Source organism: Lacerta agilis, chromosome 6 (assembly GCF_009819535.1).
Source record: "Lacerta agilis isolate rLacAgi1 chromosome 6, rLacAgi1.pri, whole genome shotgun sequence".
Taxonomy (NCBI): domain Eukaryota; kingdom Metazoa; phylum Chordata; class Lepidosauria; order Squamata; family Lacertidae; genus Lacerta; species Lacerta agilis.
This window is the reverse complement of record NC_046317.1, coordinates 48,076,950-48,213,848: the sequence shown is the minus strand read 5'-3', so window position 1 is coordinate 48,213,848 and position 136,899 is coordinate 48,076,950. Positions and strand designations below refer to the sequence as shown.

Here is a 136,899-nt window from a genome sequence, read left to right as displayed (position 1 = left end):
ACTGAAGACTAAGGAGTTTTAAAAATTGTGAACTCTGTGCCTAAAAGTTAAACTGCTGGATTTGTGTGGAACTCCTGGCTCAGCAGTCTCTTTGTTCTCAGGAGAGAATTGCTGGCCACCTGGTGTTTATCTTTAAGACTGTTGGCTTTCTGCTGTGAATGTCTGAGACGGTTACCACAGCAACCACAGCAACTGGAGTGACCTTGAGATTACAATTGCAGAGCTCACAGGATATGCATGAGAGCACTAGATCAAAAACATCTAGCTCTGCACAAAGAAAAGGCTCTATTTCCCTAACTTTACAAGAGCAAATGGAGAAATTAACTGCTACTGTAGCAGAAATAGCAGAAGGACTTAAATGTGTGACTGAGGGGTTGAAGCAAACACAGGCCTCAGTTAATACAATTACTACATCGGTTAATGCCTCAGTTAACTCTGCAATAGAGAAACTCCAAGTAGACTTAAAAGCAGATATAAAAAATTCTACAGACACCTTGGAGAGATCAATTGGCCAAATTGAAGAAAATGTAAGAAAGAACAGAGATGAAATAAATAAATTGGCACAGGAGGTAACAACGTTAAAAAAGGACTCTGAGGAATTTAAAGTGGTCAAGGAAAAAATTAAGAAAGTGGAACAGAAATTGGACAATATTGACTTGGAGAATTTAGAGGGAATTGGCACACGACAAAGAACTGTAGAAGAATCTCTTGCTTTTCTTCAACTCCACCAGAGAGAGGGGAACCTTCGCCTCAGGGGTCTTCCAGAATTGGAAGGAGAAGACCTAAAAGCCTTTATTATACAGCAATTCTCGTCATATTGGGAATTGGAAGAAGTAAACGTCGCAGCACGCATAGTGAAAGCCTTCAGATTTGGGCCCAGAGGGTCCAGAGGGAAGAAAAGCAGCAAAACAGTCAGTGACTGTTTGCTGGTACTGCACGATAGAAACGACAGAGATTTCTTTCTGGACCTACACTATAGAAACAACCTGGTGGTGCAGTGGAGCAAAGTCATTTTTTATAAGGATATCCCCAGATTTTTTTTGGACAAAAGAATTCCATACAACGACTTGGTTGCAGAACTAAGGAGGAACAACATCTCCTTCAGTTGGGAGTTTCCAGAAGGTCTTGCATTTACATTCGAAGGAAAAAAGACAAGAATTAAATCCCTGGCTGATAAGCAGAAATTTCTGGATAAACACTTGGAAGAACTTAAGGCAGGGCTGCCTGATCCATCTGTACATAGACGTCCAGGAGTATTTCCACCTCCGGGGATACCAGGACCAAGCGACAAAGATCCAGAAGAAGATAAGATAGCACAAGCGACTGGAGGAGAGGATTAAAACAAAGGAATATGGCGCTGAAGTTATTGACATGGAACGTACGGGGATTGAACCAGAGACCAAAGAGATGCAGAGTATTTCATGGATTGGAAAAGAAGGATTTGGACATTATATGTTTGCAGGAGACCCACATAGTTCGGCGACACAGAAGATTATTACAAAACAAAAAGTTAGGCCAAGAGTTCATTTCATCTGATAAGGTCAAAAAGAGAGGTGTGGTAATATATGTAAAAGAGAAATATAATCCAAGACAGTTATTCAAAGATGAAGAAGGGAGATATATCGCAATTGAGATCAAAACACAAGGCGAAAAATTTTTGATTCTGGGACTTTATGCACCAAATGATGGAAAGTCAATTTTCTACAAAAAAATACATGACTTGCTGCTGGACTATTTGGATTACAAACTGATTTGCCTGGGAGACTTTAATGGGGCTGTTTCCACTTTAATGGACAGATCCCAAAGAACAAAATTAACAAATGATGGGAAACTCCCCAAGACTTTTTTTGAAATGGTGGACAATTTAAATTTGGAGGATGCCTGGAGATTGAAAAACCCCACCGAGACAGAGGCAACATACTACAGTGAATCCCAGCAGTCATGGTCGAGGATAGACTATATCTGGATTTCGAATGAATTGACATCTAAAATATATAAAGCAGAAATCGGCCCAAAGACATATTCGGACCATAATCCTGTACAGGTAACACTTAAAATGGTTTCCAAGGGATCTTTTAGATGGAGAATGGATGACGCGTTGATGAGAGATACCAAGCTGGTAGAAAGAGCCATGAAAAAGATGAAGGAGTACTTTCAAATCAATTGGAACTCGGAAGTAGAAAAAAGAATCGCATGGGATGCAAGTAAAGCGGTAATGAGAGGATTCCTCATAAGCGAAAAAGCGAAAAAGAAAAAACTACAAAATGCAGAAATGGAAAGGCTGTTGAAACTAATTAAAGTTAAAGAAAAGGAGTTAAGAGGACACCCCAAATCTTCAAGAATTCAAAAGGAAATTAAATACTTGCAATCCCAGTATGCTAAAATCATGAATCAAGATTTAGAATGGAAATTGAAAATGATGAAACAAAGATCATTTGAATCAGCGAATAAATGTGGAAAACTACTAGCCTGGCAACTGAAGAAAAGACAAAAGGCTAACGTCATCGGCAACTTGGCAGTAAACGGGAAAATAGTGGAAAATCCGGAGGAAATCAGGAACTGCTTTCAAAAATTTTACAAGCAACTGTACAAGGAGGAGAAGATAAAAGAAGAAGAGATAGACCGGTTCCTGCAACAACATGGTCTGCAGAAAGTCCCAGAGGACAGACTAACAACTCTCAACCACCCGATATCGATCCAAGAAATTGAGGAGGCAATTAAAAACATGCAATTAGGAAAGGCCCCAGGACCAGATGGATTAACTGCAAAGTTTTATAAGACTCTTAAAGACTGGCTTTCACAGCCATTGAAGGAAGTATGCAACAAAATACTAGAAGGAGATAGGGCACCAGAAACATGGAAAGAAGCCTTTATCACGCTGATCCCAAAACCAGACATAGATAGAATGCAAATGAAAAATTATCGCCCAATTTCCTTATTGAATGTGGACTATAAAATCTTTGCAAATGTTATGGCTACAAGATTGAAAAGAGTGCTGAAGGATTATATACATAAAGAACAGGCGGGCTTCCTTCCAGGAAGACAAATAAGCAATAATACGAGAATTATTGTGGATATTTTAGAAAAACTGGAAAGAAACATAAATACTGAGGCAGCACTATTGTTTATTGATGCGGAGAAAGCTTTTGATAAAATATCTTGGAAGTTTATGAAAAAGAATTTGGAAAAGATGGGAGTTGGAGAAAGATTTTTAAATGGCATCAAAGCCATTTATACTGAACAAAGAGCTAAAATAATAATAAATGGCGTGATATCGGAAGAAATTGAAGTCCAAAAAGGAACAAGACAAGGGTGCCCTATCTCCCCTTTATTATTTATAACGGTCCTGGAGGTCCTTTTAAACATGCTACGAAAAGAGAAACAGGTAAAAGGAATCAGAGTGGGAGAGAAGGAATACAAATTACGCGCCTTTGCAGATGACCTGATGCTATCCCTACAAGAACCAGAAAGCAGTGTCCCCAAAGCCTTAGAACTAATTGAACAATTTGGACGTGTAGCTGGCTTCAAACTAAACAAACAGAAAACCAAAGTTTTAAGTAAAAATATGAGCGCAGAACAGATACAAAGAATACAGGAGGGCACTGGCCTCACTTTTGTTAAATCGGTAAAATATCTAGGTATCAATCTCACAGCAAAAAAATGTGAACTTGTACAAAGACAATTATGAAAAACTGTGGATAGAGATAAAAAAAGACTTGGAGATATGGACAAGATTGAAACTGTCGTTAATGGGAAGAATAGCTGCCATTAAAATGAATGTTCTACCAAGGATGCTGTTTTTATTCCAAGCCATACCAATTTTGGATAAGATGGACTGCTTTAAGATTTGGCAAAGGGATCTATCGAAGTTTATATGGCAGGGCAAAAAGCCGAGAATCAAGTTTAAGGTGTTAACAGACTCCAAAGAGAGAGGTGGTTTTGCCCTGCCGGATTTAAAACTTTATTTTGAAGCAGCTGCCTTTTGCTGGCTAAAAGATTGGTTTAAATTAGAGAATGTAGATGTGTTGGACTTGGAGGGACATGATAACATGTTTGGTTGGCATGCATACCTTTGGTATGACAAAGTTAAAATTCACAGAACTTTTAAGAGTCATATAATTAGGAAATCTCTGTATCAGGTTTGGATTAGGTATAAAGACTTATTGGAGAGAAAGACACCTAGATGGATATCGCCAGTGGAGGCTAAGGCCTACAAGAGACCAAATATGTCTGCTAGAGGGTTGAGATATATGGACATATTGCAACAAGAAGGGGACTCATTTAAGCTGAAAAGCTATGATCAAGTCAAAAGTCAAGTCCCTGACTGGCTGCAATATTATCAAGTACATGAAACTTTTAAACTAGATAAAAAAGTTGGTTTTCAGGTGGAGAAATCAAAACTGGAAACAGAACTGATTGAATCGAACTCAAAAAACCTTTCCAAGATGTACAATTTGTTGCTAGAGTGGCATACTAAAGATGAGTTGGTTAAATCAACAATGATAGATTGGGCAAAAGATGTTGGTCATAATATTATGATGGATGACTGGGAGAGATTGTGGAGGAAAGATATTAATTTCACAGCTTGTAATAGTTTAAGAGAAAATGTAATGAAAATGATATATAGATGGTATCTGACACCAGTTAAGCTAGCTAGAATGAATTCTAAAATGTCGGACGTGTGTTGGAAATGTAAATCGTCAAAAGGTACTTTTTATCACATGTGGTGGTCGTGTTCAGGGGTAAAGGCCTTCTGGGATAAGATTTATAATGAGCTTAAGAAGGTAATGAAAATTACCTTTTGCAAGAAACCAGAGGCTTTTCTCTTGAGCATGACCAATGAGGAGATACCCAGTCAGGACAGAGTGTTTTTTATGTATGCCACAACAGCTGCTAGAATTCTATTGGCAAGAACTTGGAAGGGCGAAGAGATACCGACTATTGAAGAATGGCAGATGAAATTGATGGAGTACATGGAGCTTGCAGACCTTACCGCCAGAGTCCGAGACCAGAGGGAGGAGAAGGTGTCACAAGATTGGAAGAAATTTAAAGACTATTTAGTTAATCATGCTAAAATGAATGTCTGAATGTTTGTGCAGAAATATATAAAAGAATCGGCTTTTGAAGTCTAAGTAGAGTTATAAATGTTAAAGAAGATAATATTTGATTGGATAGACCTATTTGTACAAGAAGATGATAAAATGTAGAATATAAGTTAAGGAATATTTTTGTCTAGATAGTTTTAAGAAATATTAGAATGTTGAGTTTAAGTTAATGATAAAAGAAATGAAGCTACCTTAAAAGTATATAGGATTTTGAAGACAGAGGAGGGACCAGGGGAAGTCCCCCTAAGAAGTTAAAACAAGATTAGAAACAGAGATAAGGATTTAGTAAGGTTTGTATAAGTGTGTTTTGTTATATGGTTTTATTGTATTTTTTTTTTTGGTTATTGCTTGTCTATTATGTTTTTATGGTGTTTATATATGTAGGTTTAATGTTGTTTTGTTTGTTTCATGGAAAAATAATAAAATCTTATTAAAAAAAAAAAATAAAGTTGTGACTGTGAAAAACTCAGCCACCTCCTGCAAGTAAAGGAGATCCATGTGGAGAGTATCAGAGCCTGAAGAGTTAAATGCTCTGCTGTGACGCACTGGTCACTGTGTGGGCAGTTCACATACGGGCTTTTGTCTTTGTCTGTGTGAGCTGTATTTTTTGGTTTCGTTTTCACTGACCGGAGCAGTCATGGAACTGAGCACTCCGGGAGAAGATTTATTGTTTTGTAAATAAAGTTAGCTCGTTAAGAAGACAACGCTTCAGTGAGTTATTACTGGGCTGCCTTGGCAGTTACACACAAGCTTTCGCTGTGGCTTTGAACTCTGCTAATAGCCAGGAGTTGCCAGGCATTAAAAGCAAAGCAACGCAGTGATAGCGTGCCGGACCCTGGTATACGCTATAGATTGTGGAACACTCCATTTCACAATCCAGCAGGTTATGGATGTAATTAAAAGCACAGTGTTAGCTGTAAGGCGCCCACGCAGCCAGCTGGAGAAGCCTGTCTTGATGCAGTCGGCATAGGGCAGTGGAACTCGCTGGCAGAAGACGGACACAGAAGTGAAAGCAGCCATCGTTCCAGCCCAGGAAGGGAGCCAGGAGAGCTACTGAGTGAGTACGCTAAGAGCCCCAAAGGAGCTGGGAGATGGATGGCAATAAGGACAGCTTTGCTCCACCTTTTGCACCCTTGAATGGCCATAACTGGGAGGAATGGCAACAAAGGGCAAGGTTTTGGCTATTGGGGAAGGACCTTTGGGATTGTATATCAGCCCCCCCGGTGTCTGCCCCTGATGGAGCCACGCAGGAAGAGCTAAACACAGCTGCTGCAGCAAAACGCAAAGATCAGAGAGCGCTTTGTGCCATAGTCATGAGCTGTGATGTTTCTGTGTTACCCCACGTCCAGCAAGCTGCATGTGCACATGAGTCTTGGCAAAATTTAGTACATGTGCACCAAAGAGAAACAGCTGGAGCAAAACTACATGCTATGAGGCATCTGTTTGAGCTGAAACTAAAGCCTGGGGAAAGCGTGAAAACCCACATAGCTAGCGTTTTGGCAGCATTTCATAGGCTGAGGCAACACAAAATTGAGTTTGCAGAGGACGTTATGGTGTATATTCTGTTATCCAGCCTTGATAAAAGTTTTGAAAATTTATGTCTCTCATTTGAGGCTATGCCTACTGCTGACCTGACCCTGCACTATGTTTCGGGGAGACTTTCAGATGAAGAGCAAAGACGCCAGAAAGAAGCAGCAGTTTCTGTTTCTAAGAGTGGCTGTGCTGGCAAAGAATGCAGTTTGGAGAGAAGCAGGGAGGATTCCTCCACTGTACAAGCTTATGCTGGAAGGAGATGTTATCGCTGCAACTCTCCCTCCCACGTAGCTCGAAACTGCACCTGGCAAGAAACTTCAAAGGCCAGCCAATTAAGTTCCTATGGCAACCAACCCAGAAGGGGGAGAGGAGGAAACCAGAGACGTGCCAGAGGCCGTGGCAAAGGCTTTGAAGGAGGCAAAGTTTTTCAGAACTTGTCTGCTGCCATGGCAACAGTCCGAGGAGGACAGAAAAGCAGTTTATCTTGGATCATCGACTCGGGAGCCTCAGACAATTTATGCCCCCCTGATGGCCAGTTGCAGAACTGCAAAGAAGTTGCTGAAAAGAAGCAAGTCAACTTGGCAGATGGAAGCACCAGGACACTTTTTTCTACTGGTTCTTATTTTATGCAGTGCTTGCATGCACAGCTAAATGTTTATGTGTTACCTGGCATGAAAAGTGGTTTGTTATCAGTACCTGCATTGCTAAGAGATGGCTTTAAGGTCTGTTTTGAAGGTGACACATGCTCTATCTCCAAAGAGGGGGTAGTGCTAGTTAGTGTGAAAAGCCGAAGCAAGGATGGGCTGTTTGTCCTAGATGGGAGGGGGCAAACAGACAGGAGTAACCCAGGTACAGCGCAAGCACAGTGTGTCAATGTTCCTGTGCATGATAGGTGTCAACATCTCTGGCATCGAAGAATGGGGCATGTATGCTGGAAATATGTGAGCAAAGTACCAGAATGTGCTCACGGGTGCAAGTTCAAGTCATGCTCTAAATTTCTCGATTGCAGAGCATGTAAACGTGCTAAAGTCAAGAAGTGTAGCTACCCAAGGTCAGAACGGGTAAGCACACGGTGTTTTGAGCTTGTTCATATGGATCTGACTGGTCCGATGGCTACTGCCAGTCTTGGCGGATCCCATTATGCTCTAGTTCTCGTTGACGACCATTCTAGAATGTCGTGGTTGTTCCCTTTGAAGGACAAGAGGGAGGCGGCCTCAGTGATAAAGGACTGGGTCATTGAAATTGAGCTTCAATTTTCCCTAAAGGTGAAAAGTTTTCAGAGTGACCGAGGCGGGGAGTTCCTAGGGTCAGATCTGAGAAATTTCTTTCGGAAAAAGGGCATCAAGCACAGATTAACCTGTCCTGACAGTCCACAGGAGAATGGTGTTGCAGAACGCCGCAACCGCACGTTAGGGGAAGCTGCGGATGCTATGCTTTTTGACGCTAATTTGCCGCAACGCTTCTGGGCGGAAGCCTGGCGGACTGCCAATTTTTGTTTGAATAGGGCCTACAATTCTGTTGTGAGGGACACACCCTATTTCGTACTGTATGGCAAGAAGCCAAAAGTGCATTTCTTCCGAACTTTTGGTTGTGAAGCCTATGTTCTTTTTCCCAAATCTAAGAGAAGGAAGGGAAGCCCCAAATCAAGGAAGATGATTTTCTGTGGCTATGAGCCAAATTGTAAGGGCTGGAGGTTTGTGAATGCAGAAGGTGACCAATCACGTATCCACATTAGCAGAAGTGCTGAGTTCTGCGAACAAGATGGGTGGAGGCGTGTGCACGGGAATCCTGATATTCTCCTAGACAGTCTAGATGTGTCTGATGATGAGGAAGGAGAAGTACAGGAACCTGAAAGAGTACCTAGCCCGGTAACTCCAAGAGCAGTGAGACACGAAGTAAAGAGTGAGCCTACGTCACCCACATCTAGTCCCGAGGTGACACGGAGACGCAGTAAGTCACTGAGTGAGATCTCTGACACGAAGTCTGACTCTGATGTAGGGAAGTCAGAGGGGGTACCTGACGTTGTGCTAAGACGGTCAGCACGCACAACAAAAGGTAAACCACCCGAACGGTTCACAGCAACCAGTGTATGGGCTTGCATGGCTCAATGTGAGCCAGAAAGCTTTGAGGAGGTTCAGAGGTTACCTCCAGAGGAAGCTAGCAAATGGCAGGAAGCGATGGAGAAGGAATTGAACTCCATGAGATCGCTAGGAGTCTATAGCACCACACCACTGCCAGAGGGCAAGCGAGCTGTTGGCAGCCGGAGGGTATATAGACTCAAACCCTCAATATCTGGTGAACCACAATATAAGGCAAGGCTAGTCGCAAGGGGTTTCACACAGCAGAAGGGGTTGCATTTTACAGAAGTTTATGCTCCCACTTCTCGCAGTGAGTCTCTTCGCATGCTTCTAGCATCAGCTGCTCAAAGAGGTTTCACTGTGCAGCATTTTGATATAGATGTGGCCTATCTAAATGCAAATTTGGAAGAAGAGTTGTATATGTTGCCACCACCAGGTTTCGAAGAGGAAGGTACAAATCTAGTGTGGAAACTCCACAAGTCAATTTATGGTCTGCAACAATCGGCCAGAAATTGGAATTTGTATCTCAATGATGTCTTGGAAAAAATGGGTTTCCAGAAAAGCTTGGCGGATAGCTGCCTGTATCTGAAGGGCTCTCAGGAGCAACAGGAGCTACTGTTAGTTTTTGTAGACGACATCATATTTCTGGCAAGAAGCCAGAAACAGGTGCAAAAAATTTGCTAAAGAGTTGGGCAAATACTTTAAACACAAAAACCTAGGACCTGTGAAAAATTACCTAGGAGTACAGGTTGACAGGATTGAAGATGGTAGTTTCATGCTCAGCCAGGAAGGCAAAATTGAGCAGATACTAGCAAAATTTAGGATGTCTGACTGCAAGGGTACTAGAACACCCATGGAAGCAAGTTTCACAAAAGATTCCCAAATCGGGGATAAAGCTGTTTTTGAAAGCCCCGAAGTCTTTCAGTCTGCTTTGGGAAGTTTGTTATACTTGTCCCAGTGGACTCGACCAGACATAGCTTTTGCAGTCAATTTGCTGAGCAGAGAAGCTTCAGAACCTAGTGTCCATGCCTGGAACGGTATAAAAAGAGTGTTAAGATACCTACATGACACTAAAGATTTCCGCCTCAAGCTGTCAGCACAGGGTGAGCCAAAACTTACGTGCTACACAGACAGCGATTGGGCCAATCTAGAAGACCGGAAATCTGTATCTGGTTCAGTAGTAAAATTTGGAAATTCTCTGATAGGTTGGAGGTCGAAAAAACAGAGTCTAATCGCACTCTCCTCCACCGAAGCTGAGTTTAGTGCTCTATCCGATTTGTGCAGAGAGGTAGAGTTCTATAAATGTTTAGTACAAGAAATCTACGGTGTTTGTGATTTACCCATTGTCATCTGGGAAGACAATCAACCTTGTCTAAAATTGGCGGAGTCAGCGCAATTTAAGGCCAGAACGAAGCATCTGGATATCAGGTTTAAAAATGTGTGCCAAAGTGTTCAATTAGGATTGGTGAAACTCAGCTATTGTCCGAGTACTGAAAATTTAGCTGATGGTTTCACAAAACCGTTAACCTTTCAAAGACACGAGGAGTTCTGTAAAGGGTTATCTCTTGTATAAGTTGATGTACTGTTGTTTTCCACAGTGAACCAGCGCGAGAGGGGGTGTGGAGAGTATCAGAGCCTGAAGAGTTAAATGCTCTGCTGTGACGCACTGGTCACTGTGTGGGCAGTTCACATACGGGCTTTTGTCTTTGTCTGTGTGAGCTGTATTTTTTGGTTTCGTTTTCACTGACCGGAGCAGTCATGGAACTGAGCACTCCGGGAGAAGATTTATTGTTTTGTAAATAAAGTTAGCTCGTTAAGAAGACAACGCTTCAGTGAGTTATTACTGGGCTGCCTTGGCAGTTACACACAAGCTTTCGCTGTGGCTTTGAACTCTGCTAATAGCCAGGAGTTGCCAGGCATTAAAAGCAAAGCAACGCAGTGATAGCGTGCCGGACCCTGGTATACGCTATAGATTGTGGAACACTCCATTTCACAATCCAGCAATCCACTCATGAAAAGAGGCTTCAGGCCCACTGTTCCCTCTGCTGTCTCAGGATCTGCGTAAACAGTTTTCTGATGCTGGATAAGGAACCAGATGTGCAGTGCTGAACACACAGAGAGCATGCAGATGTGCATCCAGATGTGCACTCTCCAGTATGGTGTGAGTGAAGCACATTCACATCCATCTTATTAACATATTTAATGTCATACTGCTCATAGCTTAATCACAACTATAAATGTGTATTAGTTTCCCATCTGTCATGCAGGACCCACATATCCGTCTTCAAGTTTCACTTCTGTTTCAGTGTATCTGAAGAAATGTGCATGCACACAAAAGCTCATACCAAGAACAAACTCAGTTGGTCTCTAAGGTGCTACTGGAAAGAATTTTTTATTTTGTTTCGACTATGGCAGACCAACACGGCTACCGACCTGTTTCAAGTTATTATGTTTATTTTTATTTCTGTAAAAGATTTTCTTCTTCTTCTTCACGCTTCAGGTGCAAAACAGCCCAGAGTGGCTAAGAATAACCTTAAAAGCACAACTGCAATAAATCCAAAAAAATCTTCAACAGTAACCTTGTTTAAAATATAAAAAATCATTAAAATGTAATAACAGCAGAGATACAATAGCAAAGTAAAACATTGCAGAACATATTACCTAAAATACCTGGGCAAATAAAAGGATTGACGCCGAAATGGTGACTTTGAGCCTCCTTTGGGAGATGAAAGACAAAGGTGACTATGATTTTAAAAAAAACACCCTGCAAAGTCCATAGTTAGGTTAATACCTTTTATTAGGACTAACCCCAAAGGCACAAAAACATAGCATCCTTTTGAGTTTTCCAGAACTCTTCATTGGGCAAGATGTAACACAAGGTGGTGGGACGAAGAAAACCACCCCCTTTGTGCAACATCTTCCATATTGAGGAGTTCAAGAGAATACAAAAGCTTGCCACATTTTTGTGACTAAAGATACCGTACTACCTACAACTGAGAAGCCTCTTAAATGGGACACCAGTCACTTCTCCAGGGTTACATACGGTACTTACTGCTGGAAAAACAACATGGGGTTGAATCCAACAAAGTCGTTGCACAAGTGGAAAGACTGGCTCTTACAACAAAACTTCCCCTCGCTCTCCTCTTCCCATCTGTCCCCACACCCCCCCCCCAGATCTGCTCCAGAGGGTTGGGGGGAAACCCAAAGCAGATTCGAGGGGTATGAGGGGCATGTAGAGGGAGGAGAAGGAAAGGGATTTCCCTTTCACAAGCTGGAGTAAGACTTCTTGTTTTTCCTGCAACAGACAAACATGTCTACTCTACTGGAAATTCTGTATTGCAGAGGATTGTATCGAATGTTAGTCATACTCATGAGTAGAACCACTGTAATTAATGGACATGATGAACTTAGGTACAGTAATTTTAGTCGGTCTACTCCAAGTAACACTTACTTGGATGCAACCCAGGTGTTATGTACTGAGCTGAATAGGATCCAAACTGCAGCAGTCTGATTGGTCCTAGAACAATAGGATTGAGATTGCAGCAGTCTGACTGGTCCCAGAACAATAGGATTGAGATTGCAGCAGTCTGACTGGTCCCAGAACAATAGGATTGAGATTGCAGCAGTCTGATTGGTCTGCAGGAGCCACCCAATCCAGCTCCAGGTGGAAGTGAATCCACACTCTGATTGGCATACAGGAGTATCCCGGAATTAGCCAATCACGTGGGGCCCATTGTGTATATAGTGTATATAAAGCAAACGTTTTGGGGGAACTGCATTCCTCACTACTATGAGCTGAATAAAGAGCATGAAAATCACACTGGACTCCGAGTATCTTTCACTGGCGACGAAGGTGGGATCCCGCTGAGCTGACTGCCACACACAGCACCGCAGCAACGCCACCTGCCGCACAGCTGCCTCGCACCGTGTATCCAGGCTTCAGCTCCGGGTCCCAAGGAACTCAAGATGGCAACGGACAGCAGCTTCTCGCCGTTCAACCCAGCATCAGGAGACTGGGAAGGATACGCCACCCGTTTCACCTTTCTTCTAGAAGCTAAAGGGGTCACCAACGATGTCAAGAAGAGGGCGATATTCTTCAGCGTCTGCGGAGAGGAGACATTCGAAATCGCCCGGGCTCTCCTTGCGCCTGATGATGTCGCTACCGTTCCTTACAAAACAATAGTGGAACGGCTGAAGGGGCACTTCTCGCTACAGCCCTCGGTGGTGGCTCGTCGAAATGCCTTCTATGCAAAGCGGCAAGCCCCGGGGGAAACCATAACGGGGTTTGTGACCTCCCTCCGCCAAGCCGCTCGGTTCTGCAACTTCTCAGAGTTGGAGAACATGCTGCGTGACCGCCTCGTCGGTGGCCTGAGGGACGAGAAGCTGCAACGACGCCTCTATGCCAAGAAGGACCTAACGTTCCAGGTCGCTCTGGAGGAGGCCCTGGCAACAGAAGCCGCCGAGAGGTCGATGCAAGAGGCACGGCCGAGCGTGCCGTCCCAACCAAGGGTCCACCAGGAGGACCTCATCGACGATTCAGGATCAGACAGGGAGGAGGTGCACAGAGTACAGCAGCGCACTCAAGCCGTGCACACACCACAGCTGCCTCGACCAGAAGGAGGGAACTGCGCAAGCTGCGGGGAGAATCACGAGAGGAGGACCTGCCGTTTCCGCAATGCTAAGTGCAGGCAGTGCAGAAAATCAGGCCACATCGCCCGGGTGTGTCGGGCTCGGCCCATCCGACGGCAGGCATCAGATGACCGCCTCAAGAGCCCCAGGTCCCAGGGCCCAACGCACCAAGGCAACTCGACGGAGACCACGGAGTACCAGGTATACCAGTTGCCCCACCCCAACATAGAGAAAATTTATGTAGAGGTACAGATAGAGGGGGCCCCATGCCGCATGGAGCTGGACACAGGTTCAACCCTATCCATAATCTCGGCACGGACTTTAAGGAAACTGTGCCCTAGTGGGGGTCCCAAACTCAGGCCGGCCCCATTCACCCTCCGGGACTTCCAGAAACGTAAGGTCCCCACAATGGGGGTGGGGACCTTCAGGGTGCAATATCGAGGGCGGACGCGGCAACTGGACTTGCTCGTGGTCAAGGGCTCCTACGTTAGCTTACTGGGATTGGCATGGTTTGGACCACTGGGGCTAGCCGTCACCGGGGTGAACCGCACTAGCTTACAAGTGGATGTGGACGCCATATGCAAGGAGTTTCCGGCAGTTTTCGATGGGAAATTGGGACAGTATACGGGCCCCCCCATTGCCCTACAGCTGGACCCCGCAGTACGACCTGTCAGGCTCAAGGCCCGCCGGGTCCCGTTCGCCCTGAAACCCCGTATAGACGAGGAATTGGACCGGCTTGTGGAGCAAGGAGTGCTGGAGCCTGTGCCTAATGCCACCTGGGAAACCCCGATCGTCACACCCGTCAAGCCTAATGGTTCGGTCCGCATCTGCGCAGACTACAAATGTACCATAAACAAGGCCCTCATGGCCCACGCATACCCAGTGCCAGTGGTCAGCCATGTCCTCGCCACCCTGGCTGGGTCAAAATTTTTTGGCAAGCTGGACTTGGCCCAAGCCTATCAACAGCTGCCAGTAGATGAAGCCACAGCAGAGGCACAGACGATTGTGACGCACAGGGGAGCATTCAAGGTAAAGCGGCTGCAATTCGGTGTCAGCGTGGCACCAGGCATATTCCAGAATCTAATGGACTCGCTGCTTAAAGGGATTCCTGGCGTCACCCCCTTCTTCGATGATGTGTTGATTGCCGGGCCCACGGCAGAGGAGTTTGAGGACCGCCTTCGCACCGTTCTGCACCGTTTCCAGACGGCGGGTCTCAAGGTGAAGCGGGAAAAGTGTCTACTAGGAGTGCCTCAGGTGGACTTTCTGGGATTTATGGTGGATGCAGAAGGGGTCCACCCGACTTGGGACAAGGTACGGGTCATTTGTGATGCCCCAGCGCCCAAGGGCAAGACTGAACTTCAGGCCTTCTTGGGGCTATTGAACTTTTACCATGCCTTCCTTCCCCATAAGGCAGCAGTAGCAGAGCCCCTACACAGACTCCTGGACAAACGGGCCCCTTGGGTGTGGGCCCAGCGCCAGGAGGCCGCATTCCAGGCAGTCAAGGACTTGCTCGTCTCAAACTCGGTCTTGGCACACTTCGACGAGAGGCTGCCGGTGGTGCTAGCATGCGACGCCTCACCCTACGGCATCGGCGCTGTCCTTGGACACCAACTCCCAGATGGAAGAGAGGTGCCAGTGGCATACTTTTCCCAGACACTCACCGCAGCCGAGCGGAACTACTCACAAATCGACAAAGAAGGTCTGGCAATCGTGAAGGGAGTAAAAAAATTCCATGATTTCTTGTACGGGCGGCCCTTTACCGTGGTGACTGATCACAAGCCGTTGCTTGGTTTGTTTGCCCCCGAAAAGCAGACCCCCCAAGTGCTGTCTCCTCGCGTCCTCAGGTGGTCAATTTTCCTTGCCGGCTACCAGTATGCACTGATTCATCGCCCGGGGAAAGCGATGGGCCACGCAGACGCCCTCAGCAGGCTACCACTACCAGAAACAGGCCCCGACCCAGCACCCGCACAAGAGGTTATGAGCCTGGAGCTGCTTCCCGACCGCCCTATTCAGGCACAAGAAGTTGCACACCATTCCAAGAAAGATAGGGTCATCTCCCGGGTCCTGGACTGGGTGTGGAGGGGATGGCCCAGCAGCAGCCCCGGGCCAGAATTCGCTGGCTACACAACCCGTAAACATGAACTGTCGGCCCACAAGGGGTGCCTGTTATGGGGAAGCAGGGTCGTTGTTCCTGAGCCCCTTCGCAAAAGGGTCCTTGCAGCCCTACACGAGACACACCCAGGGGTAGTGAGAATGAAGGCCCTCGCCAGGAGTTATGTATGGTGGCCAGGGATTGACGGAGAGATAGAGACCTGGGTCAAACACTGCCAGGCCTGCCAAGAATCCCGCCCAGATCCCCCAAGGTCCCCAGTGCAGTCCTGGGAGTCCGCCCGAGCACCATGGTCACGGCTGCACATGGACTTTGCTGGCCCCTTCCAGGGGAAAACATTCTTCATAGTGGTGGACTCCTACACCAAATGGCTGGAAGTCGCACTGGTACCATCCACTTCTACGTCCGCAGCCATCCGGGTACTACGCAGGCTGTTTGCAACCCATGGACTCCCTGACACTCTCGTCTCAGACAACGGAACCGCATTTACGTCAGAAGAATTCCAGACCTTCACAGCGCAGAATGCCATCCGCCACATCCGCTCAGCACCATTCCACCCTGCCACCAATGGCCAAGCAGAGCGCATGGTGCGGACCACCAAGGACACCCTACGCCGCATGACGCAAGGGGACTGGGAGTACCGCCTTGCCACATTCCTTCTAGCACAGCACAGCACCCCCAGCTCAACGACTGGCCGGAGCCCCGCTGAACTACTAATGGGCCGGCGCCTCGCAATCAGACTGGACCGCCTCCACCCCGACAGAGCTCAGGATGAGGTAGTGGTGGGTGAAGGCAGGAACCCCCGGACCTTTGTGGCCCAGGATCCAGTGTACGCAAAGAATTTTGGGGCAGGCCCAGCATGGGTACCCGCTACAGTCACCAGGGTGACGGGCCCCGTGTCATACGAGGTGCTAACAGAGGGGGGACAATGCTGGCGCCGCCACTGCGACCAGCTACGGCGACGATTCCCAGGAGAAAACCAGGAGGAGGACAGGTCAGAGGAGTCCCAAGGGAACAGTGAGGCATTGAGACCTGTAGAGCAGGAGGGGCCGGCAGGGGAGGCAGAATCAGTAAATACTGAGGGGACCCGTGAGGCCGAAAGGGCACCGGAACCAGAGCCACGACAGAGCGAGCTGGTTGCGCCAGACCAAACAGCCCCATCACAACCAGCAGCCTCGGAACACGAGCCAGAACCAGAACCCCTGACCAGGGAGCAGCCCAGGCCGCAACGCACACGTAGGCGGCCAGCGTACCTTGAGGACTATGGATGCAACCTCCCAGGCAGGACTGGAACTTAGAGGGGAGGGGTGTTATGTACTGAGCTGAATAGGATCCAAACTGCAGCAGTCTGATTGGTCCTAGAACAATAGGATTGAGATTGCAGCAGTCTGACTGGTCCCAGAACAATAGGATTGAGATTGCAGCAGTCTGACTGGTCCCAGAACAATAGGATTGAGATTGCAGCAGTCTGATTGGTCTGCAGGAGCCACCCAATCCAGCTCCAGGTGGAAGTGAATCCACACTCTGATTGGCATACAGGAGTATCCCGGAATTAGCCAATCACGTGGGGCCCATTGTGTATATAGTGTATATAAAGCAAACGTTTTGGGGGAACTGCATTCCTCACTACTATGAGCTGAATAAAGAGCATGAAAATCATACTGGACTCCGAGTATCTTTCACCAGGTGACCCATTTCCCCAGCATTTTTGTTCCTGGTGAATATGAAATAGTTCCTCTAGTTAGGCACGTATGTTGCTATTATGACTGTAGTCAGCCCCACACCACCAGCCATCATAAATAACAATAAAGGAAGAAGGGAGTAGGATGAATCCACTGGGGATGAGGAATGTACAGATTCATTCTGTGCAAGAATATCAAACACCCCCAAGTCCAGCCTTCTTCCACTTGAATCTTATTGGTCTGGGGGCACAGGAACACAATACAACTAAATATTTATATCTGATAAGCAACAAGGAGTGCTGACTGGCACCCTTGGTTTGCATAAAAGTGAACAAGAGAGACAACAGGAAGCCAAGGGTGGGAGTGAGTCACCTATATGGTTTCATCCCCCCCCCCCATCAAACAGTTGTGTGTTTTGAAAACAAAATTTCTTACTGTTAAGCAAACAGCAGCAGTACAACAAGTTTGTTTAAAGGTCTGCTGCTTGGAGTTTAACATACTTTTAGTTTAGATTAGATTAGTTTTGAAGGTACAGTATTAGCCACACTTTTTTTTTCTTTACACAAAAAAGTGTGTTACAGCTCAACTGAAACGACCAGGATTTGAAAACTCAGTACTGTACACTTCATCAGGTTTTGGTGTTCTTGCAGTGACCGCACTGAGGCTGCAATCCTAACGCCGTTACCTAAAGTCCGCACTGATTGATTTTCCTATAGAATCGTAGAGCTGGAAGGGTTCCCAGGGTCATCTAGTCCAACCCCTAACAATGCAGGGCTTACACCTGAACAAATACGGCTAGGATTGTGCTGTCAGTCAAGAAGCCCCACCAGCACGTCCCAGCTTAAGAAAGACTTAAGAGCAGATCCGGATCAACTTCGCTGCCCGTCCCTTCGAGGGGGGAAGGCGGAGCTGCCAGGCAAGAGGCTCCGCCCACAGCCCTCGGGGGAGGGGCAAGCTCCATGTGCGCCCGCCGCCACGTGACGCGCTCCCTTTCCCCCCCCCCCACCCGCGCCTCCACTTGCGAGTTTGACAGGACTTTCGACGGGGCTTTTTTCCCCGCAGCTCCGCGGAGGAGGGAACAGCAGCAACAGCAGCAGGCGCTTCTGCAGCCCCGGCCGTCGTCAGCCCCGGTTCCCCTCGCCTGGACCACTCCTCCGTCCGCGCGGCGGAGAAGCAAGGAAGCCGCGCTCCCCGCAGCCACTGCCGTGCCGACCACCACCAGCAGCTCCTCGCCGAGAATGTCGGAGCCCAGAGCCCAGAGGGGGGCGGCGGCGGCGGCGGCGGACAAGGAGTCCCAGAGCCCGGTGGTAGGGCGCCCTTTCTTGGCTACTTTCTCTCCCCGTCGCTCTTCTGTTCTCTCCCTCCCCCCACGCCCTCCCCCGCATTGTTCTCTCTTCTCTTTCCGACGCCCCTTCCCCTCCTCCTCTTCTTTGGGCTTTCCCTCCTGGCTGACCTGAACTCCCTGCCCTTGTTTCTCCCTCCCTCCTCCCTTTTTTGCTTCCCTCGCCAGGCCCAGCTGCTCTTGGGGCTGCGTTGGGGCCGCCTGGAGGAGCCCCTGGGATTCATTAAGGTGCTGGAGTGGGTAAGTTCGGACTCCCGTGCAACTTTTTTTGGGGGGGGGGTGCGAGAGAGAGGAAGGTGACGCTGCCGTCCAGCAAACGCGCTGAGAGACCAGGCCCTTGGAGATCAGGGGGAGTTGAAGAAAGGGGGCGTCCGTCCGTTCTCCGGCGGTGGGACCCTGCGTGCCGACTTTCTGGCTGCGAGCCGGAGGCGGCGTGCAGCAGGGGCAGACTTGGGAGGGAGGGAGGGAGGGAGACGCCCGAGTGCCTGCCCTCTAAGGCAGCCCTTCTATGTGCAAGGAGTCTGGATTCGTGGACTGGGGTATGCATGGGAGCTGGCGTTAGCAGCGCTCACATTTCACTCGGGCGGGTTTAACCTTTCTGGAGTTCTGATCCTGCACATACCGCGCCTTAACTTGTCCCTGAGCTCACGGATTCTCTCTCTTCTCAGGCTTCCCAAGGGGAGCTTAGAAGCCCTGGTCTTATTTAGTCCCCAGTTTGGAGCCCAAGGGTTGGAGGGGCTCGGGGTATTTCCCTAGAATCCTAGGGTGGCCATGAAAATGCCCAAATTTCTGTCCCTCAAAGTAGTTAGCGGCTGCAAGAATGAGAAATGAATGAGTTTTATTTAGAGCTAAATGTATTGTTGAAAAGGGAGGAGCACTTGTTCTCACTACAAGAAAAGAAAAAAACTCATAAGATATGCACTTTTTCCTAAGTAGCCCCACAATACAGTTGTAACACATGTAACCTGCATTTACTTTCACTAAATGCACACGTTGGCACAACATGACAGGTCTTTCAAGTGGATTCCCCCCCCCCTTTTGGGGGCCAAAAGGAGATGGCATCACCTGAGGGACGGCTACCTGATGAAAATACTTAAATCAAAGGCAGAGACTTGATAGTAACAAATCAGAACAGAACAGAACTGAGCTTGCATCCATTTCATAAGAAAGTGCAGTCTTGGGTAGGTTGAAGGTCAGTATTCACAAATACTGAAGAGAATAAGACAACCTTTTCCCAATCTGGTGCCCTCCATCTACTTTGGACTTCAAGTCCCATCAGCTCCAACCAGCACAGTTCTGACTCTACGTGTGTTGCTTTAGGACAGGGATGGGGGATATGTTGCCATCCAGCTGCCTCAGCTGGCAGGAGCCACCAAGGCACCAGATGTGATGCTGGTATTGGCTGAAATTGCAAGAGGTCTTACAGAGTGCACAAGATCTTGTGCGATTTTGGCGAGATCTCACCCAAAATTGGCGCCAGTGCTGGCGCCGCTTCCACACCAGTGGGAGGGCAGGCAAAGAAGCAATACCAGTTCCAGCAGGTATGACAGTGCCAAGGGCAGGCAGGACAAGGCAACAATTCCTGTTTCTCCCGACTGTCTCCAGGTGTCATTGGACTACAACTCCCATCATCTCTGACAACTGGCTGAGTGGGTTGGGACTGATGGGAGCTGGTGTCCAGTGATACCTGGTAGCTTCCCATACCTGCATCAGTGGTGACCTCATGAAAAAATTGGCCGATTAAAGCAGTGGATCATGGGAACAATGCAGCATCAAAGACTAATGACAACACAATGGCACTGGCTTTCTGAGAAGCAGCATTAGTGCTCATGCCTTCTCAGATGTGCCTACTTGGTTATTTTCTGTGTGAACCTCAATTTTTGTGAATATGGCTCTTCTCCCTATAAGCAACAGATTACATTTCACATTCCATTATGTGGTCTGGCCACCTCTATAGCTTACTAAGTCTCTATAGCCTACCTGCCTCTTTGTGGAAAAAATGGTGGTATGAATCAGCCTTAAGAGGTTTTCATGTTGGGGCATAGGCCAAAAAACGTATGTGACTTAAAAAGAGAGGGGCATCCATTGATGGTCCTCCCCCTTAAAAAAAAAAAAAAGAGTAAGGGAAGCACTCACCGGATAGACTTGAGATCCTAAAATGGGTTTTGAACTCTTTGAATAGAATAAATAGCTTTAGTATCATCTAATTATGCTGCTTGGAGAATAATACAAATATTTGCTGAAGGAGCATGGTATAGTGAAATAAGTATTTCTGTGCTATGTTAGGATCTCTTTTTGCATGTCTCTCCCCGCCCCCTGCCCCCCATGAGTGTGGAAGCATTTGTCATGGTGCATGGCTTGATCAGGCCATCGGTTGTGGTGATGGTATGGTGAAGATGGTGTTTTGCTCTATTGCAGCATTTAAAATATAAAATCTTTTTCCTATGTGTCTTGCCAATTTATAGACCTGGAAAACAAAGGGCAGGATCTCAGTAGAAAAAGGGCCCATATCCCTTAATGCCTTTGTTTTCAGTTCAGGTTCAGGTCCCTATTTCCCTCTACAGTTCTTCCACATATTTGGCCCAAATTTTGTGTAGTTCAAATTACACCAGTTCAGCACTTGGACTGTTGCTGCTTACCTTGTTAAGTCCAGTTAATTATGCTTGCAGCTTGATCTTAGCTTCCCCTCCATTCCTGGAAATAATGGATACAGTACTTCGATGCATATTATGGTGCTGTCATGAACTGCTGAATGAATGTAGATCTTAGACAGGATTATATAGTTGAGGAGGGAGGAGTCGGTTGATGTGACTGGCTAGTGAACAGACTGTAGGATGACGTTTTTAGCTTGGCGCTTCATTCCATTTCTACCAGCGATGTAGGATGGCATAGTGATCACTTCCTGTAAGTGTCTCTGGCCCAAACTCACTAGATCAGGCCTCTTGGCTTCTCTGAAGGCAGGAACAAGTGTAGAAACAGAGGTCATGGAAAATCCCTTGTGGAATAATAATGCATTATTAATTTATTTTTATTTTTATTTTTCATTTATGCTTCCATCATAGTCCCAAATATGAACAGCTGCAGTCATGGCCCCCACCTCATTTGTTTGCAGATTTCACATAGGTTTCATTTTTTCTGCACTTGTATTTGGACGGCCTAGTTTTGAAGTTCTTCAGCTGTAGCGGTGCAAAGAGTGACTAGCGCTAAAGTTATATCCCTTGCCTGCAAGTTCCTTTCATGTTTGAGCGTTTAATTCTCAAGAATGCTATATGCAATGATTTTAGCAGCTTTGATCCTATCAACTGAGCTGTTGCTGGGCCTGTTGTCCACTGGTACCACCTAGGTGTCATAATGCAGCACTGATACACCCAAACAGGGACAAGTGCTGACTCTTTTTGCTGTTGTTGTAATGCTGAACCAGCTTAAAAGGCCTGATCTAGTTTTGTATGGGCCTGTGTTGGTATATAAACATACTTGGGCCTAATAGCAAAACAAAATACTCGGTGCATGTATATTCTTGGTTGGCATGATATGCTAAACTGGAATAACCCTTAGTTAGAGAGATTTTAAGTTTCTGACTTCTGCTTTGTAATGCATTGGCATTTACTTGTGAGCTGATTGTATGTAACTCTGGGTTAATGTTACTGATAATAAAAAAACTATTAACATGTAGAGAACAACTGTTCTTTGGTATATAGTTTGGTGGTGAACTTGTACCAAATTACTTTTTAATTTTTATAAAAATTGACCTCTTTCAGTTGTTGTACCAGATAATTGTAGAAATTAATGAACTCCCAAGATTCATTTTCTTTAAACCAGTAAGTTCTACCTAAGAACCTTAGCACAACCTGGTTTTCTGCATAATCCAGCTTGACATTTATTTGTTACTCCCATTGTAGTGGAGAGGTACTTAGTACTGTGGAGGTTACTGATAACACACCCAGATGAGAAGCGTATTTTTTTTAAAGAAGAAAAACATATTTAACTATCTTGGTTTGTATTATATTAAAGATAAATAGTTTAATGAAAAGTAATATGTTGTCTGTTTCTCTCTCTCTCTCCCCCCCCCCCATTAATTGGCTATCTTTGCACATGGGTGTGCATAGTGGAATTTATCATTATGGCTTGCATGTGAGCTGATCTTAATGTTTTGCAAGACAAGCCCGATGATTGTGATTTTTTAGGTCTTGGATAGTTCATAGTAGTTGATGCCAGATCTGCTGTCCTGCATGATGCCACAACCTTTGCCACTGTTTGCTACCAACTAGGACACATTTAGTTCTAAACCCCTTTGCTTTTTCCTCCAGCTGTTTGCCATATTTGCCTTTGGAGCCTGTGGTTCTTTCAGTGCAGAAACAGGGGCTACTGTGAAATGCACTCAGAATCCTAAAGAGACAACTGCTATCACTGTGCAGTTTGGATATCCTTTCAGGTAAATGGGAGTCTTACCAAGTGTTAATTTAGGAGATACTATGCGGAGCCTGGACATTGTAGCTAAATACATCATGGTGCTTATGATTCTGTTTGTAGCACCTCATATTGCCTATGTTTGGAAAGGCTTCCTGAAAAAAATGAAACTTAGTTGCAAAATTTCTGCTTGTACTAGATAACCTCCAGAGTATCCCAACTCTAAAATTCTGGGTTTCTAGGAAATGACTCAAAACACATTGGGGTGGGGGGAGAATTGTGTGGTTTATTAGGGTTAGACATGCCAATGGCTTGTGCAGGCTTAATAGGATTTCCCCCTAATTTACCTTGAGCAACAGCCCTCAACCCAAAATCTCAAACCAATTTTGTAAATTGTTTTGATTTCAGAACTGGTTTGCTCTGCAGCATACAGGGGTACCGATACGGAAACACAAAACACAGAGTCCCCCTTGGGGTGTATGCAACTAATTTTATGGTTCTTCGGGTCCTTCCAATGTGAGAGGAACTCTGCTAGATCAAACCAAAAGACCATCTCGTCGGACAATTCTGTTCACTCAGTCCCCAAGCAGGACAGACACATAATTGCCCTTGTCTACTCATAACCCCCATTACCTGGTAATTAGAGGCATATTGCCTCTGATATTGGAAGTAGCATATACACATTGCTACTAGAAGCAACTGATAGCCTTATCCTCCATGCATTTGCCTAACCCCCTTTCAAAGCTATCTAAGTTGGTAACTCATAGAGTTGGAAGGGCTACTTTGTTTGTACTAGATTTCCCACTAGATCTTAGTTTATACTAGATCTTCTTCATTGCAGAAGCCTGCTGGCAGTGGCATCACTGCCACTTACTGGTAGGAATGAGATGGTGAGGTTGGGGTTGTGAGGACACACCAGTAGGAGCCCTGAATTGTCTCTTCTGGTTTGTCCACAAGCCATGACCTTGCTGCCTTCTCACCCCTGCCATTAAGTAGCAGCATTGCTCTGCCTCTGCCCCACCAGGCAAGCCACTCTTGGGTTCTAGTATTCTGAGAGAGGGAGAGAAATCCCCCCCCCTCTCTCTGCTTTTTCTTCTTGTTGTTGTTGTTCAGTCGTTCAGTCGTGTCCGACTCTTCGTGACCCCATGGACCAGAGCACGCCAGGCACGCCTATCCTTCACTGCCTCTCGCAGTTTGCTTTTTCTACACCGTGCTTAATTTTATACACCTCTATCGTGTGTCCTACTCCCCAACCTTTTCCCTAAATTAAGCAACCCCCAATGTTGTAGGAATGTGCTCACAGAAGAATAGTTATGCTGAGGCGAAGTAACATATTTATTTAACCAATCAAAGCATTTACATACCACTCTTACAAATACTGTACTAAAATGCAGATTAATTAAAGCAACACATTTAGTAACAGCAAATAACAAATACAGTAAAAGCATCAGCAATGAAATAGAATATATATTTGCTTTAATATGGACTATAACTCACCCATTGTTTGGAAGCTAGCAAAAGAAAGTAGTTACAGAATGCATCAGACCTGTTCCTTGCAAGTTCAAATGTGACTTTTTTGTTTTTGAATATACTGTTTAAGAGAACCAGAGAAAGACACTGTTAGTTTTTCTGACATGTTTGTCTTTGTGAGCATCATAAGGTAAACAGACATTGCCATCAAGAAGATACTGAGTAGAACATAGTTCTGTTAATGGGAATGTAAGGGAGAAGGCACCCTTAGATACATAGGGCTCAGCTTATATCCACTTGTAAGAGACTGCCATATGCTTCCTATTTTATGTTCCCTTTTTGGACATAGGCTTTTGACAAAATCAGTTGTCAGCCATGTTAGCAATGAAGAGAAATTCTTGTCACATTGCAAGATAAGTTAGAAAATGTGTTAATGTGCCATTTTTGGTGATCTGCAGAGAACCTCATGAATGAACACTGCTAATTGGGATGTTTTCGCTTGGGTCATCAGTTTAATATTTCCCAAAATTCCCTGTTGGGCATATCCTAATTTCCCCTAATTCCTTGTTGTGTTTTGAGTGTGGGCAGCCCCATTTCCCCAAGACACCAGAACATATCAGAGGAGTCCATCTGTCCCAGGCATTTTCCCTCAGGTAAAAGGTAAAGGTAAGGGACCCCTGGATGGTTAAGTCCAGTTGAATTCAACTATGGGGTGCGGTGCTCATCTCCACTTTTCAGGCTGAGGGAGCTGGCGTTTGTCCACAGACAGCTTTTCCAGGTCATTTGGCCAGCATGACTAAACCACTTCTGGTGCACAGAACACACTGATGAGTGCCAGAGCACACAAAAATGGCATTTACCTTCTCGCCACAGTAGTACCTATCCATCTGCTTGCGCTGGTATGCTTTCAAACTCCTAGGTTGGCAAGAGCTTGGACAAAGCAAATGGGAGCTCACCCCATTGTGCAGATTCGAACTGCCAACCTTACGAATGGCAAGCTCAAGAGGCTTGATGGTTTAAAACCACAGCGCAATCCGCTCCCCTGTTTTCCCTCATTAGGTGCCCTTTAAGGCAAGTATCACCTTTTCCGGCTTGTCCAAGCATAGCTATTTAAAATGGACAGGGTCCTGAGACTTGCTGGTTGCAGACAATTTCGTTGCTGCAGTGCCACCATGGAGGTGGTGAGGATGCTTTCTTCCCAACACACCAACACTTCTTGGAGGACCTCATTGGCCTTGGACTTCTGTTTCAGTAGGAGCTCTAGCCAGTGTTGTTTAAAATGTGTTTTGAGTTCCCCCTTCTTCCTTTTGTGGGTGGGGGGGGTGTTAAATGCATTATATTGTATTTCCAGTGATACTGGGGTGATCGTTCAGGGCTGAAATGATAAGGAAGGGGCTTTCTAAGGGCATTGCCATTGGAGAGTTTAGTAAATGTTAAATGAATGGGTGTACCTGACACAATAAAATCCCTGTACTAATAACTGCTAGACTGAGGAATAGCAGATCCGAGTCTAGCAGAAATTTGTCTTCTGAACTAATCCAAAGCAAAAACCCCACACTGTCATTTACACACACATACACACACACACACACACCTTCAAAATCACTGTTGGAGGACCAAATTGTACATAGGGAAAGCTATCTGAACAGCACTGTACTTGTAAATTCTCAGTGCTCTGTGATTTGTTTTGGGAAGGAGAGTTATGCCCTTCGTAGCAAACTTAAAAGCTGCAGCTGACCTGATGCTTCTGTCATCTGTTGAGAGACATATACGCTTGTGAAATATGTTTTTAAAATTATTTTATTTATTAAATTTGTATACTGCCCTTCAGTTGTAGATCTGAGGGCGGTTCGCAGCATAAGAATACAGGATAAAAGCACAAAAGGCATAATAAAGACAAGAGCAACACACAAACACACACACGCAAACCAATAACCGCTCCCTTCCTTTTTGCTGCTTGCTCTCCTCTTTCCCTTCCATTGTCTATGTTCTGCTAAGTCCTAGTCAAGGTGGTGTTAGGGTTCAATGCCACTGCAAAAAACAAGAGACTGGATCAGATTGTGGGGGGCATTCATAGGTCCTTTTGCCATGCCAAATCAGGAGATTACCTTTCTGGGAAAGTAAGAAGCTAGCAATATTAAATGCTTTGTATGTTAGGGATCTACCACAAGACTTGTCAGATGAGTACAGACATGGCCAAAGTTAGAATGAAATCAATCTTACACTCAGTGTATGTAGGATATGAACATGGTTCTATCTCTGCAACTTTGCTTCCCTGCCAACATCTGATAGCTATAAATAGAGGCAAGTCTGTGAAGTGTATTGAGATGCCTTTGACAAGAAGAACAAATTGGGAGGAGTGGTAGTGGTTCTAACAGAGAAAACACAGAATGAAGTATCTGGTGAATAGTCTCTTGGAATAATGAATTGTGTTGTGTATGAGTTGAGAAGCACTTTAGATGAAGGAGGCTTTTGCTCTCATTCTCTGAGCTCTTCTTGCTGCTTGATTTCTAGATTGTTATTTGTGTTTTAGTATATCACAGAACCATAGCTGTCAACTTTTCCCTTTTCTTGCGAGGAATCCTATTCAGAATAAGGGAATTTCCCTTAAAAAACGGGAAAGGTTGACAGCTATGCACAGAACCCTGCTACCTTTTGGTTTGGGGTGTGGGGTGGGATTCAGACCTGTACTGTCATGGCCATGCCTCCATTGCAGGGAGCCCTATATACAGTACTTTGGTGTTGATGGTTAAATTACTATCTGGACAAGTCCTTAGATCCTCCTTAAACTGCAGCCTGTGAGCTTAACAATGTCTTTTGTAAGAGGTATTTTAAACATAAAAAGATAGCGATTAGACAGACTTGGAAACATTAATTTTTCTCTGTTTAAGCCCCGTGGTAAGTTTGCATTTTTCAATGGAATCATAGCTGCCTTTTTCTACCCTCTAAATTATCAGATGGTTTCTGTGGGCTCTTGCTTATTAAAATAAGCAGAATAGCTTCACATAACCTGCAAATAATTTGATCTGCTGCAGATAAGCAGATTGGCTTTATAGTTCTTGTCTGCAACGGGAGGGGAAACCTCCTGATTTTAATGTCAGTAAACACAGTTTTATGTTGGAAGCTGTTGCTGAGGGCTCAAGCTACAGAACTTCAGTCTTCAGTGCCAGCCTGGTTCAAATGGCATATGTGGGAAAAGGCTAGAGGCTATTTATATAATGTACAGAGCTGCTGGTGTTATACCACCCGATAGCAGCTAGGTGGAGAACTGTAATAATAGTGACCAAAAATTATATCCAAACGGCTAATATGCGCTCCATGCGCTTGATATATTTGGTCTCTTTGAAGATGGGGTATGTATATTTGTACTACACTTGTACAAAGTCATAGCCCAACCAGTTTTCTCCATGAAATGAAAATTGCAATTCTGTGCATCGGCAAAGTCACTGCTTTGGAAAGCTGAGTCTTTGGAAAGTGGAAGGTGAAAAAAAAAACTCTGATCCTGCAAAGCGGTAGCTGCCAGAACAGTCCCAGTAAGTTTCAAGGAAGGAGGTGTCTTTCATAGACGTTTCCACCTTGTATTTGTTTTGGTAGGAAGTTGGTTAAATACTTTTAGAGGAAACCTACGCAGTGTACCCCAAACCTCAAGTATGTAATTAAAAATAGACAGGTGCTACTTTTCTTTCTTTCTTTCAAGGAAATGTCTTGTTCAAGTCATGTCAAAGAATCTCTACCACACATGTATCTTTTTTTGTATCAGTACTTAAGAAGTTTGCTCCTTCAGAGTAAGGGTGAGATGTACTATCGCATGTAGAGAAGGCACCACCTGTCATCAGGCCTTACGATAAGTGTGTTCTGATTAGGATAAGCAAAGATGCAGATACGGTTTTATTCCCCAATGAGAAGAGTGACGTGTTTCTACCTGGAAAGGCTGGAGTTAGGCTGGAGTTGTTGGTTTGAGGTGTTTTTCCCCAGAGAGCTACAGAAACTTTGGAAAGGGGTTGTTTGGTGTGTGCATTCATCTCTCTTTGACAAACAGGTGCTGCAGGGTTTTGTTCTGCTTCAGAAACCTTGCACAATCTGTTTGACCTGAAGTGAGAGTGGGGCAAAATAAATCTCAACTACTTTTAACTCGCTTAAAAGCTATCATCTGTCTCAACCCTCACCCCCATTTGTCAGAGGTAGCTCTGTACCAGATGTGCTAAGTCGTGCCAAACATGTTTCCTTCTCTTTCCTTTTCATCCTGACCAGGTTGTACAAGGTTCCATTTGAAATGCCAGACTGTCTTGAAGACTCTACTGCTAAAAGGACGCTGCATCTCTTGGGAGACTTTTCAGCACCTGCTGAGTTCTTTGTGACCTTGGGTGTTTTTTCTTTCCTGTATACCATGGCAGCTCTGGCAGTCTATCTACGGTTTCACTCACTCTACAAAGAAAACAAGAAGCTTCCTTTTGCGGTAAGATTTCACTTTGGTCCTCTGCTCTCTGATGCAGGACCTAAACCCCGGAGAACCAGTGTCTAAAACGCTCTTTGGATAAGAGACACTTCTCTCTATCTATCCAAATAGGAAGTGCTTACCTATACTCTCTAATTCAGTTTATGCTTGAGACAATCCAGAGGAGCTGCTCACACAACCATATTATGCATTGAGTGGATCTGGACGGTGCCTGATATACATGTATTTTCCTGCAGTGCTGTAACATGACAAGCTGCGCCTTCTGGAATTCCTGCTTCTACCCAACTATTTAATATACAGGAACCTTTACCTTGGTCATTCCTCATTTTAGGGTGGAATCTTTGGCCTTCTTTAGTTGGAACAGCATTTCCCCCTCTAAGTGGCACAAAGACTAGTTAACAACTATCTATCTAACGCTGTCATTAAACTCCTTCCCCTTGGGGTTGCGTGGAGCCACTTGAATTGTGATGACCCCATACTGCTTGTAGATCCTTTCAGAGTATCTTAGATAGCTGTGGAAGATTGGATGTGGCTATTTTGGCACATGTAGACCCGCTATGTAAGAGGCCCGAGAGATGGAATGGGTCAATGGCCCAGCATCGAGGGCCCTCAATGCTTGCGTCTTTTGGGTGGAATAGGGAGGGCAGTCTGTTCTATGAGATGGAGCCATTGTGGTCTTATTCATTTTTTCCCCTCTCCCCAGGACTTCTGTGTGACCGTCTCATTTACCTTTTTCTGGCTAGTGGCATTTTCAGCCTGGGGCAAAGGTCTGTCAGATGTGAAAGGAGCTACACGGCCTTCCAGTCTCATTGCTGCCATGTCAGTGTGTCAGCTCAAAACTGCTGTATGCAATGCTGGGGCCACACCTTCTATGGGCCTGGCCAACATCTCTGTGGTAAGAGTTGTCTGGGGAGCAATATTGTGTGGGTTGTGGGGGGGGGGGTGGAATGGCAGAGCTTCAGCTGCGTTGGATCCTATAGAGTGTAGCTCCATTGATTTTAATAGAGCTCAGTTAGTTTCATGCACATTCATACCCTTTGAGTAACTTAAAGCTACAGATAGTGATGTATGTGCAGTTTTCGGCTTCTGTTCTGTTCATAATGTATAATGACACAACAAACAGCTACTAACTAATGGATTTTTAACCTTCTTCTTTAAAAAAAATGCAGCTGGTATCTTTATTTCCCAAGTACATCTTTCAGAAGTCTTGCCCTTCTTGATGTGTACACCAACGAAGAAGAGCCTGTCTGCATGTATTGAATATAAAGCTCCTGATTCTGTTTTCATTATGGGCATTTCACAGTTTTCTACAGCACTGGCAACAGTCTTGTCAAATCTGTACTTAAATAAGAACTAGTACAGCAGTTGCTGGTTTAAATTGCATATGTGATGGAGTACAGCAGTGCCTAAAATATATGCAACTTAGTGATGACCTAACTGCAGATTTCAGACCCTGAAGAGCAGACAAACAGACAGGGCATCTGTTCAAGGCCATTTTTTTTAATGGATTAATTGATTCTAAAATAACTATTGACCTCATTTGGTCCTTCCTTTCACAAATGTGGATGAGAATCACCAGTCAGCACTGTTCACAAACACTTACTGAAAACTAGTGAAAATTTGACTTTTTACTCTTTGTTGATCAAAGTGATGAAGTGGACAAAAGAAAATTAAAGGGCATTAAGGAAGAACACGTGAGCATACTAAGGTTTTGCACGGGCCTTAAGATTTGCTTTGTATCTGCTTATAAAAACAATTAGGATTTGTTTTTGAGTCTCTCTATCCACTTCAAACTGTGATTCAGGTTTTATGCTGCTCTGTATAAAATGGAGCTTTGTGTTCCCCATACATTCTTATGGGAAATCTAAAAATGGCTATAAACTTTTTTCCCTTTTGGCAGAAGCAGATGAAAGCACAGGAGCCCCTCAAAAGTGGATTAAGTCTACCAAACTGCAGGCCCAGGAGCCTTTGTAGGGAAAGTAAAAGGGTTTCACTTTCCTGCATAAGCCATACTAGGGCAATGCTTTTATAAGGCCAGCTAAAACACCAAAATCTAGTTATCTTTCGAGGGGTGGGAGATGGTTTTGTCTCTTGTTCTTTCGTACCTTAAAATAATTAAAAGGTGACTAAATGGTGTATATTCTTGCTTGTACATTGATGAAAATATTAGCATCTCCACACTGGCCAGCTTAGCTTTCCCAGTGCTTGTTTGTGTTGGGATGCTATGTCCTCCAATGGGTAGAAGGTGAGGTTGCCCTTAATACTTCCTGCAGAGTGTTGAGGAGCTCCAGATTACTCCCCCCCCCCCCAACAGAGCAGCAGACTCTTTGTGTGTGTGTGTGTGTGTGTGAAACAGAGTCTAACTTACTTTTTAAAAATCCATTGTTCTGCTTTAACAACAACAAAACCACCAAAAACATCCACAGCTCTTTAGCGCTCCAAGGTCAGCATTTAGACAAACTAGCTTCTTGCAAAGCCCATGGACCTAAAGTAGAGAAACGTAGACAAACATAGGCATATAGGGCACTGAAAAACAGAGCAACATGAGGTTTTGTGACACCCTGATCCAGCTTAGGGCATTTTATTGCTATGACAGTTTGATTCTGAAAGGGTTAAAAGAGCTCCATATCAACCCAACTTGCCTCATTATTTGGCTCCAGCCCAGAGTGGTTGCACTACTCTACAACATACAGTCTGCTCAGATAGCTTGGCTACAAGTGCTTCTACATTAACTCTGCACTTCTCTCTTTCCTTCTCAGCTGTTTGGCTTTGTCAACTTCATACTGTGGGCTGGAAACTGCTGGTTTGTTTTTAAAGAGACCCCTTGGCATGCTCAGACCACCAACAAGGAGAGCTCTGCTGAACAAGGAGCTGTTGATAAGCAATAAGGAACCTCTCCTCCTTCACTCCTGAAGCCTCCTCTTCCCCCACCAGGAACAGTGCCTTGTCTCACGTACATGCTCATCTCATTTCACAGCAGGGCAGGAAATACGCCTTCTCGGCCCATTGTTGCTGCTGTCCAATAGTCATACTGGCATCTCTCTCTCCTGACTTATTCTGGAATGCCTTCCTCTGGCTGAAATCAGGGGTCCTCTTGTGGTCCTACATACACAGACTGTACATGGTTACAAAAAAACTCTTCTGCCTTCAGATTTTTTTTTTACAAACATGTATTGTGCATTGTAACATTGGCTACTACCAGTCCTAGGGTGTGTGGCATTGTTCCTTCACATCTGCTTCTGACCACTTTATAATGAGAAATGCAGGTAGATTTGGATAACAGCATAGAGATAACCAAGGCATTAGTGCTACAGAACCGGGGACATCTAAGCACCTTTGAGAGTAAGTACACCTTCGACTCTGCAGCCATAACAGAAGCAGAAGCGGCAATATGCCACCTGGCTTAGCAGCAAAATAAAGGAGAAATACAAAGGGAATATTTTTACTTTCATACAATTGAAGGAAGGAGTGTGTTGCGTTTCTCTCTGTTGCATAACGGGGTATGAATGTGCTAAACATCTCTCTGCTTCTCTTAAATTCAGTTGGATGAAAGCTGGAGCTGCCGTTTGCCCACAGGTGGGTTGTTCACTCTTGAGCAGCAAAGTTTTGGTGCCTTTATATTTTCCTCTCGGGTCATGCACAGATGTATACTATGTCCATATTGAGTCGCAAGTGCTGACTCCCACCAGCATGAGCTGATTGGCAGCTTTTGGTCTCCCATTTCCCTGTGTTTCACGTGTATAGTGGAGGCAAACCCTTCCCCAACACAGAGGATGTAAACCCTAGAGACCTGTTTTCAGTGTCTTCTGAGGTCCTGTTCTATTTTTAAAATGCAAACTTTTAAATATGAAAACCTAGAGGAATTTTTCTCAGCTTCTAGGATAGTTTGATATAAAACTTGAGCCCAAGAGGCTTGGGGCATTCATTTCTGCAGGGGAAGGATGGAATTCTGTACAACTTGTTGTTTTGTTGAGAATATTTGTGGTTGATAACCTTAGTTCTGGCCTCTGAACACTGGTAACAGGATCGGATGAGCTGCCAAGTTTGTGGTGTGGATTGTTTGTCACTGAATCCATGTATGCCACTATCACCGGCCAACACCCCTTTTAACTCCAGTGTGGCAGTAGGCAGCTGCTTGTAGATTTCTGATGGAGGCTTGAGGCCTCCCAGGCCTCCCAAGTGAACATGAGAATCTTTAAGGAAGGTTCCAGAATCCCTGGATGTCCCTCTAGCAAATGATGGGACCACCAGTTTAGGACAGTATTAAACCTGACATTTTTAAATCATAGATACTCTTTGTTATTGCATATATGAAGCGGATACTTTCAGGTGAAGAGAGCTGTCACATTTTCTTCCTCCTTTTGATCATGCCATTGACATAAACAAGGGACTGGGGCCTGGCCTGCCATTTACTCCAGACTCTACTGGTTGCCTATTTTCTAAAAACTTAATATGAGTAAATAGAAAAGAAGCACCCCAAATCTTTAAATCCATGTGCTTCCATTGGGTGGGGAAAACTAGTTTTCTGGGAGGTTGGGGTGCAGCAGGTTGCAGGGTGAGTTCTTCTATGCTGATTAAATCTTTCATATCAGACCTTGTTAGGTCTTCGACTTTCTCTTATTTCCTTATTCCCTTTCTCGTTCTTGTGCTGAGAGAGAGGAAAAATATTAATGGTGCTTCATGAGGTGTGGGACCTCTACGCTAAGAAGACCCTCTTTGTACATTTTGTAATTTTCTTCTTCCCTAGTTTAATTATTGCCATTGCCCCAGCATTACAGAACAGCGGCCTTTATGGAAACCTCTGGCATGTCTGCAGTCAAACCACAAAGACTGAAGCATACAATCATCCCTTGTGTTGCAGTGTCCAGATTTTCTTGCAACATAAGGGCTGGTACAATACAAAAAGAAAGCTGACTAGCCAGTAGGAGGGCGGTTTTTCTCCAGTTTTCAGCCCAACTGTCTTTTAGGACGACTTTTCCCAGTGATTCTTTTTTCAAAACCACTCGCAGAACATCACCATTCACACCATGTTTCTGGCCACAAGCTACTACTCCATAATAATAGGTTTAGGAATCAGCTTCTGGCATGGTAGTGTGTTCCATAACTGACCATTACAGCGAGTCCTGTAGCCCTTGGGTGTACAAACAGATCAACCCTCCGTATCTTCCCCAAGTTGGGATAGGTGTATCTTGTATCACATTTGTGTCTTATAGGGATATTTTCTAATTTCTTAAAGATTTGTCCTAGGTCCTCAGCTAGTATAAATTGGCAGTGCGTTGTGCCAGTGCATACCAGCTGAGGATCTGACCTTTGTGTCTAAGCCGTGGGCAAAGCCTAAAGAATGCTGCATCAGACATGGGAAATATCCTATGTAGACGGATACTATAAGCAGGAATAAAGGGCTCAGTAATAGTTCCTGGAAAAGAAATGGTAATTGTATACCATAGATCATGCAAATCACTTTCCACGTGGCCCAAGTTCCTGTGAGTTTGTTTCTCTCTGTATTTATCTATAAATCTATGTATAAGAAAGATAATATATAGGTTAGCCTTGTAGCACTACATTTGGCACAGCATAGGAGAGGGCTGTTTGGAGCAGCTGAACAGACAGCAGGTGCAGGATATTTCACACCCTTGTGGGTTTTCTCCTTTTTTTGGATACACCCGATGCATTGAAACCACAGTTATCCTGTATGACTAACTCTCTCAGACTTCTAGCTTCGTATTAGACTTGACACATCCCTCCTCTGTGATGGAGCCCCCACAAAACAGACTTCAAGCAGATGACTGGGGACCAGCAGAACTTGTAATTGGATGAAGGGGAAGGGTCAGTCTCAGCTTGTACTAGCTTTGTATTTTGTGGCCTATGATTCCCTCACACATTTTCTTTTGCTTGTTTTGAGTGGGGGTGAGAAGAGAGCAGGTGTGGAACCTGTACAAGAGCTCAGTGTGAGAAGTGGTGTGGTTAGTGATGCTCAATGAGGGGTATGCAAAAAATATACTCTGTCCTGTCCTGAAAATGCCACCATGTGGAGTAGAGACCAATAGCCCTGGGCATGGTCTCCCAGTTCTCTCAATCATTTCCTCTTCTAGTGGCGGTATGTTGCATGTTTTTCTCCTTTCCTGGCGATTGTTAGTACGGTTCTAATAAAGTGTCGAGAGAGTTTGCTCTGACGGAGAGCTGACTTTGGGCTGGTTTTCTTTGTGCTTGCCTTCTGTTTCTACTTTGATCTCTTTTGCAGCCTGGTTCATAAAATACCGTTATCTCCTCGATTATTTATTGCTATGCTGGCTATCAGCTGCATGAGAAGTTTTTGGGAGCCCTCATTTCTCCTGCACCAACCGCAGGTGACACTGTGTACATTACACTAACATATGACATGGTCTGAAGGTGTAGATCTGGTCAATGCCTGGAAGGCACCATGCATTTACTGCCTTGGGTTCCATGACAGAAGAAAGGTGTGATATTAATGTAAGAGAACAAATGCACATCCTGACATTTCATATCTCTTTGAGGGATGATTCCTGCCTTTCTAAGACTCTGTGCAGGCAGTAGGTAATAAAGACCTGCAAGTGGTATTGTAGGCATGCAATTGCTTGTGGTATATATTTGGTTGAATCCAGCTAAGTCATTATGTGTGTGGAACAGAACTCCCCCTCCCTCATCTTCCACCACGTGCCTGCCACACCACCCCCTAATCTACTCCAGAGGGTTTAGACCATGGGTAGGCAAACTAAGGCCCGGGGGCTCAATCCGGCCCACGGTTGGTCCGGGAATCAGCCTGTTTTTACATGAGTAGAATGTGTCCTTTTATTTAGAATGCGTCTCTGGGTTATTTGTGGGGCATAGGAATTCGTTCTCCCCCCAAAAAAAAATATAGTCCGGCCCCCCACAAGGTCAGAGGGTCAGCGGACCAGCCCCCTGCTGAAAAAGTTTGCTGACCCCTGGTTTAGAGGAACCACCAAGCAAATCTGTGGAAGGAGAGAGGAGGTTCTATGGCACTTACAGAAGTTCACGCACATCACAATTTATTTGGATGCCACCCATTAATTTTCTGTCAGAGGTCAGCAACCCGCAAAAAAATGTTAGTATTGGATAGATGCAGTAGATAGATGTGTGACTGATAGGGATGCTTAGTGAGTAGAATCCATGATAAATAACACATCCTTTCTTTTTCCATGTCCAGAGCATTTGGGGAATTTACAGGTTGAAGGGTTTCTTTTTGAATGGGAGTTGTGTATCCTCATTGGAAAGAAGAAAAAATACAGATTTTTCTTAGGTGTGAAACTGACTACACTAGAAGTTGATTGCAGCAGTCTACTTTAGCCACTTCAGGTGTCTTTTTGACTTGCAGAGAGGCATTTTCCCTGCACCCTTTAGATTTGTGTGGTTGTTATGTGGATAGTGTCATTATATAGTGTAGCCACTAGGTGGCACTGGGCTTAGTTGCTTCTGTGTGGAGTAATGAGTTTCCTAGGAATGTTCTTGTTTCCAGGGGGACAGTAAAGTCATTGTCTAGTTTCTTGACTGGTGCATCCTGCAGCTCTTCCATGAGTTTTCACTGCTGGACTAGGGCTTAGTACTGCTGTAGTGGTAAAGAAGAATAGGTCCTGTTCTTCTAGATAGATAAATAACTGTCTGTACTCAGTTGAAAGCACGATTTGTTTTTCCACTGATAACTATGTTGGAATGATTTTAGTAGTCAGATCCAGAGATTTTCAAAAGCCACCAGAACTTCATCTGAGAGGTGAATAAACAAGAGATAGCCATTTACAGCTTTGTGCACTGGACCTCTACGTGGAGGAAAGGCTATCCTTTCTTTTCCTTACAATAACTCCGTGGCATGGAGTGGGGGGGGGGGAGAAGGAGAGTCAAGGCAAGGGGCATCACGGCTGAGTGAAGAGATCTGAACCCATGTCTTTACATTCTGTACTGCACTGCACTGATTTTTCCACACACAAAAAACCAAACTGAGAAAACACCTACAAATACTGAAGCGGATAAATATTGTTGCTTTATTAAAATAGGCTTAAATCTGCCTTATTTGTTTCCTTCTCTTGCTGAATATAGAATTGGGAAAGAGGAGGAACCGATTCAGAGCAACTGAAAAGTAACAAGAGAGGGACAAGAAAGTTTGTAAAAATAATAAGTGAAATCCTCAACCAATTTTACCTCTGGTTTCTGTCTCACCAGCAGATCCATAACTACTCTTAAGTCGATTGGTATTATGAGGACTAGAAACTTGCTTTTTTGGGGGGGAGTAAGAAATTTTAAGGATTCTGAAGGATTTTACAGATGCTATTGTAGATGCCAAATTCCCTTACTTGAGGCATAAATAGGCATCGTGTATGTTATCAGCTTCCCTGCAAAATGGTTCAGATAATGCCGTGTTCTACTGCATCCTCTTGTCTCCTGTTGCTTTCCAGAGAAATCTTCCCTACCTCGGCTAATTTTGCTCTTGTGATGCCAAGAGCGTCAAGGGGAAACAATGACTGAATAGTGAGAACAAAAAGAGTCTCATTGGCACATTGACAAGAAATGCGTTCTGATATTGATTGTATTGGGTCAGCTTCATTCCCATGTGGGAAGTTAGGTTAGAGTATGATCATGTCGCAGTCCATTCAGCTGCATTCACAGCTGAGCTGGGTCTTCAGCCCAGGTTTCCCCGCTCAAATTCCCACATTCATTTTTACTAACTGTTCTGGTTTGGAGCAGCATTGCTGTTTGAAAGAAGGGGGCATGTTATTTGTACAGTATACACAAACGATTGCAACAATAATGCATACACATCTAGTCTAATCATTTTAAATTTAATATCCATATATACGATTGCAACTGGCAATTGCCTATCAAGTCTGTAAAAAAACAAAACAAAGGTAAACAATTGTTGCAGCAATAGTTTAGCAATCAAACAATCCCAAGTTCAGTCACAAATGTCAGCCTGGTTCCATTAGAAATGCCTAATATATCTTAGCTCCTATTAGCTGCTATTGTACAGTATACAAGTCTTATAATCTTCAATGCACTGTCAAGAAGGATTACCCATGATTCAGATATACAAATTTAATATATAAATAAGCAGTGCTTTTTTCTTTAAAAAAATGTTTAGGGGCACTCTCATTTTGACTCAAGAAAACCACCATTTTATAGTTCAAATCAGGAAAAATAAACACAGTGAATGAACAAAAGCACAAAGATTCACAAAATGTTTAGGGGTGTGCGTACCCCCAGAAAAAAGCACTGTAAATAAATTCACAAAATAGGATGTTGCTGCTCTCGTGAGGATTTAGAATAATGGAATCTTTAGACTAAAGGAAAAGATTTTCTGAACAAAATGAGAGACTTTATATATTCTGGATTTCTTAATTGACGTGATAGCTTTATCCAATTTCAATTGTTTGTATGTGGGCATTCTATTACAGTACTGATTCGATTGAATGTGTGTATTATCAGGTGAATCTTCTGTGAGTACAATGATGTGTCTTGGAGTTGTATCTTTAAGGGTTTGTCCCATTACTTTGACCTCATGTAGTGACAGTTAACCTGGAAAATACTGATCACCTTTTAGCACTTGTTATAAACAACTGAGAGCTTGAGGTTTTGGAGTTTTTTGTTTTAATATAAAATTGTGCAGTTTTAAAGCCTGTGAAGATGATCTTGATGATAGTATTCCTGTGTACATACCCTGCCACACCCAGAAGCAAGAAGGCAAATAAAAAAAAGAACTACGGGTTTTTCAAATGTTGTGATCTTAAATATATCTGATTTAGTATTTAGAGAATGAATATCAGGCTTTGTTTATACAGCTGCCAGTGTCAAAGGAACAAGATGCCTTCCCTCCTGTAAGTTCATGTGGCCTTTGAAGGTATCATCCGTGCCTTAAAAAGTGAAGATGTTGACATGTCCTTGCTGCTCCAGAATATTTCGAGCATTATTGGCACCATGAGCTTCTTCCAGGAGGGCCGAAATCAAAATCTGAGCAATACATTAAAAACCCTGAGTCCTGCTGAGGAACTCTATAACGCTAACCTTGATTCTTGCATGTTCCTCATTGTAAAGGATATCCTGTTTCTGCTTTCATTTCTGGTTTTGGGGTTTTTTGTTGTTGTTTGGTAGAGTTTCCAGCATACAATGTACAGTTTCCAGCATGCAACAACTGTATTATCATCCTTCCTAAACAAAGAAAAGGGGGCGGAGGAGGAAGAAAGGAAAGGAGAACTTGACAGTATTATTTTCTACTTGCTTAAGCCGTTGAGGTTGTTTCCATTAAAGACTAAGAAAAATATATCTTGCTTTCCTTGGTGGCTTTGCAACATCCTGTGTGCTGATGGGTATCGCTTCCTGCCTCCTTAAACCTGGGGCAGTTTGAGCTTGTGTCAACAGTGGCAAGGTGTGTTGTTATTTTAGTTTGCTTTTCAGAATATTATCAGGAAATCAAAAAGTGGAGCAACGAAACAGAGGGGACTGGTCTCCTATTGTATTCGTGCACTAAGGGAAATTTCAGTTCAATGTCTACATGAGGTGCCATGCAGTACCCAAGATTTATAAACGTTCCCTTTTATAGCACATTAGGGCCAGATAGTGAGTGTAGCAGAATCCATCCTGAGGAAAGACACACAAAGAAGAGTTCGGATTTGATATCCCGCTTTATCACTACCCGAAGGAGTCTCAAAGTGGCTAACATTCTCCTTTCCCTTCCTCCTGAAAGCTCATACCAAGAATAAACTTAGTTGGTCTCTAAGGTGCTACTGGAAGGAATTTTTTTATTTTGTTCCCCCACAACAAACTCTGTGGGGCTGAGAGACTTCAAAGAAGTGTGACTAGCCCAAGGTAACCCAGCAGCTGCATGTGGAGGAGCGGAGACGCGAACCCGGTTCACCAGATTACAAGTCTACCACTCTTAACCACTACACCACACTGGCTCTACACTAATTACAAAAACCTGCCTACAATCGTGCAATAAGTCCCAATTTTTTTATGGTTTACACTCACACGGGAAGGTGTGTATAGGACAGTAGCTGTTTTGAGAATAAATTCTCCATTTGGAGAATGTTCGTTTTGTCATCTTGCAACTCTATGCAAGGGAGTGACCAGTATTCCACGTTTAGCTGTAGGGCAGATTTATTTCAAGGCATTACAAAACCAGCAATTTAATTCCAGTGTCAGTGCCTTTCATAATAATCCCTAGCATGAAGTTTGGCATGCTAGGAAATTTCCTGGTTGTCCTATCGTTTCCAATATTTATATCCTGCCTTTCTATGAGAATTAATCAAGGAAACAAACACGTTCAAATTATAATATATTTAAAAAAATAATAACAATTATCACTAAAAACAAGCAGGTAAAAAAAAGTCAAATCTTGTTTAAATGCAGCATCCCAAAAGGCTTGCTGAAAGGTAAACTGATGAAGCCAGGTAGGCCTCTCTTGGGAGGCTATTCCAAATTTTGGCAGTGCGACCAAAAAGTTCTGGCCTGTTTTGTCCGCCCATGATGTATTTTACAGGATGGGGAAGGGCCTCAAGTGATGCTTTAGATACTCTGGATAACATGCTGACCTGCGTGTCCTGCTCAAATCTGAAGTCTTCCGCATAATACTATAAACCAGGTGCATCCAATAAAGCTGAAAGATTGAAGATTCGGGTCAGACAAAATAAGTACTTCACACAGTCAGTTAAAGTGGACCTGCTCCTAGACAATGTGCTGATGGCCACCAACTTGGATGGTTTTAAAAGAGGAGTAGAGAAATTAAGGGAGGATAATGCTATTGAGGGTTACTCACTATGACGGCTATGTTTTACTACCAGTGTCAATATGCCTCTGAACACAGGCTGCTGGGAATCACAAGTGGGGTGATTGTTGTTGCCTATGGGAAATCTGCAAGGAGGACCTGAGTGCACCTAGTTGGTCACAGTGAGAACGAGAAGCTGAACTAGATGGATCTTTAGCCTGATCCAGCAGGGCTCTTACGTTTCAAACCATCCTCGTGTAGAGTACTTTACAGTAATCCAATCTGGCCTATCTGATTGTGTTCCTTATGTTTACTGCATAAGAACAGAGGGAGAGACTTGCTGGATCATTCCAATGGTCCCTCTTTTCCAGCATTCTGATTCCAACAGTGGCTGTGCAGATGCTTCCATGAGGCAAGGCTACGGTCAGGCATGAAGGTCAACTGTTCTCCCCAGGCATCTTCTCATTCAAAGGTAAACTGCCTCTGAATTTGGAGGCTCCAGTTACTGTTGGTGCTTTATATCACTCAGAGACGTTTCCTTTATGAATTTATGTAACTCTCCTTTAAAGCTATCAATACATATTGTGGTAGTGAATTATAGAATCGTAGAGTTGGAAGGGACCCTGAGGATCATCTAGACCAACCCCCTGCAATGCAGGAAAATGCAGCTGTCCCATAAGGGGATGGAACCTGTGACCTTGGTGTTATCAGCACCACAGTCTAACCAACTGAGCTATACCAGTTTGCTATGTGCTGTGTGAAGAAATGCTTCCTATTGTCTACTCTGATAATTTACATTTTGATTATCAGAAAGAAATCCACAGATTTTATTTAAAATGTACAAATGTTTTTCAACAGTTGTTAGCAGGCATTTCTCTCGTACAGTCATGCACACTTTCACATCATCCAATAAAATAAGTTTTTAAAATGTTTTTATTGTTTCTATCATTTGTTGTTAACCACCCTGGAGCTCCTTTGGGAGGAAGGTTGGGATATAAATTTAAAACATCAAGGGGAAGTTAGGCAGAAAAGAAAAAAGACAATGGGTTTGCCATTTCTCTGTGAAATATTTTTAAACCTCGTAACAAACAAAAGAATCCCAACTAATAGGGTGTCCTTTGCCATGTGTCAATTTCTTTCCAATTTTCCAAACTGAATGACTGGCATTTACAGAATAAATATGACACGGACAGCACAATGAACTTTAACAACAAGAAAAGCAACCAGGGACCCCCAAACCATAATGAAATCACAACACAGACTAATCTGAGGGGTTGTGGTTGTGGTTCATAGCAAAGGGGGGCATCTTATAGAATCACAAATTTATTATAGCATGAACTTTCAAGGTCTACAATGTGTGGGGTGTCCCCCCCTTATTATAATGTGGTTTGTGTCATGGCCAGAGGACACTGCGTGCGGATGAGTGTCTAAAAAATTGCTGCACCATCACTATCTCTATACTGTGGCACATTTTTAAAAGCATTCATTACAATGTTAACCTTCCCGCCGCTTGCTGTGAACTCTGGCCGTGTGCTTCATCCCCCGAAACCCTCTTCAGAGAAATTCAGTTTGTTCTTTCCGCAGGTGACTCCCGCTGCTGTTTAAAAGGCCTAACTGCAGGCTAACCCCGTTGTTAGAATGTGGGTGCCATCGAAAGACAGTAAAGAGTTGTGTATTGTTATTCTACATCTACTGGGGGGCAGGGGTGGGGTGTGCTTATGCCTTTTTCTAATTTGATCAGCCTAAGGTACCATGTGTTCCTGTTCTGGCTCAGCCAGCAAAGAGCTTAGGACAGCCCTCCCTCTGAACGTAAATGGAACGACATCTGTACTGAACAGCATTGTCTTTTGAGTTTCACGAGGTAATACAAAATACAGCATTATATGTATTCTTAGTAAGAAAGGGCAGGGACCTAGAACAGTTCCTTGCACCTTGTGTGCATAGGCATATACGGTAAGCAAGAAAACCTTCCCTGCAATGCAATTCTGGCATTCCACAGTGTTTTGAAGCCTGTTCATTATAATAAACTCTGAACAGCAGAAAACCTCACAGAGATGTATTATAACTATTATTTTAAATATTGGCACTGAAGCGGGGGAGATGGGGGGGTTAGGAGCATGGATTTGGGAGAGGAGAAATTCACCAAGGAGCAGCAGCAGCAGACCCTGTTATTAAACTCTACCACAGCCTCCTAAGCAGAGTGACACCCTGAAGGAGAAATATTGCCGTGCAGAGACTTTAGCAACAACCCTTACAAGGGAGAAAATATTCATTAGGAAAAGAGCAAAGTGATGGATGAATTCATTGTGCAGGCTGGACGGGAGGATGCTGGCTGGCACGCAAGATATTGATCTACACGTGTGGGTGGGGGGGGGGGGGAGTCTGTGGAGCAGCGGAAAAGCTTTCAGGGATGCAAAAGGTTCCCTGGCTTGCAATTCTTCCCATACCCGTGGGAGCCTTCTGTCACTGTGGCAGAAGATCCAGACCAGCTGAGCAGGCCTAGTGCTCTCAGGAATAGAATGCGTGGCCTGCTTCCCTACAGCGCTTCCTCCTCCAACCATCGGGTGAGGAGGAACAGTGATTCCAACATGCGCACACCTTGCTTGGCAGGCACACTCTGGCTGCAGTGTAATCCCACATCACTGATGTGGAAGTAAACTCCACTTAATTGCACAAGACTTATACATCAGAGTAAATGCACTTAGGATTGGGGCATTTGCAAGTGCCTTAATCTTCGGTCCTTACTGTTTCTCTATCCCATGGGTAGGCAACCTAAGGCCCGGGGGCCAGATCCAGCCCAATCACCTTCTCAATCCAGCCCACGGATGGTCCGGGAATCAGTGTGTTTTTACATGAGTAGAATGTGTCCTTTTATTTAAAATGCATCTCTGGGTTATTTGTGGGGCATAAGAATTCGTTCATCCCCCCCCCCCCAAAAAAAAAGAATCCAGCCCCCCAAAAGGTCTGAGGGACAGTGGACTGGCCCCCTGCTGAAAAAGTTTGCTGACCCCTGCTTATCCACACATCTCCAGCTCCCAGCAACATAATGCACCTGCCCTATATAAGCTGTCTTGCTATGCATAGGGACTTTTACACTACCATGTACTGTGTGGCGCCAGCATGTCCCCAGCATGTTTATGTGTGGGAGAGAGAACTGCATGTCTACAACATATATTTTATGTTGCATATATCTTTACCCTCCTGGTGTGAGGAAATGCAAGGCATTTTTATGGCTAAAGGGAGTCCTATGAGGGGAAGGAAGCATATTCTAAGCTCAGAATTACCAGAAAAGGACTGAAAACAAAGCAGCCAGCTATTACGTGTCTGTATTTCAAACAGTGTACAGTTCTGGTGATCCCATCTCAAAACGTAAATCCTAGAGCTAGGACAGGTACAGAAAAGATACCTGAAACAAGTGATCGACCATCACCTTCATGAGGAAAGGCTGTAGTGCCTGGGGATTTTTGGTTTATGAAGAGGGGGAAGTGACGGGGGTTGGGTGGTGGGCACATGATTCTAACATTATTCATGATGTAGAGAAAGCGGATTGAAAGCAGTTTTTCTCTTTGAGAGGAACTTCATATAGGACATAGTTAAAATTATAGAATTCACTCCCATAAGATGCAGTGATGGCTTTAAATGAGGGCATAGAGAAATTCCTGGAGGAAAACAGCCATTAATTGCTACTAACCATAATGGCTTTATATTGTCTCCAGCATTGGGGATGGTACATTCCTGTATAGCAGCTTCTGGAAATAACAAGTGAGGAGAGTGTTCTGCTTGCAGCCCTCCCATAGACATCTGGTTAGCTAGCACAAGAAGAAAACATTGGCCTAGATGGACCTTCGGTCCAATCCAGTAGCGGAGTTACGTTCTTACTGCTAGAAATTACGGCCATACAGCAGTGGTTGGCAGTAGATTCATTTCAAACTGGACATAATGGGGTACAGCAGATGACTCTCAACTTACGTAAGGGTTACATTCTGGGTATAGTGCATAAAGCTAAAATCACTGTAGTCAAAACACATTGGGTTCAATGGTGGGTGGGATTGCCAAAGTCATTTTCCCCACCCCTTTTATTGTTTTTTTTTTTTTTTGCCAAGCATGTACAGTAAAGTTGAATGCACGCAAGTTAAATGCATGCAAGTTATCCTGTACTTCTCGCAATGCATAAACAAACAAAATCCTCATCCTCGAGATGGAGAAATGGCTACTAGCTTCCATAGCTTTAAAGGGAATTTGATTAACTCAGTAGGCTCTGCTATTAGCTAACTACCGACGGCTAGCAGCTAGCGGAACCTCCATGGTCAGAGGCAGTACATCGGGGTATTGCCCTCATCAGGTGGATAGCTCAGAGTGTGATGCTGATCGTGCCCTGCAGGCACTTGGCAGCCGCTGTGGGGAGCGACGCCAGACTGCGAGACCCTTCGGTTTGCTCCATTTGGCTTTTATTCTGTATTTCTTGGGGCGACACTCCAGCGTAGGCTCAGAAGCCCGGGCATCAACTCGCGGCGTTTTCTGCTTCCAGTCCTGTTAAAATGGCTGGCGGCGGAGGGCGGCGAGAAGGCAGAGGAAGGGAGGCAAGGATTCGAACCTGCCACTCTCGCGCCCATCGCCTTTCTCGGACATGCGCAGAGCGAGCGCGCAGCGGGTTCCGAGGACTACGTTTCCCGTGGTGCGCGGAGCGCGGGGCGCCTGCGCACTGGGCCGCGGCCAGCGGGGAGGGCTGCGCGTTCCCGTGCGGTGATGGCGGTGCGTGGACGCGCGGCGGTGGTAGCAGCAGCAGCAATGGCTGCTGTGGATCGGCGGCTGCCGAATCTCGATGACTTCGCGGGGCAGAGCTGGAGCGCCTGGGTGGAGAGGGCTGGGCCGCCCGCTGCCGAGACAGGTGAGCGCGCCCGCCCTTCCCGCGGGCCCGGAGGCGGCGGCAGGCGGCGGCGGGAAGCGGGGGACCCTCCGTCGCCGTTTCTGCTGCCGCCGCCGCCGCCGTCGAGCTTCCTCCCTCCCTCGCCTCCCCTCCTCCTCCCTCGCCCCCTCCCTCACCCCGCCCGCCCCAAACAAAGGAGCCGCCGGGTCCTAGCGCCGCCTTGCTTCCCGCCCGATGGATCCTGCCTTCCTTTTCCTGCCGCTTCGACCGGGTTTCCTAGGATTTCTCGATCCCCCTGATGGGATCCCCTCTCCCCCAGCCTGATTTCACCAGGGGCATGCTGTGATCAAGTCAGGATCTTTGTCCCACGCGTTTTCCAGCTCCCTATGTGCTTCTCGTTCCTACTTTGATCCCTTATTACACGAGCATGGTTGTTGTTTTTTGTTTGTTGTTTTAAAGCCATATTCGCAAGATTCCCCGGACTTTTGATCTCTTCTGTCACCGAGCCCACGATTGTCTCCGAAACATGCTATGTAAAGGCTGCGTGACTTGTCTGTTTATAATTTATTTATTACATAGTGATCTCACCAGGTTTCCTAACATTTGTGCCTTGACTCTCGTGCACCTCGAGCCCCCATGTCGACTGCTTCCATTACACCTGGGCATTCTTTCTTCCTGATCTCCACACATACTCACTTTTTCTGTTTCCCCCAAATAATACGCACTTTTGAGGTGCCACTGGAACACTTGTGGGCAGCAAGCGTTCTTGATCTTCTGTGATTCCTTGGATAGTATGATGTCCCTGATGGGTCTTGATCATCTTCTGGGTGACCCCTGACGACTTTTCTCTTTCTCTTCCTCCCTGCTTTTTAACCACATTTCCCCATCAGTCTTGATCTTTAAATCCCCTTACAGTTTTCCTCAACTGATTCCTTTCAAAGTGTTTTCAGCAACCCACCGTTTGCTGTTCTCCCCCAGCTGTGCTGCATTTCTGGATTTCCTCTTGTTGAAGTTGTTCCATTTCCATTAGGTTCTGTGCCTAGGCCTTTGAAACTGGTCCCCGCCCATCCATCTGCTTCGCCTTCCTTATATCTTCTCTTCTGTCTTTTACATGAAGCTCTTTTTTGTTGTGCACTGTTGACCTGGCCACTCAGTTTACCACTCGCTAGGATTTCCCTTTTTCTCTTGAAAAACTGCACATCCTCCTCCCTGACATCCTGATTCAGCATCCCTGTGCTCCTCTCCCCCCCCCCCATTCTGTCTTGTCCCTTGCTCTGTTTGCCCTCCTTTACTAAGGGGGTGGTTGTATATGTGTATGAACATGGTGGATGGATGTATTGGCCCCTTGTGATTTTTGTCCTTGGAATCCTAGAAATCGCTCAGGGAGCACCTCCCTAGAATGTTTGACTTTCTCAAGTGCAGCCTGATGGCAGACTCTGGAAGGGGCGGTGAGACTCAACGGAGCTGTCCCTGGTGATGCTTTTTATATTGTTGAGCTTCTCCCATCCCCCTCCATTATCTTCCCTTTGCACTTGATATAGTTAGTGCTTCGTATGTTTCCTCATCTACTTCCAGCTCCAACAGAGTTTACATAATGACTCCTGTGTTTTCAGGGATTTAAGAAGCAGGTTGTAAATTGTCCTTTGCAGACAGCTTCCTGTTGCCGTCTGAATAGATTGTTTTTATTTATTTATTGCTAATAGATATGGTATGGTAAGGATTTCATAGATTGGAGGGAGGGGGGAGCTTGCTTAGTTTCCACCTTTTGCCCCCACCCTGTCTGGGATTATTGTATGTGCGTTTTAATTCAGTTAGGTTTTTTTCTGTTTTTTTAAAGAGAGAGAGAGAGATTAATGTTCTTGGTGTCAATGCAATTTTTTAAATAAAAAAACTGCATAGCTATTTTGGATTTCCGTTTTGTATTTTGATGCTGAAACAGTTGATGCATTGTAACAGGTACATCTTGTCTTTGTGAGGGCACCATGTGGTGTGAAATCTATTAAACGCAAGTGAGTATCATGTCATGGTTAAAGCACAGGAGTCAGGACTTTGGGGACCAGCTCTGCTACTTGCTTTCACACTGTTAATTTGGAGACAAATCAGCCCCTTGTGCCACATCCCTCCCCACAATTGGTAGTATTTGATCTGCATCGCAAGGAGTTTGCAGGCATTTCATGAATGTCTGTGAGCTTCAGGTCAATGCACAGACAGAAGGAGTTATGGCGGCCTTTTGCCAACCTGATGCCCTCCAGATTTTTGGCCTACAACTCCCACCAGCCCCAGACTACACAGGGAGTTGTAATCCAAAAATCTGGAGGGTACCAGGTTGGTGAAAACTGAAGCGGGGGGGACATTAGTTCTGAATCCCATGTGTTTGATTTCTTATATGCATGTTGGGATTAGGTTACAAACCACATCATTCTAGTACACAAACACAGCATAATAAGAAAATGGTTCTGCTATAATGAAAAGCTTGTCAACATTAACATGTTTCCAGGGAAATATCAGTGATATTGTGATCGAAACTATAATATAATTTAGCATTGGCAAGGATTTGGCTTCCGGAACTGAAAACCAGGGGTGTCTGTTTAACTCAGAATTTGGTAATTCCGTTTTGAAGTCCATCTTGGGGCGTCTTTCTTTGAAGCTTTGTGTTCCCAACTAGCAGAGCAGAAAAGCTCATGTGAAAGGTATGTGGAATAGAGAGAGCTGTCTCTCATCCCCTGTCATGCAAGTGTGCTCCCTTTCTGCGTGCATATACACATGGGCATGTACAGAATTCTGGTGGGCCGTGGATATATGAATGCCACCCTTTGAAATGGGAAAACAAGAGTTTGTAAAGCGGCTACTCTCAAGTGGAGTTGAGAGAGCCACGATTCTACCCTGCACATTGTATTTTGGAAAGGAGTCAAGGGATGGTGCTGTGTGCTTGTCATTGTCTTCCAAACACCTCTTGATTGATACGGATTGGCAGAGCAGTTCTGCTGAAGCAGCAGGCAGTGGAGTCTGAGACTCAGCAAGTCCACTACTGTATGTTTGCAGAAGCTCTGGAACATCTGCCCTGTTAGCTGAACTGATTCTTAGGGATCCTTGTCCTCTTGGCAACTTTTAAGACCTGGAGTTTTAGGGCAAATGGAAATGATTGTTCTTAATCTGCTCCCCTATGAAACTCATTGAGTGACCTTGGGCACATTGCATGCTTGGCCTAACCTTTTTTCACAGGGCTGTTGTGAGGATAAAATAGAATACCTTTGCACATACCTCCTCAAAGCCTGTATAGTAAAAAAAAATTCAAAAAACGGGTCAGGACCATGCATGCTATGTTTATTCTTATGGGGTTTCAAAGAGTGGAAATCCTTATCTACAGATTTACTGGTCCTAGTGTCCTGTCTGCTGAGGCTTGCAGATGGATCTTCTCTGTTCTGGGTCACAATGTGACCTACATAACACTACATGACAAGTTTGAGGAAGCTGCGACTGGAATAGATGCTTTTCCAGAGCTCTTTTCAAGCCTATTAAGGCCTGCAGTCCTAAGCATGCTTACTCCTTAGTAAGTCTCATTGCATTCAGGTTGATTTGCTTCTATGTAAGCGTTACTTCGAATCATGTGGTAAGGGTGGGGGGAGAGAATGATTCATCTTAATGTGTCTAGATGTCATGGGTTCTCAACAGCTTTGCTGGATGATGGATCTGCAAAGGGTTATTAGTGTTGCTGATGGGATTTCTTTTTCTATGTATCTATTAGGGTCTGATGTGGAAGAAAACGGTAGGAATGGGAGCAAGAAGCTGGATGCAATGACCCTCATTAAAGAAGGTAAGAACAGACTTCTTTGAGTTTGACTTGAATTGTAGAGACCTCTGCCCTGTGTCTGGTGAATGCTTTGCAGAAGAGAAAAGTGCAAGGGCAGCTGGGAATTCTGTGTCTGTCTGTCTGGAGTAGCAGTCATTGCATTCTCACACAGCAAGTGACCCTTAGTTGAAAGCATCCCGGCAAAAGCAGAAGACAACTATCCCTTTTGATAGCTGCATTCACACATGCCACCGAGGGCTGGCATTCTGGCCCTAAGAGCTAGTCTGGCCCTAGAGCTCAAAACTTTGCCTGGGTCTTGGAATATGATGGATGAAGTCTCTCGTAGTTCATCAGGAAATTCATACACTTCCATGCTTAGGCTTCAATACATTGCATCTTCCATGACCCATGAATGAGTCTGTGGACTTTGCCTTGAGTCCTGTCGTGATCCTCTGCAGCCCTGCCACTAACCCAACATTTAGTTATAGGGATTTAACAAGCATTTCGGGGTAACTGAAAGCTGTGGAACTTTCACATACATGTTTCTTTGCTTTGGGAACCCTCTGCCTCCATGATTTCTAGCAACATGACATTAAGACAAAATATAAAATCAAAAAATCCTTCCAGTAGCACCTTAGAGACCAACTAAGTTTGTTCTTGGTATGAGCTTTCGTGTGCATGCACACTTTTTCAGATTGAAGAAGTGTGAATGCACATGAAAGAAGTGTGCATGCACATGGTATGAATGCACATGAAAGAAGTCGGTCTCTAAGGTGCTACTGGAAGGATTTTTTGATTTTTGATTTTGTTTTGACTATGGCAGAACAACACGGCTACCTACCTGCAAATGATATTAAGAGACACCCACAGCAAAAGGCCCTTGGCTTTCCACCCCTTCCTGCCCACAGCCTCCCTCCTGATCAGCCCATATGACCTAGACCACAGCGTGTCACAAAAAGCAGCCAGAGTTGGTGCAGAGCAATAGCTGCTGAAGGACTTGTGCAAATGAACCGAGCGGCAGAGAAGAGCCACACCATGTTTCTGTCTGCGCCGCACCGGCCAAATTCTTTCCTGAGCTGGAATATCAGTCGTGCTCTGCCACCAGCAAAACATGTTCACCAGCTCATCACAAAGAAGGATTCCAGGTGCAACTCTAAGGTGGAAGTATAGCAGGACGGATGAAGATGTGCTGGCTCTCCCCATTCCACTCTCTCTCTCTCTCTTAATGATTGTTAGGGTGGAAAGATAGACAACCACCACCTGTCTATCCTCAATCAAGAGATCAGAAAGTCTCCTCTGTGCGTGTGTTTCTCAGACAAGTCTTGGGTGGTGGGGGCAGGGTGGAGACTCAAATGGAAGGTCCTGCTTGCAGCAGAAGGTAAGAAGGGTCGACTTCCCCAAGGATATCAGGTCTTTTGTGGGACCCCTGCATGGTGGCCTGTATTTTTCCTAAATCAAATCGGTCACACTAACTCCCTCACTAGGCTTTTTCGGCAGAGCCCTTGGAAATGTGAGCTGCCACCTGTCCTCTCCACTGAACTCCCGAGCCGAGAGTTTCCAGATGAGCTTCTGCTGGGCTTTCGCCCTGCTCTTTTCTGCGCTCACTCTCAGCCCATAGTTAGTTTGAGCCTTGCCCCTCCCCTCCCCTCCTCTCCCGACAGCTCGCCTCCCCTGCCCTGCTGCCCTCGGTCTTTTTTCATTGCTTCCCAGCCTGTCTGTGTCTCTTTGTTTTCCCCTTTTTCTGCCACCCCAGCTGTGCTAGGAGGTGGGGCTGCCTCCTGACAAAGTTGGAGCGTGTGACGGCCCCATCACCCAAGGATAAGCGATTGTTCTGCTGCCTTTTTGTGTGTGTTTGCTAAAACGTGAGCCCATGTCTCAGGCCTGGGAGAAGTGGGCTGTCCCTGAATGGGGGAGGCTGTGTTGCCCAGTGGCTGTTCTCTGAACTAGACAGCCATTTGCACAGATAAGTCTTGACATAAGTCACATGTAAAATAATTGTGTATATCTTTGCGTGTGCAGCTCAGTGCCATTGGAGCGTTGGGCTGCCAGTCAAGCAGTTCCCCCAATTCACATCTAGGTGCTGCATTGGATCAGTAATATACCACATGCTCTGCTCTTATAAGAGCCCAATATGGAACTCCTTGTATCTGTGCTTGAAGAATCTTGGGGAGGGAGCCAAAGAGGGCTTTGTTTGATGATGGAACAATGGTCTAAGTCTGTATAAAAGCTCCTTCTGGCATTATGAATGGATGACCTGCTTTGCAGTCAGCGCCTCCTTGATCTTTCGATCCTGCATGACAAGCAGCCTGGTGCTTATTCCCAGTTTGCAGCTGGGAAAACTGAGGATGGAAGTGTGAGGCATCCTTCGTGCCACCCCACCAACAGTTGCGGCAGGGACGCAAACATGTGCCTCTCAGCTCTCTGCCTTTCTAAGCCACATGGCGGGCTTTTCTTCTTGTTCCATCTTTTGTCAGAATTAATGGTGGGGTATTGTTACCGCTATTATTTGAAGTGTTTCTCAGCCTGACGAAGTTGCACGGGGCTTCTTCCAGGCTGCTCTCTCATCACTCGCCTCTCTTGTCCTTTCAGACATGTCTATCTTTGGTCACTGCCCAGCTCATGATGAGTTCTACCTGGTGGTGTGTAACCACTGTGGCCAAGTGGTCAAACCTCAAGCCTTTCAGAAGCACTGCGGTAAGCGAAGCAGCCAAAAACTGCCAATTGAATTTCTGTGGCCTCTGGATGGAGAGCTGTGAATTAGGGCTGCTTGCTGCCGCCTCAGGCACCGGCCCAGTGGGTGGTGCCTGGGCTTGAAAGGCCCTTTTCTGTTTTCCTCCTGCAAATGGGGGGGCGGGGTGGGGGAAGAGGAAGGTCGTCTTCCCTTGAATTTCTTTTCAACCAGCGAGGAAGCCGCTGAGAGGGCAGCAAGCAGCCCGAGAGACGGAAAGGCAGGATTCTGGTCATGCTAGGGTCGCTTCGATGTTTGCCCTTGGTGTTTGGGGAAAGAATGTGGGGAGGCAGTTAGGAAAGGGTCGTACACACATCAAGTCACATCAGAATGGAGAGACACTTGAGCTGCGGGGAAGAGCCCTAGCTCATGGTTAGAGCACCTGCTTTGCCTCCTGAGCAGGTTCAGTCCCTAGCATCTCCAGGTATGGCTGTGAGAGACGCCTACCTGAAATTCCAGGGATCTGCTACCAGTCAGTGTTGACCATTCACAGCTAGATGGGCCTTTGGTCTGACTCGGTATGAGGCGATTCCCTATGTTCCTGTGATGTCCCATCTCAAAAGGAGATGGGCCATAACTGAGTGGCTAAGCTTATGCTTTGGGGAGAACGTCTCAAATTGAACCTCTGGTTGACTCAGCCTTCCCCAACCTAGCGCCCCCTGGATGTTTTAGCATAGCACTCCCATCAGCAGGGGAGTGGGCACAGAAAGGAACTGTCCAGAGGGCACCGACTTTGGGAGGGCTGCCATAAAGGATAGCAGGCACAGGATCTGGCAAAGATATCTCTGCCTGAAAATCATTGCCTTGCAGATGGGTCCCTTCTGCTCTAAACGGACCGTTTGTTCCTTCTCTCCTCCATCCCATCCTCCCAACAGACTTCTCTCCATTCAGCCTTTACACTAATGACTTAGGCCCAGCCGTTTTCTAGCTGCTTCTCCTCCCAAGTTCTTAAAGCACAACGAAGGAAATCTTAACATTAGGCAACCTCCTCTCGCCACCATCTGTGAATGATTTGTCCATATCCAGACTTTTTCCTTTGGCCTGGTGCCCTGGGGCGGGGGGGGGGAGCAGTAATCTCGCTGGGATTGTCCAAGGCCACCCGCCTGCCTTTGAAAGGGGTTGCTGAGCAAGAAGTGGGGAGAGCGGAGGGGCTGGAGATGGGCTGCTCTAGCAACTCACCCTACTGGGGGGGGGGGCAATGTACAGTCTGACCTCCTGCCAAGGAACCTGCAAAGAGGGTGGGGTAGGCTGGTATTTGTGTCCCAGGGCATGGCTTGAAGGGGCAGGATGCTGCAGCTCTGCTGAAGCCAAGCAGGTCTAGGCCTGGTGAACACCTGGATGAGGGAACCCTATCCACACCATCTTGGAATTCCATCCCGGGAGAAAAAGCAGGATATAAATGAACTGTGTTTATTTTATTTGCCTCCACAACTTCCCTTGGGCTTTATGAATCGGGCTGTGAGGAACAGAATAGCAACACATAGATGGTGGTGACAGCTAAGATTAGGCAGATTTCCAGCTGGTCCTAATTGCCCCCTTTTGGACCCTGTACCTACTTTCTGGTGACTGACTATGATTAGGTTATGGGCCTCCCTAAGTGGGAAATAGGTATATGAGAGAGTAGCTGCTTGGCTGTCTGCTACCCACTATTTGGAGCAGGTCTTGGAAGGATGTAGTTTTGGAGCCCACCTCTCACAGTTCTGTGGTGCAGAAAGGATTAGTTCCAAAATGCAAATGTGAATGTCTGGATGTAGCCACTAACTTGGGTTGAGCAAGTTCCCAACAGAAAGGAGAGAAGGAGGCGTGGATATGGTTTTCTGATAGTAGTATGGGACTTCTTAAGGGGATCACAAATTTGGCACTGAGCACTATTTACATAGTAAACCTCCAAATTCCGTATTAGAATAAAATCCATAAATTGGGTGCTTTTGCATAACTGTTCTGATTCAACTGATCTGTGTTTCAGAAGTGAAACTGGTGTTGGGTGTTGGGCAGGGCAAACCACATCAGGCAGCGCAACACAATTTGCTGTTGGCTCTTGAAGTACAGTGGTACCTCTGGTTACATACTTAATTCATTCCGGAGGTCCGTTCTTAATCTGAAACTGTTCTTAACCTGAAGCACCACTTTAGCTAATGGGACCTCCCGCTGCCGCTGCGCCGCTAGAGCACAATTTCTTTTCTTATCCTGAAGCAAAGTTCTTAACCTGAAGCGTTATTTCTGGGTTAGCGGAATCTGTAACCTGAAGCGTATGTAACCTGAAGCGTGTAACCCGAGGTACCACTGTATTTTTGCCCTTGGGTAGATTTTGGTGCTGCTGCTGCTGCAGTAGTTTGTCCATGACTGTCCATGAAGGCATATTGGAATTTACAATAATGTTTGTGGGCAGCAGGTGCACAAAAGCAGAGCAACACATGCTGGAGATGGAATGGGGAATTCGTAAAGATGAAACGCCATCTGCCTGATGTTAAGAAGCTGTTCCTGGAGCTCCCCATTCCTTTACTCCAGGCCATTACTTGCCATTTACAGTGTGATGGCTGCCATCCAGATTCCCACACTGGCTTGTCGATAGCAATATTTTCAGTAACAGCATCTTAATTCCCACCTAGAGAGACGACATGGACCTCCCAGCAAGCTCTATGGCCGGGTGCAGACCTCTTCAAATTTACAAAAGTGCCATGCGGTCAATGGGCGGTCTCTTGCCGGTGGAGGTCATGGATCCACCAAGTCCTGGCGGGAGAGGTCCCAGGGCTCCTTCAGCCAAGCCCAGCACATGCCTGAGAGGACAGACAAGATGTCAAAGGACAACCTCTGGTAAGGAGCGGTTGGGTTTGTTGGCAGGGGACCTTTCTGAGCTTTAAGATACAGAGCCCAGCCCAACCAGTTCTTCTTGGGCTGTATGGAATCTCCCTCCATTGCTTTTGGGGGAAGCATCCCAGTGCTGTGCTTACTGGGGTGGTTGAGGGAGAGGTATTGGAGAAATTGCGCCCTTCAGAATGGCAGGTGCAACCTGGTGTAATTCTCCATTTTGTAAGATGGTACAGGGAATCTACATGCAGCTCTAGGGATACTAAAGTTTTACTTTTTGTTCTTTGTATAAAAAGATAAGGGCTAAATTAACCTCTTGCTAGACCTGTGAAGCTAGAAGTAGTTTGTAATGTGTGTGTGTGTGTGTGTGTGTGTATATGTGTGTGTGTGTGTAGGCACATAGATGGGTCTGAATGAATCCTATTACTGAGGTGATATTTGGGGAGTGTTTCTATGGCTTTTGATAAGTTGCATCTGGTTATTTTATTTATTTGTTTGTATTAAAATGTGTACCCTGCCTTCTCCGAGACAGTTACAACTTCACTAAAAATTGCAACAATAAATAACAAATTTAACAAAAAAGAAAGAGAAGGAATATAATCTGTTTCCCCCCGGTTTGATTTCCCCTCGATGGTTTTAGTCACTTTTAGTGACTCTAGGTTTGTTGCGGAAAGCAAGGCAGAATTAAGCAAACTTAACTAGTTTATTATAGGGTTGGGTCTTGCTACTGAGGGAACTGCAGTCTATTTCCAGAGACTCATGAGGTCAGATGGCCACCACAGTGGAATAATCCTGGTTTAAAGGCTGCACTGAAGTTTAAAGGAGCCCCCTTCAATGCCCACTACTGGGGCATCCTTGCCGATGTTAGTGGAAGATGATCTGAAGGCACTTCAGAGTTTGCTTTCTTCATCTTGGTCTGTTGCTGATGGCCAGAGCTGAGCAAGGAGCTTGTTGTTGCAGGACACTGGGAAGACCTGTGAGATCTGGCCATTGGTGCCTTCCAAGATTCATGTGGTACCAATGTGGAAACTGCACCTGCTCTTTTCTTGTCTTTGCCCCTCCTTTTATTCACTGAGTCTGTCTGTTTGGCTGGCATCTTAAGGCTCCAGTTTTCATGTTTGGAGCACCAGCCCAGCTTCTTCTAATGTTCCTACAGACACTGTTAGTAGTGAAGCTAGAACCCAATACAATGAAGACTTGTAAGAGTATCGCCTTGGTCAACTGAAGTGGGAGATGACGAATTCTTATGATGTTTCTGACTTGTGGCTCTGCTTTGCTCTCTTCCAGTTTGTTTGTGCCTGTTGTGAACCTAGAGAAGATCCCCAGCCTTCCAAAGCCAGACAGCGATGGGATCAAGGCCCCCACGAAGCCTTCTGACTCTGCCACCGCCAGGCAGTCTTCTGCCAGCTCAAAAGAGATGCTGGGCAAGCCCTCCTTAGTGGCATCACCGAAAGAACCCCTGACGTCAGCCAAGGCCAGTGGCAACTCCATCATACCCGCTGATGGCTTGAGCAGGAAAATGGAGAATGCTCCTGCCTTGGGAGAGAAAGAGACTGGTGCTGGGAAATCTCTAAAGAAGATGCCGCGTGAGTACCGTAGTATCCTGTAGCTGGAGGCAGCATAGCACGTAGCCAAGGTATTGGGTGGGTAGGGGGGGTTTCCTTCCTGTATTCCATTTCACAGCGGTGCAGTCCTGGCTTCTGATATCGCCAAACGGTTTGGTAGCATTTCTGCACACGACATTATCTCCAAATTCCGGAAGAGTGGGCATCAAAGAGCATACTGCCTGGGCATGCTGCACTCCAAAATACAGGTTCTTCCTAGCTTCCGCTGGGAGAAAGGGTGGTTTACTCCCCAGAGAGGTATTTGAGGACTAGGATAGAACATTTGCTGTAACCGAGGATGCATTGGACTCTGAAGTGCACTGGACTCATATCTCTGGATTCTTTTATCTGAAGCATGCTTTTGATTGATCTCCCTTGTTGGGTGGGCTACTTTGTTGGGTGCATAGAGCGGGGGAAAGGGTTAGCAGAAAGCCAAGCTGTCAGCTTCATAGTCCCTGGCCAGGTGTATGTACCAACTAGCACCCTTTTTTTAAAAAAGGGGAAGCGACCCATTTCAAATTGAAGCTGGGTATGCATAGCCAGTATGTCAGATCCCTCTCTTGACCAGGTTTGTGCACTTGGCCTCCAGGTGACTGGGAAGAAGGGGAACACTGTGCATAATCTGTGACTTGAGGTTCGTTTGACCAGGGAGACAGGAAGAGGAGTTTCCTGCCATCTTCCCCCCCCCCCTTGAGACCCCAAAGTATTTATTCTTCTCAGGACAATAAATGCTGTCCACCCACATCGAAGTAGTGATTGCTAAAGACACAACTCCTCACAGGATGCCCATAAAATAAAATTAAAAAGCAGCAGGAAAGGAAATATTGTTGGACAAATAACCTGTTTGTGCTACTCTGACAGCAGGTGTCAAGAGTTCCTTGAAATATGGAGTTTTTGAATAAGGGCTCCCTTGAAGGATGAGAGGGAAGCTGAGGCACTGGAAAGGGGAAGGCATAAAACCAGGCCTCAGGAAACATAGGAGGGGATGGGGCAGGAAGGATGAGTTTCTTGCATTCTGTTTTCCCGTCTGCATCTTAATTCTGTGTTTTGCTCCCACAGGGAAAGAATGTGACCTAAACAGGCAGTGTGGGGTGGTGAACCCTGAAACCAAGAAGGTTTGCACTCGGTTACTGACCTGCAAGGTATGATGCTTCATGTGATGAAATTGGTGTGAAATGGGGGCAAAAGAGTAGTTCAGTATAAGAAAGAGTTTTGACCAGCCTTTTCTCCACCTCCCCCCCCTCAGTGGGCCCATTCCTTTGCCTAACAAAGGCCTTTCCATTTGCCAAATCTGGAAATTTGGAAGGCAAAAAGTTTTCCATGCTCGGAAATGCTTCACCTGTTCAGTGACGGAAAGAGGCCCCTCCTGTGTGTGTGCTTCATAGTGTTCCCCTCCCTGGTCAACACACCTTGCTGGAGTGCCTGTGGTCAGGGGCGGAGGAAGGGGGGTGCAGTGGGGGCGGGTCACCCCAGGTGTCACCACCCAGAGGGGTGACAAAACGCCGGGCGGCACTCACTGTGGGGCCTGCAGCGCGCCCGAGCCACGCATCTCTCCTGGGAGAGACGCTGTGGCTTGGGTGCCCACAAGCTCCACGCTGCCCCAAACGGTCGGCCTGCCCCCTCTCCCTCAGCTGTAGGGCTCCATGGAGCTTCTTGCCCCAGCTCGCCTGGCCTCGCCCCTGGGCGCAGGGCACGTGCACCACCCCAGGTGCCCCATCGGCTTGCTCCGTCACTGCCTGTGGTTTTCCAAGGTAGGGAGATTTTTCTGCATAGCCTGTCCCCTGCTGCAAGCATTGCTTCAGTTCTGGGTGTTGACGTTCATCATGTGGTTGGGTTGTGGCTCCCACCATACTGAACCATTGGCTATGGTGGCTGGAGCTGATGGGAGTTGCAGTTCAAGAATATCTGGAGGGCACCAAGTTGGCTGCCCTTGGTCTGCCAGCTTTATTCAGGTTCCTGAGCCCTATTGGCTGCCAACTCTTCTCTTAAGACTGTTGAGAGTTACTGGAAGCAAGTTGCCAATGAAAGAATTCTGCATTTGCAAGAAGGCCAGTGTGTGCTGCGATACGGCTTACCTGTTGCTGCGCCACCAACATCAGTCTACCAACATAGATGCCTGCATTGTGGCTTTGTGTCTGGCTGCTGTCAGGCAAGACTAGGTTCTAAAAGAAAAGAAGAAGAAGAAGTGGTCACCCTATCAAGTGGAAGCTCCTGACTCTCAATGGCAGATGTGGGAAACCTTTGGATTGCCAGATATTTCTGAACTACAAATCCCTGGCCATTGGCCATGCTTGCTAGGGCTGATGGGAAATGTAGTTCAGCAGTGTCCCAAGTTCAAGTGGAAAATACTTTGCTATAAACCCAGGGATGGGGAATCTATGGCCCTTTAGCTGTTGCTGGACTACAACTCCCTTCCTCCCTGACCATGGGCAGTGTGGTCTGAGGCTAATGGGAGTTGGAGTCCAACAACAACTGGAGGGTGCCAGGTTGGGGAAGAGTCTTAAATGGAGCTGTGCAAGAGCACTTAGGATGGTCTTGCACAGCTCCTGTACATTGCAATAAACAGTGCTCAGGAGAATTTCCCCTGGGGGAATTGTGCCTCTCATCTCTCTCTCTGGAAGGCAGCCAGGTATCGTATATAGGTGGAAAACTTTGTAGCTTCAAGTTAACTTGTTTGAGGTAATATTAAGGCTCCATATAGACAGCTTGGTATTCTTACAGCCAGCTACCCCGTGTGAAGATTCGGAACTGGGGTTTCTCTGTTCCGAACCTTCAGGACACTAGATTCAGGCAGAGGGGATATTGGGTGGGCAGTTTGAGATACATGCTATAATGAAGCGTTACTAGTAAAATCCAGGCATAGCAGAAGTTGTAGCCAGGACAGCGAAACATAAGCAAGCTAAACACAGTGTGTCAAGTCATCCCCATGACAACACTGGGTAATTTCACAGTGTGCTTTTGCTGCAGCCACTGTAAATAATGTTAACCTTTTTGATGATCAGCTGCCTTCTAACCATAAGTCAGATTTATTCCAGGTGGGCCTGTTTAAAATCCAATTTAATAACGGTATGAGCTCTTGTTTGCTGCCCAGTGGTTCATCCAGCACTTGCCTGAGAGCCAGCTGCTTGGATTTATTGAAATGTTCAGTGGGCGAGAGCATCAGTTTCCCCACAAGATTGTAGCACCTTAGTGACCACGTGGGAAATTTCTTATTCGAATGCCATCCGCCATGTGACAAGTCTCTCCCATCCCCCCGTCAGAGCTTGCCTTCTCATAAAATAGGCTTGGAAATGGACTTCTTCTCTGAGGTTGTTGGTTTTGTCATGCTCTGGTCCAGTGCTATTATTCTAGGAAAAGAGGTGCTAGAACTCACCGTGAACACCTGCCTTGTTTTCTCTTATCATGGCAAAGGTGCCCACCCGAGGCGTGCTGGAACTGAGTTCCAGCAATTTCCAGCTGGAAAAAAAAGCCCTTGTTCTTGCCAGACTTCCATAAGCGAGTGTCGTGAAGTCCTGCAGCAGTGGATGTTCTTGTCAGCTGATGCCTCTAACCATTCTCTGTGCCTCAGATCCATTCTGTCCACCAGCGCCGTGAGGTGCAAGGCCGCGCCAAGGACTTTGACGTCTTAGTGGCTGAGCTGAAGGCCAGCGCCAGGAAAGGCGAGTCCCCCAAAGACAAGAGCCCAGTGAGGAAGGAAGCGCCTTCTGAACGACTCTCGCAGGACTCCTCATTACTCTCACAGCCATCGTTGGTCCTGCCCAACGCCTCTCTTTGCCGAATAAAGCAACCCTACTCCCACTGTGCACTTTCCAGGTAAATCAAGGGCAGATAGTGTCCCAGGTAAAGCAAGGGAAGGAAGTAGACTGTGTAGTTTTCTAATTAAAGTTGCCTAGGAGGTTTTTTTGGGCTCAACCACAGATGTGGACAGGACCTCAGAAAAGGTGGCACTGTACCACCTTCTGTACCACTGCAGAAGCAGACTCTATCCACAGATACTTAGTATCTACTATAGGTTTTGGAAGTGGTTTGTTAGCCATGCATTTGGACACCTCTTAAGCTATCATAACCGGTTTTTGTACAATGGTTCCCGAGATCAAGGAGATGGTTTTCGTTTATGTTTGGATACAGCCCTGTGCCATTTTGAATCAAAAATGGCAGACTGATTCATTCAAAATTGCACTAATTTTGAGATTTCTTAGAATACCTGAGCAGCATGGGATATATGGCTGCTAGTCGTATATATGTCCTAGTAAGGAAGCCAGTCATATCTCTGCCACAGATTCAGGAAAGTCTCCCCTTGGAGAGTCCTTTAACCTCCTGTGTTGCTTTTAGGTCTAGGGTTTCCTCAGAGAGTGAGCCTGATGACCTGCCTACCACCTCTAGCGAAGTCGACCACGGGCTCTACCCTTTTCCAGCACCCAAGAGCACCGGCCGGGTTTCGAGCGAGGAGAGTGAGGATGACGCAGTGGATGATTCCCGCAAGGTGGACTGCCATTATGCAACACGGTCGCCACGCCCCCAGGCGGTAAGTGCCAGGCTAAAATTGGTGTGGCTCTGTGAAATGGGTTCTTCACGCCTTTGGAGAAATACGCTTGCCCCAAGTCTTGCAAGAAGAATGCCAAGGGGGAGGGGAATGTCGGATGCTTGGACAAATGAAGCTGCTTTTATACTGCGTGAGACCACTGGTCCATCTGAACCAATGACATTTAGTAGCAGTTCTCAAAGGCTCCAAGAAGATGTATTTCTGAGTTCTGAGATCCCTTTAACTGGATACACCAAGGTCTAAACTCTGTGACCTTACACATGCAAAACAAATCCTCAGCTACAGTATATTCTGGCGTATAAGACTACTTTTTAATCCAGGAAAATCTTCTCAAAAGTCGGGGGTCGTCTTATACGCCGGGTGGAAAATCTGTGGTTGAGCATATCTCAAACTCTATATTGTAACTGGAAAAGTTGGGGGTCATCTTATACGCCCAGTCTTATACGCTGCAATATACGGTACTTACCTATGGGTTCAGTCCAGGATTACATTAGTTGCCCTTGTTCTGTTGATATCAATGAGACCCAGGTGTGAAGGGGTGTGTGTGGCAATGTTTTGCCTTCCTTTGCTCAGGAGATGAGGTGGGCAGAAGAAACAACTCTCTTTGTTTCATCCCCATTTGCAAGAGGTTTCAAAATGTGCCGTTTGCATGATTTAATTTTCTTAATGCCTTTTATCCCTGCTTCCATCTCCCCACAACAGTACTGCACTTTCGGAAGCAGGTTGGTGAGCCCTGGATGTTACGTCTTCAGTCGACGGCTGGATCGGTTCTGCTCTGCACTCAGTTCCATGCTGGAGAGACATCTCAGCTCACACATGTGGAAGTAAGTAATCCTAGGGGGAAGTAGAGAAAATCCTGTGATGAATTGTGGCATTTTAATGCCCCTTTCACACAGCTGAAGGTGGGCATGTGTATTGCCCTTGTTTGCACTTAACACTAAGCTATGGCTGATTAAAATTGGGTTTATAAAACCATGGTTTGTTTGATCATCCGAACTCTGCCCAGCAGCTTGACTATAATAATAATAATATTTATTATTTGTACCCCGCCCATCTGGCTGGATTTCCCCAGCCACCCAGACTATTGCTTGTTTACTGGCAACATGTCTGAAGCCATGGTTTGCTGTTGGCTTATGAACCTTGTTTTTTTTTTAGCTATGGCTTGGTGTTACTGTGAACCCTTCTGAACCATGTTTTGTTTCACCACCCCACCTCAGGACGCAATAAAGTCCTCTGAGGCAAAAGCAACTGGAAAACGAACCAAATTTCAGGGAAACAAGTTTGTATGATTGTTTGTGGGTCAACTCCCGATTGCCTCCTGCTATCTTCCTGACACTGACATTGCTGCTGTTTACCAGGACATAGCAGGGTAGCAGGGAGGTCTAAATATATTTAGAATGGAGGCTACAAAACATAGTGTTTCGATGAGATGTGGTATTTTGTTGGAGTGTGGTCCCCCCCCCCAACCTTTGCATGTCTGTCCCATGTGTTTATCCTTTTTTCTGTTCCGATAGGCACTCCAGATGCTGTTGCACTCAAACACCCATTAACTCCTGACCATAGGCCACACTGTGTGGATCTGATAGGAGTTACTGAGTCCAACACCACCTAGAAGTTCCCATCCTTGTGTTCAGAAATCTAATCCCCGTTACAGAATCAGCTGACCTAGTTGATTCAGAAATTGAGATCTTCTTCCTTTTATAACCCGCCTTTGCATCAGTTTATCAGGCTGGTTCATACTAAAACAACGAAGTAGCCTGTGCATAAAGAGCTAAGAACAGCAACTTTATAAATCAACATTAAAAAATGGATTGTATTCCAAGGGTTAAAAGGGGGGCTGCTGGCACTTCTGATCAGTGCCGCCTGCCAAGCCCCGTGTGCTGTTGTTCGCAAACCCTGACAATCATCGGGGCTTGCAAAAAGCCACACACAGGGCTTTGAAGCCACAACAACCAGCCAACTGTCGGGGCTTCAAAGCAGCTCGCGCAGTGTGCTTATGCCTGTCTCGTTTTAATTTCAAACCACGCAGGTGAAAATGGGTCACCTGCCATTACCGAGGTGTCAGGTGACTGACAGACGGGTGGCCCCATGGGTGTAGGGGAGAGGGAGATTAAGGGTCCAGCCCATTCCTGCATCCTGCTTACATGGGCATTATTTAGAAATGCAGCAACATAGGGACCTGCCTTACACAGAGGCAGAATCCTGGGCTGATCTAGCTTGGTATAGCACTCTGCACTGATTGGCTGCCGCAGTCCTTCAGGGTTTCAGGCAGGGCTTTTTCCCAGATGGCAAAGATTGGACCTGGGACCTCCTGCTTGCAGACCATGGTGTCTGCCACTGAGCTTAAATGGCTCCTTCTCTCGGGCTTTAGAGCTACAGCAAAAGAGCACTTGGTCTCTTCAGAGGCTTTTTTGAACCATTCACTATCACCCACGCTCAGGGTTTGTTTGTCCTGGTAGCGGAGGACAACTTGCCTGAGGTTTGTCACCCGTGGCAAATGTCCATCCGTCTCCCAGCTGCATTCCACATGGGACTCGCTGGAGCAGCGGAAGTGACAGATTGGGTGTTTGCATTTCCTGCATTTTTCCCATTCCTTGTCTCTTCAGCAGAAGTGGTGCCTAGAGAAGGGACATCTGGACCCTTGGCAATAGCTTGATTATTGCATCCGTACCCCTCCTTTTTCTCCAGGGAGTTCAAATGAGAAACAACAGCGTGCTTCTTGTGTGATTGGTGGCGGGGAGATGGGAATGTAGAAAGGCCACACACACACACACACACACACACACACACACACACCCTGCAGACCTTACTAAGAAGGAAGCCTCACTGTGCTCACTGTGACTTCCTCCAAAATAAGCAAGCCTATGCTTGCAGCTGAAATCCACATTTGACCTCCCTCCCCCCTGCAAATGGACGTAAAATGTGGATGTGCTTTTAAGCACCTATTAAGCACCCGTGTAAAAAAGAGCAGCGCATGCAATTATGTTCCCAGTCCACAGCTTTGCCATCAATCACTCTGCACACGGTTGCCGAGAGAAACATTGCGTTCCTCCGGCCGACCTCGTAGCCCTGGTGTTTTGTCGGGGCTCTTGGTCCCCCTCGTCTCCAGTAGGTGGCGCTGGGCTGCAGGGTTTGACGCCCGCCGCATCCTTTATGGATGGCTGCACTCATCTGAACAAAGGGAAAACAAACACCCAGGTTCTGGCGAAGGGGAAGAGGAGGGCGGGTGGTGGCTGCCTGCCTGCGTGTGCGTGGATGCGTGCGTTTGCAGATGTCGATGTAAGGGATTTAGAACGGGATAGTAACCCGAGCCAAAGAGGAAGGCTTTAGATTCGAGAGCGGCAGGGTTCGACGTCATATCTGGAACCTGCAAAAAACAAGGGAGTCCATGAGGATTCTGCTTTTACTATCCGGCATGGAGGGCAAAAGGGACGAGACCTGAGGGTTGGAGGGGTTTCTCCAAAGTCAGGTCTTCTTAACTCTCTCTTTCTCCCTCCCCCCCCCCGCCTTTTTATTGGCCCAACCAGAAGGATCCCTCCCGCTGCTGACCATCCAGTTCTGTCCACACCACCCCCTGTTCTTCTGGGCTTCTCCACATCCAGCACTTCTCAGAACTGCAGCTCCTCCCTGGTGTGCAGCCTCCCCCACAGCCTCCCGGGCAGGACCTCGGTGTCTTGCGCGGCTTCTGCCACCGTGGCCTCCAGGGACAGCCGCAGCCACCACAGCATGAACTATGCAGTGGGGTCGCCCCACGCTGCAGCCGCCTGCAGCCAGTCGGACTGCATGGGCGGGAGCCAGTCCATCACCTCCCCACTCCCGGCCAACACCCCCTCGCCGTCCTTCAGCAAGTTGCCTTTGACCAAGGCCAGCAAGTCCTCCAAAGCCAAGGAGGCGGCTGCTGCTGGCGGCGTGGAGCCAGAGGCCTTGGCCCGGAAACGCAAGCAGTCTCCCGGGGCCCCCGCTAGCCCTCCGTACAAACAGACCTGTTTCCTCGATCTGGGCAAGAGCAAGGCAGCTGGCTGCCAGGTCTCCCACCCGCCCGCCAAGGCCAAGCCATCCATGATCTCCTCCTCCTCCTCCTCCTCGACTCTTTCCCTGAATGGAACCGTCTCGGCCGGAGCCAGGATTAAGAGGGTCAGCCACCTGGACTGCAGGGCTCCCAGCCACGTCCCAGTCAAAGCGTCGCAGCTGGAGAACCGGGCCTCCTCGCTGAATGGGCCAAAGGCACTGCAAGCCAACTGCATCTCGGATGAGGAGGCCAAGCGACGCAAGAATACAGCCACCTACTGTAGGCCGATGAAGGCCAGGCACTCCCCCTCCCCCTTGCCTTCCTCTTCCTCCTCTGACTTGGGTGGCTCTGTCCGAAGGAAGAAGCCAGTTGTCTCCTTGGGATTTGAGGAGAAGCAGAACACAATGAAGGTACGTTCTTTGCACCTTCTTCTTCTTCTTCTTCTTCTTCTTCTTCTTCTTCTTCTTCTTCTTCTTCTTCTTCTTCTTCTTCTTCTTCCTTTATCTCTCAGCTATTTCACCAAGGAACTCAACATAGTTCTCCCCCTCCTCATTTCATCCCCACAACAACCCTCTGAGGTAGGTTGGGCTGAGAAACAGTGACTGACCCAAGGTCAGTGAGTTTCATGAACGAGTGGGGGATTTGAACCCTGGTCTCTGAGGCCCCAGTCCGACACTCTAACCACCACCCCACACTAGATCTTCTGCCTCCAAAGGATTGCATCGGCTGCCTTTTCTCTCTTGCCAGAGTTTTGACACAACGTCTGCACACTCGTGTTTACTGCCACAAGGTTGACTGCTTCATAACTCCATGACATGGCAGATAATGGTCCCCAGAAGCTAATAAATTTATAGCAACATACACACCAACTCTGTTGCAGTCCATATGATAAGTTTTGGATAGTGTTCAAGAGAGTGCGTTTGAAATGGTGTTGGTTAAGGAACGTTCAGCAGTGACATTTTGTTGCGTCGTGCTCCTTTTTGTAGCTTGTTGGCTAACATCCTCCTTATGGGGTCTGTGGCAGATAGTTCGAAGGAAATGTTGGCCCAGTGTGCAGCTGCTGTGTGGAAAAGTCAAGGTCCTTCTTAGAGCTCCTTAGGAAAGGGGTCGTAGATACAACTGCCAGTATTGTAACGCCTTTATAAAGATCTATGGTGTGACCACTTTGGGGGTGAATGGTGGAAGAGTCAGCATAGGCAAAAGGAATTACTTCACACAGTTCATCGTAAAAAGGATAATTAGCTGCCTCAATACAGTGGTACCTCTGGTTACGTACTTAATTCGTTCTGGATGTCCGTTCTTAACCTGAAACTGTTCTTAACCTGAAGCACCACTTTAGCTAATGGGACCTCCCGCTGCTGCTGCGCCGCCAGAGCACGATTTCTGTTCATATCCTGAAGCAAAGTTCTTAACCTGAAGCGTTATTTCTGGGTTAGCGGAGTCTGTAACCTGAAAAGTATGTAATCTGAAGCGTATGTAACCCGAGGTACCACTGTATTTGATGTCAGCCAACTTTGATGGCTAGAAGCAGGTTTTGTTCAAATGCATGGAGATAAGGGTTCCAGTGGCCTCTGCTCAGTATGACTTTGTAGTTCCTCCTTCCTCGGAAGCCCATTTGCTGGGGAACAGGATTGCAAAGTGGCTATATTGTTTTCCTGTTCCGCTTATGGACACCCCATAGGGACCTGCGTGGCCCTTGTAGGAAACAGGGCAGCTAGGTTAGATAGCTGTCTGATCTAGCAAAGCTGCTCTTGTGTTCTTACAATTTCTAAAGCTGTATCCTGGTATGTGTGTGAGAGAGCAGTGCATCAGTCAATTAAACCTTCAATTGATTGATCAGTGAGGGCCAATTTCCATCTGTGGGTCTGAGATCTAAGTACCCAGGGATGTTGTGTATGTATATGTTTGTGGTTGTTTTGATTCAGGTGTGGTGGTGGAACAGTGTGTGTGTGTGTGTGTGTGTGTGTGTGTGTGTGTGTGTGAGAGAGAGAGAGAGAGAGAGAGAGAGAGAGAAACAAACCATTAAAGGCAGGCTTTCCTAACGATGAGCTTAAGCTTTGGTTTATTAGATTATATGGCACTTAATAAATTTCTATACCACTGAGTAACAAACCTGTCTCAGCAGTTATCTCATACTTCATTCATTTATTAGTACATGCACCTAATATTGCTTCATGGAAACATAATTAAATTTAAATAAATTTGCAATCAGTTAAAAGGCAAATGATTGATTTAGCATTATTTCATTGGTGGACCAGTTCTGATTTTTACCAAAGCCTTAGGAGTGAGTCCACTGGTATCCTATGTAAAAATAAATAAATGCACGGCAAGTGAGTTGATGCTTTTATTCAGCTAATTTGAAATACTGGAAGCATTCAAGCTGCATAGAAGACCTTTTAACTGCTTGTGCAGAGGGTGGAAAAGAGAAATAATATATTAGCTAAGAGTGACACCTTTCCACAACTTCTTTAGTCTTAAGCAGCTTCCTAGCATGTAGATGCACTGATTTAGCTTTACCTGCTGAATAAATTCTTGCTAAGCTGCAGTTCTAAAGGACACAGATCTCCTGGGTGGGGGTGGGGAGCGGAGGGGAAGATGGCAACCCCAGCTAGGAGCACTTTTAAGATAAAGGGTAGAAATGTTTAGGAAGGGGAGACGATAATTATATTGGGGCTATTTGGGTTTTGCTCAGAGGGACAGTTTCCACGAATTCCCAAAAATGAAACTGTAGTGATGGAGGGAGTACAAAGCAAAGCACGAGAACACGAGAGCCCTGCTGAATCAGACTAAAGGCCGATCTGGTCCAGCGCTCTGTTCTCATAGTAACCAACCAGATGCCTCTGAGAAGCCCACAAGCAGGATGTGAGCGCACCAGCCTTCTCCTGCACTTGTTTACCAAAGAGGCGTAAGACCTTCAATCCCAGAGGTAGCACAGACCTCCAATTCTTAGCAGGCATGAGCAAGGTATCTAGTAGCTAGCAAGAAAATACCCCTGAAGGCAAAGTTTCCAGTGGACTGAGAACTGTTGATAGACTATGGATGAAGAACGTGTGGTCTTCCAGATGTTGTTGGACAACAATTCCCCACCGGCCCCAGCCAGCATGGCCCAGCGGTTGGGGATGATGGGATCTGGAGTCCACCAACATCTGGAGGGCCACACAGTCCCTATCCCTATCACCCTCCATGAATTTGTCAAATTTGCCTAGAAGGAGGCTGTAGCAGCCTCTGGCCTTTCTAGTTCCCTCGGGCATTGCTCACTTGGCATCATTCGCATGCCATTGTGATGCCTCTTAAAATGGGACTCTGCTTTGATTCATTCTTGCAGAACCCTGGATATCACATGGGATGGTGTGTTCCATTTGCATTATCTGCGGAATTGTAATTTTCAAGTTCCTTTATTAGCACCTCGGCACATCTAACCCTGCACCCGCTGCATCAGGCCAAAGGCTCATCTAGTCCAGCATCCTGTTCTCACAGTGGCCAACCAGATGCCTGTGAGAAGCCCTCCATCAGGGCCTGAGCACAGCAGTATTCTCCCCACTTGTGATGCCCAGCGACTGGCGCTCAGTGGCACCCTGTCTTCGCCAGTGGAGGGGGGCAACATAGCTCGCATGGTGCCATGCAATCCCATACAAAGCTCTTCCCCCCCCCCCAATTAATAAACGGTTGCCATGTCAAACATCCCTCTAATTAAGTTAGAAGCATGGCTGCTGCTCTTTATAATTTCAGATAGGTGCTGGTTGCAGCCCTGGCTATAATAGACACTTTGCTGTGAATGGTGCTACATAAACTGTCGCCCTCTGCATTGACACCCTCTCTTCTCTCTTCTCTTTTGCAGTCAAAAGCGCATTAACAGCAAGTGCCTGCATTCTGCAGAAGGAGCCAACAGCCTGAGAACTCTGCCCTGGGTCCGACTCAAAGCCTCTTTGCTTTTTTTATAACTTTATAGTATTTTTTTAAAGGAAAAAACCCTCTAAAATACCTCAAGACTCCTCCTGTTCTTTTCCTGCTTAATTTTTTTTTTTTATGGGGTGGGTGGGATGTGAGGGAGGAGAGAGGGAAAACTGAACACAAGGGAAACCGACAGAAATGCAACCAACATGCAGCTTGTAAATGCGGTTTGCAGGTGGAATGGCTGGGAGCCATTTCAATGCCCATAATGAAATGGGGATGTTTTCTGGCAGTGTGGTTGTTCAAGGAGAAATGGGTGCCCCATGAGATGGCGAGGGCGAGGCGGGAGCCCGACACTGAAAGGCTTTGTGAGGCCATGCAGACACCCTTTGCAATCTGCTCGGGGTGCCAGGGGGCATAAACGCAGCTCTTCACATGCTCCTGAATGGTGATTGCCCGCATCCCTGCTCCACTGACCTGTGCTGCTTCTCCTCTGCCATCCCACCACAGCTGTGGTTCTGCACAGTGGCTCTCCCTGTCTCTCCTTGGCCCTTAAGTCCTGCTTTCTATTATGCAGGAATGGGGAACCTCAGGCCCAGGTCTCCCCTAGCTCCCAGCCAAACCCCTAGTGGCCCTGCTTTGAACCATCCTTGAGTCTTTTTGCCTGGTTGGAGGGTATCCTTGAACTTGGATAATGCCTCTTGCTTCTCTGGATAGAGAGAAGTGTGTGTGTGTGTGTGTGTGTGTGTGTGTGTGTGTGTGTGTGTGTGTGTAAAAGCCAGTCTTCTGCACAGAGAAGAAGGAGTTTGGATTTGATATCCCGCTTTTCACTACCCGAAGGAGTCTCAAAGCGGCTAACATTCTCCTTTCCCTTCCTCCCCCACAACAAACACTCTGTGAGGTGAGTGGGGCTGAGAGACTTCAGAGAAGTGTGACTAGCCCAAGGTCACCCAGCAGCTGCATGTGGAGGAGTGGAGACACGAACCCGGTTCCCCAGATTACGAGTCTACCGCTCTTAACCACTACACCACACTCATTGCTCTGCCCACTTTTACTTCTTGCCCTAATGGCAAGGGATGCCTCAGAGGTGGATTTAGGGCAGCACAGCTGGTTCCGTTGTGCTGGGCTCTGAAGCCAAGGGGGAGTCACAGGGCATCACAACTGTGACATAGCAAGCAGAATGGATGGCGGGGGGGGGGGATTTTGGCGCAGGGCACCGCTGACCAGATTAATACCTAGGAGAGAATGTGGCCCTCCTTCTCTTAGGGGCTAGAGGAGAGAGAAGCAGGTGTCTTAGCGAAGTACTAGAATGTTTTCAGACAGCATGTCGGGGCTTTAAAGGATGAAAATACAACTTCTGTTCTCCCGCTTAGCCTTCAAAGGGGTTCTCCTAGTACAAGTGGTACCTCAGGTTACGAACTTAATTCGTTCCGAAGGTCCGTTCTTAAACCGAAACCGTTCTTAACCTGAGGTGCACTTTCACTAATGGGGCATCCCGCTGCTGCCACACCGCCGCCACACATTTTCCATTCTCATCCTGAGGTAACTACTTCCGGGTTAGCAGAGATTGTAACCAGAAGTGTTCGTAACCCAAAGCGTTTGTAACCCGAGGTACCTGCATTTTATTAGTTAAATTTGTATCCTGACATTTCACCAAGTAATGCTCAAGGCGGCTGGTGCCTATAGTGCAAATACAGCAATAATTAATTTTGCAGTGGAGGTTAAAGGAGAGATGATGGTTTCTCAGGCAGGATGCTGTCTGTTTATTAAGGATGGAAAATGTGTGAAGCCCAGAGCCACTTATTACAGTCAACTTCAGCATTCATCCTCTTCACCAACACAAGGGGCTTCTTCTTCTTACACTCTTATTGGTGGCAGGTACCCCCCCCCCAAATATTAATCCTCCATTTGTTGGTGGTACAATTGGCACATTTTAAACTACACTTAGGCTACAAACACACCATACATGAAAAGTACATTTCTCTGCAAAGAATCCTGGGAACTGTAGTTTACCGTTTGCAGAGCTACAATTCCCAGCACTATTAACAAACTAGTTCTCAGGATTCTTTTTTTGGGGGGGAGCACAGTGTGTACATAGCCTGTTTTTAGGCCTCATTGGGCTGATTCTGAGAGAACAGCCATCCTCTCGTGCCTACTCTGATTCCCTGAGGGGAAAAGACGCCCACACTGCTGCTGGTAATAATCCTGAGGTGTAAAACACACACACACACACACTGCGAAAAACATGCAAGGCCCGAAGAACTCATTGGCGGTATTACTGAAGCACCTTCATTACATTCTTGGTCCTGGCTGCTGCTGGATGCCATTTTATGGCTTCTGAAGTGATGTGAGATGATGAATCAGAAATTTGAGTGTCACCTGTAAACCTGTAAAGGAGAGCTCTTCCACAGCTTTTCAATTGGTGTCTGGCCGTTGTGGGGCACTGTCAAATGCCATAGGGTATGCTCAAGAGATATGGGGCAATCACTGTGGCTAAGCAGCCATTTTGCCCCCACCCCAAAGACGGCGAGGTGAGATGCACCGCAGAATAGTTGGGACTACAACAACTATCAGTCCAATCAGCATGGCCCAATGGTCACAGATGATTGGAGTTGTAGTTCTTCAGCAACACCTGGAGAGCCACAGGATTTCTGATTAGGTGTAAAAGTGTGGTAAGATTCTCCACTTGGCAGGACAGGACAGATGGCCAGTTAACCAAGTGGCAGCTTAATGTATCTGTGCATGTGAGCACTTGGGAGGCTGCCCATCTGTATTGCCTTGCTAAGTGGTTAGAAGAACCAGACCAGTCTCCTGTTCCTCTTAATCAGGTGCAGAAGTGTTAGACAATTCTCACCATCTGCTTGGGCAAGATATATGAAGAGCATGCCAAGTGACACATTTTGGGCCCAGGGACACATTTTGAAATCTAAGAAACTGTTGTGGGTACCACAAAACACCCATTTCATAGAAGAAAGACTGGTGATGCTCAGCTACCCCCCCCCCAACAAACGAAACAGTTTTCAGAAGCAGCCATCGTGCCTCTCCGCAAGAAAAGACAATTGCCCCAAACAAAAACAACTCAACTTTAAAAATAAAATTGAGAAGGGAGGCTGAGTGGGTCACAATGGAAGTGGCTGAAGGTGCTGTGGTGCATATGTACATCAGGTTGGGGACTTCAGGCCTACATCCAGACATTGGTGTCTTACTGACTGTATTCTCCCCATAGTACGGAGGGGGAAATAGCAAAATGCTTTCAACCAGATCCCATGCATTTTTATTCCTAAATATGCCAAGGCTTGCAGCCTCCATTGTGTGACAAACTGCCCCAGACCCACACAATGCACCCACTGGTTGTGTGAAGCAGGCCTCTTATACTGCCTTTGTGCATTTCCCCTGCTGTGGCTTTAAAGCTGGTTCACAATTTGCATTTTGAATTCTGGTACAAGCCTTGTTTAAAGAGCAAAATACACCTGTGGAGTTGTCAATTGCAAACGGCACGTGTTTAAATGGCTACTTCTGCAATAAACATGAAAATGGCAACCAGCAAAGAATTAGACTCGTGCTTCAGTATTTGTTGTGAATAAAATCCAGCCATTTAAATTTATTTGTGCCATTCACAACTGCTAAGACTGCAGGTGTATCTGGTACCTGTTGTATTTGAAAGTGCAGATTGGCTGTTCTTACCATAGACTTGTACCATTTGAGGCCTGGAGCTTCCTGACAGAGACTTTATGTCAGTAATTCGTCATTCAGATTCAATTTTTCTATGCCCTGTCGGTACATAGCCACATGCGCACGTGTGCACGTGCACACACACACACACACACACCTTTTTTAACCTTAGATTTTTCAAAGGTATTCCACTGCCTCTCCCACAGCAGTGTGTGGCCCTTGATGACCTGTTTCTGTGCTATTGTTTCCTGACTGCTCCCCTCAGTCACTACTCTCTTTCCCTCCACCACATGCATGCATATAAATCTGTACTTGCTTGCATGCACCTTAAACACACACACACACACAGAGAGAGAGAGGGGGGGGGAGTGCACCAGGAGAAACTACCAATCCCTAGTTCTCATGTATTGCCATGAGGGAAACTGAGTCTTGTGCTTTGGAGGAGCTGAATGGGAAGGAAGGACAACATCAATGTTATTTTTCATTAATACAGAGGTCTTGCACGGGACAGATAGCAAGTTATACTGCAATTCTTGTAAAGAGGTTTTGTGCAATACCTCTTCTTGTTATATCAAGTGTGAAAAACCTGTGTGCATAAGCGGCACCGATCCCACAATAGTGCTCTTAGTTCTCTGGTATCTTCAGAATGGAAACCTGCTTCCCCAAAAATTGAACTTTTGGTGACGGGGGAATGCACTGGAAAGTGTGGGACAACATTTGCTTGTTGTAATTTTGTCTAACCTCCCCACAAACAAATCGGAATAAATGCTCATTAAATATAGCCTGCCCCACCTAGCAAGTAAATCAGGTTTGAATGCTTAGGGTCCTCTGGAAACAACCACACATATAGGGCAGTGCATTACCAGAGCCCCCTTTCTCCCAATGGTTGCATAGCTACACCAGGAAATAACTTTCTGACGGTAAAATCTGTTCAACAGTGGACCGGATTCTCCCGGAAGGTGGAGAGTCCTTCCGTTGAGGTTTTTAAGCAGAGGTTGGATGGCCATCTTCAAAGGATGCTTTAGCTGGGAATCTTGCATTGCAAGGGGTTGGACTAGTATCCTTCCAACTCTATCCTTCCTAACGTGAGAAATCGCGGAATTTCCACCCTACTCGAAAATGACACCCTTTCCCCTAGAAGCCTTACTCCTTCGGGGCGGGGATGGAGATGGGTTGCGGGTGGCGTGTGGGGAGAGACGAAGCCTGCCACAGTACGGAGCCACCTCTGCTGCTTGCCCTCAAGGCGAAACGGGTGAGCCCAAGTGGTCACGCCGCGCCCACCGTGGCCCTTTCCGCGATTCCCTTTCAGCTCCCCCCCCCAGAGGCCCGCCCCGTGGCCTGGGCTCCGCCTCCCTCCCCGACAGGTGTGTGTCGCCACCGGCAGCAAGCCGCACCCTGCCCACTCCTTTCCCCGCCTGTAACAACAGCCGAAGGCGGAAGCGTTCTGCAATGTCAGGCGCCCCGGCGAGCGGGGAGCGGCGCGCCCTGCGCTGGCTGCGGCGGGGCTGCGGGGTCCTGGCGCACCTCGCCGCGCTGGGCACCACCGCACTGCTGCTGCTGCTCTCCAGGCCCGGCACCAGTGAGTTGACTCTCCCTCCCGCTTCCATTCCCAAGGCAAAGTAACGGGACGAGGGGGGGGGCACCTCAGGGCTCCTCTCCATGCCCAGGATGCGCCTTGGAGGAGAGGGAGGAAGAGGTGGTTCACGGCCGCGTTTTTAGGGTACCCAATTGCTGGACCCGATGGCTCGCTTTCGCAAGGTTAAGTGACTCTTGCGCTGGAGCTTCGGCTCCCTGAGTTTTGAGTTTTCTCCATGGTTAGGCCTGCTCTGAGTAGACCCACTGAAAGTAATGGGCTTGGCTTTAACAGAGTTGAAAGCTTTAGATTTCCCCTTACCTTTCCAGGCCACACACATTTTACGATCTTTGCAAGAAGGAGAGGTCGATGACTGATGTAAAAATGAGCGGACTGCAAGTGATGTGACAGGGTGGTTGAAGGGTGTTAACAAGGCGACTACACACAGAACCAGGAGACCTGCCACTATCACCACCGAAACAGCATTAAACAAATGTGCACGCAGCACTGGCTTGTCTGTAGTAGCAGTTTAGGCATATGTGTCCTTGCTCCATTTGAAATTTCACACTTGTGAATGGACAGACAAGCCCCAGACACAATTATTCTCCATACTGCATCCACATTTGAATAATGCACAGGTAATTCTAAATGGAGCATTGTCTAAGTAGTTCACCTGAAACAGTAATCCCAACCCAGCTTGCTTCAAGATATCGCAGTCACTTTCTGCAGAGAGTTCAAAAACTATTGGATTAAAGATCTTACACCCTCTTATAAGCCACTTTGTGGAGCTACTTCAAATGTTATTAACCTATGTAATAATATATATATATATATTTAAAAAAAACCCAGTTTGGTGTATGTAAAATTGTGCAGCCCCCATATTGATTTGTATGTGCAGCAACAGTGTGCATCTTTTCACTGATTATTGTGTGCCTGTGCTAAGCTGAAGCCATTTATGGCCTCTGAATGCTCCGCCTTTCCCCCAAGGAGCTCAGGGTGGCATACATGACTCTCCATATTAACCTTGCAACAACCCTGGTTCGTTACACTGACATACAGTGACTGGCCCAAGGTCATCCAGTGAGCTTCATGACTGAGTGATTGGGGCTAGATCCCCAGTCTCACAGTACTCTAACCACTACATCACAGTGGCTTGTATACATGCAGGGAAAAGGCACGTGCTTAACTGTTGCAGATGACAATATACACATGTCTTTTCCTACATGGAAATACATGAGTTCATAATATTTTGAGGTGGATACAAAAGCTTGTTGGGGCTTTGTATTGTAAGAGGGTGAGGAATTACATGTTCTGGCTCTCTAAAATCCATGACTGTAACCTCGTGAAAGGTATTGGACTTAAGCTTTTAACTGAGCAATTCAGTCCCATTTACTTCAATGGGAAGCTAAAATTCTGGGCATAATTTCCCAGTTTGCTACTCTGTCTCACCTATTTGCATAGTGCAGTACAGCTACTCAAGCTTGTTCCCATATATTTTAACATAGCATTATATTCTGCCTAGTTTTCTGCAATCATTTAAATGCTATAGCTGCCTTTTGTAATTTATTAATAGCCAGTGTGGGTGTTTTTGTGAGTCCTTTCTAGTGAAGTCTGGAATGGTTTTTTTTATCTTCCATTCTGGCTGCTGGAAGTCTTATTTTAGAACATGACAGCTCTATAGTACATAATGGATGTTTCTTATTTCAGAATCCAGCAGCTTCAGTGAACTTTATAGGGCAGACACACCAGATCTCTGCAGGCTCTTGTTTTTGAAATTTTGATCCGGCAGTCCTATTGTGTCTGTCTGTGTTAACATTGTTTGGCATTTTTTTTTAGGTTTGAGCTTTTTATACATGCTTTTAATAACTGGGCATGAGTCAACCACAGCTAAGCACTTTTAAATGGAGAGCTTCCATTGGAATTAAGCACATGCATAAGTCTTCCACTAAAATCAACAAGGCAATTAATATGCAATTATAATCTGATTCCTACTGAGTTTGAGTGGTTCATGCTGAATCTTAGGAGGATTGGGTGGTATTCAACTAAGTTTTTTTACTCAGAGCCTTACAATTAATGGACCTAACTAACTAATGCTTATTAATTTCAGTGGGTTTACTCTGAGTAAAACCTAGTTGAATATCACCCCTTGTTTCTCCTGAACTATAAAGGAATAGCTGAGGCCTGCCCATTGGGGAAAGTCTCTCCCCCCGCCCCTTCCAGCTTTTGAATTAGAACATCTTCTTTCTAACCCTAGTCTTAATAGAACAGGAACGTGTGGGGAAAATCCACCTACTATAGAGCAAAAGTTCTAAAGTTTTGTATGGTTGGAGATGCCTTTGTATGTTCACTGGACTTTTTAAGAAACCCTCCACTTCTGCCATAGAATCCCTGACTGTTGCAAAGGATGCTTGCGTATCTCTCAAGGGACACATTCCACAGATGCAGGGTTCTGGCTAGGTAGGCCCGCACAAATTAAAAGTTCATTTTGTGCTCCCTTGTGGTTGCTTATAGCAGGGGGAGAGCAGTAGTGGTGGCCATCATGGGCAAGCTGCCTATCAGGAAAGTTTGTTTGCCGCTACTGACTTTTTATTGAGGTGAGTCTGAGAAGTCCATATCAGGTTGGTCCAAGCTATGGCAAACCCCGCCTCATCTGAAACTCTTGCAAGAAGCATAAACGAGAGTTCCTTCCACATGCCATATGTTTGGAAAACTTGCAGTGATGAGCAATATACATGGATTGTGGTTAGGATAGATCAGACTTCCTAGCCTGAAGGGGCTGCTGCAATCAAATCTGTTGTTGAAGTCATATTTGTTTTTGGACTGGAACAGAGTTTTGGCTAAGCATTTTCTCTCTTTCTTATAGGTTTGTTTTCCTGGCACCCTGCATTCATGTCAATAGCAGTAAGTTGCTTCCTGCTTATTCAGTACATAAGAGGAATGCTGTCTGTTTTTGCCTAGGGAGAATATGGTAGAAAGCCTAGAGATTGTGTACACACACTAATCTTTTCGAGAGGTGGAAGGGCTTCTGTCCTCCTTTCGCAGCTGACAATACACACATTAATTTCCCCCTGTAGTGAGCCTTTCAGATAAACCTGTATTTGCAGTGCCTTGGGAGGTACTTGCTAAAATCCAAAATGCTCTCCAGAAGCTCTGCCAGCACTTCTAAACGGACATGTGTTTTCGTTGTGGCTATATTTCAAGCACGTTTGCGATAATGGCTCCAATAGGACCACATGCTTCCCTCTCTTACACATGCTTAGTGGGGTTTTCTTTAAGGCGGAGATGGGGAATCTGTGACCCTCCAGATGTTGCTGGACTTCCATCATTCCTGGCCAGTGGCCCTGCTGACTATTGGGAGGCTACATATTCCTCATCCTTGTGGTTTCCCCCCACACTTTTACAGTGACATACTATGGCCAGCATCATTCCCCTTGTCACTTCACCACAAACCCCTAAGTCTCTTTTATGGTTGCCTTTTCACTTCTGACCTTGAGTCACTTTCCCCCTTCATGTGCTTCTTGGGTATGCACTAAGTAAATGATTATGTTACAGCATTGTGTTGAGCTGTCAAGCTATCAAGCAGAATAAAGGTAAGTTGGGGAGGTTATTGTTCTTGCAATAACATTTCTTTTTGTCCTATCCTATTCTTTTCATCTGCTGTAGCGGATTGGTGTTTGTGCTTCTTTTAAGAAAGAAAAAACTCTGCAAAGCTTTCTGTATGCTATTTCAAGATTTATTTATTTTTTAAATATGCATGTGCCTTCTACTGCTAAAGGGGGGGGGACATCTCCAGAGATGCCTCTCCTCTGACAAAAAGAGTACCAGTAAATTACCTGCCAACGATTTTCTTACCCTTCCCCACAGCATTACATATGTACAGTGGTGACATCACTAGACAGACACTGCTCCCACTCTCCTAAAAAAAGTGATTAGCTGTTCGTAACGTAGGATTGCACCTGCAGATAGTCTCTGTACTCATAATACTGAACTATATTCTAGTAATTTATTGTGTTTAATTTGTGCATTATTTTTTTACAAGCCACCTTGGAGGTTTCTTTGGAACTGAGAGATGGGATTAAAATGGTCTCATAAATAAACCCCAGACTGGAACCATTCTAGTGTCTTGGCAGCTAGTCAGTTGCACGCACATGCAATAAATAACTTTTCTTTTGTTGCAAAATGGCACATCCTAGCTTGGCCCCTTGAATCTTGCTTCAGCAGTTATGCTGCATCTGAAGAGTCAAATATGCCTATCATTGCCAAGAATGAAAGTGCTGCCCTATATCAAAGGTTCTCTGTGAACATCTTGCTCTCAGCCAGGAGCCAATAACGTTTGGATTTCAAATAAAGGCCACAATGCCTTGTGTTATGCAGCTTTTTAAAGAAGCTGTGGATTGGTAAGGCAGGTCAGTATGATATCGACCTGTTCTTTTGATTCAGCACTAAAGTGCATACCAAGAAGTAAAGAGAAAGTGTCCTGGGGAAAAACTGGTTTCTTTCCTCTCCCTATGGGATGCCCACAAATCTGAAGAGCAAAGCTAGATGTGTAGGGCTGCACACTTTATGCAGATCCCCCAGCCATCTAATTCAGACATGTAGAGGAGCATGGCTGAAAGCCCACCACGGCTGTAGACAGTGCTGTGAGTGCATTTGCAAAGGATTAATGTTACTGTATGTGCTAACAATGCCTTTACAGAGCTGTTGCCATAAAGCTGTACTTCCCAGTGTTCAGGGAGCTGTGATAGCTAATCCAAATTAAAACTGCTTTTAAGCAATACACTATAGATGTTCATCTTGTTTCTCTCTTCTTATGGCTGTTCTTCCTCTGTTGGAAGAAAATGACTTATTCCACCACAGGGCCACTGTGCAAATAGCAACAGATAGGTGGTTTCAATGGTAGGTTCACCATATGTTTTCTTTAAAAAGGATGCAGCCAATACATGCCTGACTTGGCATCTTGACCAATCCTCAGATCTTTCCATTATTATTATTATTATTATTATTATTATTATTATTATTATTATGAAGTGGGCCTAATAGGTGGAGCAGTAGTGGAGCCCAAAATGGTCCAGCAAGTTCAGAACCAGCACCAGGCTTTGGAGTGCCAATGGGAGGATGCCCTTGGAGAGCCCACCTCCTCCTGGCCACTGCCAGTCCTGCCCATCTGCTTAGCCTCTCCCTTTGGACCCAGTCTGCACAACCACCCCAAGGGAGGATGCATAGCAAGAGAAGGATGTTGCTGGTAGGTGAACCAGCAGGGACAGCAAGGAGGAGGAGAACCACCTGGGCCAGGAAACCTCAGGGTCAGCAGCATTCCTCTGCACAAGGATGTCAGCCTCAGAAGATGCCCAGTGGTGCTAACTCCCAATGCCAACCCTGTGCAACTCTTCTTGGTATGCTATAAGCCACCCTAGATAGCACCAACTCATGAGACCCGTTTATGTACTTGGCAGAAAAGCTCCCCCTGCCACACCGGACTGTGTCAATTCAGGTTGCAAATGAGAAGTGTGTTCTGAATGCTCTTGAAAAATGAACAACACTCCCCATCACCACCCACAGCTGGATATAGGAAAAACAACATGCAGGGGAGAAGGCTGGGCTGAATACTTTCCCCTGAACTGCTAGTCATAAGTGTACAGGGAGTTTACTAGCTGTTGGAGCATTGCAAGCATGCATTATTTGACACTTGGCTGCCCTGAGTGGTGAATGAATGAAAGGTGTGTAGGGTATAGCTCCACTTTTAACTTAAAAACCAGCCAACCTGCAATCTGAAGTGGTGGTGCCAGTTAGGAAGAGGCTTGCTGCCTGCTATGTCTAAGTACATAACTGGTTCCAAAGCTTTGGATGTGCTAATGTGCTTGTTGTTTTAAAGATTATTTGATCGGGAAGGTGACTCGGGCTCCACTGCTAGGTTGCTAATGGGTTCTTGTATTCCCAGTTCTGCCTGTGCCTGACGGAAGCCATCCTGATCTTCTCGCCAGAGGGCCTCCTCTTCTGCTCCTGCTCCCACAAAACGAAAGTGCAGCTGCACTGGACTGCCCAGATGCTGGCCCTTGTGGCTGCCACACTGGGCTTGGCCTTCATTGTCTCCAGCAAGAACCGGAGCGAGCTTCCACACTTGGTCTCCTGGCACAGTGTTCTGGGCCTCCTGACTCTCCTGGCTGCTTGTGGGCAGGTCTTGTCTGGATTCTGCCTTCGCTTTCCTCGGCTGCTGAGGATCTCGTCCGTGGGTCGCCTCCGGCTCGTCCACATGGTGTACGGACTGATCGTTTATCTGCTAGCCACCTTCACTGTGGCCCTGGGCATTTATTCTGACTGGTTTCAGGCCCAGATTAAAGGGGTGGCTTGGTATTTCTGCCTGGGGTTGCCTTTCTGTCCGGCTTTGGTTATTGTGAAACAGATTACTAGAACTCGTAAGAAGAGACAGTACATTTGAGTTGAGTCTCATCAGAACCCCCTGGAATCAATATCTCATCCCCATTGTTTTCTCATATCCTTAGTATTTATAACAGCTGAATTAAGCCTTCTGTTGACACCTGCTTCTGTGTTTTGTGTGCTGTGCCGTGTTTTGTCAAAGTGACGTTTTGTTTTGTTTTAGGTCAAGTACATGCTAATACTAGTACCCCAGCATTCTGGAAATATGCTGATTCAATTTTCCAGCTCATTTATCAGGTAGTCTCAAGTGCTTGGCTGAGCCTCATACTTGAGCTTTTCCAGAAAACAGGATCACCAACTTGCTGTCTGCATGTTTCCAGTGGGACTTCATGACTACTGTGTCTTTGAGAATAGTTGCACAGAAGCAATGGGGTTGGTTCTGGACAATGTTTCATAGTTTCTTGTGTGTCTTAGATTCTGAAATGCTTCAGTAAGACGTGTAGCCACCCACAAGCTAGGAACTTCATGAGTTATACTCACCTGGTTTCTGTGCTTCTGGAATTGTTCTTCCCTCACCTGTCCAACGCCTCATGGTGCTTCACTGGCCTCATGGTGCTTCAACCCCCCACCAGTTCCTTATTTCTTCTTAGAATCATAGAATTGTAGAGTTGGAAGGGACATCAAGGGTCACCTAGTCCAACATTATTTATTATTATTATTATTATTATTATTATTATTATTATTATTATTATTATTTACACCACCTTTTCTTGCAGGGGGTGGGGAATTTCAAAGTCTGGGAGCAGCCACTGGGAAGACCCTCTTCTGTGTCCTATAAAGTTTGTCCTGGAGGGTGATGGGACCAAGAGAAGGGCCTCCCCTAAATATCTCAAAACCCGGCCAGGGTCCCAGAGTGGCTTATATATTATCCATTAAAACAAGACAGTCCCTGCTTCGACGCTGTCTCGCAGACTTACAGTCTTAAAAAGAATATGCTATGCCACACAAGGAAAAAAGGATGTGGAAGGAAGGGGGCAGGGAATCAAACTTGGGCACCAGTTCTTAAAATGACCAGCTGACGCAGTTCAAGACTAGGAGTTGCCTGGGGGAGCTTGTCTTTCAGCAGAGCTGATGGACCGAACTTTGCCTCCCCATCACTCCCACTGAGCGCTCTTAGACCTTGTTGCTTAAGCAGCTGAAGCAGCAGATAGCTTGGACCTCAGCTGGGTAGGGCTTTATAGGTCATATCCCACATGTTGAACTGTCCCTGGAAACAGACCCACCTTATTTCTGTGATCATAAGTTGTTTCAAATTGTTTTTAAGTTTTAATTGTAACCTGCCCTGGAACCTAAGGGTGAAGGCTGGGTTGTTATTCTTAAGGAATGGTGTGCGCGCGCATGTGTTATAGAAGTTAGAGGTCACTGCTTCACTGGAACACGAAAGGGCAGGGTTAAGTGGTTAGCCCCCAAATCAGTCAGTGAATCAATAGAGAAAGTGGAAATATTTTGAATACCCCTAAGCATATGCAGGACAGCCTCCCCCTGCTGGGAATTGAGAAGCAGCACAGACTGGCTGCATGGATTAGTGGCAGAGCACATCGTGAGTGTGCAGAAGGCCCAGTTTTGATCCCTGGCATCTACACATAAAGGAATCAGGCAACAAATCACAGAATCATAGAGTTGGAAGGGACCACGAGGGTCATCTAGCCAAACCCCCTTGCAAATGCAGGAATCTTTTGCCCAGTGTGTGGCTTGAACTCACAACCCTGAGACTAAGAGTCTCGTGCTCTACTGACTGAGCTTCTGCCCGAGACCCTGGAAAGCTGATGTCAGTCAGAGTAGATAAGCTAGTCTGAGCTGGAGCTAGCTGGACAAATAACCTGGCTTGGTATAAGGCAACTTCCTTTCTTCCTATACTGACAGTAATGGCATATCTCACACTCGGCTTAATGTACCACCTCTGTTGATAGTGAGCTATATAGGGAGAAAACATGCATTTTGTTATCTGGTGCACAACAACCTACTCTTCACTTCCCTCTCCACCCCATTTGCTTTCATCACATCCACAATTTCCCATTTCTTGTAATAACTAAGCTCTCCCTCAAAAGTAGCACTGAGCATGTGCTGAATACCCATCGCTCGACACTGAACATAAACCTCCTGCTCTCCAAGTATTTATTCATGTTGATGATAAATTAGATTTCTTACCCGCCCTTCAGGTGCTTTTGCCTGGCTAGAATGTGCCTTTGAACGGTGGCAGTGCCTCTTGCTTTCCTGAGTGCAGAGATGGGATGGTGGTAGTGCAGAAACACCTGTTGTTCGCATAGCTGGAATGTAGTCTACTGTACAAAGTTGCATCGGTAGGTTGACCAACTTTTGGACCAATCAAATCTGTTGGACCCGCCCACCGTTACCATGTGGCCACCAGAAAGTTGTCCATGAGGCAATGCAGTCCTTTGGGTGAATAGGCTTCCTCATCCCAAGTGTGCAGTTTAGCTAACGGAATCTATAATAGCCTCCGCTTCTGTCTTGGGGTCGGTTAAGAAAATTCCCCAGGGGTTGGTTAGACAAATTCTGGAGCTGCATAGTTTTCCTCCATGGCTCAGAAGTTGTTGTTGAGATTTCCCCTCTGATCACTAGTGCCTTTAAAAGGCCTTGGAGTTTTTGCTACGCTCTACGTAAGCAGCTATTGCTACCCAGACTACAGTCTGTGCCATCGTCACATGTGGCACAATATCTTTTTCATTTAAAGGAACTATTAGTAGGGTGCTACTTTCTTAGGTTTCTTGACGTAACTCACAGGTAAGCAGCTGGAACTAGGCTATTAGAATTCATAGGCTTTGGAATTCATAGGCTTTGGAATACGCACTTGCTGCCAGGATTTGCAGTTTGGGGAATTCTTTGTGGTAGAATTGGACTAATAAAGTAAACTTTTGTAGCCAGGAAGCTTTTAGGTACAGGTTATAGGTTTTCTATGCACATTCACAAGAAATCATTTTCTAAAACTACCATACTGCTGTGTTATATGATCAATATTTTGCACAATAAATTTGTTTCTACCTTGTTTAATAGGTGTTTTCCCTTTAGGATCGTGTATACCTTGCAGGAATGTCATATTTTCTCAGCACTAAACAACAATGTTTTGCAGCTTGTTTCACCAGCTAATCAGCAGGGAGCACAGCTCTGGGACTTTATTCAGGACAGGAGTGATGATGTCATCTGCCGGAGTGCCAGGGTAATTGACAGACCCTCCTTGCTCTGACCAGTGAACGAGCTAGGTCTTCTCTACACTTTACTTTTCCTCCGTACTTTCCAGGCACTGTCCACGCGTTAAAACCTCCATGTCAGAACACTCTTCTTTTTTCTTTTTGGAGCTTTCCGCACAAAATTCCGCTCTTTACTGCTGAATTGGAGCAAACAGCAATCTGTGGAAAAATCTGGATTGTCATTTGTTGTGTTTCAGCTTTAATGAGCGGGATTCCGTGGCGGAAGCTCCAGGGTGAAAAAAGAGCAATCGGGCAGAGCTTTAAAGTGCAGATCTGTGCCTGGAAAGCACGGGGCAAAGGCCAAGTGTGGATAAGTCCTCTATAGCTGGTGGTGTGTATTACTCCACTTACTTACTTCCAGATGTGATAAGCCAGCCCTGCTGCATTTCAGGGCCATTCTGATTCATTCTGCTGAGTGGGGCTCTGAACCTCTACCCCAAAGTCCTTCCCTGATGACACTGCACTCTCTCTGTCTCCTGCATTTAAGACACCCCTTGGGGCTGTTGTTATGAGCCTATTATGACGAGCTTCTGCTCTTCAAACGTCACCACCCCGTCACTGTAGGCAGTGCTTCCTTTGCTATGCAGAAGATGATTGCCCGAGTGATCTGGGTCGCTGCTGGACAGTGTCTTTAACTTTGCTAGTGATGGACAGAACTAGATCTTGCTGAACCAGCAACAAATTTCAGCCACCGCTGGCATTAGGTTGGTAGGACTCTGGAAATGGAGAAAAGGAGTAGCTCCTCTGATTATAGATGTTTGAGCTGAAAACCTAATTCACTCACCTTTAGCAGCACAGTAACTAAAATGGGTAAGGATTACAGGTGAACTAGAGCAGAAAGAAAACACTTTCCACGTATTCATTCTCCAGCAAGCTTCTGCTCGCTCTGCATAGTAATGTTGACACCAGGGTGTCTTATTTCTCACACCAGGGGCTCTTTCCTATCTATCTCTGATTTGCACATTTGCTTCTGATATTTATCTTCTGCAGCTCCCTGCTTCACACTTTCGTTTAGCTGCCATAACTGTTCTTTGGGAAAGAATGCTTATCGTTTTATCCTATCTGCATTTTTAGCCTGTAACGGCAATGGTTTTTGTATAGAATTTCGAGAGAGTGCTCTGAAACAACTAAGTTGACAAGTCCTACTGAGGACCAAGTCAGCCACTTGTGTACATACATTTCAGGTGTGCAGGTGTGTATGAAATATGTATATGCACATTCAAGTTTGCAGAAAGGAGCATGTGTGAGTACAGTTATCTTTTTTATATAAATGAGCCCTTGGAGCTGTGGCTGAAATCCTAAACAAACTTAACCTTGGAACAACAAGTTTGTGTTCTTTGTAGACATGTATAGGATTGCCTTGTGAACTAGACCAATCTCGATGGACCATCTAAGAAGGAATGGATTTCATATGGGGATGCAAAGAATGCCACATGGTGGTGGTGGTGGTGGTGGTGGGGGAACGCTGCCTTTCCCGATCTACTGCCATCCAGATTGAGCTACAACTCCCAGTTGGCAAAGCCAATGGGTGGGGGTGATGAGAGTTGTAGTGCAAAACCATCTAGAGGGCACCAAGTTGGGGATGGCTGCTTGATGGAAAAGAACCACTTTCCAGGTTAAAGCAGCCTTCATAGCTGAGAGAGGAACCAGCAGGTGCCTGAAAGCAGCAAAGAGTCCAGGTTGGGTGCAAGAGAAGGAAGCTCCCTCACAAATGATTAGAAGAGACAAAGCAGGTCGATGAAAACCCCTAGATGCGAGTTGCTAGGAGTCTGAGACAAAGAAACTCATTAATGAGGGAAAATAAAATATAGAGATGTTGGGGGATAACCCTAAGTAGAACAGAATATAAATAAAATCCGAGCAAAGATGGCACATTGGGAGATGCTTTGTTCTAGATCAGGCATAGGCAAACTCGGCCCTCCAGATGTTTTGAGACTACAACTCCCATCATCCCTAGCTAGCAGGACCAGTGGTCAGGGATGATGGGAGTTGTAGTCCCAAAACATCTGGAGGGCCGAGTTTGTCTATGCCTGTTCTAGATGCTAGAATGGCAAAGTCTACCAAAATGCAGGGAACAAATATGGGGGGGGTATGTTTGAAGGTAAACATTTTTGTGCTTTTTGTTGTTGTTAAGGTGAGGTGGAGTGGTGAAATGCCAGGATACCCCACCTCTAGAAATGGGGTTGCTGTTAATGCTACTTTCCCTGAGATGCTTGATAAGCAAACCTGATAAGAGCTTTACTTCAATGTGAAGAGCTGCCACGTCAATAAATGACGAGACTCCACACTACTGGCTACTTCACAGGGTGGTAGTAAAACAATCCACACAATGCAGCACTGGGCAACTGTCAGCTTGGGTACCAATTTGTTTGCAAGTGACTCTCCAGTAGGGATGGATGGGTGCTTTCGTTTTTTGTAGAATACCAGACCTCACAATGAGAGGCTCTGCATTTTGAAAACTGATCACGCGTGAAACATGATTGACAGTCACATGGAAACAACTTTAGGAAAAACAGCGCCTGCCCCTCACAAGCCATTGGGGGCATTCTGTGTCAAATGGATCTTCTTGGAGCCAACGCATGGCAGATTGTGTTATTGCCACCTCATTAGTGTTGTTATCCTGTAATGCATGTCTGCCTCTGCCTCTGCGGTATTATGTATATATAGTGTACCTCAACTGCCACAAGGGCTGGCAGCATCCAGAGCGCTGGTGCCCCTGACTGTATTAACCATATTAACCCCTGAATCCCCGAGACCAGAAGAACCGCCCAGTGCATGATTCTAATTAAAAAATCCGCAAGGGGGAGCCATTTGCAAAGGCTTCTTATAGGCAGCATTTTTTTAATAAAAAAAAATCCCAGTAGAAATAATTCACAGTGGAAATTGGATTCTCTGTCTCTGCTATATCCTCCTGCAGTTGTTGTGAGAGACACTCCATATAAATTGTGTTAATTGGTACAGGCTTCTCCAAACCTGAATGCTCATGCAAGTCAGATGTGTCTGAAGCAGCTGCAGTAGCAGGTACAGCAGAGAACTTAGTTGTCCAATTTACGGTTTACAGCACGAGCAGCAAAGTAACTTTGACATCTTGTTGCCACCAGGCCAAAATAACCTTTGTGTCCTCTTGCTTGTATTGCAAGCAAATATTACAGTTTTTGTTGGCTGGATCAAGGGGGCTTGTCCCGGCAGTAATGAGGAAAACACATGTCTCATTACATTTGGGAGGAAGAAACGAAACATTTTAATATGGGGTAAATAAATGTGTTAACAGCAGTCTTGAACTGCTAATAGCCTTTGGGTAAAGTAAAGGCTTTCCTCAATGGAAACATGCAGAGATTCCACTAAACAGTACAGGCAACTCCCAATTTATGCAGGGGCTACATTCCAAGGCACTGTGCGTTTAAGCGAAATTGCATATATTTGAAACACCATTGAAAAAAGCCTGTAAACACCTCGTTCTGCCCCTGCCCCACCCCTTTTTGGGATGTTTTTGGATTACTTTCAGGTTTGGACAATGCATGTGTGTGCAGTTGCTCACATATAAAATGCAACAGTCGCTGCCTGTATTCAAAAAAAAATAAAAAATAAAAAAAAAATCCTTCCAGTAGCACCTTAGAGACCAACTAAGTTTGTTCTTGGTATGAGCTTTCGTGTGCATGCACAGTTCTTCAGATACACTGAAACAGAAGTCACCAGACCCTTATATATAGTGAGAGAGTGGGGAGGGGTATTACTCAGAAGGGTGGTGGGAATGGTTGATTGGCTGATAGGTGTGGAAAACCTGTTGACGACTGTTAACGACTGCAATTGGTCTTACAGGAAAAAGCAAGGGGTGAGATGGCTAAAGATAGCTTTGTCATGTATAATGAGATAAGAATCCAATGTTCGGACCAGGTCTCTCCATGGTTTTAAGTTTGGTAATGAGTTGCAATTCAGCAACTTCTCTTTCCAGTCTATTTTTGAAATTCCTTTGTAGTAAGACAGCTACTTTGAGATCTTGTATAGAATGTCCTGGGAGATTGAAGTGTTCTCCTACTGGTTTCTCTGTCTTGTGATTCCTGATATCAGATTTATGTCCATTTATCCTTTGGCGTAGGGTTTGGCCTGTTTGTCCAATATAGAGAGCTGAAGGGCACTGTTGGCATTTGATTGCATACACCAGTGTTTTTCAACCACTGTTCCGCGGCACACTAGTGTGCCGCGAGATGTTGCCTGGTGTGCCGTGGGAAAAATTCCAGCCAGAATATCAGCTTTGTGTTCAGCCAAACAGGCCCTGGTTGCACACTGAATAAAGTATTTTATAATTTTTCATATTTCTGTTTACTTACTATTTCATAATAAAGTAATTATAAAATACTTTCTTTGTGTTTATTTGATTCCTATTCAAGAGAATTACTTTATATATAGTCAATATAGGCACAGAGTTAATTTTTTTTAACATTTTCTAATGGTGGTGTGCCTCGTGATTTTTTTCATGAAACAAGTGTGCCTTTGCCCAAAAAAGGTTGAAAAACACTGGCATACACAATGTTAGAAGATGAGCAATTAAATAGTCCTGAGATGGTATGTTTGATGTTGTTGGGGCCAATAATGGTGTTGTCCGACTGTATGTGGCAGCAAAGTTGGCACCTGGGTTTATTGCAGGCTCTGGTACCAGTGTCCATGTTAAGTCCTGTTGTTGTATTATTGTGGGTAAGGAGTTGTTTAAGAATCTTAACATGGACTAGGCCTAGTCTAGTGGGGAAAAGCTCCTTCTTGGCTAGTGGAGCTGTATTCCTCTCTTAGTTTATTTGCTCTAAAAGTTATCTGTGTGAAGCGACTGACATTTCAGAACAACGCACTTCAAGATGTTACTTCCCCTCCACTGTATGAAACATGTTCCCTAGTTAGGTAAAGGTAAAGGGACCCCTGACCATTAGGTCCAGTCGCGGACGACTCTGGGGTTGCGGCGCACATCTCACTTTACTGGCTGAGGGAGCCGGTGTACAGCTTCCGGCTCATGTGGCTAGCATGACTAAGCCGCTTCTGGCGAACCAGAGCAGCGCATGGAAACGCCATTTACCTTCCCGCCAGAGTGGTACCTATTTATCTACTTGCACTTTGACATGCTTTCAAACTGCTAGGTTGGCAGGAGCAGGGACCGAGCAATGGGAGCTCACCCTGTCGCGGGGATTCAAACCGCCGACCTTCTGATCGGCAAGCCCTAGGCTCTGTGGTTTAACCCACAGCTTTAGAAGAGTTGCAGAAGCCTTTAAAGATGGGTACAAAGTCCTGAGGGAATAACATACCCAGTGCATTTTGTGTTTTCGATGTTCCTCACAGCCCTTCACAGATATTTCCATTTCCCACCACCGTGTGCACACGCACCCCTACAATGGGTTCTGTTTTCTCTCTGCTGCTCTCTGTGGCCTTGGCCTGCCTGGCAGCTGCCTCCCCGTCGCAGGATGTCAGATGGGAGCTGAGCTGAGCAGGCCTCACGCTGAGCAGGCCTCACGGATGCGGGTGACAGATGGCCAGACAATGGAGCTCAGCAGGGCCTTTCCCATAAGTGACTGGTGCTTGCCCATTAGCTTCTTTTCAGTCATTTAGCTCTGAATTAAAGCTGCGGTGCTTGGGAGGCCTCTTGTCTTTTTGATCTTTTGCTCCCTCTTGTCTGCGCTGCCTGCCTTTCATCAGCCTGGTAGACTCCTGAGTGGTACTTGAAGGAATTTGCTCTTTCGTGGGGGAGTTCTGAGCTGCTTTCATCCGCTGTTCGGGAAGGGGAGGGGGGCACTGGCTCGGATGCTTTGCCTTCCCTTCCTTTCAAATGCAGTTCTGGACACACGGGCATCCTGCTTTCTTGGCTGCAGGCGGTGATGGGACCCCTCTCTGCTCTCTCTTCCTAATGAGATAATTCCTTATTGTCCCTTCCACAGAATTTATAGATGAGGCCTTCCCTGATGCTCTCTCCCAGCTTTTTGACTGGTGTGCCTTTTGAAGGCAAGGGAGAAGTAGCTCCCATTCAGAGGGGCAGTCAGTAGGGAATCTGGAACATGGTGATTTAGGGCCAAATCACTGGAAACTGATGGGGAAGTAGTGGCATACCTGACAAAGGTGACATACCCTCCAACATGCCTCAGATGAGAACAGGGACATTTCTCACGTCCACATCAAGTGACCCTCCTCAAACTCCACCCCCCCATTTTTTGTTTCCCAACCTACCCACAGAGCATTTCCTATCAGAAGAAGGGTGATCCTCCGTTAGATTTTAACCCCTGCTAGATCCAGGAATTAGAAGGGACTCAGGCATTCAGCCAAGCCCCACTCCCAACTTGCAACTGTCTGTCTGTCTGTCTCTAATCCACCAGAAATCCCTGGATTCATCCATCGCATTTCTCATACCAATAGGTTTCACCAGTGTGTTCAAAATGTTCTGTAATTTTAAGACAGAGGTATTTGCTGGGTCAAGTATGAAGAGCATTACTGTGTACAAAATACATGTTTGTCCCATATGAGAGAACTGGATACAAGTCAGGGCAAAAATAATTGCTTTGGGTCACAAGGGTGGTAACACTGGGAACTGGCAAGTGCTGCTGTGTGGAACCTGAGCTGAATGCCATTTACCTGTTACCACCACACGCCTGCAAACATTCCTGCAGCCTCTTTCAGTTCCACAGATCAGTATCCATGGGAAGTTTGCGTGATTGTGGATGTCAGTCAAGCCAGTTGTCCTGTTCCACACCTTTGCTGATCTCTGTGCATGTGTGCATGTGGTAGAAAGCAGGCTTTTGGTTTTTTTCTTTTTTATTCTGAGGGAGAAGCGGTGGCTCCTCACTTATGGAATGCTATTCCCAGGGAGGTACATTTAGCACTGTCATGATCTACTTTTAGGCACGAGACAAAAACATTTCTATTTATTTTTTTTTTTATAAGAATTTATTGGCATTTTTCTATAACAACATATACCCACACCCACACCTACAATTAAACAAATGCAAAACAAATAAAACAAATACAAACAATGTCAAGTTTTCTTATTGCATCTTTCTAAAAAAAAAAAAAAATTTCTATTTCCATATCTTGACCATTGACTTCCCCTGCCTTTTCACCTTCGAATTTATATCCTTAATCTATTTTATAACCATTTCTCCTGAGAAAAGAAAAAAGAACTTAAATTCAATTGTATAGTTACTTTCAATTATATCTTCAACATTTTACTAAGAATGCATCGTCATAGTAATACCTCGTCATAATTCTTCTTAATCCATAAACTTAATCCACTTAAATTCACTTTACTTATACTCCACCTCACAGATCTTCGCAAATCATTCGCATCAAATCTATCTCTTCTATCCTTAAGATTGCTGCTAATAACATAAAAACTTGAAATATCTCCTTTCATGTTCAAATAAAAAAAATATAACAAAATATTGTTGACAGTATTCACCCTCCGATTTCAATTTACCATATCAGGCTACTTTAAGTTTTACTTAATGCTTCACCCCACACCCCCTCTGTCCATTATTCTTCTCCTGGTGGCATCAGCACTGAACTTCCATGTAGCTTCCCTCTCCAAACGTCCACAGATCCAGGCACAGTCCAAACCTCTCCTTGCCACGAGTTCAGAGGTGTCCATCTCATCATCTCTCAGCTTCTTCGGTTCTTTGTAGCATTCCTTTTCTTCTTGTAAATACCTTAATTCTCTGTCCCTGGCCCCCGAGCTCACACCTCGGGGACTGGATATAAGAAATCTTGACGTCGCCTTGGGGCTGCCACCCCCAAAAAGCGAATTTCTTCTCCGAAGTAGCTCACTCATTTCTCTCCATCTTTCCATCCACCCTCTCAGCTCCTTGGCAAGGCTTTCTTCCAAAGTGTCAAAAGTTTTAAAAGCCTCCTCTGTGGGCAATTGGTTCCATTTCAGACCCCCACACAAGACTTTGACTTTTCTACAAAGCAGTTCCACCTTCAAGGCAGTGAGTCTCTGTTCATCCGTTAGTCCAGAGTTCAATACCAGTTCAAGGACGAAACCCAGCATACTGGCAGAGGAGGAGGAAGTGGGTGTCATATTTCTGCTCCCCTCTTTGTTCGTCGCCATTTTCCTGAGCTGGAGCGCAAATACCGCAACTTTAAATGGAGATATTTTCCTCTAGTTAGCTTCCCGAAAAAAGAGTTTGCCAGTCTCATGTGTCAATTTTAAATACATTGTAGCCAGTTCTGTAGCAGTAATCACTCAAATTGGTTAGATTCTTAAGCTCGAAGGGAGGGAGGCAGGCTGCCTTTCTCCTTCCCCCCGGATCGTTCCAAAAGCACGATTTCTAATCAGATTCTTTACTCACGACCACCGGGTTCCTTTAGCTCCATTCTTCAAAGGTAGAACTTAGACGCTCACCGCGGGCTTTGTCGCCGCATTTGCATCCCGGTTGGGGCATGTCCCCGAAGCCCGGCTCCGTTGTCCCTTCACCCCCACTCCCCCTTTACAGGGGGAGCGAGGGAAGGGTTCGGAGCACTTCCGGCGGCGACGCAATCGCCGGTTCGGGCACTGCCGGGGAGCCCAGGGTGCGGGACGCTCTTCCCGCACCCCAACCGGAGCCCCGCTTTGCGGTGGCGGGGCTCCTAACCCCCGGGATGGACAGGGCGCTTCGGACCCGAAGCAGCCCTCGACCACCCGGCGATTGCGTCGCCGCCGGAAGTCAAAAAACATTTCTATTTAACCGGACCTTTGGCTCTTAGTTTGTAGGGTTTCTAGGTATCAGCAACTTCTTTCAAGGGGTGGAATGTGCCTTTTATATATTTATAAATGTGGTTTTGGATGTTTCTTGGTTTTTTCTTTATTAGTTTTAATATTTGCATTATTTTGTAAGTCACTTTGGGCCATATTTTGTAAAGAAAAGCAATAGATAGATAGATAGAGATATTTAGATGGATATTTAGATATTTAGATAGATAGATGAATGGATGGATGAACGGATGGATGAACAGATGGATGGATAGTTGATAGATAGCTAGATAGATAGGTAGATGTATTTAGATGGATATTTAGATGGATAGATGAATGGATGAATGAATGGATGGATGGATGAATAGATGATAGAGATAGATAGATAGATAGATAGATAGATAGATAGATAGATAGATAGATAGATAGTCTTCACCAGCATTTGGCTGCTATCATGGTCCTTCTCTCTGCCTCTCTGTCAGGCTCTTTATAAGAAACCTGCTTCTGCAACTAGAGAAGGTGGGGAGTGTTTCCACTGTTCCTTTGGGAGGGAGGAGTGTGACAAAAACTTTAAGTAAATCTAATCTGCCACCTCGGACTTTTGCTTTGTTTCCCAATCTGCCTCCTGGTTTTTTGCAGAAACATGTCCCTTTCTGTGGGGTTGTTTTGCAGAAACATGTCCCTTTCTGTGGGGTTGAAAGACCATCTGTGTGACTTTCTTGCTCAGTATTTTTGCCAGCTGATCAACAGCTGCTGAAAAGCGTTGCCTCTTAGAAGGGGATTTTGGAGCACCAGTGCCACCCAGAGGGAAGTTACGGTATCTTATCTGGAAGTAATGTGTGCTGCACTGCTAAAAGCAGCCCGTTTCTGAGAAAGTATTTATGCGTGCATTTTATTTATTTATTGCATTTATATCCCACCTTTTCCTCTAAAGAGATCAAGGTGTTGTACATGGTTCTCCCCCTCCTCATTTAATCCCCACAACAACCCTGTGAGGTAGGTTAGGCTGAGAGGCAGTGATTGGCCCAAGGTCACCCAGTCCCAGTGAGTTTCATGATCAAGTGGGGAACAGAACCCTTGTCTCCCAGGTCCAACACTCTAACCATTACACCACACTGCCTCTCCATTTATCTAAGCACTCTGGATCAACTAGAATAGAAGACAGAAAACCTCCTGGACACCAACTCATCACAATCTATCTACACGGGGTATCCATTACGTTCCTGCAGGTGGGTTTGTGGCTTTTAGCGAATAATTATGACAAGTGATATGGGAATGTACTTTCCACTCTTGCACAGATAGGGCCAGTGAAATGAATTTTCCTCTGAATCAGCATGTGCCTGGAGCAGTGCATTGTCGGAGCCATATTGGTTGTGAATAACATGTTTGGGTGGAATTTAGCTCCAGAAAACATCACAAAAGGGAGGCATCTCCACTAATTCAGCAGCCTTGTGACACCCGTGTTTGCCTTTGGGAAGAAAGCTGGCTAGCCAAGCTTCTACTGCCTTCTGCAGAGGACGTTTTAGCAAATTCTAGGTACAATACTATATTCTAATGCACACCATTAAAGGGCAGGTTCTTAATTCTCTTTACAGGAAGTCAGTCAATGCTTTTTAATTCACAAGTGATCTCTGCAAGGCTTGACCGGTCTTAAAGTCCAAGCGGTAGCATAAAGCTCTCAGTCAGAGAGGATAAATTAGGTCTTAATACTTTAACTGAAAGTTATTATCCCATTCATATGGAGATGAATCTAAAGTCCTTCTAATACCTGTCTATGAGCTCAGGGGATTTTTGTGCAGGGACTCAATCCTAGTTTAAAGCAATGCATAAACTATCGGCTTCGTTCTTAGAATGCCCTTGTTACTAGACAACTTGCAGTGATCTATTTTCAATCAGCCTTTGTCTATCAATTTGCAGCTAGCCAGTGAACCAATTGCTGGGAATTTTCATACACTACTGCCAACTTAGGTGCAAATATATGCTTCCTATCTATGTATACCTGTGAAGTTTGCACACGCTTCCTTTGACCTGTTTGAACCACCTTTCCATCTGTTTGGATGCCTTTTCATTAAATTCTCAGTCCTACCTGGCTCCACTGCAGAAACCACGGGTGCACACATCACATGGGTGTGTTCACATGTGTGTAGAAAAGCCAGCATGGGACCTGTTTTTGAAAGCCATGAGCTATATTTATTTATTTCTACTAGGCTCCAGACTGTTAGGCTGCCCCTTTTTTAGGGGCAGGGGTAGGTTATAATCTCACACCAGTAAATTCAAGTTGCACAGTTCTAGAGATGATTGTGCAGTAAACCCACTTTCCCAAAAGGTCAGGTTTTTGTGATAAGAAAAGTGATGGGGGAAATGCAGTGTGATAAAACATGCTTTTACACATCATCATCATCATCATCATCATCATCATCATCATCATCATCTAAACTCCCCACAAATGAATTAGAATGAATGCAATGTTAGATAGCTTGGTGTAGTTTAATCTCCCTGCGAGCAAATCAGGACAATTGCTCAATAAACAGTTTGTCTGGAAGTACCCGTAGCACCTTATGGGCAAAAAACATTAGTGTTTAAAGATGTTAGTGTTTCAAGTTTAAATCACTTAGGCACCAAATATCTGAAAGACCACCTCCTTCTGTACAGACCCCCTCAGGTGTTTTGTGGAGAGGGCCTTTTTGCTAGTTCCACCACCCTCGGAGACTTGGGACCGTGGTGACGCAAGAGAGGGTATTTTCTGTGGCAGCCCCTAAGTTGTGGGACTCCTTCCCCGCAGGGGTGCATCTCGCAGCATCATCTGGCAAATGCCGAAGACGCACCTTGCTATCCTAGTTTTCCCCCACTCCAAGTGTGTATTTTTAGGATCCACCTTGTTGTTGTGACTGTAAGTTGCTTTGAACTGTTTTTAATATTGTGCTTTAATGTTGCAACCTCCCTTGAACCTTAGGGGAAAGGGTAGGTGGTTATTCTTAGAAATGAAATGGCCATTACCCTCCTTGGAGAGCCTGCTAGATCAGGTCAATGGTCTATTGATCTGCTGACAGGTCTGTTCCAGTCTCCTGCTCTCTCATAGTGGCCAACCAGATGCCCGTGGGAAGCCCATGAGCAGGACCAGAGCACAAGAGCAACTCTCCCCCATGTGACTTCCAGAAACTGGCATTCAGAAGCATTACTGCCCCCAGCCATTAAGGTAGAGAGCATAGTCATCCTGGCTAGTAGCCATTGATACCCTTATACTCTATGGATTTCTCCAAGGTGGTGAGTCATCACTGCCTCTTGTGGGAGTGAGCTCCATAGTTTAACTATGTGCAGCACGAGGAAGCACTTTCTTTTGTCTGTCGTGCATCTCCCAAAGTTCAGTTTCTTTATATGTCCACAAGTTGTAGTGTTATGAGACGGAGGAAAAAAAACTCTCCTCTATCCATTTTCTCCATGCCTTGCATAATTTTTTTCACATTGCCTGACTCGCCTCTTACTCTTTTGGTGGTGTAGTGGTTAAGAGCGGTGGACTCATAATCTGGTGAACCAGGTTCACGTCTCCGCTCCTCCACATGCAGCTGCTGGGTGACCTTGGGCTAGTCACACTTCTTTGAAGTCTCTCAGCCCCACTCACCTCACAGAGTGTTTGTTGTGGGGGAGGAAGGGAAAGGAGAATGTTAGCCGCTTGGAGACTCCTTCGGGTAGTGATAAAGCGGGATATCATATCCAGACTCTTCTTCTTCTCTTCTTAAACTGAAAAATCCTGAATGCTGCAACCATTCCTCTTAGGGGAATTTCACAGGTCCATCTTGCCTGTTGCGGAACATGATAACTAAGGCTGGCGTTTGCTTTTGTGCTCGTATGCATTTCCTGGGATCTTCCTTTAAAGATTTCAGGGGGGACGGGGATGGACAACACTGCTGTGCATGCCCAGGAAAAGGCAGTGGAGGGTGGTAGAGAAATGGTTGAAGGGAAGGATGAAACAAACAAACAAACAAACAAAAACCACAGTCTGGATACATCCCATCCAGCTCTGCCCACTGGTGTGGATGTCAAGTGGCAGAATGCTCATGAATGTTGTGTCTGAAAATCACGTGAATGTTCACATGCCAGAAAAACTAGATCTGAAAGACCAGTTTACAGTATAATGCCCTTGTCTGGATTTTACGAGAGGGCAACTCCAATGGAAACCCCTGGCCATGTGCAGTTGAGGTGCACACACATAGTATACACACACATTGCATACAACAATACTATCTTCCTTGATATAAATGCCTGAAAAAGATGATACCTTATTACGTGCTGACAACTTAGCCTATGGCAACGTCCAACCATGAATGCATGAGTGGCCCCTTCAGCGAGATTGGTTACTGTCTGCTCAGATCAATCTCTTCTGTCCAGCCAAGTGGGGAAAGGAAATGCTTTTTTTTCCCTGAACAGACTTCATTAGTAGCTGTTCATACCTTACTGATGGAAAGCCCTGGCGAGCACAATAGTCTTTCATGCTTGAATAAATACAGCCACCCCTTGGGTGAGCGTTGCTGTCCGCTTAGATCGGGTGTTTTCTTTCTACATGAGCCTCTTGCTCTCAAGAGGATTGCATGTTTTGAATAATGGAAACGATTTTGCATGGCCTTATGCTATATCCAGATCTAGCCCTGCGTGTCTAGGTTCAGCTTGCCATATTTCACTTGCTCACAGTTCTATGCTATGCCAACAGGTGCTGCATGGGTGGTGGAGGAGGAATGATCTGGTAGTGCGGCTGAGGAAATTCTTCTCTTAGCAGCTCTGTAGGGCACTGAGCAAGAGAAATAGATGGCAATCCCAGATTTGCCACACAGTAAGCGGAGTTCAGGTATATGAAGTATGGTGCCCACTATCCTTAAACAAGGCTATCGGGGAGCTCTCCAGTACTATTGGCCTAAAGTGCTATCAGGTCTCAGGCAGAGGACTTTCAGAGTCCACACCTGGGAGGCGTGCTGTGGATTGCCTGCACTCTGCCGCTGATACTTTAGGGTTACTCTATAAATTCATTGCACTTCTGGGACGTATGTGGTTCCCTTGCTAGCTGAGGCTTGATGGGTAACACTTGTGTGACATGCATGAGAGAAGCTGCCATGAGATCCACATTTGACCCTAAAAAAATAAAGCACATGCTGGATCACTGCTGATGTGCTCTAGGGATGCCAGATCTACACCCAGAGAGAGGGGTCAGCCTTTGGACAAAGGAGGACCCTGGTGTTTGGTCCATAGCAGGTATGAGTGTGGGTGAAGAGGACAGTCTAACACAAGGTGCAACAGCCATTTAGGCCTTGAGTGTTGCAGAGCTTTTAAAGGGAAAGACATCTTATCCAGGTAATGCCCAGCAACCCTACTCTTTTCAGCCCTCATGGTCTGCGGATTTTGACTGCAGCATCAACTGAAAGAGTTTTACCTGATTGGGCAGGAAAAACCTGAGCAATCCCAATCCTGGCAGTTTCGTTTCTCCCTCTCTGTCTCTTTTTGCAGGGCCACACACACCACGAACCACGTCCCAAAGCATCCCTCCTAGCTACGTTTAATTCTGGTGAAAGCTTACTGAAGATCCATGGCCGAGGCTTGCCTCTGTGTTTGGGCCCAGATTGAGAATGCCGAAGTCATTACAGTGGTACCTCAAGTTACATACGCTTCAGGTTACAGACTCCGCTAACCCAGAAATAACGCTTCAGGTTAAGAACTTTGCTTCAGGATAAGAACAGATATCGTGCTCTGGTGGTGCAGCGGCAGCGGAAGGTCCCATTAGCTAAAGTGGTGCTTCAGGTTAAGAACAGTTTCAGGTTAAGAACGGACCTCCGGAACGAATTAAGTTCTTAACCTGAGGTACCACTGTATTCATCATGGTGGTTAAAAATGGGGAAAAAAGAGACAGATCCTTACAGGTGCATTATTCATAAAACATGTTTTATTTTCACCTATGTCTATGCTGGAGAGTACAGACTTCTCAACAGAAATGCAGCCCAGGTACTCTTTGGGATTGTTGTCTCTGCCTGGAATAGATAAGCATGTACGCATCCTCTGCAGGTTGGAATAACATTTTGCTTTACCTGCAAACCACAGAATGGGGGGAGTGAGAGATGGGGCCATGCTGTACTACAAGCATTGGGTAACCTTTCTTGGTGGTGTTGGGGGAGCTTTCTTTGCTTTGCTGTATGGATTCAGAAAGGTGCAGTAAAACAGTGGGAAGCCTGCCTTTTGTTTTGCATACATAAATACATGCACCCCATATCTTGTTCTTGCCTTGCCCTCCCTTCATTTTTTTTTAAAGGGGTGGGGGTGGGGATTTGCAGTAATCTCCTAAGAAACCATCTGCTGCCAGCCATTCTGTCTGGGCCCCAGACTCCCCCTTCATCTCCCTTCCCAAGCATGTTTGCAGCTGCACTGCACATTTGTCATGCTCACGCATTGCCTAAGGCACCAGGAATGGTGAGCACATCCAAAGGTTCCTTTTTTAAAAAAAGAAGAAGAAGAGAGGATTGTGCTGTGTGCAGCTTGACTTCTTCCCACTGTGCTGACACTCTACATTTGACCTTATCAGTAGGGCAGACAGATTCAGGGCAGATACGTACGGCAGAATCGCGTTTGACCACTGCAGATCTGACAGCGCAGCTCTCATCCCCGAAGTCTCATTCAACTAAAACCCCTCAAGATGCTTATGTGGAATGTTGGTAGCTGACCCAGCAGGCGTGGGAGCAGGCAGGGAGCGGGAGCCGACAGCAAATGAAACCAGTGGTGGCGATTTGCATATCTTGGTTTAAATAGATGAACCTTCTAAAATAGCCTAACATTCAGGAGCCTTAGAAACCCACAAAGATGGCAGTCATTAATGAGCAAGCCAGAAGGTCAAACTAAATGGGGGAAAAGCCTATTTGTTTTCTGCTTGTCTGAAGGAGCGCACGGCATATTATGGCAGTGGGGGGAAATTCACTCACATTCTCTCTCTTTAAACAGCTAGGAAGCGGCATCAAGGGATTATTTTCTGTTAGGATTGAGCATTTTATGCTGTTTAACAAAAGTAAATACCAGGCCCAGTGCATGATCCCAAGAAGGACTTCAGTACCCACAACCACAGCGGAGCTATTTCTAGCTGTGTTCCTTATTCTTACCTCCACTAAATATATATACTCCTTTGGATGCCCTATCCAGTAAAGGAAGGAAGATATTTCTCTCCTGGCAGCTTAGTGTGGACTCAGAGCATATTTAGATTCTCAGCAGGGACCCTGTGGCACGTTGCACACAGACAGCAGGCACAAGCAGGTGGTTTGCTGAGAGGAGAGTGGTTCTGGCACCCTGTGGAGAGCAGGCAAAGCCTCCCTTTCAGCAACTAGCCTAGAATTTACAGCAGGGAAACCCTGTAGGTGGCATCCACTCGTGACTGTGCCAGTTTTGATGGAATGAAAAGGTTGCCTTAGTGATGAGGCATAGCAACACCCACCTGTAGGACAGGAGCAAAAAGAGCTCCTTTCTTCACTGCTTGGACCAAGAGGGTGGCAAGGAGTGACCTGAGTGGTCACAAAATAGGATGGGGGTCCTGCCACTCTTAAGACTTTGGCCTCCAACCCAGTCCCCGATGAGCATCAGAAGAGGGCAGCTATGAAATCAAAGGGTGAGAAAAGCTCAGAACTAGTTTCACTAGGATTCAGCACCTTGTTATATATCACCATGGCATTGCTGGGTGAGGAATGGTGCAGGAATACCACCAAACCAGAGTTAAGTGCAGGAGAGATTGGAGGGAGGTTTGGATCCAGGGCTTAGTGGTGGAAGTCTTACATCTGCACTACAGCATTGATGTGCTTTGAATGGTCCAACCGGCTTCTCTCTCATGCTTTACCAGTGAGATCAGGTTGGGTTGGTCCGAGTGGCTTTCTTGCACCAGGCCTTTCAGAAATATCTCCTCCCAGTGGTGCTAGCTCTGGATTTCGGGAATGGGATACACTTGGATAAGATTGTCCCTGCTGCCTGGCTTCCGGTTTGGTGCCGGATAATGGCGGAGCGGAGCTGAGTCAGTTCCAGTCCCCGGGGGGTTTTAGGGGTCTCCTTGTCTGCGCCAAGGGCCCCTTAAAGCCACGGGAAGAGCGTCCCGTGGACCGCGGCCTCGTGGGTCCCAGACGTGCCGTCTCTGCTCTTGATTGACCCTCGTAAGGGGGGAAAATCAAGCGAGCGGAGCTACCGACACGGGACTGGAGAGGCGGATGCACCCCCCCCCCGGGAGATCAAAGCAGCAATTCTGCCAGACCTGAGCACCAAGCTTTTCCTGCTAACTTTAAAGAAAAAAGAAGAACCCCGGCTGCTGTAAGTGTGGGACTAATTGGATTTACATTTGAATAATTGACAACCGGGAGGGATGTTAAAAGGAAGCCCGTCCCTCTCCTTTGTTGTGCAGAGGAGGTAATTAAGCTCCAAGCGGCTGCAGCTGCATTACTAGACACAATGTTGCTACGAAGCACTTTGACAGAGAAGATGGATTAAATCCCAATTTGAGGGATTGAAGATTTTGGAAATATCTCTTCTGTGGCTTTTGGAATTAATTTTGGCACCCTGTCTCAGGGAAAATGGCGCTGGAAAACTAATACGCAGGATGGAAAATTACTGACATTTGACACCCTTTGTTTTCTCCAACCATGCTTGCTTTCGCTTTTAAACTGATTCTAGATCCGGGTATTACCCAGGAACAAAGAACAATCCTTCTGCAATTGGAGTTTGTGAATCGGAAAATGGACTGGTTAGGTCGTAATTTCAAAGAAATTTGTTGTGGAGCAGGAGAGACCAGCCAGATCTGGGAAAATTTTGATAATTTGGAAGCAGACTTCTTCAGGGAACTGGGGGAGGTGCTGGAGAAATGGGACGAATTGATTCAGCAACCCCAGGTAAATGGACGGCCCTGGTGTAGTGAGAAACACAGGGCTGATGTTTTGACTGGAGCTACGAGATTCAGTCTCTGGAGTGGGAGTCCAGAGATGAAGCTGAGAAGATTTTTGAAGACACAAGTGGAAGGAAACCAAAATTGCGAAATGGAGTTGCTGGGAGAGGAGAGCTGGTGCCTCTTGAGGCGCCCAAGGAGGAGATTTATAAACTTTAAGATGATACTGAACAAGGACAACAGAGGGAAATGTAAAGATGAATGGTGGGGGGGCATGGGAGAGAGCAGAAAAATGGTGAGAAGGGGAATAGGGTGAAAATGATAAAAATTGAATTAGGATGGATTTATGGTACCCTGAAGATAGTGTGTTAAGATTTTAGGATTTTGATGTTAAGTTTTAAGATTTTGATGTTACGATTTTGGGAATTTTGAATTAGTGAAGAGATATGTAACTGATTAATAGCAGCAGCTTAAGTGAAAAGAAGTATAAGTTTGATTTAAGAATTATTTCATGATACTATAAGATGTTAAGTTTTTATGATATTATAAAAGGTTGGATAATGAATTGTAATGTTAAAAATGGATGTTACCAAAGTATATTAGTATTGAAGGCAGAGGAGGGAAAGCGGGGGAGGTCCCTTTAGAAGATCAGAAACTAGATTTTGTTAAGTAGTAAGAGAAAGATTGGTGTTCCAGTTTAGGTATGTATTGGTTTTGGTTTTGTTTTAATTGTTTTCTTTGTTGATTGTATTTATGTAATGTGTTTTTTATTGTGTTAATGTTGGTGTTTATGTTATGTTATGTGTTTCTCTTGTTTTATTGGAAAATAATAAAAATCTTATAAAAAAAAAAAAAAAAGATTGTCCCTGCTGCCTATTTGTCTGTTGTCACACAGCCCCCCAAGATGGAGAATGCAAGGCACACAGCAGCTACTGCTCCGTCTTCCCATTGCGCACATGCTCTGAGTGGGCAGCAGAACAGGCAGTGACAGCAAGGGGGAAGAGTGGTAGGGCCAGAAGGCTCGGAAGTAAGAAATGGTGTGGACCTCAGCAAGTTCCCAACAATGTCAGCTCCTGACAACCAACACTTGCAAGGTTTCCTTCTGCACATTTCCCTGTGACCGAGCTAAAAAAAAACACACACCACAAAGGTTGCTGAACTGAATCTTTGTTCATAGCCCAGTATGAGCTGCTCATGTCACACGTGGTGGTGCCTTAAACTTTGGACTCCTTGCCTCATACTGCCAAGGGTATTTCCACATGAAGAAGTAAATTTGCCAAGATCCAGCTCAGTGATATGGGGATATCCCAGAGTCCTCTGTTCTGCTTCCTCTTTGGTGGACCAAGGAATCCTGGGAAAGCATCACAAGGGATTACTCTAGTGAATGAGTATGGGTATTTATGGCTCTTCAAAGAGGAACAGGAGTGAAGAAGGTTTGCTGAAGCAGATTGTCCATGCAACGACAATCCTAATAGTCCATGTCCCTTTTCCCTAGAAAGGTTCTGGAGGTTAGTCCTGCTACTCGCACAACTTAAGCACCAAGCTTTCCTGGCATAACATTTGAGGCTAGGTGTTCTGAACAGGGGTTTAAAAGTGTGTGTACCCACACATGCTAATTCATACTTGCACACATGTGCATACTGAAATATAGGCTGCTTCCATCATCCTTGCTTCAACTCATGTTAGCATTCTGTTCACCCATCTCCAGTAAACAAGAACTGGGCATTGGGCAGCTGCTTAAGAGAGCATAGGCTTGCATCTTTCATTAAAGGTAAGGGTAAAGGGACCCCTGACCGTTAGGTCCAGTCATGTCCAACTCTGGGGTTGCGGCGCTCATCTCGCTTTATTGGCCGAGGGAGCTGGCCTACAGCTTCTGGGTCACATGGCCAGCATGACTAAGCCACTTCTGGCGAACCAGAGCAGCACACGGAAACGGTACCTATTTATCTACTTGCACTTTGATGTGCTTTCGAACTGCTAGGTTGGCAGGAGCAGGGACCAAGCAATGGGAGCTCAGCCTGTCGCGAGGATTCGAACTGCCGACCTTCTGATCGGCAAGCCCTAGGCTCTGTGGTTTAACCCACAGCACCATATCATATACCAGGTTTGGGGGAAACCTGTCTGTGACCTTGGGAGAGTCCCTGCTGGCCAAAGTGGATAATACTTGGCTAGATGGACAGATGGTCTTATCCAGCATGAGGCAACTTTGTACGCCCCCCCCCCAATTAAATGTGATAGATACATGTTGTGCACATGAGAGAGTTGACACTGATGCATCTGCACTATATGTATCTCCGGCCCTTTGGCCATATACTGATTGAGGTCTGTAGGGATTCAGGCTGCAAACCCTTCTCCCTTCATCCCATCTATAAGAGCTTGCAGATGGGGAAGGCAGATAGCTTTCTGCTATGAGTGCAATCTGTGATTTTTTCCCCCTGCAGCATGGATCTTTCCAGCCCAAGAAGCAAAGGGGTTAAGCAGCAGTGAAGCCAACAGGTAGCCAAAATGAGCTCTCACGTTCCCTGAAACCGCCCCCCCCCCCCCGAGAAGTATAAGAGCTTCACAGCTATTAAATGTCCTAGCATGAATGTATGTAGCCTATACTGTTACAGTACAAGGTCATCAATTTTTTTTGTATTTACATCGACAGCCCTAGTTGATATGTTTCCTCATCCAGCAAACATGCACAGGGAAAACTCTGTCCTGTCCTTTCCTTACTCTAAAATAGTTCCGATTTTGCTCCCAGCATCTGGAAATTTCAGAAAACAGATTGACAGAAGAGATCTGTAAAGGGAAGAAGTGGGTCAGAACATGGCAACCTACCATGGTTCCAGATGAGCTAGAGAGAATTCAACCACAGATTTATAAAAATCAACTGTCTTATTGCTAAACTTGCCCTGCTTTCACCATCCTCACGTTTCATTCATCTCATTCTATTAATTCATCAGCCTCTCCTTTTTCTCCCTCTTTTGGCTTGCAGGCACCTCACTTGGATTGCTGCTTCAATTAGAGGACTTCTCCTTCCCAATAACATGCCAGAGAAAGCAAGCAGAAGCCCCAGAGCAAGTCAGTTAAGATGGGAGATTTGCCTCTGACAGCTGACTTCCATCTTCACTTTGAGCTCTGGTTGTTCTTGGGCGTCTCCCTAACTGACTGATTGCAATGAGCCTCAGGGCTGTGAGCAGGGTTCATATGGCTATAGCACAGAGCTGTGCTCTTCAGGACTTACTGCTGCTTTGGACCCATTCACAAATTTGTGCAATACATTCTTATGGCTTATAGTGTCACCCCTGAACTCTCCCCCTTTCATTTCCCACTTCAGCCAACAGATAAACTGACTGTGAGCAGCAATGGAGCCTGAATGCAGATCAAAGGGAAACCACCGCAAGGTGAGCATCTCAAGGGCCTTTCCCTCTCCTTGGCAACCCCACATGGCTTTTCAAATCCACCCATTTCCAATGGAGCATTCTGAGTTGGACAGAGCAGGTGGGATTCAGCCTTCTCTGTTAGATCCCTTGAGAATAGGTGCAGGGTTAAGTCACCTGCCTTGCACAGGGACCTTCTCACTGCATTTGCTTCACCTCCAGTGAAGTCATGCCAACTGCCCCACAAAGAGCACAGTCAGTGCAGTTCCAGATACATAGCTGTCAACTTTTCCCTTTTTTAAAGGGAAATTCCCTTATTCCGAATAGGATTCCTCGCAAGAAAAGGGAAAAGTTGACAGCTATGTCCAGGTATTTAATACAGAGACTTATCTTGAATGCTCAGTCTTTCTCCCTCTTCTCTGCCACTTCTACACCCCGCTGCCTGAGTCACATACAGTGGTGTGTGTCACAGGGCGAGGCTCAAAGGCAGCACATGCACATTTCAGGAAGGCCTCTCTTTGGGTGGAAACGCTCCTAAACATGTCTGTTGACGGGAGCTGAGTGGCACCTTCACTTCAGCTGCTTTCCCCGTCAAGCACCTGGAGGCTGTCGACCGCTTGGTCTCCTAAAGCAGCGTGAAGAGGCTGCCCAATGGCTTAGGGATTTCCAAGATCTAGATAGCCTCCCACAGTCTCCAAATTTGCTGAACTTTTGCAAGGATAGAGAGCTGCGCTCTGGACCCCCCAGCTTGACCCACTGGATGGCTACAGTAATGGGAATCTGCCAAGCAGGCTTTGGAGAGGGGAAAGCAGGAGATCTGGGACATGCCACACCACGTTCTTGTTTCTGCTGCTTCTTGGAGCAAGCAGGATGGGTGCCGAGTGGGTGGGGATGTGGAATCCCACCTTGCCAGCTCCCAAGGCTGTTGGTTCCCTTCTTGCATTTTGGTGCCACAAAGGTTAAAAGGTTTGGGTTTAGCTCCTTTTATGTTTTAACAAGAGCCTCCTAGTGAAGAAAGACTGCGTAACTAACCTCTCCTCTCTACTATGTTTCTTTAAAAATTCAGTTTTTATCTCTGTCATAGTCCCACCAAAAGAAAAAGAAAAAAAGAAAAAAGGGAAAGCAGAGGTTTCCAAAACAGGTCTGCCTGCTTACTAGAAAAAGTATTTGAATTATGTCCTGAAAAAGCCTGGTAATGGTGGGAACTTCCTTTTTCTGTAAAAATAAATAAATAAATAATTGTTTGTAGCAAGAGTTTATATATATAGATATAGATATATATATATAGATATATATAAAAAATATTATTGAGCCATTTAAAAAAAGTTAACTTCCCCCACCCCACTCCCACAATACCGTGGCTAGTTGGGGTTACTGCCATCTCTGGAGCTACTGTGGAGATGAATGTGATTTAATCTGCATGAAGGTGAACAAAAACCTTGGTTTCTAGGCCCACTTTGTAACATCCGATGAAGCAGGCTGCCACCTACAGAAGCTTATGCCACCCTAATATTGTTAAGTCTCTGAAGGTGATACTGCCATCTCTGCTGCAGCGGATGAGCCGGGGCTGCTCTTCTGGTATTCATACCTGCACAGACTTGGGAGGAAAGTCCCATCCAGGAAAAGTAAGCAAAAGCGACAGCAGAATGCAGGAAAACCTAGTTACCGGTAAGTCTGCTGGCCTGTGGCTGAGATGCTCACAGAAGTTCCCATGAGGGCGATCTGAAAAACCATGTCATTCCAAAGAAACGGAGGGCTCAGGAAAGACTGCGCTTCAAGAGCAATATTGGGAGATCGAGGTTTTTGACACTGGACTGTGGGCTCGACAGGAGGAAAGTAACAAAGCAACGCCATTACATACTGTGGGAGGTCGGAGAACAGTACCAGAGAATATTGTTAGGCCTTAAGGGATGTGGCCGCATCCTCAGTCTTGTTCCCCAGTGCCAGAACGATCACAGCAGCCCCACTAATTCGGCCCCTGCCTTATCCCTGCCGGATCCTCTCCCGCCTTCGCCCTGCGAGGCCCCCACGATGGGCGTGTCGGAGAAGACGGAGCTGACAGAGTCCGCATCCGACATCTTCCGCTCTGCCTTCTGGGACCCTTTGGCCGCCTGCTTGGGGGAGCTGTTGGCTTTGCATTTGCCATTCTGGCCTTGCACGTTGCCAGGCGCCATGTGCCGGTTCAGCCCTTCCTTTCCCCCGCCGGCGTTGTGGTTGGGAGTGGTGCTGAGCACCGAGGAGTTGATGCTGTCCTCGCGCTGGCTGGCCTGCTTCTCGCCGTTGCGGCAGCAGCAGCGGCAAGGGGTCAGGTAAAGGTAGATGAGCACGAGGATGACGCTCAGGATGCAGCCCACCAGCGTGGTGTAGGCGGTGTTGAGGGTGTCCGGGGTCCCGTGCAAGGAGTAGTTGTGGACCGTGACGTGCACATAGAGGGTCTCGTTGAACACCTGGCTGACCGCATAGCAGGTATACGGACCCATGTCCTCCACGCTGATGTTTTTGATCTGAAGGCTCCCGTTGGTCAGCATGGTCATGGAGCTGTTGTCGCCCTCCTGGGGGACACGCTCGTAGCGGGGGGTCAGCCACTCTCTGATCATCACCCCTCGCTGCCTCGTGTCGCAGTTGATGATCACCTCTTCCCCGCGATGGACCTCCAGCACTTGCTCCTTGAACTCGCTGCAGTTCATCCCCCCTGGGCCACTGAGGCTGGAGATTTTGATGCTTTTGCTGTCTTTCTGGAGCAAGCACTTGAGTTCCTCCTTGAAGTCCGTGGCAGAGCTCAGCTGCCGCTTCTGCCAGTGGGTGAAGAGGTTGTAGAGCGAACACTGGCAGGTGAGGGGGTTGCCGTGGACGTAGAGGCCGTTCTTCACCCAGGCCGGGAGCTTGTTCACCTCGTCCACGGAAATATCCTTGATCTTGTTGCAAGACAGGTCCAGCAAGGCCAGCTCCGGGAAGCCCCCCTCGTCTTTCTTCAGCAGCTCTTGGGGGAAGCGGCCGATGGCGTTATGGCTCAGGTACAACTTCTGGAGCTTGGTCATCTCTTCAAAAGCGGTCCGGTCAATCTTGGAGATCTTGTTGCTGTACAGCAGCAACACCTCCAGCTCCACCAGGTGGCTGAAGTGGTTCTCCCCCAGCTCCTGGATGCTATTGGAGGAGAGGTCCAGGTACTTGAGGTGAGGGACATTGGTGAAGGCCTCCGTGGAGATGAAGGAAAGGCCGTTGTGGCTGAGGAACAGGGAGTGCAGATGGTGAAGCGGGGAAGGCGCCCACTCTGCCCGCAGGCGCGTCAGCTGGTTGTAGCTGAAGTCTAGGACGGCCGCATACGAGGGAAGGGGATGGGGGAAGACACTCAGGTTGGCCTTGGAGCAGCTGATGATGTTGCTGGCGCAGACGCATTTGCTGGGGCAGTGTGCCGCCGAGCCCCCTTTCCGGGCAAGGGCCAAGCTCAGCAGCAGCACCAGCAGCCAAGAAGCGCCCCTGAAAGGTTGCGCCAGACGACGTCGGGGCACCGAGGCATCCTGACCCCACATCGTAAGGCTCAGCCAGGGAAGGTCACGTCCCTGTCACAGAGAAGCAGGCGGGCGAGAACCATCGGGGGGAGCGCAGGGTCCGACCCTGGCGACGGCGGCGGTGAGCGCGTGCTGACCGGGGCGATAGGAAGCGGCGCGCCCGCGGGATTCATCCCCAGAGCCGCGCCTGCGGGATCCACCTGCTGCGGAAGGCGAAGGCCGAGCTGGCGGCGCCCGCTCCCTCCAGCCCTGCTGCGGAGCCGCCGAGCCCGCCTGGCGCTTTCCCGCCGGCTCCTCCCCTGCTCAGCATGTCCGCCGCGGAGCCCTGCAGGCGGCCACGCGGTGTTGCATTGCACCAAGCGCACAGCTTCCCCGAGCAGCAGCGCCAACCAACCAACCGGCCGGCCGGCCACTCACTTGTTCGCCGGCCCACGAGCTCCTCTCGGCTGCTTCTTCCCCGGGCGCTCAGCCCATCCCGGCTCGCGGGGGCCTCTCCTGCCTGCCGAGGGCGCGATCGGGTCGGAAGGCGAAGCAGCCGCTGCTCTGGACAGAGCCCGCGCAGCGCCGCCGCCGCCGCTAACTGGCGAGGAGGGGTTGCCCCGCCGGGCGTAGTGCTGCGCTTCCCGCTGGAAGTGCCCAGGGGGGCTTTTCCCGGTGCTGGATGCCGAGGAAGGCGGAGCCTCAGGCTTCCGGTGCGGGGAGGATCGGGCAGTGAATTAGAAAGCCCGACGAGCAGGAGCACCAGCCAAGGCTCAGCCAGGCTGCTGGAGTGCAAGGAGGGAGGGAGGCAGGCAGGCAGGCTGGCTGGCTGGCTGCGCGCGCGTCCAATGAAAGCCTGCGATGCTCCTCCTGTACACCAGCTCCTGGCACACTCACACCCACCCACAGCCTGTCAGCAGAGGAGGAGGAGGAGGAGGAGGCTTGGCCCCGCGAGACACAGTTAGTGGAGTAGGTTGCTGCGCTCTGCTACACGCACACCCCTCTCTCTATAGCAACGTGCAAGGAGCTCTGTGTTGGGGGGGGGTGTGTGTGCCGGTGATGTGCACCCTAGAGCTGCGAGGGGAGGCCAGTTGGAAAGGTGCCCCCTGGCCCTTCTGCCGGGTCCTCCCGGCCTTCGTTGCTGGCCCCGAGGTCCGCTTGGAAACCTCTCCTTGGCAGGCGCTGGAGAGATGACGAGAGAGAACAGCCAGAGCTCCCCTCGCCAGGGCCGCGTCTGCGCGCTAGAGGAAGGGATGCTGCTGCTGCTTCCTCCTCCAGAAAAGAAAGCCGCTGCAGAGTCGTTTGAATCATGCGTTGATATTGTTTTGAGAAACATGATATTTATTGAGGGTGGATGGTGAGGGGAAATGCAGGAATGGGGAAGCGCACCTCCAGTCCTTAGAAGATGCTTCCTCTGGAAGCGCGAGTTCGAAGGGTTGGAGGCGAACCACCCAACCAAGGAAGTGGGGAAGGCTTTTAACCGGCGAATTGGTGGCGAAGAAACCCCCGGCAGGAGGATATCTAGCTATTGATGCTGCAGGAGGAGCGCAGGAAGCCTGCGCTGCGTGACGCGCTGCGTTAACGTGGAATTACTGGGGTGGAATCTACACACATATAAAAGCCGTTTTGAAAATGCTTGTTTTTAAAGCGTTTTTAAAAATACATTGAATTTCCATAAGGCTCACTATCACCATCTAGTGTCACATTGTATATTGCACTTAAGGTAAATGTAAAGGGACCCCTGACCGTTAAATCCAGTTGCGGATGACTTGGGTTTTACTGGCCGAGGGAGCCGGCGTTTGTCCGCAGACAGTTTTTCTGGGTCATGTGGCTAGCATGACTAAGCCGCTTCTGGTGAACCAGAGCAGCGCAATCTTGATCCGGTTTGTGGGAAGAATCCAAGGTACAGTCATACCTTGGAAGTCAAATGCCTTGCAAGTCGAACGTTTTGGCTCCCGAATGCCGCAAACCTGGAAGTGAGCGTTCCGGTTTGCGAATGTTCTTTGGAACCCGAATGTCCAACGTGGGTTCAGCAGGTTCTGATTGGCTGCAGAAGCTTCCTGCAGGCATTCAAGAAGCAGGCATGACACTTGAATAAAAATATGGGGGGGGGGAGGTAAGCCCCACCCTGCATAATCGATCACATGACATGGTGTACGCACACCATTTGAATGGCAACGTCCATCAACTTTGAGAGGGCCCTGCCCCCTCAAACATTTTTATGGGGGCGGGGCTGAATGGACCTTGGCCCCTAGTGGTTGGACTAGTATTCAATACAAGAGTTACCCCCAAGCAGTAAATCTGCTTTTAAGGGGGAATGCTACCTCATCCAAACTGGGGGTTCACCTATTTCTAAATAATTTAAAACATACAGTTTACCTGGAATTTTCTTCCTAGATAACAGGCACGCATAAGGATGAGGTGAGAGAAAGGGTTAAGGCTGTTTTCGCAAGTGATGCTTAAAGTGGATTTGCATGCCCCACATTTACAATTCAAATCTAAACCTTACATTGGCTGTAATTTCTTCATTTCAAGCCACAATAGAAGGTGTATTTGTAGTTACATTCATCCCTGGCTGCTATCTTTGCCTTTCAGTCCTTCTGTTCTTTTTTTACATTGTCAGACCTGTCCTTTTTCTTCACTTTTTTGCTTAAGCTACAAAGCCCTGGGCACATAATACTATAAGCCCAGGGCCGTCTTAACCATTGAGCCTACTGGCGCAACGGCCTGGAGGGCGCCTCCGCCCTCCAGCCCCGCCGGCAGCGCCCACCAGCAGCACCCTCCAGCTGCCCGGTGGAGCGCGGGAGCACTAGTTAGCCAGCCGCGCCGTGCCCTCCGGCTGCCCGGTGGAGTGCAGGAGTGTGAGTTGGCTGGCTGCGCCCTCCAGCTGCCTGGCGGAGCGCAAGCTGGCCAGCCGTGCCGCGCCCTCCGGAGCGCGGGAGCGCGAGTTCGCCGGCCGCGCCAGGGCGCCTCATATACTTAAGACGGCCCTGTATAAGCCAATAAGGGGAGCTGCAAGAGTGTGCATTCAGTTTAAAATGGTGTTTGCCTACTTTTTATCCCTACTCAGCAAATCCAGGGTGAGGGGCAGGGTAGTTTTGAGACCAAAAGGTGTTGCAAGGTCGCCTCTCACTTGGTGTCTTTTCAACATACATGTACAAAATGTGTCCCTGCGGACATGCAAAACAACAAACACAGAGCGACAACAAACACAATCACCAGTGTCATGTGTGACCCTCCTGCCTGTGGTGGAATTGCCTACAGTGGCACACAGTGGCATCATACATTGGTAAATGTGTGTACTCAAATGCAGTGTGTAAACCAGCCTTTAGCATCTCTTGAAAGCATCAGGATTTGTATAGCAGGAAGGAAGATATGTGTTATCTCACCGGGCGTTTTCACAAATAACTCTTGAGAATGCCTTTCTAATCTGGAATGTGTCATGAAGGCTGAATATTATTAAGAAGGTACAGAAGGGAGAAGTGAACTATTTTAAAATGGAATGCTCTTGTCAACCAAGCTCCTTCATCTGATTTACAGGTGCTGAAAATGCAAAAAACAAAACAAAAAACTTAAGCGCAGTGTGCGAAATGGCCTCCCTCTCATTACATCGAGAGTTCCCATTCCAGCTCAGGAACTGACAGGTCTTCACCATAACAATTTTCGCTGCCACAGCTTCTGAACTGAATTTAATACAATCGCTAGTAGGCAAAGAGCAGGTGCCCTATCTTGTACCACATACGAAACCTTCATCAGCATTTATTATTCATCATGCATTTGTTAAAAGTAATTTATTGGCCACCTTTCCAGTTTGCCTAGAGCACTAGTGTACAGGAAAAATGAAACAATTACCAAAAAAAAAATCTGCAAAGAACAAAATAAACCACACGGATAAAGCAAATATACCAGCCTGGTGATCTGGAGGTCAAATGGAAGTGATATTGTTTTGCAAGCCCTATAAAAGGCGAATAGAGAAGGGGAGTGACAGACTTCGTGGTGGATGTTAGGCTTGGTGCCAGACTTTAGTGCAGGGGCCAGCAAACTTTTTCAGCAGGGGGCCGGTCCACTGTCCCTCAGACCTTGTGGGGGGCCGGAATATATTCTGAAAATAAAATATGAACAAATTTCTATGCCCCACTAATAACCCAGAGATGCATTTTAAATAAAAGGACACATTCTACTCATGTAAAAACACGCTGATTTCCGGACCATCCATGGGCCGGATTTAGAAGGCGATTGGGCCAGGTCCGTCCCCCGGGCCTTTGTTTGCCTACCCATGCTTTAGTGGCTCTTCTCATGGTGTTACCAATGGGACCTTATCCAGCACCAACTTGGGGCCCTGCCTGGTACTGCTGCCCTCAGAGCCCCCTGTGGTGTGGTGCGGCTGCTGCTGCCAGTCACTTCACTGTCTCCTCCCCACGGATGTGTTTTCCTGCTGGTGTTTTACTATGGAAGCTGCACTGGTGCTTGACTCTGCCTATAGTTGGAGGCTGCTATGTTTAGAGCCCCCAATATACAATGTCTGGTGTCACTATTGGGTGTTGTCTCTTAGAAAACCTTAAAAAAAATCAAAATCCTTCACACTGTGGAAGGAGACATTTTAGGAAGCTCCTGTCATTGTCATGGGTATGGCCAATCCTAGCTACATCTACTCAGAAGTAAATCCTACTGAATTCAGCTGCAGCTAACATGGTCCTATCACCAGACATATGGTGGTTGGTCATTGTGAGAACAGGATGGTGGACTTAGGCCATTGGCCTGATCTAACAGGCTCTCCTTATGTTCTTATGACATTGTAATAATTCCTCCCAGCATCTGCTACAGAGGTTTTTGCATGTATAGCTTCTCCCCCTTCTAAATAGGAAAATTATTAGTACTGGTAGATTCTCAAAATCTTTGTGGTACTATCTCCAGTTGCACATTTAAATCACACACACACACACACACACACACACACACACACACACACCCCCATTATGGGAGATTGAGCAGAGGGTGGTTAGAGAACCATAGATTCCCAGTCTCTGTAAAAGATGGGTATTTAAATTGCCATAGTCTAATGCCACAGCTTGTCCTTCACACTGGGTGGTGATTATCTTCATTCTAATCACTCCAATGGACTCCCAAAAATATTTTAATAAGGAAGCACATCTGTTGACCGATGATTCCCTGTATGAAATCCTTGCTAATCTTTGCTGTCCCTCGTAGACTTTTGCAATGGAGTGTCTGACTGAGGAATTAAATAAGCTCAAACCGTCCAACAGACAGCTGCTGGTGGTGCTCTGATGACCCACTGCTGGATAAATCTGCTAAACGGATAAATGTGCATATATGTGCATGCCACCTACCGGTGCCGCTGTGCATACCATGAAATAATCTTCTTAAATGAAACACCCGGCTGAAAGATAATTGAAGTGGTTCCCCTGCACTAGAGGGCTGAAGACTGAATCGCATTAAGAGTAATTGCTAATGCCTTCCTGTGTGAACATGCTGTGTCCTGGGAATTATTGACTGGAAGTCCCAAAAATCCAGTTCACTAGTAATCATCTGAACAAGCAACATGAGTGGTTCTTACACAATAAGCCACACTTTTATGTGTGAACCACCCAGCAAACTTTCTGCTAATAAGAGACATAGAACTATTGTATGTAACGGCCTCGGCCCAGTATACCTGAAGGAGTGTCTCCACCCCCATCGTTCAGCCCGGACACTGAGGTCCAGTGCTGAGGGCCTTCTGGCAGTTCCCTCACTGCGAGAAGCCAAGTTACAGGGAACCAGGCAGAGGGCCTTCTCAGTAGTGGCACCCGCCCTGTGGAACGCCCTCCCACCAGATGCAGAGGAAATAAGCAACAATCTGACTTTTAGAAGACATCTGAAGGCAACCCTGTTTGGGGAAGTTTTTAATGTTTGATGTTTTATCACATTATTAATATTCTGTTGGGAGCTGCCCAGAGTGGCTGGGGAAACCCAGCCAGATGGGCGGGGTATTATTATTATTATTATTATTATTATTAAGCATTGCTCAGTCAGTAGGATATTAGACTCTTAATCTCTGGGTCATGGATTCGAGTCCCATGTTGGGCAAAAGATTCCTGCATTGCACAGGAGGTTGCACAGGAGGTTGGAGTAGATGACACTTGTGGCCTCTTCCAACTCCTTTCTATGATTCTAGGTCAGGGGTAGGCAACCTAAGGCCCATGGGCTGGATGCAGCCCAATTGCCTTCTCAATCTGTCCCATGGACAGTCTGGGAATCAGCGTGTTTTTACATGAGTAGAATGTGTCCTTTTATTTAAAATGCATCTCTGGGTTATTTGTAGGACCTGCCTGGTGTTTTTACATGAGTAGAATGTTTGCTTTTATTTAAAATGCAAGTACAGTACACCATTTGAATGAACCATAATAAGCCCCCAGTATCATCATCACCCCCTCCTCCTGAAACACACAGTCCCCTTTGCCACGACAGGACACTTGCCAAATGATACCAAATCTGCCGATTGATTTCGTTCTTCCAGCTGAATCATTTTGATGACTTAAGGTCTGCAAAGTTTTATGACCAAAGCCTCCAGGGTGGTTCTGAGGTTTAGGAGACCCAGGAGGATGTTGGCAAAACATAAAGGAATTGTAGGCAAAGATTTTAGCAAGAGTGTTTCAATAAAGCTTGAGCCACTTGAAAACAAATTATTTGCCCCAACAGAACTCAGACTTGAGGCCATTTGTTTTACTTTTCTGGTTGTTGTTGTTGTTCAGTCGTTCAGTCGTGTCCGACTCTTCGTGACCCCATGGACCAGAGCACGCCAGGCACGCCTATCCTTCACTGCCTCTCGCAGTTTGGCCAAACTCATGTTAGTAGCTTCGAGAACACTGTCCAACCATCTCATCCTCTGTCGTCCCCTTCTCCTTGTGCCCTCCATCTTTCCCAACATCAGGGTCTTTTCTAGGGAGTCTTCTCTTCTCATGAGGTGGCCAAAGTACTGGAGCCTCAACTTCAGGATCTGTCCTTCGAGTGAGTACTCAGGGCTGATTTCTTTGAGAATGGATAGGTTTGATCTTCTGGCAGTCCATGGGACTCTCAAGAGTCTCCTCCAGCACCATAATTCAAAAGCATCAATTCTACGGCGATCAGCCTTCTTTATGGTCCAGCTCTCACTTCCGTACATTACTACTGGGAAAACCATAGCTTTAACTATACGGACCTTTGTCGGCAAGGTGATGTCTTTGCTTTTTAAGATGCTGTCTAGGTTTGTCATTGCTTTTCTCCCAAGAAGCAGGCGTCTTCTAATTTCGTGACTGCTGTCACCATCTGCAGTGATCATGGAACCCAAGAAAGTGAAATCTCTCACTGCCTCCATTTCTTCCCCTTCTATTTGCCAGGAGGTGATGGGACCAGTGGCCATGATCTTAGTTTTTTTTTATGTTGAGCTTCAGACCATATTTTGCGCTCTCTTTTCTGGTTGCCTCACCTCAAAAAGAACATTGCAGAGCTGGAAAAGGTTCAGAGAAGGCCAACAACAATGATCCAAGGGATGGAGCAATTTCCCTATGAGGAAAGGTTGCAACACTTTGGGCTTTTACATTTAGAAAAAAAGTTATGGGGGGCACATGATGGAGGTGTATAATTTTTTTGGAGAAAGTGGAAACAGAAGTATTTCTTCCCATGAGCTTAGGGCCATCTTATGAAGCTGAATGCTGGAAGAAAAGAAAGCAATTCTTCTCACAGGCCATAGTTCAGCTGTGGAATTTGCTGCCACAAGAAGTAGATGGACACCAACATCAATAGCATTTAAAAGAGGATTAGACAAATGGCAGGATCCCCAAAGACATGCTCTATGGGGAGCTCGCTTCTGGCATCAGGGCAATTGGCTGACCAACTCTGAGCCACAAAGATGTCTGTCAATGTGACAAGAAGGCTGGCAACATCAGCCCTGCCATGTGGGAATCCCTTGCAGGTGACTGCAATGCCTGGAGACAGGCAGTCAAGTTGTGTATCCATAGCAGTGACCAGAGGAGAAATGACCGCTAGGAAGAGGGCAGAGAGAAGAAATGCCATGGTGCATCTGCGGTAGCACAACCAGATGCCCTCATCTGCCCCAGCTGCAACAAAACATGTCTCTCCTGTATCGGTCCCTACAGCTTCAGAAGTCGCTAAAACCTCCAACAGCTTGTAGGCGCACTCCTCCACTGTCTCCTGAGACAGACAGAGGCCAGCCAACCAGATAAATGCATGAAGCTATCAGTGGCCTTGAGCCCCAATGACCTCCACGCTGAAGGCAATTTAGCCTCTGAATACCAGTTGCTCAGAATGCTAAATGAGGAAAGTGTGGTTGCACTCAAGACTTCCTTCAGGGCTTCCCAGAAGCATCTGGTTGATCACTGTGAGAGCAGGGTGTTGGACTACATGTGCCTTCAGCCTGATCCAGCAGGGCTCTTTTTGTGTGCTTAGCACAGGTTCAAGGTGCCCAAGTGTGATGGGAGATCCATTGATACTGTTTTTACTTGGTCAAGAAATACTACTGTGTGAATCATCCCAGTATAGAGGCCTTTTTCCTGTTTAAAAGCTTCAGTAGAACTCTGGGGTCCCACCAGCCCTTCTCTCCTTCAGATCTTTGCATCCTCCTTTCCAGGGGATGGCATCCAGTTCTCCTCCCATAATTTCTTCTTTGGCTTCCTCTCTTCCACACACCCCAATATTCCTTCTCCTGCTTTTCACATCACCCCCTTCTCCTCCAGCTTTTCTCTCCCTGCACTTTCCTCGCCCTTGCTCTATATTTTCCTGTTCACTGTCTCTTGCATGTCTCCGTCTCTTGTCTCTTTCGTTTTACACAGACACCACCCCCCTTCTTTCCCTGGCACCTCCTCCTTTGGGGCTCTGCACCCCCCCCCCCAATTTCTGTTCCCTCCTCCTCCTCCTTTGGATTCATATACAATCCTTTCCTTTCCTTTCCTGCCCCCCCCCACCCCTTTATCTCTCCTCCGCTCTCAAGGTCACCCTTCTCTGCAGTCTAATAAATGTCACTTTCTCTAAGGCCTGCCCTGAATGTGAGGATTTGCCTCCAGTGAAGCAGAACAAACTGAGATGAGAAAGCCATTCATCTATATTGACTAAATCCATCCCTGTTTGAGGGTGTGTGTGTGGGGGGGGGAATGCACAGGGGGTGCCATCTGGGAAGCTTTAGGAATAGGAGGGCACATTATCTTCGGAGCCCAGACTGTTTACCCCTCCTCCCCAAGCTTTGGGTTTGGATCCCAGCCCCGTAGATCTTTTCCTGCTTTCTAAGCTGTTTGGATACCAAAGGAAGCCCCTGGGAGTCTCGCTCTGCCTGTTGTTCATAGTGTTATGTTATCAGCAGGCTCCTGATTAGTGCACAGAATAAATAACAGTGAGATAATTATCTCCCTGATCACCACTCAGCTGGAGCAAAAGAATCTGCCAGAGAGTTGGGATAAGAGGAGAGCTGCTGTGCCTCTCCAGGGGACCTATGCATTGCCATCCCTGACATGCTAAAGTTTCAGAGCACTGAGAGAAGCCTCTGCCTTTTTATCCTCCCTCCTCAGAGTCAGTTCCATCATCTACAGCAGGGGTAGGCAACCTAAGGCCCGTGGGCCAGATGCGGCCCAATCGCCTTCTAAATGCGGCCTACGGACGGTCTGGGAATCAGCATGTTTTTACATAAGTAGAATGTGTGCTTTTATTTAAAATGCATCTCTGGGTTGTTTGTGGGACATAGGAATTCGTTCATTATTTTTTTCAAAATATAGTCCGGCCCACCAAATGGTCTCTGGGACGGTGGACTGGCCCACGGCTGAAAAAGGTTGCTGACCCCTGATCTACAGCACAGCTAGATGGGACATTTTTACTAGGGTGGAGAATAAATAGATGGGCAGAGCCAATGGTGGATCTTGGCCAGCCTGCTGCCAACCACCATTTAAAACAAACAACACAATAATTAAAAAAAATATCCACAATATTAGGAGTCACATTTCAGTCTAAATTCCATGTTAGGCATCCTTCAAGGTTCACCCCTTTAGCCCAAGTTTTAATTCAATTTCAGGAGTGTGAGTGGGTGAAATGAAAGACATTATCTTTCAATACTGTTTTCAGGTGAAACGATTGGGATAGGGAAAAGGATGTTCAGACACGTATTTGAATACTTCAGCAGGTATTAAAATATTTGTTATCTCCGCACAGGAATCACTATTCCTGTATGCTACGTTTCTGGCAAGAAAAGAGGTATTGTGTGTGTGTGTGTGTGTGTGTGTGTGGCTAGTGACAGATAAGGAGAAAGTGCAGCTCAGCAGGCAGGATTAGAGGATGGATTATGTAAAGTTAACAGGGACAAGAAATTACAGGAGGAAGAGTTAGTACACTGCTCTCCATCCCAACCCCTCAGTTAATCCCCTTGGTGATCAAAAACACGGAAATATGCTACCCTTGACAGGGATGTGAAAGTTGGCTGGTTTTACATGGAGCAGATGAATCCAGAGTATTAGAAGACAACTAATCTGAACTGCAGTGTAACCTGCTGGGAAGGAAGCACCAGAATAAGGCAGCATGGGGAATTTATTTGGTGTATCCTTCAGCACCACTGAGATTCTAGCTGCATGAACAGGTTAGGGTGTGTACGAGACTGTCAGCATCCCCTTGTGACTATCAAGGGTAGCTCTTTTTTTAAAATATTCAGTGTAACGTGGACAAGGCAGTGGAACTTGTTGCATGTAGCAGCTACTGCTCCACCAACATTTAAATCTATGCTTGCTCTATGTTTGAGGACCAAACTACAGCCAGTGTTGTGTAGTGGTTAAGAGTGGTAGACTCGTAATCTGGTGAACCGGGTTCGCGTCTCCGCTCCACCACATGCAGCTACTGCTGGGTGACCTTGGGCTAGTCACACTTCTTTGAAGTCTCTCAGCCCCACTCACCTCACAGTGTGTTTGTTGTGGGGGAGGAAGGGAAAGGAGAATGTCGGCCGCTTTGAGACTCCTTTGGGTAGTGATAAAGCGGGATATCAAATCCAAACTCCTCTTCTTCTTCTACACATGTATATTACTGTAGCCCAAGGATGGGGAAAATTCAGGCCCCAGGGACTGAATTACTATGAAACCAAAGGGGGCTTAAGAAGCTTCAGGGCACCAATCCCAGAGTGGAAAATCGGAGAGCAAACAGAATGAATTAATATTCTGAAAGAAGGTACAGCCAGCTGGTACACAGTGCCCTTGAACTGTGGCAAAGATGGGGAGCCAGTGGCCCTCCAGATGGTTCTGGACTCCAATTTCCAACATTTACCATTTACCAAGCTGGTTGCAACTGAATGGAGAGTCCAATAGCATCTGAAGTCTGGAGAGCCACAGGTTCCCCATCCCTATTTTATATGCTGTCGGAGAGGCAGCCAATCATATATCGTCGGACTGCAACTCCCATCCGCTTCAGCCAGCATGGACGATGGGAGTTGTAGTCCAACAACATGTGGGAGGCCAACACATTGTTGACCCTCAGACTATAGGCAGCAGTTCCTTCTTATTCATTCTCAGGGATTTCTGCTTGGATAAACGGTCTTCCATTCAGACTATCCAACTAGGTGGGCGCTTGGTTCTCTTGCAGCAGCACAGTTCACACAAGGTATATTTTACTTCCTACAGGGAAAACAGGCCCATTCTGCTCTGAGGCCTGTGTCTGGCTCCTCACACATTGCCTGCTCTAGCTCTGATATTGCCTCTGGTGCTCACAAATGAGGAGGCCTTGTTATGCCATATTTCTGCACTTGATTGGGGGTTCCCCCCCCCCATCAGTGAATATTTAAGCTGCTTAGCGTTCCTTTTTAAAAAATCACTGTCTGTGACATTTTTTTTTAATGGTCTTCAGTCCCATCTTAAGCAAGGATTCTGTTCCACCCCTCCTGCATGGAGCTGGTTGCCATGGCAGTACTGCATTGTTACTAGGTTGCTGTCATTTGCTTTCAGGATTCTGCTGGGTAAAACGGTGTTGATAAAAAGGTACTGGCTCATGTATATATATATAAGGAGGGGCTCAAGTCAGCTCCATCTTTTAAGCGAAGAGTTGAAGGTACAGAAATGGGCAGGGGGCGGGGCATTCGAACAAAAAACGAAAGGGGCCTGAAATGCATGTGTGGGAGAGCGGATGAGAGTCTCTGTCAAATTGTTCTTGGAAGTCATTTAGGTGTTAGTGGCTGGTGCCAGCCTGGCAGAGCGGGGAAAATACCACAGCCTCAAGCTCTCCTGTGCAATCCGGGGGGGGGGGGGGGAGAACCACTTTCACAGTAGCATTAGGATTTTTAAAATGCTCCTAAAACTGCTGCAAAGCTTCTGCACCAAGAATGGTAAGGATTGGTAAGCAGGTGTTTGAAGAGCCATCACTCACAATGCTGTTGCGGGTTGATGTGATGGAACACAAAGCCACAAGTCTCCTTTCCTGAAGTATTTTCTCTTCTGTGCAACGTACATCTGGAACTGGACTGACCCAAGAATTACAGAAATCTCCTTATGGCTGAGAGTCACAGCTCTTGCCTCTGAACCAAATTGTATCTTAGTGTAATAAGTACTTTTCAGTTCTTGTCTAGCCTCCTGATGGGTGTGTCCTCTAAGCTTTCTATGACAACCCCCTTCTGTTTTGGTCTTTTGTAGCCTGGAGAAGGCTACATGCCTATGCATTGCTAGTGGGGGCTGGAGGCCCAGGCTCACCATTATAGCAAGGATCCTTGCCCCTTCACCCTCCCCCCCCCCACTTCTAGGGCTGCAGCGTTCCCTTCCCTTGGCAAACCAATGCAGACATTGCTGACTCCATTGATTTACACGACTGAGAGGGTTCATACCCAAAATTAGCAGTCAAATATAGAATATAGAAATCAAATCAAATCCTGACACCACACAGAGAATATATAGTCACCATCTGAGCCTATGGTGAATCTGTTGAATAATGGATTCAAACTACAAGAAAGAAGATTCCACCTAAACATTAGGAAGAACTTCCTGACAGTAAGAGCTGTTTGACAGTGGAATTTGCTGTCAAACAAAGGAGTGTGGTGGAGTCTCTTTCTTTGGAGGTCTTTAAGCGGAGGCTTGACAGCCATCTGTCAGGAATGCTTTGATGGTGTTTCCTGCTTGGCAGGGGGTTGGACTGGATGGCCCTTGTGGTCTCTTTCCAACTCTATGATTCTATGATTCTATTCTAAGATTCGGCCCTAGTATTTGCAGAGGAGAGACTTGTTGCCCAGGAGCGGGGGAGAGCAGGGCAGGAGGGAACTCATTTCAGCTCTGTTCAGGTTTATATCCCAACTACTGCAACCTTCTCCTCTTGGCACGAGCTCCAAATTGGCCCTGAAGTCCTTGCTAAATGTTAATGCTTCCTTTCCTCTGCATTTCCACATCCTTTCACCACTCATTTGCTCTCCCCACTTATTTTATCTTGCCTATACTTGGCTGCAGAGCCTGTTGGCTGCCAGCCCTTCTCATAATCAATCCTTCAGGTCCCAAATATTATATTCAGCAAAACCTTCCTTCTCAAATGCTTGATATTTTCCCAAGGAGAAGCCCAGTCTACCAAACTCTCCCCAGCAGCAACAACATCACTTTTTTCATTTCTGCCTCCCCCCATCCTGCTCCTCCTGCATCACCAGTTATTTTGCAGCAATCAGTAAGGAAAGAGAAATAGGCATTTTCTTTTCTCCTACCTGTCCAGAAAGAATGGCCTCTCCACTTTATTGACTGGGTGGCAACCTTAGCAATGAAAAACAACAGCCACGGGAAACCAGAGTGACCTTCCAGAGCACAGCTGCTCCATCCCAAGAACAAACAACAAACACTAATACATGTAGGAGGTTTGCATGGTGCTGTGTCTGCTTCTAGATCCTTGCTAATTTATGTTTTCATGTACATATGGTTTGAAGAAAACCTTCCCATTGCTCTAAACTGAGTCTCTTGCTGGAATTTCTACAGGTAATGGAGACTTAGTCAGAAGTGACTACATTTGCATATAGAATATATAGTTGGTAACTAGGAAAGGCAGCAAATTCCAAGACTGAGGGTTTGGGGGCACCAAGATGGTTCAGTGTAGGGCCCTGGGAGCATACACATAACTATTAGGGTGTTGTTTAATAAATCAATTGGTTAGATTAATCAGTTACATATTTTAATAGACTAAAAAGTACCCTGATTAATTGGCAGTGGATTTCAATGGTTCAAAAATGGAGGACTTACAGAAATGAGAAGCACCATGATACATGTGCATATTATTCAAGGAACAAAAAGAAAGTATGCTTCAAAAATACTGTTTTCACTAACACGCACATTCAAGGATGACCAGGTAATTTATTAAAACTTATAGTTAATCAAGTATTATTATTATTATTATTATTATTATTATTATTATTATTAAAATCAAGTTGCAGCTCTAATGATCAAGTTTTTGCTGCTGTGTTCTTCTGAAAATGGCATGGCTCTTGGTCAGCTACGCAGAAAGCAACAATGATGGCTGCCCAGTGTTTCCTGTATTGAACTTCTCTAGGGTGCATTAGATCTATTTGGGAGGTGGTGGTGGCATTAACTTGAGAATGGGTCTCACTGAGTGCTTCAACAATCTCTCTGCAATTCTTCCAGGAATTGGATGTTCCCCAGCATCACGTCCAAGTCTCTACACTTTATCCACTCTAGGGACTTCAGTCTGTGCTGACGGTTGCTTCCCACTGTTATAGATGGCTTTAGAACCAGAACAGGTTATGCAGTCCTTCAAACAGACAGCTTATTCCTTTCAATAGGAAGTGCCATGTAAAAATAGGTCTGTTTTTTAAAGACCACTACCAGTGCTATCACATCCAGCCATTAATGCAGATAGCTACCATGCAGGTATTCCTGTGAATTGCACAATGTAATGAATCAGATCTAAGTTAGGGGATGTTCAGAAACCCACGGTGTTTTAGGAGTTAATGGGCACCCCAGTTTGAGTGGCAGATACCCCTTGGGAGGTGGGACATTCCGCTCTTTAAAAGGAGGGAGCAGCTGTTAATGTGGGGAGAGTGGTGACTGGAAGAAGGAGGGTGTGGGGCCAGGTTAGGTTTAGGTTACCGGTAGGTTAGGTTAGGATCGTTGAAGATGTGTATATGTTGCTGAAAGAAAGAGTTTACACTGTTATGAAACTAAGCTTATGAACCATTACTGAAACCATTATGTTCTGTAAGAAATAAAGACCTCTTATTGTTGAGCTAAGAAAATATTGTCGTTCATTTCGTCCAGTGACTTATATAGGCTCTTGAGGAGTTGAACTCAGGGAAAGGACAAAACTAACCTGAAGGGTGAAAGTTTGTGTCTTGGAGTTTCCTCAGGAGGGGCTAGCGGGCGGAAACCCTGGTATTGCCACAGAGTTGCTAAGAGGGCTTAGCTAACTGATATAGTGAGGGGATCTAATAAGGAGAGACCCCAAACTGAAGGCAAAGGAGAGGTTAACCCCTGAAGCCCTGAGCAGAGGATATAACCGGCCACGGCCGCTGGACAGGAAAACTCCCGTTACTAAGGGATCCCCAGATTATAGATAAAAGGGGATTGAAATAACAGACGGACCTCAGAGGGACAGGTGGGGTGCATTGTAATTTGACCCAGAACACCTGATTAAAAATTCACTTAGTAACGAGGGGAGAGTCTGAAGTGGAGGTTCGTCGCACACAGCACCACAAATTGAATCTAAGCAAGGTCTGATTTTGCTGCACCTCATCTTGCTTCCCCTGCTCCAACCACATCTTCACAAGGCTACCATAAATCCTTGCAGTGACTTTGACTTAGGCCTGACCAATCCATCCTATATCCAGAGAGAGAAATAACTACTAATGTACTGTGCTGGTTTGCACTAAAAATGTCTGCCCAGATAGCAATGATAGGTGGGTGTGGAAGTTCCCTCTGGCTGCAAAAGTATCTATATTAATTTCCATGGTTGGACCTGATCCCCGTGTGCAAAGAACCCCTCCTCTCCAATTCAAAGAAAAGCCGCTATAGAAAATAACTTTGAACTGGGCTGCATACGTTTGGCTCATGCATGTGCAATATGCAGACTGGATCAGTCACAAATGTAAAGTGTTCTCACATCTAGAGCAAGGATACCCAACGCAATGATCTCCAGATGTTGTTGGACTGCAGCTCCCCTCACCCCTGACCGTGCTGGTTGGGACAGGAGTGTTGAAGTCCATTAACACCTGGAGGGCACCACATTGGCTACCCCTGATCTAGATACTCTAGACTCAGTTATCTATCTCTGGAAGTCAATGAAAGGTCAACATTTTAGATGTTTGTGTGTGTGTGTGTGAAGCTTAGGGGACTGTGATCCAACCACCAAGCTGTGACATAACAAGCTTAAGGGGATGATCACTGCTGATTACGGGATTCTAATTAAATGGAGTATCCAGCTTGGGTGTGGATAATTCCTGTTATGTAAAAAAGACACCCACTCCTGCTTACCTCTCTCTCCCCAACCTCTTTTGTAAGATAGAGTTGCTTTCCAGCAGCAGGGGTGTTATTTTTCAGCTGAGAAGGTCAAGACTGACTTTCCAGGATGAGCCAGACACCAATATCCACAAGAGATCAAAAGGTGCAGTAGCACACAGAGTTGTTTTGCAACCTCATTTACAAGGATCTGAGCCCTTTCTTTCCTTCACCTCTGGCATCAGGTACTCTCTGGAACTAAGGCCTGTTCGTGTGATCAGTTATCCTGAGAAAATAATTATTGGGCTTTCTCATTTTTTAAGAAAGAATAAAAACTGGGTGGGGGGCTAGGGGGCCATGGCAAGAAACCAAAGGCATAGAGAAGCACAATGACCTGTGAATAACCCAGGATAGTTAGCAAAGGGCATATGACTGAAACACAATGGATTTCCTTGTTCATGTAGGCAGGGCTGTTGTTGTCTCGGGATTGTTCTCTGAATTTTCATTGTGTAAATTAGCACTGATCTACACAGGAAGCTGCCTGTCCATATAGCCCAATTTTGTCTGCTCTGACTGGCAGTGACTCTCCAGGGTGTCAGGCAGAGGTTTTTCTTATCATCTGCTACCTAACCCTTTTAATGGGAGAGGCCAGGGGTTGAGCTTGGAACCTTCTGCATGAGCTCTTCCGCTGAGTTATGGTTCCCTCCCCACTTCCCCCAACGCTGATGTATTTTTAAGAGCAACTGGGAATTGCAAAGAGCTGGTAGCAAGAGGAAATCATTGCAACTGTTAATCGAAGTATCAAAGTGCTTTCATTATAGATTAAAAATAATGTACTGTAGGCTATGCTTCCTCTTATTATTGTTATTATTATGGACAACAGCATTAGCTCTCCACCCTAGTTGACAAAGGGCTCTTTCCAATTACCGGTACTTCTCCCCAACAGAAACTCGGGCAAAGGTCCAAACTAAATGGTTTTTAGAAGTGTCAACAGCAGGGGTGGGGGGTGGGGATAGGTAAACCTCCCTCCAGACTATAAGTCCAGTCCAAACTTAGGCCCTTTCCATAGCTATTGATACTCTATAAATCTCCTCTGAACCAGCATTTTCTCCTTATCAGGGGCGTAGCAAGGGGGGGGGGGCGGTCCGCCCCATGTTCCATAATGGAGGGGGTGACAAATTATCAAGGAACAATTACTGCCCTACTAGGGCGGTTCATTTTTTTTTTTTAATAAAAAAAATGCCTGATGCAAAGGTCTTATCTTACTATACTAGGGATTATATAGCTATATATGGAATTTCATGCATATCAGTTAATACCTTGACCCTCCTCCATCAAAATAGCTGTTTACTTGGCTGTTTTCCTATGTTGTGAAGGCTGAAATTTCAGTTCAGTGGAGCACTTACTGTTCCCAACCCTAACCCTAATTAGACTTTAATTTGATTTTGAGATGTTTTTAGGAGGTAATTTAAGTATTGTTTGATTTTATACCAATGTTATGTATCTGATGTTAGCCACCCTGAACCCGACTTCGGCCGGGGAGGGCAGGATATAAATAAAAGTTATTATTATTATTATTATTACTACTTGTTGTTATTCCTTTGTAAGAAAATATGAAATAATGTAAAACCATTTTTGCGGGTGTGTGTGTGTGTGAATCAATGGGGGGGTGACAAGAAATTTTCCGCACCGGGTACCACCTGACCTTCCTACGCCTCTGCTCCTTATATTATGGGGCATGGTTATACTAAGTCTCAAAAAGCGGCTGAGGTGCAGAACAAACAGAATAGCCTAACTGCTATTCACATGGACAGAGGGAGGGGTGCAGTTTGCTTGTGTGTCCACAGAAATTGACTAACCAATGAATTTGAAGGCGAGGAGGGCCACCATTTCCTAAGCCCTGGTGTCTTGCTTCAGTCATGGTTCAATGTTTGTGGTGTGGTGGCAGCATTTCCCCTTTTCCAAAACAAAAGCAAAAATCCTCTCTTTCTCTTTGGCATTAAACATCACCACCCCATTCCTACCACCGATGTCACACCTATACCTTCAGAACCAAAGCACTGAGGGTACATCCTATGGCCCTTCAGCCAGTCTTTAGCCAGCTTTAGAATGGCATCAAGCCTAAATTTATAGCACATGACTTCCCCCAAAAGAATCATGTATATTCCCCCTCATGGAGCTACAATTCCCAGCACCCTTAACAAACTATAGTTCCCAGAATTCTTTGGAGGAAGTCGTGTGTTGGACGTGCTTCAAATGTACGGTGAGGGTCTGCCCTAAGTTGCATAGCAGGCCTTTCGGCTATCCATATCGTAGAGAAAGCAAAGTGCATTAGCTAGAAATGTTTAAAGTTCCTTTAATTTCATTTAAGGCTGCATCTCTAACTTTTGTTTTTCTCCCTCACCTTCTAAGAAATTAGGCATTCAAGAAAGGGACCTCTTTTAGTTAATTAATCAATTACACTGATGCTTCTGATCATCTTAAAAGGAACCTTAATAATTCAAACAGCAATTTTTAAAGGGAATTATTTCTAAGGCAAGTGCTTGGAAAAAATAGCAATGACTAGCATCATCTTAAAAGAGCATTCTAAAAAACAAAGGCAGTTTCCTTCAGCATTGCTTTCATGTGCATGCAAATTATATGCACATTTAATTAGTTAATTAACCAACTAAAATGCATGCAATTAATTGACTACTCTTTTTTATTTTTAATCAGTTCACAGCCCTAGTTTCCTTGGCTAAACACTTTTGCCTGTCTTCCCAGGTAAACAAACTCATTGTAGGAAGCATAAAATGACATCCAGCCCACCCACATTGCCTTACACCTTGTGTTATCAGAAGAAACTGCCCTCCGGGTGTTTGTCCTGGGGCAAAAAACAGCCAAAGGGATAGGATTCCAGAGTGGGACCACCACAGGTGCAATGGTTAAATCCTCACTCTTCCCTCCCCCACGTCCCACTGTCATGAGCCCCCTGTCTACCCCAAAACTAGATACAGACCTCTGATCAGCCTGACTTGCAAACCTTTGGTCAACGGTTGCAACCAAATCCCAGAAATTAAGAAATGACAGCCACACCCCACTCCTTTAATTCTTGCCTGACTGAGCATAGCAACCTTCTTTAACCTGGTGCCCTTTAAATGTTATTGGACTACAACCCCTACCACCCCAACCATTGGGCAGGCTGGCTGGGGCTGATGGGAGTTGTAGTCCAAAACAATGGGAGGGTGAAGGCAGGTGTACAGCCTCTTGTGACATGTTTGCAGAGAGTAGAACAGGGGTGGGTACCCTTTGGCCCTTCAGCTGCTTCTGAACCAGTGCTTTATTTCCCCCCCCAGAAAAATGGTGCCAGAACTCACCATGAGCACCTTCCTGTTCTCTTATAATGGCGCCCACCTGAGAGGTGCTGGAACTGAGTTCCGGCTGAAAACCCCCTGTTCTGAACTACAACTCCCATCAGCCCTAGCAAGCAGGGCCAATGGTCAGGGATGATGGGAGTTGTGGTTCAGCAACATTTGGGGGGACCCTAAGATTCCCAACACCTGGAACAGAGAATGGGCTCCTTTAAATGAGCCTGCTTCTATGGTGGTTATTATTTTAAGGTGAGGTAAGGAAATTGCCACTCCTTATCCCTGGATTTCTCTTCTAACTTTCAATTCCGCCACTGCTTAATTCCACAGATGGAAGTGAATTAAGAGCCCATTCCGTCTCGGGGAAATTAAAGTGCCATCTTAAAGCAGCCTAGAGTGGAAGATCTGCAGCCTTTTCATGCCCGGCAGTGCTTTGTTGCTCTGCAGTCAATTGACCTCCGAGCTATCAGTCTTCCCCCTTTCCAAGAAGTGTGGCTCCCCACCGCCAGGGGTGAGAGAGAGAGAGCAGGTTCCCTTCCCTTCCTCTGGGCCACTCCGTGCATTCACAGCTGCTGGGAAATCCATGCTGAAGGAGATTATGCTAGTCCTTCCCACAGCAGGGAGGCACCCATGGAGCTGTGAGGAAAGCTGTCAAGAGGGTGCAAAGAGGGGGGAAGCACAGCAGCAAAGTACCGCAGGAGGGAGGGCGTCCGTCTTTGCAACAGAGGCCTGCAGCTGCTGTGAGCCTCGCCAACCAGTAATTACAAGCTGCCACTCTCAGCTCCAAAGAGTACATAGGCCGCCTAAGTAGGAGGAGAGGTGCATGAGGGAGGCCTGCAGCTCCCAGGGATAAGGCTGTGGGGAGGCTGACAATTCCTGCTGTCTTTGCTTCACAGAGATGCAGGCTGAAGAGAGAGAGGGGCAATTATAACCGGGACAGACAGCAGGGATGGGGAGTGCTTTGAGACAATGTAAGGGCTGGCTGTGTGCCGTGCACAGACAGAAATAACAGCTACTCCGGTTCTCTCCCACCACTTGTGTGGGATGGTGGCAGGGGAGTTGTTATGTCATGAGGTAAATTATCATAGACTAGAGAAATGCTCACTGACATTATGGCTGGTCGGTGGAGGGGGCAGAGGCAGGGAGGGAGGGTCTGCATGTGGCACCAACCTCCTCCTGGCTGCATTTTATCCAACAGGGACTGGTTCACAGCTTCCTACCCACAAACGATGTCCCCAATTCAAGTCCACTTTCTCCCACCGAACTCAAAGCGAGTGGGCTTGAGTCGCAATGACTCAAGTCTATATGTTTATTGTGGGGAGGGAGAGAGAGAAAGGCAAACTCCAGAATCCCTTCTGTGGTGTTTTTCTTCCAGAAAAATAAGTACCGCTACTGCGTACCCTTGAGTACCTCCACTGCCCTTCTGGGTTGTTTTCCTATAGTGTCTTCTTTCAGAGATAAATGTGTGCTGCATAATTTTGTTATATTTTCAAGGACACGAGAAAGCTTCGATGTCTTCCAAAATAGTATGAGGCTATCAGTCAGTATCCTGCTTACTCATTGCGGTCAAGAACTGTACGGTATCACTTTTCCTTTCCCCTTTCCTGCTCCTTTCCTTTCCCATCATCTGGACTAAGTGATTTTATTATTACCATCATTACTATTATTTATTAAACATTTAGACCTTCCTTTATCTTGCTTACATATAAACAGCAAAGGACAACAGCCCAGTAAATTAAAACAAAATGTAAAAGCTAAAGCAAAACATTACATAGTTTGGCAGTAGCTGCCTGAGGTTCCCTACCCACCTGAAAAGCCTGTATGTGTGGGATAACCAGCCTCATATAACCATCATGCTTAAGTCATGCTTAATGCATGAAGGGGTTAATATCACAGAGTAAGCTGTCCTGCCAGGCTTAGCCTAGGTCACTTCCCCTTACCTTGGGAGGAAATGGGTAATCAAGCCTATTGTTCATCCATCAGTCTCCCTGAGAAGCTCAGTGTGCAAAGATGTTTGAGTTGGTTGCCCCAGCTCAACTGTATGGCTCTCATAAGACACTTGAGTTCCTATACCAATAATTTAGGAATGTTCACCACTTTGTAACTAAACTACCGGTAAGTTTTACTGCCTGTGCAACTTTTCTGAAGCACATGATTCTGGCCTTTGGAGAGTTTGTAAGTAAACCAGTTTTAACTTACCAAACCTGTGGCCTTTTCCTATGCTGGGGAAGAAGTTAACTTTGGAAATGAACTTTTAAAGGGGACATTTCGGAATTCACTTAGAAGGGCATATTTTTAAGGTCTAACAGCCTATATTTTCATGCTTTGCTTTGCAGCATATTATGTGATTTTAAATCTCTCTCTCTCTCTCTCTCTCTCTCTCTCTCTCTCTCTCTCTCTCTCCAGCACTGTGAACAGATATGAAATTCTGCTGGAGCCTGTAGAGATGCCTTGGCATGAGAGGCAAATCAGATTCCAGGAAAGATCTGATTGTGCATTCAGTGAAAAGATCTGCTAGCTGAGCTTCACTGTCTTGTTGTAACACTTCATTGTTTTTTCCTGCTCCTGTTAAACCTGCTAATTAAATTTAGAGCTGACAAAAAGAAGGAAGAGAAGAAGAAACCACCCTGGAAGCCATGGAGACTGTTTTACAGTAACAGTAATCGTCCCTCCTCCACTCATAGACAACTCCAGTGCAATTGTTTGTGACCAGGTATACTTTTTATATTCAAATGGGCACTCAGTGCTTCTTTCCACACACTACACACAACAAGCCTCAGCCACACACAACCCACAGTGTAGCCGCACACAATAATATTTACACATTGGGATCTTTCCACTTCAGCTCCATCCTGCTAGGTAGCTCAATTTCATTGTTGTCATCAAGGCCAATTAACATCCCAGGAGGAAACTGAAGCTCCAAGAAAGTATCTTCAAATACCTGTAACTTGACAGATGGTGACATTTATAGCCTTGAAGCAACAAACATTTGCCTTGGGAGCAGACCCTATTTCTGCCATTTAGCTTTTTCAGCAGAATCCATACCATCAAAACAGTCTGTTGTAGATGTGGGCTGCATGGATTCCACACTAAAATAACCGCTTGACTTATTTACACCTAAGTCACAGAACTAATGGTCAAACCACACATTACATTGAATGTGCATGCATTTACAATTTTAATAGGAGAGTGCTCCCTTTTGCTATTGGATGGTTGGGATGCATAATCAGCCTGCTCCTTGGGGCTTTGCAATACCTCCTTCTGAGGTACTGAACATTAGTACCTATATGAAACAAGGGACACGGGTGGTGCTGTGGTCTAAACCACAGAACCTAGGGCTTGCCGATCAGGAGGTCGGCGGTTCGAATCCACGCAACGGGGTGAGCTCCCGTTGCTCAGTCCCAGCTCCTGCCCACCTAGCAGTTCGAAAGAACGTCAAAGTGCAAGTAGATAAATAGGTACCGCTCCTGTGGGAAGGTAAACGGCGTTTCCATGCGCTGCTCTGGTTTGCCAGAAGTGGCTAAGTCATGCTGGCCACATGACCCAGAAGCTGTCTGCAGACAAATGCTGGCTCCCTCGGCCTATAGAGCGAGATGAGCGCCGCAACCCCAGAGTCATCCACGACTGGACCTAATGGTCAGGGGTACCTTTACCTTTTTACCTATATGAAACAGGACCTGCATTTGACTCTTCAGATACTGTCCATCCTTCTCTTATTGAGGTGGACATAAGATCACCTCCTCCACTTCAGTTTCTGAGCTGAGTTTGCCAACTCTTTACTAACAGCCAACAATATTAAACTGATCTCAAGAGTGTGTTTCACAAGAGTCAACAACCAGCGAATTAAAAAAATAAAGTCCAAAACTCTTGGAGGAAGCCTGCTTCGCTGACCAAGAATTGTTGGTAATGTTCCACAGGGCCAGCCCAATACATTTTTCTGCCTGAGGGAAAAGGACAAGATGGCACCTTCCTGTTTCTCTGACAGGACGGTCAGGTGAATCTTACTCAACAATGGTGATGGGTTGGCATCATCCACCATACCTGAGGGCAGGTGACCAGCTTAGGGAGCGTAAGGCAGGCTGCATGTCACATGTAGCTTTTTCCTCTGATGGAACAGAATGACCAGGGGACTCAGAAGGAATAGATTGGTTGGTTGCTGCTGTTGCCCCCACCCCAGTACCTGCTGCTTGAAGCAGCTGCTTCACCTCCCTAATGGATCTGATGGTTCGTGTTTGTCCTCCACTTTTTAGCCACCTACTGGCATCCCTCTGGTGATCAGGATCAAAAATGATACTTGTGAAGCTGTATTCTGTAGCTCTCTCTCATTCCTACAGATACTCTCTCTCTCTCTCTCTCTCTCTCTGTGTGTGTGTGTGTGTGTGTGGGTCCATCCTGTGGAAGAGGAACATTAAATGCTTCAGGTCTCCATGAGGAAATAAGTTCAGAATCAAGCCTCAAATGAGGACTGCACAAGCCAAGCTTCTTTGAGCTTTCATTTTAAACACAGGATCAGTCCCCCAACTTCATCTGCCCTACCCAAGCAAGTAGTATGTAGGTATGTCCCCATGTATCTGCTCCAAAGATGCCCTCTATTTTAGCCACAGCTCTGCACTTCTTTGCTCAGATGTGTTTTGTTTTGTTTTTAGTCTACCCTAAAATGTATGTACTGGTAATTATGTCAATATATAGTCAATATATGTTTCTTGGGATTAACAGTCCACTTTGTATTTCCAGAATGGCACCTGGGGTTTCCTTGGTCCAGTGTATGGCAGCGTCAAGTGATTCCTCAAATGCATTTTATTCATTTCAAGATCCTGAGTTTAGGTTATGGAGCAGCCCTTGAAGCAAGTAAACTGGAAGTCATCCAGTTCCGATATTGCCAAGAGGAACTGAGTTGTGTGTATACTGACCTCTGGTGGCTAGATGGCCAGAAGAAATATAGATCCGGCACTTGGCGTCAAGCAGATAGTTCAAGGAGAAACATTCATGTTTAGATCTGGAGCTGTGCTTTCTGATTTGTGCATGAAGAAGACCTTGGGGAGAATCGCCTTGTGATGTCATCTAAAACTGTTGGCTTCTGCCATAATACAGTGTCCCCCTCCCCTCCCTTTCCTTATATAGATTCAGTGAAGGAGATGGCTGCTTGCCTGCAATGATAAATCACACATCATCATGATAGCTGCCAAGGGAAGATGTTACCTAGAGCAGAATTTCTCATTCTATTGCAGAAGACTCAGACTGAATGTGTCAGTTCATATTCTCTTGCCTCCTCAGACCCTGGGCTTTGCCAGGATGATGGTGGCTGTGGGGAGGGGAGATGTGCCTGATACATGGGTACACGAGCCCTATGCTGTCTTCACACATTGGAGGAGTCTAGGAATTAAGGACAGAGAGCTTTATGGAAGGCCATATAGATTTGCCTTGAAGATCCATGGGGGCAGTACTGGGCCTTCCCCATGTGGCACTCAGACAACAAGAGATTCCACATCACTCAAGCAACATAGCCAATGTAATAATCTTAGCTGTTGCCGCTTGCAGCTTTCACCAGTTTGATTGCCTTGTGCCACAAATCAGGCACTAGCATTGCTTGTCAGCACACACCCCTCGCTCAGGCCCTCAGAGCCAGTTAATGCATTCAGCAGAGCCAAGTGGTGAAGCTTTAGCTGGCTGTTGTCACTTGAAGCTGCAGTTCACTTCGAGCTACTCTCCCGGCATTAGCAGCAACAGATCACTTTTGACAGTATAATAGCTAAAAAGGTCCAGCTCCACACCCACGTTGCTAGCTGGTAGCGTCTGCAAGTACTTTGCAGTTGCTATAGCAAAGCCACAAGCTCTTAGCAACAGAAGGATGTGCTTTGATGTGCTCTTTGGATGTGTCTTCTTGTTGGGCTCTGTAGAGCATGGATCTGGATTTATGTTCCTTTGCCATATATCTCTGTTTTATTTGGCACTAAAGGTCTGGAATTCCCTGATTTGGCTGTCCTATGTTTGACCCAAGGAATTCAAAAATTTCTAGTCTCAGTTGCTGAAAGGTTGATGGCTGATGTTTGTTTGCTTTATGCTAGAGCTGCAGTTTGCTACAGAGATATTCTCCGAGGGCTTCCACGAATGCTATAGGTGTGGGTGGGCAGACTTCATGCTTGCAGACCCTCCAAGTGTCCCTATTTTCCAGGGATGTCCCTGAGTTAGAGAAGCTGTCCCAGTTTCTGATTTGGCCCCAGAATGTCCCACTTTTCCTTAGGATGTCCCTATTTTCATTGGGGAAATGTCAGAGGGTATGAAGTCATCCGACCCCCCCAGAGCTGTCTAAGGCAATCTTTTTTAATGTTTCATGTTTTATTATGTTTTTATATATGTTGGAAGCTGCCCAAAGTGGCTGGAGCAACCCAGTAAGATGTGTGGGGTATAAATAGTAAAATTATCAATATGGAATGGGATGTCCCTTTTTCATCCGAGAAATGTTGGAGGGTATGGAATCTCAAGAAGTATACTTTGCTGCTAATTGTTCACCAGTAATTTCCAAAATTCACTCTGCATAATTTATCATTTGCAAAGAATGTCAGTTTCCTTTGCATTTTGCTTCACTGCACTAGTGAGCCTCAAAGTCTAGCCTGGATAGGGTTGCAAGTAGCAAACTTGGAATTCCAAAATAATAATAAAATCTTCGTGTTGCTGCATGAATTGCATATTCCCAATGCAACTCATGGGAAAGAAACTGCAGGCAGATGTTCAAAATGGGCACCCCTAGAGAGTTTGCCACTTGGAGATGCCTGGGAAGCAGAACTTTCTGAGTTTTTTCCTTTGTCTCTTGGGTTTCTCAGTTGTGGGTAGCAAATGATCACACTATTCTTGTGCATTCAGGAGCAAAAAAGTACTATTATCCCTGCCCTAGAAAAAGAAAGAGAATATTCCTGCCCCATAGGCAGGAGAGAGGCATTAATTAGAACACAGAGGACTGAAGCAGCAGAAAGGCAGGAGGAGAACAAGAAGCGGGGAAAGACAGGTTGGCAAATGGAGATTCTTCAAGAATCCCCTTTACAGTTCTCTCCTTCCGGCCTACCTGACAGAACATCCCATTAAACTACGAAGCTATGGTTGATATTTGAGGGATTTAAGCTGCCTTTGGGGGAGGGGGAGTCATTGAATCATAACTAGGGGTATTATTTATTTTGCTTCTGTATTTAAAAAGATAAATCATAAATGCCAGTGGCATTTCCAAATGAAAAGCAAAACAAACCTAGATTTTACCCTTAGTGTGAAACTAGTGGACTCCCCTCCCAGGCCTCTGTATTGGAGGACATGGAGCTCCTAACAGGGTTGAGGCCTGTCTCCTTTTGCTGCCCCTGAATGGGGCAGTCTCAGGTGATGATGTAATGAGAATGTGCCTCTGATGATGCTCAGAATCAAGACCTCCCCACTCTGGCCATCCAAAAGGCATGAACTCACTGGGGCTTATGTTTGAGTACATATATAGGATTGCACTGTTCAGCTTAGAGGGTGGTGCCCAACAAACTGTGCCAGCCTAACCTTGCCTACTCAGAAGTAAGCCCTATTGACTTCAGTGGAGCTTGCTCCCAGGTACATGGAGTTAGGATTGCAACTTGCCGCGTTATAAGAAGAGTAATCCTATTTAAATCAATGGACTTAAATTAGGTAGTATTTAGTACTTAAGGTACTACTTTTGTCATAGCTCACCTTCTCCCCCAAATATAGCACGACAAAAATGAAAAAAGGGGTACCCTATTGTCTTCAGACTACCCAAGCCTAATGGTCCTATTATAGACCAAACCCCCAATCTAATGCGTGGTCATACTTTTATTTGAGTCAATCAAAATGTCATGAAGGAGTGAGCAAAGCCTTTGAGCTCTGTAGACCCTTGCATTGGTAGGAAATAAAAACTGAAATACACTTTTTTAGTCTGAAATACTCTGTGGCATAGACTTAATTAGATAAACTTCTGCTAGGTGTTAAAAAGAGATCTTCTAGTTGCACTGAGGGTTACGGGATAATGAAACGAGGAAGGCTGATCCCTCCATTTTCTACAACAGGCGCCCAGGTTGTGGTTGTGTGGGGTGGTCAGGGAATTACCTAGGCTACGAGCCCAGTTTTGGAAAGAAGCCCCTTTTGGAGGCTGCCAGGGAGATGCTCAGCTGAGCCAAAACGGCCCCAAGGCTGATGCATGCTGGCTTAAGAGTGACAGCAGCGGGTGGCGGAGAACATCTGGCGCAGGAGGGGGGCAGCGCCCCCACTAGCAGCGCCTGCCCAGCTTCCCTGGCTCAGCTGAGTGTTAATCAAACACCAGCTGCTCCCGTAAATTGCAGGCCTGGCAAGCAGCAAGGCAGCTTATAGCACAGACTGGTGCTGGCAGGCCTGCTGAGGATCAGCGGTTGTGGATGGAGAGAGACAGAGAGAAAACAGAGCAGGGAAGGAGGAGAGAGAAGCTGGCTGACATAGCATGGCCCATTCCTGCCTGCGCCAGCTGTTGCCCCAAGAAATAAAAGAGGAAAAGGGAGGAGGTCAGTCTGTTGAAGTGGAAGTGTGGACTCCGGTGCAGGAAAGTTTATGTCTCAGCAAATCTGTTTAAGTTTCAGGTATCAAACCTGACCGTGGTCCCACTTCCTCTGTCTTTCCTTTTCTCTGACCCTTCTTTGCAGAGCTTGGACAAGGAGCACAGGAAACTGCCTGACATCGAGTCAGACCACACAGCTGGCAGCGGCTCTGCAATGTTTCTCCTAGCCAGCCGGGGATTGAACCCGGGAGCTTCTGCACACAAAGCAGATCCTCCACTGCTGAGCTGCAGCCCTTCTCCATATGGGAATGAGGCAGAAGGCTACATCAGCAACACCACACCCACATAGAGCAATTAATCAAAAGGCTTCAAGCATGAGACAGACCATTAGTGCAGCAGTCCTTGCAATCATGTTAAGCAAGCCAGTAGGAGGATCCCCACAGTGCTGTTGTGAGGGCTGGATCTGGGAGACAGTAGATCGCCTAAAGTAATCCAAAAGTTACTTTATAGCGGAAATAAACCGGGCGGCT

At 46.2% G+C, this 136,899-nt stretch overlaps 4 protein-coding genes across 9 annotated transcripts; 3 read left to right on the top strand and 1 right to left on the bottom strand.

Annotated features, from left to right (window-relative positions):
* Window positions 1-18,094: 18,094 nt before the first annotated feature.
* SYPL2 (synaptophysin like 2) lies at window positions 18,095-34,985 on the top strand. 2 transcript variants are annotated; one of them, XM_033152486.1, is made up of 6 exons: window positions 18,095-18,444; window positions 18,648-18,719; window positions 22,787-22,911; window positions 28,608-28,812; window positions 29,516-29,707; window positions 31,572-34,985. In XM_033152486.1, the coding sequence occupies exons 1-6, from the start codon at window positions 18,097-18,099 to the stop codon at window positions 31,698-31,700; spliced, it is 1,071 nt and encodes a 356-aa protein (XP_033008377.1). In that variant the 5' UTR covers window positions 18,095-18,096; the 3' UTR covers window positions 31,701-34,985. The 2 variants fall into 2 exon arrangements, with proteins under 2 accessions (XP_033008377.1, XP_033008378.1); XM_033152487.1 differs by lacking the exon at window positions 18,648-18,719.
* Window positions 34,986-45,245: 10,260 nt separating this feature from the next.
* Window positions 45,246-68,871, top strand: ATXN7L2 (ataxin 7 like 2). Of its 5 annotated transcripts, none has more exons than XM_033152481.1 (11): window positions 45,246-45,428; window positions 49,153-49,221; window positions 51,787-51,891; window positions 54,535-54,739; window positions 56,021-56,319; window positions 57,397-57,479; window positions 59,906-60,150; window positions 60,670-60,862; window positions 61,583-61,704; window positions 64,411-65,299; window positions 68,728-68,871. In XM_033152481.1, exons 1-11 carry the CDS (start codon window positions 45,287-45,289, stop codon window positions 68,740-68,742), a joined length of 2,367 nt encoding a protein of 788 aa, XP_033008372.1. In that variant the 5' UTR covers window positions 45,246-45,286; the 3' UTR covers window positions 68,743-68,871. The 5 variants fall into 5 exon arrangements, with proteins under 5 accessions (XP_033008372.1, XP_033008373.1, XP_033008371.1 ...); XM_033152480.1 differs by having other exon boundaries at window positions 45,247-45,428; window positions 64,408-65,299; XM_033152484.1 differs by lacking the exon at window positions 45,246-45,428 and adding an exon at window positions 46,793-46,880 and having other exon boundaries at window positions 64,408-65,299.
* Window positions 68,872-76,585: 7,714 nt separating this feature from the next.
* On the top strand, window positions 76,586-80,724 carry LOC117048532 (cytochrome b561 domain-containing protein 1). The gene is made up of 2 exons (XM_033152479.1): window positions 76,586-76,926; window positions 79,964-80,724. The coding sequence occupies exons 1-2, from the start codon at window positions 76,915-76,917 to the stop codon at window positions 80,459-80,461; spliced, it is 510 nt and encodes a 169-aa protein (XP_033008370.1). The 5' UTR covers window positions 76,586-76,914; the 3' UTR covers window positions 80,462-80,724.
* A 25,819-nt stretch (window positions 80,725-106,543) lies between these two features.
* On the bottom strand, window positions 106,544-108,171 carry AMIGO1 (adhesion molecule with Ig like domain 1). The gene has a single exon (XM_033152478.1). It carries the CDS (start codon window positions 108,135-108,137, stop codon window positions 106,560-106,562), a length of 1,578 nt encoding a protein of 525 aa, XP_033008369.1. The 5' UTR covers window positions 108,138-108,171; the 3' UTR covers window positions 106,544-106,559.
* Window positions 108,172-136,899: the final 28,728 nt, after the last annotated feature.

What these genes read in the sequence shown, in the direction of transcription:
- SYPL2 (XM_033152486.1), top strand. Translation starts at nt 18,097, where the DNA reads ATGTGCGCCCGCCGCCACGTGACGCGCTCCCTTTCCCCCCCCCCCACC. An exon ending in AGGAGTCCCAGAGCCCGGTG is followed by an intron (nt 18,445 to 18,647) that starts GTAGGGCGCCCT and finishes TTCCCTCGCCAG; the next exon opens with GCCCAGCTGCTCTTGGGGCT. An exon ending in GCCTGGCCAACATCTCTGTG is followed by an intron (nt 29,708 to 31,571) that starts GTAAGAGTTGTC and finishes TTTCCTTCTCAG; the next exon opens with CTGTTTGGCTTTGTCAACTT.
- ATXN7L2 (XM_033152480.1), top strand. Translation starts at nt 45,287, where the DNA reads ATGGCGGTGCGTGGACGCGCGGCGGTGGTAGCAGCAGCAGCAATGGCT. An exon ending in GCCGCCCGCTGCCGAGACAG is followed by an intron (nt 45,429 to 49,152) that starts GTGAGCGCGCCC and finishes TGTATCTATTAG; the next exon opens with GGTCTGATGTGGAAGAAAAC. An exon ending in AGCCTTTCAGAAGCACTGCG is followed by an intron (nt 51,892 to 54,534) that starts GTAAGCGAAGCA and finishes ATTCCCACCTAG; the next exon opens with AGAGACGACATGGACCTCCC.
- AMIGO1 (XM_033152478.1), bottom strand. Translation starts at nt 108,137, where the DNA reads ATGTGGGGTCAGGATGCCTCGGTGCCCCGACGTCGTCTGGCGCAACCT.